Here is a 125,515-nt window from a genome sequence, read left to right on the forward strand (position 1 = left end):
TGGTGCCTAGGAAAAACCCAGGCCCTGTCTTCCTATATTACCTTCTTGTAGGACCGGTTCTAATTTTCCTTGTTCCTTTTTTCCTAATCCCTTCCCTTCCTCGTAGCCCATTCTCTTCATAATCTCGGCAGCTTGTCGAGAGTACTCATTGGTCAATGTCAGTCCTAGACCCTGTAAGACATCCCTCCCCCAAAGGTTAACAGGAAGAGGGAGGACATAAGGAATGAACCTTCCTGACTGGCTTTCTGGAGCATGCCAGATCAAGGAGCGTGAGCTGATAGTGGGGCTGCCCTCATACCCTAGTCCTTGTAAGGAATGGGATGATTGAGTGACAGGCCATGCCTTAGGCCACCAACTAGAGGAGATAATGCTCTTATCAGCCCCTGTATCTAGAATTCCCATAAAAGTTTTCCCTTCTATATTCAACTCTAAAGACAGTCTGGAATTAAGGTCCATCATTAAATAAGCAGAATCAGTCTCGGAAGAGGCAAACTTCTCGGTGCCTCTAGGGACCCCGGAAGAAGGAAAATGATCATGTAAGCTTGGAAGGATAATCAACTGAGCGATCCTGTCACCTGAGGAGATGGAAAAAATGCCTTGAGGGCAAGAGCAGAGAACTTGAAGTTCTCCCGTGTAATCTTGATCTATTATTCCAGGGTGAACAATAAGTCCCTTTAAGGTTAAGGAGGATCGACCCATAATAAGGCCGACACTTCCCACGGGTAGGGGGCCTTTGTAGTCAGTGGGGACAGGTTGCACACCCATCAGTGGCATTAATATGAATTGGGTGGTGGAACAGAGGTCCACTCCTGCTGAGCCTTTTGTAGCTCTGTGAACCGTGGTGTCCATCTGTTGTGAGCTGGAGTCCCATATGTTTTGGGGCCCTGAGACTTGGGGCCCAGATACCCGTTTTTGGAGTGTTTTCACCCACTTTTGCCTGGGGAGGCCCGGGCTGAATAAGCCTGCCTCTGATATCTTTAACTGAGCGACACTCACTAGCCTAATGATAGCCTTTCCCACACTTAGTACACAGTCCTGGTGCTCTCTTCTTTGTGAGGGCCTGACACTTCTTTTTCAGATGTCCTGGTTTGCCACAGTTATAGCAGACCCTGCTATCACCTGTACCTGAGCACTTTTGGCCCTGTAGGATAGCAGCCCCGAGGCCGGCATTAGTAAGCGGGCCTCCAAGTTCTCGGCAAACTCTCAGCCAGTCCTGTAATCCTTTGCTCTTCCTAGGTATAATAGCTGCTCTGCATTCCTGTGTGGCTTGCTCATGGACCAACTGTTCCACTAAAGGCATTGCCTGTTCAGGGTCTCCAAAGATCCTGCCTGCTGCCTCTGTCATCCTAGCCACGAAGTCTGAGAATGGCTCCTGGGGGCCTTGTATAATTCTTGTTAAGTGTTCCCCAGACTCTCCCTTCTTGGAAAGTGCCTTCTACGCCTTAACAGTGGCAGCAGAGATTTGAGCGTATGCTCCCCAGTTATAGTTTGTTTGATTATTGGCATACTGCCCTTGTCCTGTTAGCAGATCAAGTGTCCAATCTCTCTGATCGCCTTCAGCAATGGCATTGACTTTGGCCTGTGCCTGAGAGGCGTCATACCACAAGGCTTTCCATTCCATATATTGTCCCATATTAGGGAGCGCAGCCTTCACTGTTGTCTGCCAGTCTCCTGGAGTCATGGCCAGAGTGGCAAGCCTCTCGACTTGAGCAATAGTAAAATTGGCACTAACTCCATAGTTCCGTAACTATGCAAGTTACGACTCGGCAAGTTCCTTAATTTGAACATATTCTACTGGTGCGTGAACACAGCCTCCATCGGCGGCTTCAAACACCAGAAATGCCTGCTGTATCTTTTTCTGTTCCTCTTTAGTGAGGAAGGAATCTGAGTGAAATCTCTCCATATAAGATGGAGGGGTGCTGGGACTTATAGGCCGGGAAACCGCATGGTTTCCACCTCCCACTTCCTTCTGTTTACACAAGCTGTTAGCTCGTTGTTCATCTGGGTAGTATCCTTCTTCTTCATAGCGAGCTGCCTCATCTTCTAAATCCTCTTCCTCAGAGGAGCTAAGCTCGTCTGTCTCTGAGCTATCAAGCTCTGAAGACTTTAATTCCTTTACCGGATAAAGACTTCTCCTTTTCAAGACTTTTTTCTCCTTTCTCTGTTTCATCTCTCCTGGGGCGTTTTTTCCCCAATCTCTCGCCTCCACAGATCTGAAGTCTTTGGAAGGGACTGTCTGCTTATTTCTATCTTTTTTCCTTGAGCTCTTTAATTTTTTACCTCACTCTGTTTCTGACATGCCATCTTGTACCTCCCCTAGGACTCTCTGCCCTGCTATTACAGCTGGGCGGCTCCCATACGACCTCTGACGCTGTCTGGCAGTAGCCAAAAATTCAAAAACCAATAGAGAAAGCATGAAGGCTGCTAAAACGATAATAAAAACTTCTGCCACATCTAGCAGGGGAGTGAAGTGGAACAGATCAAGACTAAGCATGTCTCTCAGAGCCTACCTTTAAACACTACAGTTCTGGATTACTTCCGCGGATGGAAGACCCCCCTCTCGGCGCCTGGCGATGGCGTGGTATTTTTTCCCGGGTTCTCGGCACCACATGTCCCACGCGATCTCGCCAGCAAGAACACGCGGGGACACACGAATCCTTCTGTAGCCAAAATGTTTATTTTTTATTAAAAAGAGGGAAAGGGGCGCCGGCATGGTGCGGCTTATATACACCCTAGTGCGGCGCATCTACACCTGATTGGTTGTTTACCCATGATCTCATTAGGCATGCCCCGGAGTGGGCAAAGACCTGGCACGAAGGCACTCTTGCACATGCTCACACAGTTAACTTCCTGAAAGGAAGTTGGCTGGCGTGGCAGAGGCCAGCGCCATCTTGTAATGGCAAAGCTATTCCGGCCTTCCACGTGGGGCACAGTGGAAGCCAGCGCCATCTTGTGGTGGCGAATGTTATTGCGGCCCTCTACAAGTGTATAGTAGATTTATGCTTTAAATATGTAGTCCAGATTCAGTAATCAGTTTTGTCTTCCTATTTTAGGTAGGTCTAATTTAGTCTTGGACTAGAAAGGCTGTTTTTGATGTTTTAAGTCAAATAACAATTATACATAATAATGGGTTTCACTATGATGTTTTTGGGCATGTGTATAACAGTTTGATTGCACTCACTTTCCATTATACCCAGAAGTCCCTCCTAGTCTGAGCATCATATTCCTTATTAGTACTCCCCTTTAACAATTTGTCATGATGCAATTGATCTTTGTTTTTGTTTACAGAACCCAATGAGCTTAAACTAGAGTTGTTTACCACAGCGTGGCTGAGGGTTTTTTGGATTCTGTTGTTTTACAGGATCATAAAGCTTACCTATAACTACATTACTGGTGTATCTATAGGACCTCAGGGAACAGTTGGGTCCCATGAAACCCTCACCATCCTATGACAAGATGTTAGTGACCAGTCTTAAGCAGATCATGTATGTGTAATTGCTTCTGCAATGAATATAAGAGTAAAAGGACATGTCCTACTTGAAAATCAGTATTTTTGGTGGTTGCTTTCAGGGAAAGTTAACATAAATGTTTTATGGAAAATATATTTTGTGCCAACAATTAATTACATAAAATAAAAACAGTGATGGTAAAGACACATTTATTAAAAACCCAATATTTCAGTAAACTCCATTTTGGAGCTCAGAGTTTTATGCTGAGATATCCTCCAGTTAAACACCATTTGAAGAGGAAAATAAAAATAGAGAGGAAGAAAAGTAATTCAAAGCAAAATAGTAGTGAGTTCATTTTTTATCATTAAAATCATAGAAGTGATTAATGTCATTCCTTAACTAAATTAAAATGTGTAGAAGAAAAAACACAGCGATGCATCAAATTCCAATCAAAGTGTAGAAATGAACGAACACAAATTAAGTCACTCATTATTCATGTCAATGATTTGCCTTAGATAACTTGAAAATTATACATTGTAACTATGACTCTCTTAGCCCATGTGTTGTGTTTACAGTTAATTTAAATTTTCCCAACAGACAAACTCTTTTCTTTTTTTCTTTCTTTTTTTTTTTTTTTTTGGTTCTTTTTTTCGGAGCTGGGGACCAAACCCAGGGCCTTGCACTTCCTAGGCAAGCGCTCTACCACTGAGCTAAATCCCCAACCCCACAATCTCTTTTTCATACTGTCACTTATCTCTGTTCGCCTTCTATCTCCTTGTGTTTTTTTTTCAGCAGTTTAAGACATCTAGTGTGTACCTTGTATGTTTTTGAATATTTATATTTTACTCACTTTATCAACAGAGATTAAAGACTTAATCTAGTGGGTAATCCCATTATCTTTCCTGATAAAAGCAAGCATATCCTTGGTCAGTGACTGTGGAACCCAGGGAATTTATCAACAGTAAATTAAAAATCCAATTAATCTTTCGATGTCTTCCCAGTCATGTGGATCTTCAACTTATTCACTTGAATGCTTATATTTACCAGTGTTTTACCAGGAGATATTTTTAGAATTTAAAGAAAATTGATTCAGATAAAAACTTAAATGATTTAAATTGAGAAGTGTTTTCATGCAAATACTTTTGCAGGGAAAAGGTTTACTATGGAAAGAAATAGCAAGATGTTAGTCATTTTAATCAAACAGACTGGAACAAGTCTCGACTTGAAAGGCTTTCTTTAGAAATCTAAGGTGGAGGAAAATATACTTCAGAGTAAGTCTGAATGAAATGCTTTCAAGATTTATTTTTTGTTGTTGTTGCTATACAACTCTACAGTTAAATGCATGCTCATATGAATGTACCCACACCAGGAAATGTGAGTGTGAGAACAAGAATATGTGGACATATCTGGACAAGGATGTGACCTTATTGGTCAAAATCCTAGTGCTATTGTAAAGTTTAGCTAACTGGGATATCGGTAAAACAGTCACTACACCAACCAGAAGAGAGTGAGTTGTATTTAATATATGTCTTTGTTATTATTATGTTATTAGAATAATGAATGTCATAAGTTATTAATCCTTCAAGAAATTGAAATTAACCACAAGAGATCAAGCTGCTTTCTGACCATGGTGCTTTCTAGCACCATGTATAGAAGTGGGGATAGGAACATGGATTATAAATGACAGTCTTAGCTCTGACAGTTGAAAATGGGAAAAAAAAGACTGCCCTAGAAAAATTTTAAAGATTTTTATTATTATGTATGGATTGCAAACAATAATAGATTTTATCATCTTACATTTCATACATGCTAATAATTTGATCCCATGAATTCCCCTTCCTCTCCATTCTTCCTGTTACACTCTTTCTCTCTCTCTCCACCTTTCCTTTTATTCCGCCTCTACTTTTCTGTAATTTTCTGGGGGGGTTAATTATTTTAATTAGGGTTTCTCACAGGAACATGTGCAACTTACCTGTAGCAAACCACTGAGGAAAATCTCTCCCTCCTCTAGCCACTATAATTGCCTATAGACTACTCTCAGAGAGAGCCAGAAAACAGCATTATTATTTAAAAATCATCTGATCAGACATGGGTAAAATGATCATTTTGGGCAATCCACTACGGAGACTAAAAACATAGGAAGAAACTTCAACTTATGATATGTAATGGGCCAGAGCATACAATGGATGCTCTGTGGTTGCCAGTCCAGTAACTTCTGAGATGAGGACAAACTCTTTTGGTTATTCCATGGACAGAGAATGCTGACAACTAACCTACTGATGTTATTTTTTTTTACTTTTTTTTTTTATTAACTAGAGTATTTCTTATTTACATTTCGAGTGTTATTCCCTTTCCCGTTTTCCGGGCAAACATCCCCCTAATCCCTCCCCTTCCCCTTCTTTATGGGTGTTCCCCTCCCGATCCTCCCCCCATTGCCGCCCTCTCCCCAACAATCACGTTCACTGGGGGTTCAGTCTTAGCTGGACCAAGGGCTTCCCCTTCCACTGGTGATCTTACTAGAATATTCATTGCTACCTATGAGGTCAGAGTCCAGGGTCAGTCCATGTATAGTCTTTAGGTAGTGGCTTAGTCCCTGGAAGCTCTGGTTGCTTGGCATTGTTGTTCATAAGGGGTCTCGAGCTCCTTCAAGCTCTTCCAGTTCTATCTCTGATTCCTTCATCGGGGGTCCCTTTCTCAGTTCAGTGGTTTGCTGCTGGCATTCGCCTCTGTATTTGCTGTATTCTGGCTGTGTCTCTCAGGAGCGATCTACATCCGGCTCCTGTCGGCCTGCACTTCTTTGCTTCATCCATCTTGTCTAATTGGATGGCTGTTTATGTATGGGCCAATGTGTGGCAGGCTCTGAATGGGTGTTCCTTCTGTGTCTGTTTTAATCTTTGCCTCTCTATGCCCTGCCAAGGGTATTCTTGTTCCCCTTGTAAAGGAGTGAAGCATTCACATTTTGATCATCCGTCTTGAGTTTCATTTGTTCTAGGCATCTAGGTTAATTCAAGCATTTGGGCTAATAGCCACTTATCAATGAGTGCATACCATGTGTGTTTTTCTGTGATTGGGTTACCTCACTCAGGATGACATTTTCCAGTTCCAACCATTTGCCTACAAAATTCATAAAGTCGTTGTTTTTGAAAGCTGAGTAATATTCCATCGTGTAGATGTACCACATTTTCTGTATCCATTCCTCTGTTGAAGGGCATCTGGGTTCTTTCCAGCTTCTGGCTATTATAAATAAGGCTGCTATGAACATAGTGGAGCACATGTCTTTTTTTATATGTTGGGGCATCTTTGGGTATATGCCCAAGAGAGGTATAACTGGATCATCAGGCAGTTCAATGTCCAATTTTCTGAGGAACCTCCAGACTGATTTCCAGAATGGTTGTACCAGTCTGCAATCCCACCAACAATGGAGAAATGTTCCTCTTTCTCCACATCCTCGCCAGCATTTGCTGTCACCTGAGTTTTTGATCTTAGCCATTCTCACTGGTGTGAGGTGAAATCTCAGGGTTGTTTTGATTTGCATTTCCCTTATGACTAAAAATGTTGAACATTTCTTTAGGTGTTTCTCAGCCATTCGGAATTCCTCAGCTGTGAATTCTTTGTTTAGCTCTGAAGCCATTTTTTAATAGGGTTATTTGTCTCCCTGTGGTCTAACTTCTTGAGTTCTTTGTATATTTTGGATATAAGGCCTCTATCTGTTGTAGGATTGGTAAAGATCTTTTCCCAATCTGTTGGTTGCCGTTTTGTCCTAACCACAGTGTCCTTTGCCTTACAGAAGCTTTGCAGTTTTATGAGATCCCATTTGTCGATTCTTGATCTTAGAGCATAAGCCATTGGTGTTTTGTTCAGGAAATTTTTTCCAGTGCCCATGTGTTCCAGATGCTTCCCTAGTTTTTCTTCTATTAGTTTGAGTGTATCTGGTTTGATGTGGAGGTCCTTGATCCACTTGGACTTAAGCTTTGTACAGGGTGATAAGCATGGATCAATCTGCATTCTTCTACATGACTGACCTCCAGTTGAACCAGCACCATTTGCTGAAAATGCTATCTTTTTTCCATTGGATGGTTTTGGCTCCTTTGTCAAAAATCAAGTGACCATAGGTGTGTGGGTTCATTTCTGGGTCTTCAATTCTATTCCATTGGTCTATCTGTATGTCTCTGTACCAATACCATGCAGTTTTTATCACTATTCCTCTGTAATACTGCTTGAGTTCAGGGATAGTGATTCCCCCTGAAGTCCTTTTATTGTTGAGGATAGTTTTAGCTATCCTGGGTATTTTGTTATTCCAGATGAATTTGCAAATTGTTCTGTTTAACTCTTTGCAGAATTGGATTGGTATTTTGATGGGGATTGCATTGAATCTGTAGATCACTTTTGGTAGAATGGCCATTTTTACTATATTAATCCTGCCAATCCATGAGCATGGGAGATCTTTCCATCTTCTGAAGTCTTCTTCAATTTCTTTCTTCAGAGGCTTGAAGTTCTTTTTTTTTTTATTTTTTATTTTTTATTAACTTGAGTATTTCTTATATACATTTCGAGTGTTATTCCCTTTCCCGGTTTCCGGGCAAACATCCCCCTCCCCCCTCCCCTTCCTTATGGGTATTGCCCTCCCAACCCTCCCCCCATTGCCACCCTCCCCCCATAGACTAGTTCACTGGGGGTTCAGTCTTAGCAGGACCCAGGGCTTCCCCTTCCACTGGTGCTCTTACTAGGATATTCATTGCTACCTATGGGGTCAGAGTCCAGGGTCAGTCCATGTACAGTCTTTAGGTAGTGGCTTAGTCCCTGGAAGCTCTGGTTGCTTGGCATTGTTGTACTTTTGGGGTCTCGAGCCCCTTCAAGCTCTTCCAGTTCTTTCTCTGATTCCTTCAATAGGGGACCTATTCTCAGTTCAGTGGTTTGCTGCTGGCATTCGCCTCTATATTTGCTGTATTCTGGCTGTGTCTCTCAGGAGCGATCTACATCCGGCTCCTGTCGGTCTGCACTTCTTTGCTTCATCCATCTTGTCTAATTGGGTGGCTGTATATGTATGGGCCACATGTGGGGCAGGCTCTGAATGGGTGTTCCTTCAGTCTCTGTTTTAATCTTTGCCTCTCCCTTCCCTGCCAAGGGTATTCTTTTTCCTCATTTAAAGAAGGAGTGAAGCATTCACATTTTGATCATCCGTCTTGAGTTTCGTTTGTTCTAGGGATCTAGGGTAATTCAAGCATTTGGGCTAATAGCCACTTATCAATGAGTGCATACCATGTATGTCTTTCTGTGATTGGGTTAGCTCACTCAGGATGATATTTTCCAGTTCCAACCATTTGCCTACGAATTTCATAAACTCGTTGTTTTTGATAGCTGAGTAATATTCCATTGTGTAGATGTACCACATTTTCTGTATCCATTCCTCTGTTGAAGGGCATCTGGGTTCTTTCCATTTTCTGGCTATTATAAATAAGGCTGCGATGAACATAGTGGAGCACGTGTCTCTTTTATATGTTGAGGCATCTTTTGGGTATATGCCCAAGAGAGGTATAGCTGGATCCTCAGGCAGTTCAATGTCCAATTTTCTGAGGAACCTCCACACTGATTTCCAGAATGGTTTTACCAGTCTGCAATCCCACCAACAATGGAGGAGTGTTCCTCTTTCTCCACATCCTCGCCAGCATCTGCTGTCACCTGAGTTTTTGATCTTAGCCATTCTCACTGGTGTAAGGTGAAATCTCAGGGTTGTTTTGATTTGCATTTCCCTTATGACTAAAGATGTTGAACATTTCTTTAGGTGTTTCTCCGCCATTCGGCATTCCTCAGCTGTGAATTCTTTGTTTAGCTCTGAACCCCATTTTTTAATAGGGTTATTTGTTTCCCTGTGGTCTAACTTCTTGAGTTCTTTGTATATTTTGGAAATAAGGCCTCTATCTGTTGTAGGATTGGTAAAGATCTTTTCCCAATCTGTTGGTTGCCGTTTTGTCCTAACCACAGTGTCCTTTGCCTTACAGAAGCTTTGCAGTTTTATGAGATCCCATTTGTTGATTCTTGATCTTAGAGCATAAGCCATTGGTGTTTTGTTCAGGAAATTTTTTCCAGTGCCCATGTGTTCCAGATGCTTCCCTAGTTTTTCTTCTATTAGTTTGAGTGTGTCTGGTTTGATGTGGAGGTCCTTGATCCACTTGGACTTAAGCTTTGTACAGGGTGATAAGGATGGATCGATCTGCATTCTTCTACATGTTGCCCTCCAGTTGAACCAGCACCATTTGCTGAAAATGCTATCTTTTTTCCATTGGATGGTTTTGGCTCCTTTGTCAAAAATCAGGTGACCATAGGTGTGTGGGTTCATTTCTAGGTCTTCAATTCTATTCCATTGGTCTATCTGTCTGTCTCTGTACCAATACCATGCAGTTTTTATCACTATTGCTCTGTAATACTGCTTGAGTTCAGGGATAGTGATTCCCCCTGAAGTCCTTTTATTGTTGAGGATAGCTTTAGCTATCCTGGGTTTTTTGTTATTCCAGATGAATTTGCAAATTGTTCTGTCTAACTCTTTGAAGAATTGGATTGGTATTTTGATGGGGATTGCATTGAATCTGTAGATTGCTTTTGGTAAAATGGCCATTTTTACCATATTAATCCTGCCAATCCATGAGCATGGGAGATCTTTCCATCTTCTGAGGTCTTCTTCAATTTCTTTCCTCAGTGTCTTGAAGTTCTTATTGTACAGATCTTTTACTTGCTTGGTTAAAGTCACACCGAGGTACTTTATATTATTTGGGTCTATTATGAAGGGTGTCGTTTCCCTAATTTCTTTCTCGGCTTGTTTCTCCTTTGTGTAGAGGAAAGCTACTGATTTATTTGAGTTAATTTATACCCAGCCACTCTGCTGAAGTTGTTTATCAGCTTTAGTAGTTCTCTGGTGGAACTTTTGGGATCACTTAAATAAACTATCATATCATCTGCAAATAGTGATATTTTGACCTCTTCTTTTCCGATCTGTATCCCCTTGATCTCCTTTTGTTGTCTGATTGCTCTGGCTAGAACTTCAAGAACTATATTGAATAAGTAGGGAGAGAGTGGGCAGCCTTGTCTAGACCCTGATTTTAGTGGGATTGCTTCAAGTTTCTCTCCATTTAGTTTAATGTTAGCAACTGGTTTGCTGTATATGGCTTTTACTATGTTTAGTTATGGGCCTTGAATTCCTATTCTTTCCAGGACATTTATCATGAAGTGGTGTTAAATTTTGTTAAATGCTTTCTCAGCATCTAATGAAATGATCATGTGGTTTTGTTCTTTCACTTTGTTTATATAATGGATCACGTTGATGGTTTTCCGTATATTAAACCATCCCTGCATGCCTGGGATGAAGTCTATTTGATCATGGTGGATGACTGTTTTGATGTGCTCTTGGATTCGGTTTGCCAGAATTTTATTGAGCATTTTTGCGTCGATATTCATAAGGGAAATTGGTCTGAAGTTCTCTTTCTTTGTTGGGTCTTTGTGTGGTTTAGGTATAAGAGTAATTGTGGCTTCATAGAAGGAATTCGTTAGTGCTCGATCTGTTTCAATTTTGCGGAATAGCTTGGATAATATTGATATGAGGTCTTCTATGAAGGTCTGATAGAATTCTGCACTAAACCTGTCTGTACCTGGGCTCTTTTTGGTTGGGAGACCTTTAATGACTGCTTCTATTTCCTTAGGAGTTATGGGGTTTTTTAACTGGTTTATCTGTTCATGATTTAACTTAGGTATCTGGTATCTGTCTAGGAAATTGTCCATATCCTGCAGATTTTCAAGTTTTGTTGAATATAGGCTTTTATAGTAAGATCTGATGATTTTTTGAATTTCCTCTGAATCTGTAGTTATGTCTCCCTTTTCATTTCTGATTTTCTTAATTTGGACACACTCTCTGTGTCCTCTCGTTAATCTGGCTAAGGGTTTATCTATCTTGTTGATGTTCTCAAAGAACCAACTTTTGGTTCTGTTGATTCTTTCTATGGTCCTTTTTGTTTCTACTTGGTTGATTTCAGCTCTGAGTTTGATTATTTCCTGCCTTCTACTCCTCCTGGGTATATTTGCTTCTTTTTGTTCTAGAGCTTTTAGGTGTGCTGTCAAGCTGCTGATATATGCTCTTTCCTGTTTCTTTCTGCAGGCACTCAGAGCTATGAGTTTTCCTCTTAGCACAGCTTTCATTGTGTCCCATAAGTTTGGGTATGTTGTACCTTCATTTTCATTAAATTCTAAAAAGTTTTTAATTTCTTTCTTTATTTCTTCCTTGACCATGTTATCATTGAGTAGAGCATTGTTCAATTTCCACGTATATGTGGGCATTCTTCCCTTATTGTTATTGAAGTCCAGCTTTAGGCTGTGGTGGTCTAATAGCACACATGGGATTATTTCTATCTTCCTGTACCGTTTGAGGCCTGTTTTTTGACCAATTATATGGTCAATTTTGGAGAAAGTACCATGAGGAGCTGAGAAGAAGGTATATCCTTTTGCTTTAGGATAGAATGTTCTATAAATATTTCTTAAGTCCATTTGGCTCATGAATTCTCTTAGTCTGTCTACGTCTCTGTTTAATTTCTGTTTCCATGATCTGTCCATTGATGAGAGTGGGGTGTTGAAATCTCCTACTATTATTGTGTGAGGTGCAATGTGTGTTCTGAGCTTTGGTAAGGTTTCTTTTACGTATGTAGGTGCCCTTGTATTTGGGGCATAGATATTTAGGATTGAGAGTTCATCTCGGTGGATTTTTCCTTTGATGAATATGAAGTGTCCTTCCTTATCTTTTTTGATGACTTTTAGTTGAAAATTGATTTTGATATTAGAATGGCTACTCCAGCTTGCTTCTTCTGACCATTTGCTTGGAAAGTTGTTTTCCAGCCTTTCATCTGAGGTAGTGTCTGACTTTGTCTCTGAGGTGTGTTTCTTGTAGGCAGCAGAATGCAGGGTCCTCGTTGCGTATCCAGTTTGTTAATCTATGTCTTTTTATTGGGGAGTTGAGACCATTGATGTTTAGAGATATTAAGGAATAGTGATTATTGCTTCTTGTTATATTCATATTTGGATGTGAGATTATGTTTGTGTGCTTTTCTTCTCTTTGTTTTGTTGCCAAGACTATTAGTTTCTTTCTTCTTCTAGGGTATAGCTTGCCTCCTTATGTTGGGCTTTACCATTTATTATCCTTTGTGTGCTGGATTTGTAGAAAGATATTGTGTAAATTTGGTTTTGTCATGGAATATCTTGGTTTCTCCATCTGTTTTGCAGGATACAGTAACCTGGGCTGACATTTGTGTTCTCTTAGGGTCTGTAGCGTCTGTCCAGGATCTTCTGGCTTTCATAGTTTCTGGCGAAAAGTCTGGTGTGATTCTGATAGGTCTGCCTTTATATATTACTTGACCTTTTTCCCTTACTGCTTTTAATATTCTTTCTTTATTTTGTGCGTTTGGTGTTTTGACTATTATGTGATGGGAGGAGTTTCTTTTCTGGTCCAATCTATTTGGAGTTCTGTAGGCTTCTTGTATGCCTATGGGTATCTCTTTTTTTAGGTTAGGGAAGTTTTCTTCTATGATTTTGTTGAAGATATTTACTGGTCCTTTGAGCTGGGAGTCTTCACTCTCTTCTATACCTATTATCCTTAGGTTTGATCTTCTCATTGAGTCCTGGATTTCCTGTATGTTTTGGACCAGTAGCTTTTTCCGCTTTACATTATCTTTGACAGTTGAGTCAATGATTTCTATGGAATCTTCTGCTCCTGAGATTCTCTCTTCCATCTCTTGTATTCTGTTGGTGAAGCTCGTATCTACAGCTCCTTGTCTCTTCTTTTGGTTTTCTATATCCAGGGTTGTTTCCATGTGTTCTTTCTTGATTGCTTCTATTTCCATTTTTAATTCCTTCAACTGTTTGATTGTGTTTTCCTGGAATTCTTTCAGGGATTTTTGTGACTCCTCTCTATGGACTTCTACTTGTTTATTTATGTTTTCCTGGAATTCTTTTAGGGAGTTTTGCGATTCCTCTCTGTAGGCTTCTACTTGTTCTCTAAGGGAGTTCTTCACGTCTTTCTTGAAGTCCTCCAGCATCATGATCAAAAATGATTTTGAAACTAGATCTTGCTTTTCTGGTGTGTTTGTATATTCCGTGTTGCTTTTGGTGGGAGAATTGGGGTCTGATGATGCCATGTAGTCTTGGTTTCTGTTGCTTGGGTTCCTGCGCTTGCCTCTTGCCATCAGATTATCTCTAGTGTTACTTTGTTCTGCTATTTCTGACAGTGGCTAGACTGTCCTATAAGCCTGTGTTTCAGGAGTGCTGTAGACCTGTTTTCCTGTTTTCTTTCAGCCAGTTATGGGGGCAGAGTGTTCTGCTTTCGGGCGTGTAGTTTTTCCTATCTACAGGTCTTCAGCTGTTCCTGTGAGCCTGTGTCTTGAGTTCACCAGGCAGGTTGCTTGCAGCAGAAAAGTTGGTCTTACCTGTGGTCCCGAGGCTCCAGTTTGCTCATAGGGTGTTGCTTATGAGCTCTCCGTGGCCGCAGCAACCAGGAAGATCTGTGCTGCCCTTTCCAGGAGCTTCCGTGCACCAGGGTTCCAGATGGCGTTTGGTGCTTTCCTCTGGCGTCAGAGATGTGTGCAGAGTGCAGTCTCTTCTGTTTTCCCAGGTGTGTCTGCCTCTCTGAAGGTTTAGTTCTCCCTCCCACGGGATTTGGGTGCAGAGAACTGTTTATCTGGTCGGTCCCTTCAGGTTCCGGCAGTGTCTCAGACGCAGCGGACCTGTTGTTCCTGGGCCCTCCTCTATGGGAACCCAGAGGCCGTCTACAGTTTTCTCTTGGGCCAGGGATGTGGGCAGGGGTGGGCAGTGTTGGTGGTCTCTTCTGCTCTGCAGACTCAGGAGTGCCCACCTGTCCAGGTGGTGAGGGCTCTCTCCCAGGGCGTTTGGGAGCAGAGAGCTGTTGCGGGCAGGGATCTGTCGGTTTGGGACTCCCCTAGTGATGTTATTTTTAATCCATGCTTTGTTGTTGTTGTGGCGTCCTCCTCCTCCTCCTCCACCTCCTCCTCCTCCTCCTCCTCCTCCTCCTCCTCCTCTCTTCCTCCTCCTCCTCCTTCCTCCTCCTCCTCCTTCCTCCTCCTCCTCCTTCCTCCTCCTCCTCCTTCCTCCTCCTCCTCCTTCCTCCTCCTCCTCCTTCCTCCTCCTCCTCCCCCGGCCTCTGTCTCTGCCTCTCTGCCTCTGCCTGATTCTGATTCTGATTCTAATTCCGATTCCGATTCTTCCTCGTCCTCGTCCTCCTCGTCCTTGTCCTCCTCCTTCTCCTCCTCCTCCTCCTCCTCCTCCTCCTCCTCCTCCTCCTCTCGTTTGGATATTTCTGAGTTGTAAGACTGCAAAGAGGATGATTTAGTCATTAAACAATCTTATTCACTCATAAAGGGCGATGGAAGATATTCAGAACAAAAAGAGAAGAGTCTCATGAGCCTAGGCTTCTTCCATGGCAATCATTTTTCACATGCTGGCCATCTTATGTTTTTAATCAAGTTTCTCAATGGCATGAAAAATAAATTGGAAGGGTTGACCAATGGATCAGGAGGATTTGCCTGTTTCAGTTTCCTTAGTACAGGATTGTAAGAAGGTGATACAAGGTCAAACTTTTTGTAAATGTGGATTGTCAGGGTCATAGTCTCCTTATCATCCCAACTTTTATTCATAAAGGTACCAGTCAGGGGACTCTGGATTCACCATAAATATTGTTGGACCTTTCTTATATATTCATAATTAATCTGCAAAGAGAAGGTTTCAATAAAGTCATACATACAGATATTGAGATTAGAATGTGTAAGTGTTTGGGGGGAGCCACTGTTAAACCTAGAGAATTGTTAATTCTTGTACTGTATTCTCTATTGTGTACCATTATTGAGAGTTCCTGGCTACAGTCTGTCTTTCCTGCTCACCAGTAGTTTAGCTAAGGTCATAAAGGCAGAACACATCGATGTTTTTATAAACAAAGGCATGGGCTGGTTTGCTTTTCCTCTCTCTAATACATGCATAGAGGAAAGACCATGTCAAAACATGTGAAGAGGCTGCCGCTGCAGAGAGCCCGTGGACAGCACCCCACGAGGGAACTTGAGCCCCGGGACCACAGGTAAGACCAACTTTTCTGCTGCAAGAAAGCTGCCTGGTGAGCTTGGGACACAGGGAAGCAGAATTCCTCTAACACCGGGGATGTTCTGTGTTTACCGGAAGTCCCACACCCGCGGATCCCGGCCCGCAGCAGCTCTCTGCCCCCAGACCCTGTGAGAGAGAGACCCAACCGCCTGGTCAGGTGGGCACTCCTGAGGCTGCAGAGCGGAAGAGACCACCAACACTGCTCACCCCTGCCCACATCCCTGGCCCAAGAGGAAACTTTATAAGGCCTCTGGGCTCCCGTGGGGGAGGGCCCAGGAGCGGCAGGACCCCTGCCTGAGACACCACCAGAATCTGAAGGAAACAGACCTGATAAACAGTTCTCTGCACCCAAATCCCGTGGGAGGGAGAGCTGAACCTTCAGAGAGGCAGACAAGCCTGGGAAACCAGAAGAGACTGCTCTCTGCACACACATCTCGGACGCCAGAGGAAAAAGCCAAAGACCATCTGGAACCCTGGTGCACTGAAGCTCCCAGAAGGGGCGGCACAGGTCTTCCTGGTTGCTGCCGCTGCAGAGAGCCCGTGGGCAGCACCCCACGAGCGAACTTGAGCCCCGGGACCACAGGTAAGACCAACTTTTCTGCTGCGAGAAAGCTGCCTGGTGAACTCAAGACACAGGCCCAGAGGAAGAGCTGAAGACCTGTAGAGAGGAAAAACTACACGCCGGAAAGCAGAACACTCTGTCCCCATAACTGACTGAAAGAGAGGAAAACAGGTCTACAGCACTCCTGAAACACAGGCTTATAGGACAGTCTAGCCACTGTCAGAAATAGCAGAACAAAGTAACACTAGAGATAATCTGATGGCGAGAGGCAAGCGCAGGAACCCAAGCAACAGAAACCAAGACTACATGGCACCATCGGAGCCCAATTCTCCCATCAAAACAAACATGGAATATCCAAACACACCAGGAAAGCAAGATCTAGTTTCAAAATCATTTTTGATCATGATGCTGGAGGACTTCAAGAAAGACGTGAAGAACTCCCTTAGAGAACAAGTAGAAGCCTACAGAGAGGAATCGCAAAAATGCCTGAAAGAATTCCAGGAAAACATAAATGAACAAGTAGAAGCCCATAGAGAGGAGACACAAAAATCCCTGAAAGAATTCCAGGAAAACACAATCAAACAGTTGAAGGAATTAAAAATGGAAATAGAAGCAATCAAGAAAGAACACATGGAAACAACCCTGGATATAGAAAACCAAAAGAAGAGACAAGGAGCTGTAGATACAAGCTTCACCAACAGAATACAAGAGATGGAAGAGAGAATCTCAGGAGCAGAAGATTCCATAGAAATCATTGACTCAACTGTCAAAGATAATGTAAAGCGGAAAAAGCTACTGGTCCAAAACATACAGGAAATCCAGGACTCAATGAGAAGATCAAACCTAAGGATAATAGGTATAGAAGAGAGTGAAGACTCCCAGCTCAAAGGACCAGTAAATATCTTCAACAAAATCATAGAAGAAAACTTCCCTAACCTAAAAAAAGAGATACCCATAGGCATACAAGAAGCCTACAGAATTCCAAATAGACTGGACCAGAAAAGAAACACCTCCCGTCACATAATTGTCAAAACACCAAACGCACAAAATAAAGAAAGAATATTAAAAGCAGTAAGGGAAAAAGGTCAAGTAACATATAAAGGGAGACCTATAAGAATCACACCAGACTTCTCGCCAGAAACTATGAAGGCCAGAAGATCCTGGACTGATGTCATACAGACCCTAAGAGAACACAAATGCCAGCCCAGGTTACTGTATCCTGCAAAACTCTCAATTAACATAGATGGAGAAACCAAGATATTCCATGACAAAACCAAATTTACACAATATCTTTCTACAAATCCAGCACTACAAAGGATAATAAATGGTAAAGCCCAACATAAGGAGGCAAGCTATACCCTAGAAGAAGCAAGAAACTAATCGTCTTGGCAACAAAACAAAGAGAATGAAAGCACACAAACATAACCTCACATCCAAATATGAATATAACAGGAAGCAATAATCACTATTCCTTAATATCTCTCAATATCAATGGCCTCAATTCCCCAATAAAAAGACATAGATTAACAAACTGGATACGCAACGAGGACCCTGCATTCTGCTGCCTACAGGAAACACACCTCAGAGAAAAAGACAGACACTACCTCAGAGTGAAAGGCTGGAAAACGACTTTCCAAGCAAATGGCCAGAAGAAGCAAGCTGGAGTAGCCATTCTAATATCAAATAAAATCAATTTCCAACTAAAAGTCATCAAAAAAGATAAGGAAGGACACTTCATATTCATCAAAGGAAAAATCCACCAAGATGAACTCTCAATCCTAAATATCTATGCCCCAAATACAAGGGCACCTACATACGTAAAAGAAACCTTACTAAAGCTCAAAACACACATTGCACCTCACAAAATAATAGTGGGAGATTTCAACACCCCACTCTCATCGATGGACAGATCATGGAAACAGAAATTAAACAGTGATGTCGACAGACTAAGAGAAGTCATGAGCCAAAAGGACTTAACGGATATTTATAGAACATTCTATCCTAAAGCAAAAGGATATACCTTCTTCTCAGCTCCTCATGGCACTTTCTCCAAAATTGACCATATAATTGGTCAAAAACGGGCCTCAACAGGTACAGAAAGATAGAAATAATCCCATGTGTGCTATCGGACCACCAAGGCCTAAAACTGGTCTTCAATAACAATAAGGGAAGAATGCCCACATATACGTGGAAATTGAACAATGCTCTACTCAATGATAACCTAGTCAAGGAAGAAATAAAGAAAGAAATTAAAAACTTTTTAGAATTTAATGAAAATGAAGATACAACATACCCAAACTTATGAGACACAATGAAAGCTGTGCTAAGAGGAAAACTCATAGCGCTGAGTGCCTGCAGAAAGAAACAGGAAAGAGCATATGTCAGCAGCTTGACAGCACACCTAAAAGCTCTAGAACAAAAAGAAGCAAATACACCCAGGAGGAGTAGAAGGCAGGAAATAATCAAACTCAGAGCTGAAATCAACCAAGTAGAAACAAAAAGGACCATAGAAAGAATCAACAGAACCAAAAGTTGGTTCTTTGAGAAAATCAACAAGATAAATAAACCCTTAGCCAGACTAACGAGAGGACACAGAGAGTGCGTCCAAATTAACAAAATCAGAAATGAAAAGGGAGACATAACTACAGATTCAGAGGAAATTCAAAAAATCATCAGATCTTACTATAAAAACCTATATTCAACAAAACTTGAAAATCTTCAGGAAATGGACAATTTCCTAGACAGATACCAGGTATCGAAGTTAAATCAGGAACAGATAAACCAGTTAAACAACCCCATAACTCCTAAGGAAATAGAAGCAGTCATTAAAGGTCTCCCAACCAAAAAGAGCCCAGGTCCAGACGGGTTTAGTGCAGAATTTTATCAAACCTTCATAGAAGACCTCATACCAATATTATCCAAACTATTCCACAAAATTGAAACAGATGGAGCACTACCGAATTCCTTCTACGAAGCCACAATTACTCTTATATCTAAACCACACAAAGACACAACAAAGAAAGAGAACTTCAGACCAATTTCCCTTATGAATATCGACGCAAAAATACTCAATAAAATTCTGGCAAACCGAATTCAAGAGCACATCAAAACAATCATCCACCATGATCAAGTAGGCTTCATCTCAGGCATGCAGGGATGGTTTAATATACGGAAAACCATCAACGTGATCCATCATATAAACAAACTGAAAGAACAGAACCACATGATCATTTCATTAGATGCTGAGAAAGCATTTGACAAAATTCAACACCCCTTCATGATAAAAGTCCTGGAAAGAATAGGAATTCAAGGACCATACCTAAACATAGTAAAAGCCATATACAGCAAACCAGTTGCTAACATTAAACTAAATGGAGAGAAACTTGAAGCAATCCCACTAAAATCAGGGACTAGACAAGGCTGCCCACTCTCTCCCTACTTATTCAATATAGTTCTTGAAGTTCTAGCCAGAGCAATCAGACAACAAAAGGAGATCAAGGGGATACAGATCGGAAAAGAAGAAGTCAAAATATCACTATTTGCAGATGACATGATAGTATATTTAAGTGATCCCAAAAGTTCCACCAGAGAACTACTAAAGCTGATAAACAACTTCAGCAAAGTGGCTGGGTATAAAATTAACTCAAATAAATCAGTTGCCTTCCTCTATACAAAAGAGAAACAAGCAGAGAAAGAAATTAGGGAAATGACACCCTTCATAATAGACCCAAATAATATAAAGTACCTCGGTGTGACTTTAACCAAGCAAGTAAAAGATCTGTACAATAAGAACTTCAAGACACTGAGGAAAGAAATTGAAGAAGACCTCAGAAGATGGAAAGATCTCCCATGCTCATGGATTGGCAGGATTAATATAGTAAAAATGGCCATTTTACCAAAAGCAATCTACAGATTCAATGCAATCCCCATCAAAATACCAATCCAATTCTTCAAAGAGTTAGACAGAACAATTTGCAAATTCATCTGGTACAACAAAAAAACCAGGATAGCTAAAGCTATCCTCAACAATAAAAGGACTTCAGGGGGAATCACTATCCCTGAACTCAAGCAGTATTACAGAGCAATAGTGATAAAAACTGAATGGTATTGGTACAGAGACAGACAGATAGACCAATGGAATAGAATTGAAGACCCAGAAATGAACCCACACAGCTACGGTCACTTGATTTTTGACAAAGGAGCCAAAACCATCCAATGGAAAAAAGATAGCATTTTCAGCAAATGGTGCTGGTTCAACTGGAGGTCAACATGTAGAAGAATGCAGATTGATCCATCCTTATCACCCTGTACAAAGCTTAAGTCCAAGTGGATCAAGGACCTCCACATCAAACCAGACACACTCAAACTAATAGAAGAAAAACTAGGGAAGCATCTGGAACACATGGGCACTGGAAAAAATTTCCTGAAGAAAACACCAATGGCTTATGCTCTAAGATCAAGAATTGACAAATGGGATCTCATAAAACTGCAAAGCTTCTGTAAGGCAAAGGACACGGTGGTTAGGACAAAACGGCAACCAACAGATTGGGAAAAGATCTTTACCAATCCTACAACAGATAGAGGCCTTATATCCAAAATATACAAAGAACTCAAGAAGTGAGACCGCAGGGAAACAAATAACCCTATTAAAAAATGGGGTTCAGAGCTAAACAAAGAATTCACAGCTGAGGAATGCCGAATGGCTGAGAAACACCTAAAGAAATGTTCAACATCTTTAGTCATAAGGGAAATGCAAATCAAAACAACCCTGAGATTTCACCTCACACCAGTGAGAATGGCTAAGATCAAAGACTCAGGTGACAGCAGATGCTGGCGAGGATGTGGAGAAAGAGGAACACTCCTCCATTGTTGGTGGGATTGCAGACTGGTAAAACCATTCTGGAAATCAGTCTGGAGGTTCCTCAGAAAATTGGACATTGAACTGCCTGAGGATCCAGCTATACCTCTCTTGGGCATATACCCAAAGGATGCCTCAACATATAAAAGAGACACGTGCTCCACTATGTTCATCGCAGCCTTATTTATAATAGCCAGAAGCTGGAAAGAACCCAGATGCCCTTCAACAGAGGAATGGATACAGAAAATGTGGTACATCTACACAATGGAATATTACTCAGCTATCAAAAACAACGAGCTTATGAAATTCGTAGGCAAATGGTTGGAACTGGAAAATATCATCCTGAGTGAGCTAACCCAATCACAGAAAGACATACATGGTATGCACTCATTGATAAGTGGCTATTAGCCCAAATGCTTGAATTACCCTAGATCCCTAGAACAAACGAAACTCAAGAAGGATGATCAAAATGTGAATGCTTCACTCCTTCTTTAAATGAGGAAAAAGAATACCCTTGGCAGGGAAGGGAGAGGCAAAGATTAAAACAGAGACTGAAGGAACACCCATTCAGAGCCTGCCCCACATGTGGCCCATACATATATAGCCACCCAATTAGACAAGATGGATGAAGCAAAGAAGTGCAGACCGACAGGAGCCGGATGTAGATCGCTCCTGAGAGACACAGCCAGAATACAGCAAATACAGAGGCGAATGCCAGCAGCAAACCACTGAACTGAGAATAAGTCCCCCGTTGAAGGAATCAGAGAAAGAACTGGAAGAGCTTGAAGGGGCTCGAGACCCCAAAAGTACAACAATGTCAAGCAACCAGAGCTTCCAGGGACTAAGCCACTACCTAAACACTATACATGGACTGACCCTGGACTCTGATCCCATAGGTAGCAATGAATATCCTAGTAAGAGCACCAGTGGAAGGGGAAGCCCTGGGTCCTGCTAAGTCTGAACCCCCAGTGAACTAGACTATGGGGGGAGGGCGGCAATGGGGGGAGGGTTGGGAGGGGAACACCCATAAGGAAGGGGAGGGGGGAGGGGGATGTTTGCCCGGAAACCGGGAAAGGGAATAACTTGAAATGTATATAAGAAATACTCAAGTTAATAAAAAAAAAAAAGTAAAGAAAAAAAAAAAACATGTGAAGAAAGAGAGGAGAGAGTTCATTCTTCAATTACCTTGGTGATAGTTTTTCTAAGTGCCTGCTTTCTAATCTATGTAGTAGCAGTGTTTTGTAACATCACACTCTGAGTTCCAGCCTCTAAAAATTACAGGATAAATAGCACCCATCTGTGATAAACTATGCTAAAGTTCATGGTTTTTGGGCAGTTTGGAATTGGGCCAAGAGCAACTCATCATCTCCCTAAGTAGCTTAGAGCTAAAATGTAGGCTTTGAGTATGTTGGTGTCCATGTGCTGGGCAGAGAGAAGGCTAGACTTCTGAGTAAGTACAGAAAAATAGATGCATTTAAAAATGACAGCTAAGGGTCTATTATGACTCCTAGTCTATAAGAAATAATCTCTGTTGCCTGCAACCTTCCTGGGTATATTTTCCCATTACTCTTGAACTCTATAAATTAAAAAAACAAAACAAAACAAAACCAAAAAAACGTAGTTTTCATTGTAAAACTACATTTTCTTGTGCTCTAATAAGTGAGCCTAAGTTCATTTCTTGTGTTTGCAAATACACAAAAAGTTGCAAGTATGCCCTTTTGCTGTTATCAATTTTTAACTGTTGGTACTTCTTAGTCTTCTCTGAGATGGTCAGAGTCCCATGGGTGTCAAAATGACAATGAGTAGCTTACATATTTCAAATGCTTTCCTCAGAAGCTTGGTAGCTACTGCTGAGGTAGGTCATAAAGCTAGTTTGATACCACAGATAACATTACCATAGAGATGGAATGATTTCTCACCACAGAGACATGAGCGGTAGTTCTACAGTATTTTGAATTGCTTTTCCAGTTATAAAAGAATATTATGCTGTTCCAGACTTGCTTTTGTAGGATATTATTAACTTTTCCTTAATTTGTTGTTATTTCACATGGAGCTCTGTAGATTGGTGTGTTATTTAAACCTCCCCCTCAACCTACTAAGAACACACCATGAATAGTCTCAATTATTGTTCCCAATGATAGTGATTATTGTTATTGAGTACGTATAGATGTCCTTACATTTCTAATTATCTTTTTATTACTTTCTATTTCTATGAAAACATAGATAGCCTGCTCAAAATACACAGACAGCTCTTTGACAAAAACCTGAAGAGGAAAATCTGAATATAAAAAGAGAAATTAAGAGTATGGCTATTCAAATGGTTTTGTAGAGCATTCAGATAGCAGCTCTCCCTGGTGCCTTCAGTGTATTCCCTACTTTCTTTGCAGATCATCAACAATGGATTACATATAATATATTTTGGATGGAAATTCTGATGAATGATTTATGAGTCTCTTGGGAAAGACAATTGTAGAGCTAGGTTTATAGTTTGCTGTTGACAATTAGAGATAAATCATGCAGGATTTTGAGCAAATAGCCACAGTCAGTAGGGAAATAGGACTCAACTTGAAAAAAATATAATTCACACATATTTTAGGAAGCTGCTTGCTGTATAAACTAATCTATGAATTTTTCGTGTCAGTGTACCCAAATGCCCAAGAGAACTCTTCCTGAAACAAAACAGTAGACACCAAAAAGGAAGTATGCGCCTGTTCCACAATCATGCTGGATACCAGTACTTTGCAAAGGGGGATTGATTTTTTTTCTCTGTCTCTCTTTCTCTATCAATCTATGTAAATCTCTGTCTCTGTGCATTTGTCCATGTATATATGTATCTTTAAATATATTCATGCATAGGATAGAGGATAACATCAGCTGTAATTCCTCAGAGTCACTCAGAATATACATTTTTCTAAAAGACAAGATCTACCTGAAGACCTAGCTATACTACTCCTGGGCATATACTCAAAAGATGCTCCAACATATATCAAGCACACATGCTCTACTATGTTCATAGTAGCCTTATTTATAATAGCCAGAAGCTGGAAACAATCCAGTTGTCTGTCAACAAAGGAATGGATACAGAACATGTGGTACATTTACACTATGGAATACTATTCAGTTATTTTTTAAAAAAGACTTCATGAAATTCACAGGCAAATTGATGGAAGTTGATAATATCTTCCCGAGGGAGGGAACCTAGAACACACATGATATATAAAGGTAAATGAATAAAATAACCAATAAAAAATAAAAATAACAAACAAAAAACTACAACCAACCCACCAAACAAACAAACAAAAAAAGAAAACAAAAGACAAAGTCTTTGCCTAGACTTGGAGCTGATCAAGTAAACTATATTATCTGTTCACTGAACCCTGGGATACTCCTGTAGCCTCCACACCCAAGTGCTGACATTATATGTATGCATTCCATACCTAGCCAGTATAAGGAGGTTTAGAAGATGGAACTCAGGTTCTCATGTTTCCAAGACAAGCACTCTGACTGACTGAACACAGCCCACTATTTTTTTCATTTTCTGATTCTGTCTCTTTGGCTTCCTCCTCATTGTTTGCATTAGGACGGATTTCTGGTAGTAAAGAAGAGCTGTCCAAGGCATACGGATTGACAAGAAAGAAGTATTTATTATGAGGAAAGAAAGTTACTTCCAGGACTTTAAGTGTAGGAATGCTATTTACCTAAGCCGGTGTTGACCCAAAAGATGAGTGTCACAGGCAGGGCTCTTCACTACATACTTGTGTCTTTTTCTTCAGGTCTGGCTTTTACCAACCTCTGCATGCACATTATAGGCCATCATGAAGAAGACCACTGACAACCAAAGATACAGAACTTACAGAACTGTGTTTACTCCAATCATCATTAAACTCTGAGAGAATGTGCATCGTAACAAACAACAACATCTAAGAACTGCAGCTGACATGAATTTCCAGTTCACAAACTGGATTCAATGTGAATTCTTAAAGTACCCTTGTCTGTACCTTAGATAAAAAATCCGAGAAACTAAACTAAAATACAACTGTAGTTCACTGTTTATCACTTCTTCCATGAGTGTCTGTATGTTTGTGTGTGTGTGTGTTTGTGTGTGTTAATAAGAAAGATAGATATTGAAGTTTGTTATGATGGCAAAAGCCTGCAATCCACGCTAATTGGGAGGCAGAGGCTCATATATTCAAGGCTAGTCTAATATAGGCAGTCCCTGTATTGAAAAAAACAAAGGCTATGAGATAGAACTTCTGGGGTGAGTAAAATATTTACCCAATATGCACAGGTCTCTGTATGCTGTTAATACGCTGGGGAAAAAAATCACTGGAGGTCTTCATGCAGTAATTGACATGGGTACCTATGCTAACTAGGATGATGGCAACTGTGACTGGGAAAATAATAGGCACCAGTGTTCAGTAGTAAATTATAAAGTTTTAAGACTGTTAATGACAAATATACAGAAAACCTTCTGAGTGATAGAACTGGTAAGAGAAAAATGGGATGCTGTGATTAACAGCCATAGGTGACTTCTGTTTTTGATCAGAGATCCAGGAGACCATCTATAATGAGCCATGCCATTCTTTTTTTAACTGGATATTTTTAAATTACATTTTTAATGTTATCCCTTTTCATGGTTTCCCTTCTGGAAACCCACTATCCTATTCGCCCTACCTCAGGTACTATGAGGATATTCCCTCACCTAGGCACCCACTCCCTCCCACATCCCCACTCTGGCATTCCTCCACACTGGGGCATTTATCCTTGACAAGACCAAGGGCCTCTCCTCCTGTTTATGTCCAACAAGGCCATAGTCTGCTACATAAGAGTATGGAGCCATAGGTCCATCTCAGTGTACTCGAGGGATGGTATTTTAATCTCTGAGAGCTCTGGGAATCTGTTTGATTGATATCATTGTTCTTATGAGGTTGCAAACCCTGTAAGCTCCTTCAGTCCTTTCTCTAACTCCTCCATTGGGGACCCCGTTCTTAATTCAGTAATTGACTGTGAACATCTGCCCCTGCATTTCTCAGGCACTGGCAAAGACTCTCAGGAGACAGCTATATTAGGCCCCTGTCAGCGTGGACTTCTTGCCATCTGCAATAATTCTGGGATTGGTATCTATACATGGGATAGGTGGGCATAGGTGGGGCAGTCTCTGCATGTACTTTCCCTCAGATTCTGATCCACACTTTGTCTCCATATTTCTTCTTTTGAGTATTATTTTTTCCCTTCTAAGAAGGTCTGAAATATCCACCCTTTCGTCTTCCTATTTCTTAAGCTTAATGTGTTCTGTGAATTGTATCTTGGATATTCCATAGTGGAGCAGGTGTCCTTGATATATGCTATAGCATCTTCCAGGTATTTTCCCAGGAATGGTATAGCTGGGTCATAAGGCAGTAGTAATATGTCCAAAATTCTGAGCAACCAAAAGAATGATTGGCAGAGTAGTTGTACAAGTTTGCAATCCCACAAACAATGGAGGAGTGTTCCTCTTTCTCAACAATCTTGCCAACATCTGAGAGTTTGAACGTAGCCATTCTGCCAGAGTGATTTGGCATCTCAGAGTTGTTTTGATTTCTATTTCCCTAATAACTAAAGATGTTGAACATTTCTTTAGGTGTTTTTTGGCCATTTGATATTCCTCAATAAGGAATTCTTTGTTCACCTCTGTAGCACATTTATCAAAAAAGGTAAGGAAGGACACTTCAAATTCATCAAACGAAAAATCCCCCAAGATGAACTCTCAATCCTAAATATCTATGCTCCAAATACAAGGGCACCTATATACATAAAAGAAACCTTACCTCAAAGTACACATTGCACCTCACACTATAATAGTAGGGGATTTCAACACACCACTCTCATCAATTGACAGATCATGGAAACAGAAATTAAACAGAGACATAGACAGATTAAGAGAAGTCATGAACCAAGTGGACTTAATAGATATTTATAGAACATTCTATCCTAAAACAAAAGGATATACCTTTGTCTCACCACCTCATGGTACTTTCTCCAAAATTAACCATATACTCGGTCATAAAACAGGCCTCAACAGATACAGAAAAAAATTCCATATGTCCTCCCAGACACAGGCTAAAGTTGGTCTTCAATAATAATAAGGAAAGAATGCCCAGATATACATGGAAGTTGAACAATGCTCTACTCAATGATAACCTGGTAAAGGAAGAAATAAAGAAGGAATTAAAGGCTTCTTAGAATTTAATGAAAATGAAGGTACAAGATACCCAAATTTATGGGACACAAAGAAAGCTGTGCTAAGAGGAAAACTCATAGCTCTGAGTGCCTGTAGGAAGAAACAGGAGAGTGCATATATCAGCAGCTGGACAGCACACCTAAAAGCTCTAGAACAAAAAGAAGCAAATACACCCTGCAGGAGAAGAAGGCAGGAAATAATGAAACTTAGAGGCGAAATCAGCCAAGTAGAAACAAAAAGAATCATACAAAGAATCAACAGAACCAAAAGTTGGTTCTTTGAGAAAGTCAACAAGATAGATAAACTTAGCCAGACTAACAAGAGGACACAGAGAGTCTGTCCAAATTAAAATCAGAAATGAAAAGTGAGACACAACTACAGAATCAGAGGAAATTCAAAAAATCATCAGATCCTACTACAAAAGCCTATATTCAACAAAACTTGAAAATCTGGAGGAAATGCTACAATTTTCTAGACAGATACAAGGTACCAAAGTTAAATCAGGAACAGAGAACTACTAAACGTGATAAACACCTTCAGCAAAGTGGCTGTGTATAAAATTAAGTCAAACAAATCAGTAGCCTACTACACAAAAGAGAAACAAGCCGAGAAAGATATTAGGGAAATGACACCCTTCATAATAGTCCCAAATAATATAAAATACCTCGGTGTCACTTTAACTAAGCAAGTGAAAGATATGTATGATAAGAACTTCAACCCTCTGAAGAAAGAAATTGAAGAAGATCTCAGAAGATGGAAAGATCTCCCAAGCTCATGGATTGGCAGGATTAATATAGTAAAAATGGCCATTCTATCAAAAGCGATCTACAGATTCAATGCAATCCCCATCAAAATACCAATCCAATTCTTCAGAGGGCTAGACAGAACAATTTGCAAATTCATCTGGAATAACAAAAAACCCAGGATAGCTAAAACTATCCTCAACAATAAAAGGACTTCTGGGGGAATCACTATCCCTGAACTCAAGCAGTATTACAGAGCAATAGTGATAAACACTGCATGGTATTGGTACAGAGACAGACAGATAGACCAGTGGAATAGAATTGAACACCCAGAAATGAACCCACACACCTATGGTCACTTGATTTTTGACAAAGGAGCCAAAACCATCCAATGGAAAGAAGATAGCATTTTTAGCAAATGGTGCTGGTTCAATTGGAGGTCAGCATGTAGAAGAATGCAGATCGATCCATGCTTATCTCCCTGTACAAAGCTTAAGTCCAAGTGGATCATGGACCTCCACATCAAACCAGATACACTCAAACTAATAGAAGAAAAAGTGGGGAAGAATCTCGAACACATGGGCACTGGAGACCATTTCCTGAACAAAACACCAATGGCTTATGCTCTAAGATCAAGAATCGACAAATGTGATCTCATAAAACTGCAAAGCTTCTGTAAGGCAAAGGACACTGTTGTTAGGACAAAATGACAACCAACAGATTGGTAAAAGATCTTTACCAATCCTACTACTGATAGAGGGCTTATATCCAAAATATACAAAGAACTCAAGAAGTTAGACCGCAGGGAGACAAATAACCCTATTACAAAATTGGGTTCAGCGCAAAGTGGCCATGGTGAATCTATGCTCTGAGCTCTTCGTTCTGAGCATTTTATGACACTACTTTAGAGAACCCATCCACATGTTATGGTGGACAGATTCAGAGGGGCTTCTTTGTCACAGAACCCATGGGCACTATTGAGGGCTTGTGCCCTCAGAGCCTTTGTGCCAATCACCTGGACAATGCCTCCTAGACTTTTGGAAGCCACTTATATTACTATGTTGAACCCTACCTTTGAATACAAAGGTTTCAGGGTATTTCGGGATCCATTGTCCTCTAAAGGAGGGAGGGTTTGGGAGCTGAATCCCCGAGTTTAGCTATGAGCCTAGCACACACTATTAGTTTATGATAAGGTGGAGGCTGATGTCATGAGGTGACTGATAATGATGTGACCAGGGGTATCTGAGCCATCATTCTCTGTAGCATCACTAATGCAGCCTCTTAGCCCACAGACTCCTGGCTCAAATGTTAGTACGACACTACTAAGTAATAAATATGTACGTGTCTCAAAAAAAAATTGGGTTCAGAGCTAAAGAAAAAATTCACAGCTGAGGAAGGCCGAATGGCTGAGAAACACCTAAAGAAATGTTCAACATTTTTAGTCATAAGGGAAATGCAAATCAAAACAACCCTGAGATTCCACTTCACAGCAATCAGAAGAGCTAAGATCAAAACTCAGGTGATAGCAGATGCTGGCAAGGATGTGGAGAAAGAGAAACACTCCTCCATTGTTGGTGGGATTGCAGACTGGTACAACCATTCTGGAAATCAGTCTGGAGGTTCCTCAGAAAATTGGACATTGAACTACCTGAGGACCCAGCTATACCTCTCTTGGGCATATACCCAAAGATGCCCCCAACATATAACAAAGACACATGCTCTACTATGTTCATAGCAGCCTTACTTATAATAGCCAGAAGCTGGAAAGAACCTAGATGCCCTTCAACAGAGGAATGGATACAGAAAATGTGGTACATCTACACAATGGAATACTACTCAGCTATCAAAAACAATGACTTTATGAAATTCATAGGCAAATGGATCGAACTGGAAAATATCCTGTGTGAGGTAACCCAATCACAGAAAAACACACATGGTATGCACTCTTTGATAAGTGGATATTAGCCCAAATGCTCGAATTACAATAGATGCACAGAACACATGAAACTCAAGAAGGATGACCAAAATTAGATTTCTTCACTCCTTCTTTAAAAGGGGAACAAAAATACCATTGGGAGGGAATAGGGAGGCAAAGTTTAGAACAGAGGTAGAAGGAACATCCATTCAGAGCCTGCCACACATGTGGCCCATACAAATACAGCCACCAAACTAGATAAGATGGATAACGCAAAGAAGTGCAGGCTGACAGGAACCGCATGTAGATCTCTCCAGAGAGACAAAGCCAGAATACATAAGCGAATGCCAGCAGCAAACCACTGAACTGAGAACGGGACTCCCGTTGAAGGATTCAGAGAAAGGACTGAAAGACCTTGAAGAGGCTTGAGACCCCATATGAACAACAATGCCAACCAACCAGAGTTTCAGGGACTAAGCCACTACCCAAAGATTATACATGGACTGACCCTGGGCTCCAACCACATAGGTAGCAATGAATAGCCTAGTAAGATCACCAGTGGTAGGGGAAGCCTTTGGTCTTGCCAAGATTGAACCCTCAGTGAATGTAATTGTTGGGAGGAGGGCAGTAATGGGGGGAGGATGGGGAGGGGAACACTCGTATAGAAGGGGAGGGGGAGGGGTTAGGAGGATGTTGGCCCAGAACCAGGGAATGGGAATAACAATTGAAATGTAAATAAGAAATACCCAAGTTAATAAAGATGGAAAAAAAAGAGAGAGGCATGCATGTAAATTGTCTAGCACAGCAGGGAGCTGGTGGACAGTTATGCCCTGTCCTGGCCCCTCAGTGACTGAACTATGTGTTTACATAAAGAAAGAAGCCCTGCAAAAAGTGAAGGAGGTATAAATACCAAGTACCAAATCAGCAAAACTAAAGGAATTTTCCAAACAGTGAGCCAGCACACATCTACAGAGAGCCAAACAACAAGGTTAGGCTACAGAGATAAAGGAAATACAGTCTCAGTGGCAACTTCTTATTTCTCCTTTAAGTTCCCAGCAGCCATGTGGGACATTTTCACAAATATGTAAGAATATGTTCCAATAAAAATTTGTGGACAAAACTGGATGCAGAAATTTGCCTGGGACTGCTGTCTGCGAGGACCTAGTCTAGAGCCCTAAGTGCTGACAAGTAAAGGTACTCCTCTGGGCTGATGGGGACCCCACAGGAGGCCAGTCTGCCTGGAAGGACACAGATCATAGAGCTGAAATTTGATATGTACTGGAAGGAAGAGGGTGGTAAATAAGGGAAAAAGAGGGAGGAAGAAAGATAGACCAGCAGGAAGCAGCAGTTCATAGAATGTCCTTGAAACTAGCAGAGGTGGCAGAGGGCCTTGTGGGGACCATAGCAGAGATTCACAATCTAAAATAATGTGGACCCACAACCCCAGCCCCAGCCCTACCTCCTACCACCTACAGCACTGAAAACCATGGCCATAATCTACCAAGACTTTCCAATTTTCAAGAAAGCCTGGGCAGTTGGATTTCACCTGTGGGTTCTACTCACATTTTCTAAAATCACCATGCTAAGTAAAAGTTGCCAGCTGGCTTGTAAGGCACAGCCAGGGACACAGGGACACTGGTATATCCAAGCACAGGTTTCTACCTGACAAGTGAGAAGAATGATTTTGCTATGGGCTTCCACAAGAATGGAATGTGAGTCTGAATTGGTGAAGTGGGACTCAGAACAAGTACCTAGATGGTGTTGGGTTCAGATCCTGAGCCCAATAAGAGTTAGCCTATTTCTCTGCCACCTGGGCATACATGCCTGGTTCACACTTACTGGGTTGTGAACAATTTCAGAGAACGGGGTGAGCTGTCTGAGAAGCAGGACAGCATGAGCTGAATGAACATGAGGGTGAAGTACAGTTAGAAATTGGAATCTCGAAACATGTCGACTTGAGCATCCTTAGAGGGGAGAAGACAGGGACACAGATCAACATAATCTTCCCTGAAGGCAGGGTATAAATGATTCACCAAATCCTCAAGTCACAGGTATTGGTGTTCAGTGGTGAGGGCCCATGATGGTGGGAGATGGCCCATCATGCAGGAAATCTGCCAGCAAAGCCTTCTCCAGATGCTGCCCCAAAAGGGGCCCCACCTTCTCAGAGGAAAATGTAAGGGGATGAGGGGAGGGAGTCTATGAGTGAGGGACCAGGAGGGGGAGCAGCATTTGGGATGTAAATAAATAAATAAATTTTTAAATAGTATAAATACAGCCTTTGAAATAAATAAATTTATGCTCCAGACATACAGATATTTCCAAAGTGATGTCAGTTAGGTTAATACTGTCTTGTATTTAACTAAGTGGTAAAAAGCTGAACTGTTCTGAGCAGTTAGAGAGAAGTCTCTTGCACTTTGCATTCAGATCCTATAATAGGTTGAATGAAGCAATGAAGGACATGTCAATGCCTTATCTACTAGAACCTCTGAATTTTAATTTATTTTGGAAAATAAAGTCTGTTCAGAAATATTTCAGAATCTTGAAATAAGATCATCCTTGATTCTTGGGTGGGCTATAATTTTAGTCAGTGACAACAAAGCCCTTAAGAAACAAGAGAGAAAGACATTGTGAAGTCAGAAGTAGATGGAAATTTTATGACAAGCCAAAAAAATGTATAGAGCCTTCAAAAGCTGGAAAAAGATGAGGACAGTTTCTTCCTTGGGTATGTAGCTTTGCCAGCACCTTTGTTCCAGTAGCATCTAGAACAATAATACATTTCTACTGCAGTTTTGAGTCAACAAGTTTGTGGCAATTTTTTAATATTAACTGGGGAAATCAATAAGCCAATAGCATGAGAAGTTCTAAATTTTCTTCAACTCCTTGAGTCTCAACTTCAAAGTAATTTGTCAAAGAATCATTTCATAATGTCCCACTCTTACCTCAAAGTTAAATTTAGGTCTCCTTAAACTTATACAGCCAGTCACATTTCTTCCATATGTGCATAATAACACTTATTTAAGATAGGATAATTTATTATAATCTCCCATGTGCCAAAATATGGCTTTCTGTTGACTGCAACCATAAGAACTCTGAAGAAAGCGTCACAGTCAGCATCATAAATCATTTGTGCTTGTTTCAGACTTTCATGTAACTTCTGTCTTCATATCACATCACAAGTTGGCAGAAATTCTTCAAACATGACAAAACTTCTATGAGTCAAATAAAGAAATATGTCATCAAGTCATCTATGACAGATACATTGGAATGTTCATTGATAATCTCTAGAGTGGCATATGACTGGCTCCTTTAAAAGGAGAATTAAGGTAAAAATGTCAAATTAAATGCACTGTTGTTTGCTTTCCATACCAGCATGAATAGTTACACCACTTGGAACACAGATGTAGTCATACAATTTTAACTTTCAAATTATTTTTTCAAGCACCACCTAATTCTAGTATATCTTTTCTGAGACTTATCCTCCAATAACATGTGCTAGAATATAAAGATTCATACTGCTCAAAGTAAGGGTCACATTCTCTTCCACAGAAGATCAGAGAGGTAATTATAGATTTAGATCAGTTCACTTCAAACTGTTACTCCTTGCCAATATATTTTAGTGCAAAAGAACCTTAAGATAGACCTTTTCCTGCTCTTTCTTTCTTTTCTTTCTTTTTTTTTGGGGGGGGGTGGCTAACCACTCATATACAGGTGTTAGTATTTCCAAAGAGGAATATTAATGTTTGTAAAATTGTTAGAATGGCCTTTAAAATTGAAACCAGCAAATCCTACCAAACCTGAGCAGAAACTCTAAGACTTCTCTTAATATCTTTCCTTGTCAGAGAAAAGACCCCAGCTAAAACAGATTACTAGAGGAACAGTTTATTTCAACTCATGGTTCCAGGTTATAATTCATCATAGTAAAGGCATAACTACAGAAGTTTTAGAGAGCTACTCACACTAGCAGGCTAGATATAGGTTGCATGATCTCCTGTTCAAAAAAGAGTCTGACCCATGATTAATTAATATAAAAAACAATCAAGATAATCTCTGACAAATATAATTAGAGTCCCATCTACCAAGTGATTCTAGATTCTATCAAACTAACAACCATCACAAGACATCAGAAATTGTAAGAATTGTTTTTTGGTTTGTTTGTTTGTTTGTTTGTTTGTTTGTTTGAAATAAGAGAAGTTTTTTCTCAACTCCATAGCTGTAGTTAAATTTACCAATCTTGAAATTGCTAACGTTGTATTGTAGGACAGGCAACCACTGTTTGCAACACAAATTTGGAGGTATTGAATCTTGCCTAAGAGGACTGAAATGTCACAGCTGTCTTTGCCATTACTTCATTACCACTTACCAGCATTCATTAAGTAAAATTAGTTCTAAATAAACCTACATTAGGACAGCACTAATATTTGCATATCAGCTGCTAATGAGCACCTTTTAAAGATTGTTCTGTAGAACTAGAGTTTTAAAAAGGTTACTCATTGTCAGAGTCCGGATGTGCAGGGCCGGACGTGCCTGAGGGAGAGCCAGAGATAGGACTTGCCGGACCAGCTACCAGCCCCAAGGACATGGACCATCTGTAGCCACCCCCTCCCCTTCCTTCACTCCCCAGAAGTGAGTCATCCCCCTGAGTGAGATGAGCCACCCTACCCGCGCTGCTGAGCTGCTAGATAGCACGTACTCCTTGCTGATGTAATTTTGCGCCGAAAGTAACTGTGCACCATTTGAAATGACCAATCATGTGTAACCGTGAGAATGCCCCTAACCTCCCCTATATAAACCCCCAAGTTTGGAAGCTCGGGGTCGATTCCTCTGTCTCCTGTGTGAGATATGTATTGACCCGGGATCCCGCTAATAGGGATCTCGTTAATAAAAGCTACCTCTTGCTGTTACATCAAGACCGGCTACTCATGATTCCTGGGGGCACCCCACCCCGCGATTGGAGCGAGAGACTCGGCTCCCCGTTTAGGGGTATGCTCTTTCAGTTCCCTGACTTCAGAATTTACCACCTCTTAGCAATTGGTTTCAGAATTAATAAACAAAGAAATTGGTTTCTCTTCTCCCCAAGCCCCACAGTATCTTCTCATGGAAATGAACACTATGTAGTTTTTTAAATATCTCACCTATTGAGTCCTGCTTCCTTTTAAACTGTTTTACATGCAATACACAGCTCTTCCCTTTCCTTGTCCCTCCAACCCTGTTGCACACTCACCTTGTGGTTCTATCAGGCTGTGGTGCCTGATTCTCACTGTCTTTTACTCCCTCTCTCAAGTCAGAATATAAAGAAAGTGAAGGGAGGGAGGGAGAGAGACATCTCATACTGATGAACGTTTTATTTTCTCATCTTTCCAAGACATCTTTCCTGGGTTAAAGAGTTTCTCATTCTCAAATGTCCATTTAATGAGGCCCACTTCTCCCCAGTGCTATAATTTAGCAGCTGATTGCAAGATATGACATTTGGAGGCCCATAATCTCATATGGGGTTCTTCTTCCTCACCCCCATCTTACCTATGTGAATTCTCTAAAGATACACTTCTCTCTTTCTGCTCTTATTGGGGCAACAAAGCTGCATTTTAACAGGCATGGAATTAATCAACATTTGATATCATTCTTATACTTTTCCAATTTTTTCCTTTCACTGTTATAAACAGTTAATTTTGTTTCTTTCACATGAATGGAAGGAAACATTTCTATCAAATTTTACACAGGAAATCTTGAGGGTAAAAAAAGTGCAGTCCTGTCAAACACACTGCATTACACTTTCCAGCAGACCTACCTTTTCCTTCGCTTTCCCTTATATTAAGAAAAAAGAAGAAAGTAAGAAAAGGGGGGGGGGGGGTAGAGCAAAGGTATTAAAAATGAAAGGCAAGGGCTGAAGAGATGGCTCAGAGGTTAAGAGCACCCGACTGCTCTTCCAGAGGTCCTGAGTTCAAATCCCAGCAACCACATGGTGGCTCACAACCATCTGTAATGGGATCTGATGCCCTCTTCTGGTGTATCTGAAGACAGCTACAGTGTACTTATATTTAATAAATGAATAAATCTTTAAAAAAAATGAAAGGCAAAATTAGGTCACTTCTAGTAGTGAGATTTTTTAATTGCTATTTTTCTAGTAAAGCTTGTGGATATAGCTACTGTCAATTTTGACAATTTTCTGCATCTAGATTATTTTGCTGGACATTGAATTTTGTTCCTTATTTAGAAATCTGGAGATGTAATTGAAAGATCCCCAGAGCAGGGAGACCCTCACTCAAGTCTCGGGATGATGCGACACCCCCCACCCCCCGCAAGAACTCACACAAGACCATCCTTGCTGTAATCACATGAGGTTTATCGATAGGAACCAGTGCACTGGGGTCGAGACTCCCCCCCCCCCCAGAGGCTGGGAGAAAGAGTATTTAAAGGAGGAGGCTGTGAGCCCCAGGGGATGAGGGGATGTCAAAAGGTTTTATGGCCCCCTAGTTCCTGGAACAGAGCTACTAAAACAGGAGAAGGGTTGGGTCCTCAGGTCCTCATTATTTTTATCTCTTGTCCTGTCAGAGTAAAAGTTTCTCAGAGTTGATGAAGCATCTGCATTTGAAACACATCTGGTTAGGCTTAGGCTACCTGGTTTCCTGGAATGCACATGGTATGTACTCATTGATAAGTGGCTATTAGCCCAAATGCTTGAATTACCCTAGATGCATAGAACAAATGAAACTCAAGATGAATGATCAAAATGTGAATGCTTCACTCCTTCTTTAAAAGGGGAACAAGAATACCCTTGGCAGGGAATAGAAAGGCAAAGATTAAAACAGAGACAGAAGGAACACCCATTCAGAGCCTGCCCCACATGTGGCCCATACATATACAGCCACCCAATTAGACAAGATGGATGAAGCAAAGAAGTGCAGGCAGACAGGAGCCAGATGTAGATCTCTCCTGTGAGACACAGCCAGAATACAGCAAATACAGAGGCGAATGCCAGCAGCAAACCACTGAACTGAGAATAGGACCCTCGTTGAAGGAATCAGAGAAAAGACTGGAAGAGCTTGAAGGGGCTCGAGACACCATATGAACAATAATTCCAAGCAACCAGAGCTTCCAGGGACTAAGCCACTACCTAAAGACTATACATGGGACTGACCCTGGACTCTGACCTCATAGGTAGCAATGAATATCCTAGTAAGATCACCAGTGGAAGGGGAAGCCTTGGTCCTGCTAAGACTGAACCCCCAGTGAACGTGATTGTTGGGGGGAGGGCGGCAATGGGGGAAGGATGGGGAGGGGAACACCCATAAAGAAGGGGAGAGGGAGGGGTTAGGGGGATGTTGGCCCCGAAACCGGGAAAGGGAATAACACTCGAAATGTAAATAAGAAATACTTAAGTTAATTTAAAAAAAGTAATAAAAATAAAGTCCAATAGAATTCTGCACTTAACCCATCTGGTTCTTGGGTTTTTTTGTTTTTGCTTTTTGTTTTGTTTTTTTGTTGTTTTTGTTTTTGCTGTTTTTTGATTGGGAGACTTTAAGTGACTTCTCCTATTTCTTTAGGGGTTGTGGGACTTTTTAAATAGTTGGTCTGATCCTGATTTAATGTTAGTACATGGTATCTGTCTAGAACATTGTCCATTTCTTCCAGATTTTCCACCTTTGTTGAGTACAGGCTTGTGTAGTAGGATATGAAATTTTTTTGAATTTCTTCAATTTCTGCTGTTGTCTGCCTATTCATTTGTGATTTTGATAACTTAGATACTGTCTCTGTGCCCTCTGGTCAGGCTGGCTAAGGGCTTATCTATCTTGATGATAGCTCAAAGAGCCATCTCCTGGTTTTGTTGATTTCTTGTTTAGTTCTTTTTGTTTCTACTTGGTTGATTTTAGCTATGAGTTTTATTATTTCTTGCCTTCTACTGCTCTTGGGTGAATTTGCTTTTTGTTGTAGCTTTCAGAAGCACTGTCAAGCTGTTGATGTATGCCCTTTGCAATTTCTTTTTGAAGGCACTCAGAGATTTGTGAGAATTGTGTGTGGTGCAATGTATTCTTTGAGCTTTAGTGAAGTTTCTTTTATGAATGTGGGTGCTCTTGCATTTGGAGCATAGATATTCAGGATTGAGATTTCATGTTGGTAAAATTTTCCTTTGATGAGTACGAAGTGTTCTTCCTTATCTTTTTTGATAACTTTTGGTTGAAAGTCAATTTTATTCAATATTAGAATGGCTACTCCAGCTTATATTCTTGGGACCATTTGCTTGCTAAACTGTGTTCCAGCAGTTTACTCTTAGGTAGTATCTGTCTTTGTCACTGAGGTGTGTTCCCTGTATGTAGCAAAATTCTGGGTCTTGTTTCTGTATACAGTCAGTTAGTCATAGACTTTTTACTGAGGAATTGAGTCCACTGATATTAAGAGATATTAAGGAATAATGATTGTTTCCTGTCATTTTTGTTGTTAGAGGTGTAATTATGTTTGTGTGGCTATCTTCTTTTGGATTTGTGGCAAAAAGATTGCTTTCTTGTTTTATCTAGGGGATAGATCCCCTCCTTGTGATGGAGGTTTCCATCTATTATCCTTCGTAGGGCTTGTGCAAAGATATTGTGTAAATTTGGTTTTGTCATGGAATATCTTGGTTTCTCCATCTATGTTAACTGAGTTTTGCTGGGGTTGGCATTTGTCCTCTCTTAGGGTCTGTATGACATCTATCCAGGATCTTCTAGTGTTCATAGTCTCTGTTGAGAAGTCTTGTGTAATTCTAATAGGTCTGTCTTTATATGTTACTTGGCCTTTTTCCCTTTCTGCTTTTAATATTCTTTGTTTTGTGCGTTTGGTGTTGTGGCTACTATATGATAGGAAGAAGTTCTTTTCTGGTACAATCTATTTGGAGTTCTGTAGGCTTCTTGTTTGTTCACGGGCATCTCTTTCTTTAAATTATGGAAGTATTTTTTCTATGTTTACTGGCCCTTTAAGTTGGGAATCTTTGCTCTCTTCTATACCTATTCTTCTTAGGTTTGGTCTTCTCATTGTGTCCTGGATTACCTGGCTGTTTTGGGTTAGGAGTTTTTACTTTTTGTATTTTCTTTGATTATTGTGTTAATGTTTTCTATATTTTCCGCTCCTGAGATTCTCTCTTCTATCTCTTGTATTGTTGCCAATGCTTGTGTCTATGACTCCTGATCTCTTTCCTAGGTTTTCTATCTCCAGGGTTGTCCCCCTTTGTCTTTATTGTTTTCATTTTTAAATCCTAAATCGTTTTGTTCAATTCCTTCACCTGTTTGGTTGTGTTTTCCTGTAGTTCTTTAAGGAAATTTTTGTTTCCTCTTTAAGGGCTTCTACTTGTTTACCTGTGTTCTCCTGTATTTCTTTAAGGGAGTTATTTATGTCCTTCTCAACATCTTCTATCATCATCATGATGTATGATTTTAAATCCAAAATATTGCTTCTCAAGTGTGTGGGGATATCCAGTGTTTGCAGTGCTGGGAGAACTGGGTTCTGAGGAAGGCAAGTAATCTTGGTTTCTGTTGATTAGGTTCTTGTGCTTGCCTCTCAACATCTGGTTATCTCTGATGTTATTTGGTCTTGCTGTCTGACTGGTGTTTGTCCTTCCTGTGGACCTGTGAGCCTGTGATTTTACGAATGAGAGGACTCCTGGGAGACCAGCTCTCTCAGCGAAGGTTTTTTCACCAAGGACTGTGGAACAGCCTAAACTCTGGGCACAGATGGAGACTGGGAAGGTCCTGTCCTAAGCTGCCCTGGGTTCCCAAGCCCAGTGCATTCCTGGTGTGTCTCTCCTTGACCAGTCAATGGGAGAAAGTGGGGTCCCTCCTGTGGGCTTGAGGGAAAGAGTGCTCCTGCTAGACCAGCTCTCTGCATGCAAGTTTTGTGTCTGGGGACTGTGGGACAGCCCCAACTCTGGGCACACATGTAGACTGGAAGGGTCCTGTCCCAGGCTGCCCTGCGGCTCCTGAGCCCTGTGCACTCCTGGTAGGTCTCTCTTTGTACAGTCATTAGAAAGTGGGGTCCTATCTCTGGGCTGTGGGCTTAGGAAGGAGAGTGCTCCTGGCAGACCAGCTCTTTGCAGACTGGTTTTGTGTCTGAGGGCTTTGGAACAGCCCCAACTCTGGGCACAGGGGGAGATCAGAAGCTAGAGTGCCAATTCTCTCATTGACACTGCGTAAACCACACAGTGATACATAGGGTCTGACTACAGCTATATTCCCTATGCCTATCCTTTGAATAAATAGGTTTAGTTTTGCTGTTACCTAACCAGGTGTTATTTTTTGGGCAAAGGGAAAGTTACTTCTTAGATCTCATTTGTCTTCTATTAAAACCAAATATACAGCCTGCTAATCTTCACAATTACTTACACATTAGTCCTGTTTGTCTTTCTGTTTGTGCTCCTAAACTCACCTTCCCGGATACACCACCCATTCTAAGATCACTTCTGCCAAAGCAAATGAGTGTTCTTTTTACCTTTCACTTACTCTTAAAAAGTTTGAACACTATCATTCTAAAATGTTTACAACGGGGGTAGGACAAATGGCTTAGCAGATAGGAAAGCTTTCTGTTCTTGCAGAGGATCAGGATACAGTTCCCAGACACAAATTGGATGCCTCTCAACCCCCCTTTTCTAACTTCAGTCCAGATTATCTGATGCCCTCTTCTTGCCTTTGTACTTAACTTGCACTGAAATGTATGTAAAATAAGTCTTTAAAAACTAAAGTTTTATTTTAAAAAAAAGTAAGGGCTGGAGATATGACTCAGAGGGTAAGAGCACTAGCTGCTCTTCCAGAAGACCAGGGTTCAAGGCAAGTACCCACATCACAGCTCACAACTGTCTTGTTACACCTGTTACAGGAGATCAGAAACCTGAAACATTCAGGCAAAACACCAATGTACATAAAAATGAACACCAAAAAAAATAAATAAATAAAATGTTTACTGTGCTTCCCATAAATGCCATTCATGGCAATACTGTCTCTTCTCTCATAGCAATCTTCAAGGGAGCATGCTCAGTCTCCTGTTTCCTATACTAGCATTACCTCTTTGGTTGATCTCATGCAGGCTGTCAGTTCAACAAGTTTGTTCTCAAGGCCAGGTACTTCCTCTGATTTCCAAATAGCTATTGGAATTATCTGCCTCAATATTTTAGGGATCTCAAAATACAAAATACTTAAAACTATTTTTCCTCCTTATGTTCTTTCCATCCACCCAAAGTTATCATTAGTAATCATTTCATCGTTGTCGTCGTCGTCATCATCATCATCGTTATTATTATTGCCAGGTTTGTTTTATTGTAGGTCTTTGGGCCATCCAGTCTGTGGTTTTAGGTTCCTCCAGGCAGTAATGGCAGTAGGCTCCCTCACATGGCATGGATCTCAAGATGGACCAGTCATTGGTTGGCTACTCCCATAATTTCTGCGCAACTTTTACCTCAGCACATCATGCTGGCAGGACAAAATGTAGGTTGAAGGTTTTGCAGTTGAGTTATGCCATCTTCTTTATTGGCTTTTTCAACTATATTTTTCTCTCAATCTTAAGGTCTTCTCTACAAATTATATTTATGTATTTTAACTTACAAATGACTATATTTAAATTACTAACACTTCAAAGAATAGAACATCAATCTAACAGTTCACACTTCTATTCCTTTAAGTATCTTCACTACTATTTGTGATTTTACTTTCGGATACTACAAATTCCTCATTGTTTTGTAAACAGTATTGTACTTTTAAGAAAAAAAAACAAACAAACAAAATAGTTACCTGCCCAAGCAGTAGCCAGTTTGGTGCTCTGCATGGCTGTTTTTGATTGGACTTTAGAAATTTCAACATGTTCTAATGAAAATATTTTTTATTCTTAGATTTTTGAGCTTTGCTTTAGACTGCAGTTAAGTTCTTAGAAACAGTTTGATATCTTTGCCTATTTTGGATCTGTTTCTCAAAACTAGGTCACACTTGATCAAAACAAGATTACACCTGAAGGAATAAGCTACAGAGGCTATTCTACCCTATGCCCTGTCTCCCCATTCCCAGTCGATTATGAAATTTTACATTCTAACAAATAAAAAATGTTAACTCTCTGAATTAGGATAATCTTTAGCCAAAGAAAGTCTCCACTTACATATGCTAAAAGATGGCTCCCTGTAGATCTCTGTTCTTTCCTTTAGAAACTGCCTTGTGGTTTAGATCTTTCTATTCACAAAACTAGTTTTCTTCAAATAATGCAATAGGTTTTTCCTGTATTCCCCACCTGGGAATATTCAAAGTGGTAGGACAGGACTTAAGAGTCATCATCACACCTGTTTGCTGTTTTTTGGGTATCACTAAACTTTGTTTTATGATCTGACTCTCCTGAAAATCAAAAAATATGTCACCTGGTGGTGGTTTTGAGGCAAGAGCGCAATGTGGTCCCTCTATCTTGTCTGCAGGCATAATTCTTGTGCAAAAGGAAGCCTAAATTAAAAGTACCAAAAGGACAAGAAAGAGCTAGACTCTTCTCAAGAACAGACTGAGGCTCTACTACAGAAAACAGTAACATAGGACCAACTTAATTTTAGACTCACTAAACTGATACATTTCTCCTGACCATCTTCATTCCTCTTCAACGACTGTGCCTACTGAATTAAAATATGCTTCTCTCACTGCTGTAGGTTCAATGGTCTATCTACTGGGAAGAGAACAGATAATTTGTGTCTTAAGTATACAGGCCTTCAAATTGAACAAAAAAATACCTCAAAGACTCTTTACCTTCATTTTGCTTTAGAAGAGACCCTGACCTCTATATAAGCCTAAGCCTAAAGCCTCACTACAATGGGGCTTTCTTTGGAGAATTTCAATGTACTTTATATATATATAAGAGAAGTGTAAATGTGTAAGCAGAGAATAAACTGCAACAATTCAAAAATGACCACACATTTTTTCACATTTCTCCTATCGAAGGCAAGACTATGACTTTAGCTTTTGTTGTTGTTGTTTTGGGTTTTTGTTTTTGTTTTGTTTTGTTTTTTTAAGACTGGGTCTCTATGCAGTCCTGGCTATCCTGGAACTGACTATGTAGAGTAGACTGACCTTGAATTCAAGGAACATTGCCTTCTAATTGCTGGGATTAAAGGCTTCCACTACCATGTTTGGCCCTACAACTCTTCTTAAATTTAGGTAGGTTATAAGTCAAGTTTGACAAGCATAATATGGAAATGTCAAGTTGCATCACCATCTCAGTTCTGCTGGCTCAACCCACTTCTTAGAGCTTTGATTTGGGGAAGTTTTTTTTGCTCTGGGGAAGTTTTAAGGAAGAGAGGAAATCCAACTATTCTGAAGCTATCATATAAAGAGAAAATGATACCAGAAGATCCCCACCTGTTCCCCAGCCTAGACACTAGATATGTAAGTGACAAATCTACACAGAATATTCCAGAGTCAACATTTGCGGCATAAAGAACAGAAGTCCTCAACGAACAACTCCAATCATCTCTTGATATTTAAGCCACATTAGCCAAGGACCTAAATATCATAAAGTCAAATCAACAAAAGCCCCAGCCAATCCCTAAAGCTGGTCCCTGTATGTGGCATATACTTTTCTAGCTGGGCTGCTTTATCTGACCTCAGTGGGAAAAGAAGTACCTAGCCTCAAAGAGACTTGAAGTGTTGAGGTTTGGAGGGAGTATATCCAGGGGGAACATCATCTGCTCAGAGGAAAAAGGGACAGGAGGATAAGGGAAGGATTGTGGAAGGGAGCAGGATGTAAAGTGACTAAGTTAAAAAAAAATTAATTTAATTAAAAAAAAAGGCCCAGCCATAAAATACAAAATAATAGCTACTATTAAATATCACAGAGGTTTTGAGAAAATTGATTGCACATCAAGAAGTAACTGGAGCCAGGGCAAAAGCAGTTCAGGTAGGACACAAACGCTACAGATTCAGTAGACTCTGAGGCAGGAGTATTTATATTTTTTGAACTATCAACATAACATAGCACTCTATAATCAAATGTTTTAATTCGCTGATTATAAAAATGAATGTAAGACTTATGGCAAAGCCAATAGTTGAAAAGACTGTAATAGCCATCATATCTGCTTAATATATATACATCCACATTTAGATGTAATTTTTAAGTATTGAAGGTTAAAAAAAACTATTAAGCTTCAACACATTTGTGAAATTTGAAAAGAAAAAAAGTTGCCTTTTTTACATACAAATAATATATGTGGAAACAGTGACAACCTGACATTAAATATGTAATGAGTTACTCTGAAGCACACTTTACACTGATACACTGATTCTAGGCATTCAGAGTTTTAAAGGCATGCTAAAACGTACTTACTACAATTTATATTTTATAAATCCAAGGCTTTCTCAAGATCAAATGTTAAGAACAATAAAACTTAAGTACCTTTAATCAAATAGGAACAAGAGAGTGTTCCTTGGACACTTATGTTACTATTATTTAGCACCTGAGATAACATTACAACCCTAATACAGTGATTTGTCAACAGACTTTAGAGTTACATGAACTACAAAGAACTGAAAATTGTGTTATTTAGAAAATTACTTTTATGATTACCACAATTCAGACTATTTCAAGTCCAGAACAAATAAGCTTATATTTATGAATATTTTCACTATCATTTAATCCTTTAATCTTTTTCTTTAACTAAGACAATACACATAGTAATACTATATGCTACTAGAAAAAAAGAAACTCTTCCGTAAAACTAAGAAAAGAAATTTCAATTAGTACTGAATACATCCAGTCTTGTTTAAAAAGCATAGAAGAAGCTAGGTCAGAATCTACCTGGAAGCAGACAACTTTCCCCTGCAGCCTTAGTAGACCTCTGGAAACAAGTCCCTTTCTAGAGAAACTGAGTAATTTGAACGTGGAGAAGTAGACACAGAAAGAAATGTGAGCTGATAATCTTGATGCATTTCCTCTTACTCCACAGTCACCCAACCAAGTCTCCAGGAACCATGAGGAAGAAAACAACTTGATCTAACATGGATGTCAGTGACTAGAGTAGCCTCCTGCTACTGTTGCTGCTGCTGTTGCTGCTGCTGCTGCTGCTGCTGCTGCTGCTGCTGCTGCTTTCCCTAGAGCCCAAGGCACAGTTATTCATAGACATAAACTGAATGGGCTCAATATAGAAAAGGACACATAACGCCCACTTAAATGCTTTTACTTTTAGTGACATCATATGGTTTCCACCACTGAGCAAACTGCAACACTTTCTTCCTCTGGTCCTCAAAGCTTTCTCGGATCCCATTCCTCCACAGCCTGGGTTCTAGATCCAGCATACCACCAATGACTTCCTTTTAAAGAATAAGAAAGATATGAATACATACACATAAATAAACAATGCAATAAAAGTGGACATACTCATTTATCATGCTATTAAATATAATATTAAGTAGTTCTTTGTGACAATGTAAAAATATTTCATATTAGTTTCAACAAAATAAACCTTATTTCCAATCTTAGCTGCAAACTCTGTGAGTCTCCTGGGAAGCAATTTGTCAACTTGGCTGTTTACTACTATATCTATAAAATTAGTAGCAAAAGCAGGAGGAAAGTGAAATTTAATTTCTGTGATCATAAAGATAACTAATGTGTCAACAGCAAGCTCATAATAGAATGTAGTAAGAACCAGAGTAATTGTCATCTATACAGTGGGAAAAGGGAACTAACAAAGCAGTTTATTAAGGCATTTAAAACCAACCAACCACATGATAAACAATAAACTACTAGATAGATTTATCCCAAAAGATAAATCAGAAAAGGGTACCACCTACAACTAAGAATGTAGTAGGTGGACAAATGCAGATTTAGTGTAAGAGGTTCCTGGCATCAATCCATCTTCATGTAGTTCATGTGTTTATGTGAAAACATCTCTAAACCACTGCATGTGCAAGATGGGTTTTCACTGCTTATTTTGAAAGAGTCCATTTCTTAAATCTCCTCTTGTTGTCTAAGTCACTGACTGGGCAGCAGGTCAAAGAAAGATCCAAGTATTTCTTAAAAAGCATGCCCTGAGACACAGGGAAACCAATCATTCAATCTTAAAAATATATCATATAAACCACAATACATGAGTAATATTTGAAGAGGAGGCAATTCTCTCAATGAAAATTTAAAAACAAAACAATGGGCTAGTAATATCCTTTTCTCTGAAGCAGAAATTTAAAACTATAAATCCAAAGCTATAGAACAGTTAGAAATCTCTAGTTAGTAACAGGATTTGTTCCAGAAGTGAAAAAAAAAAGTTGCTTTTTGTTTTATTTTGTTTACCTCTGCAGAAAAAAAAAACAAAAACAAGAACAAAAAACATTCTATAAACCTCTTAAATGAAGGCTGGGGACACAACTTCATGGAGTGGTAGGGTGTGTGCCTGACGTGCATGAAGCTGTGGGTCTGACCTGCAAGGCTACATCAGAACAGGCCTGGTGGTGGACTCCTGAGACTCCGCACTCAGGATGTGGGAGCAGGTGATCCGGAGCTCAAAACATCCTCAGCTATGCAGTGAGTTCAAGAGAGACAAGGCTGAGCTATGTCATATAAGTAATAATACAAGGTAAGTCAAGACACCTATGACTTTGGAATCTGGCTACTCATTTAAGATGCACAGTTAAGTTCTGGATGGAAACCCTTGGAGTTGTGCTTCCTCTCATCACATTCTATTCATTGTAGAAGATGATTTCATGCAGATAACAGTAGGGTAGAGGGGAAAGCAGGATGGGGAGTTATGAACTCTCAGCAAAGTTTATCAAGGCTCCTCACTCTAGAGGCACAGGCAGAAAGAGGTAGTATGAGAGAAGGCCTGAACTAGGCCCAGATTCATTTTGCCAATTTCAAATGGTAAGTTAATTTCATTCTAGTATCTGACATGAATTTACAGATAGGTAGTCAGAAGTTCTCTAATTTAAGGAATATAGTCTTAGGAGGGCAACTTTTTTGTTTTTCCTCCTTGAAAAAAAATAATGGCAATCAAATGACTTGGACTTTCATATATATATCCGGGACCTGACTGTGTGAAATTAGTCATTTTTTGTAAGATTGTAGTTTAACTATAAACAAAGAGCTGAAACTATTTTCTGCACTAACCATAACTTGTGGTATCTGCTTCTCTCACTCAGCACATAACCCTAGGCAAGTTATACGACCTCTCTGTAGTTCAGATTTTTCCTGTATTTATGTGAAAACCTAGAAAATAGAGTTATTGTACTAGATGACTGCTTAGGACAGTAGACAGCCTTAATAATGTTAGCAATTGTCATTGTTTTTTCAGGAGAAAGGAAAATATTACAGTTACTGAGCATACTGCCAAAAATGTTTGGTTACACAAAGATGTCTCTGACTCTACCATAAATATTCTGTATCCTAGTATATTTTTATTGTTACTTCCTCATTCACCCCCCCTAACTTATATAGAGAAGAACTTATCAATTTCTTATATCAAACTTTTAATTTTCTTTGACTCCAACGTTAAACTCCAAGGTTTTATCAAATTTATGAGTATACCTTTCCAAAGTAATGAGGAAATTTGTACTGATCTTCAATGATGTGGGCAAATCCTCCCTGAAGTCCAAAGTCTACAGCAAAGTAAGGCAAGCCTCTGGGTACCTAAGTAAACAAACAGATCAGACCTGAAATGGGAGAGCTATGCTTAACTTCCAGCTCTGATTCTCTACCATGAAATAATCACCTGTCAGAATAACATACATGACAAAATTCCAATGACCTAACCTTCCAAGGAAAAGAATTCATTCTGATAGCCTTTCATCTAGCCAGACCTTCATCAAGTCAATTACTTCAAAATTAAAGCAAATACTTTCCTGTTCTTGGAGATAATAGGAAAAAGTATTCAAATATTTTATTCAGCTAAGGGATGATTTTTCTATGATTATAGAATAAATATTTTTTCCATATTTTACTTAGGAAGAGGATGCTTGATTATATATTTATGACTGTACTTACAAATACATAAAATCTTTATGATAGAACTTATCAAATACAAGTAAGTTTATCGAACTGGCAAAATAAATATAACAATATTTAGCTGTCTAAGCTAATTTTACAATCTAGTATCCTTGTCTCCTTCCCTTTACACACACACACACACACACACACACACACACACACACACACACACACACAAGTAAATACTCACATGCTCAGATATACCCATGCTCAGACATACAGAAACACAGGGAGTAGAGGAGAGTTTTAATCTCCATACTGATTGAAAAGAGTTATAAATTTCTACTTTATTATTAAATACACTTTATATCTTTATAAGTTTTTCTCCTAAGTTCTCAGTTTTATTATTAGAAATTATTCAGGTTGGTCAATATACACTTAGATTTTGCCTCTAACAACAACCACATGATCAGCACTGACTCATCTGGAAACTGAACCACATATTCCTGACTACACATACTTGATTTTGAGTACTTAGGAAGGCACAACTTTAGAGTGTGCAGTACTGTATGGGAAGAACAGAGAAGTCATCTTGAATTACTATAAATCTTATATAAAATTAGAGCCAATAAAAAGTAGGAGCTAAAAAAATCAGTCTAAAGATAGTATAAACATAAAAATGTTTCTTTATGCATTTATATTTACTATTTTAAAGAGAATAGTTATGCATGACCTTAACAATCAAGAAAAAAAAAGTAAAAACACAGAACAGACAGACAATGCTCTAAATTTCTAATTTTCATGAGTACAAAAAGACAGACAATTTCTAACACTTGCGTCTCAGGAGAAACACAAAGCATTCGGAGGTTTGCTAGAAACATCCAAGAGAATGATATATATGGAAGCCCCCAGCTCAAATTTTACCTTATAGGAGACTGTGCCTTTCACATATATCTTCTGTATAAAAATGCTCTGTGCAAAGTGGTACAATGACAAAAAGAAAGAAGGTTCCATTGGACGCCATACCAACAAATTTGGTAACAAGGCATGCCACATTAAATACTTTGAGAAAAAAACTTGAAGAAATGCATGGTTGCATGCAGCACTCGTTCTTTTTCTTTATATAGGCCCTGAATATGTCAAAGACCTGAATATGTTATCTTCTATGGCAAAAGGTGTGAACAAGAATACCCTTGGGAGGGAATAGGGAGGCAAAGTTTAGAACAGAGGCAGAAGGAACACTCATTCAAAGCCTGCCCCACATGTAGGCCATACATATACTGCCACCAAACTAGATAAGATGGATAAAGCAAAGAAGTGCAGGCCGACAGGAACTGGATGTGGATCTCTCCTGAGAGACACAGCTAGAATACGGCAAATACATAGGAGAATGCCAGCAGCAAACCACTGAACTGAGAACGGGAACCCCGTTGAAGGAATCAGAGAAAGGACTGAAAGAGCTTGAAGGGGCTTGAGACCCCATATGAGCAACAATGCCAAGCAACCAGAGCTTCCAGGGACTAAGCCACTACCCAAAGACTATACATGGACTGACCCTGGGCTCCAACTGCATAGGTAGCAATGAATAGCCTAGTAAGAGCACCAGTGGAAGGGGAAGCCCTTGGTCCTGCAAAGGCTGGACACCCAGTGAACATAATTGTTGGGGGTGGGTGGCAATGGGGGGGGAAGATGGGGATGGAAACACCCATAGAGAAGGGAAGGGGGAGGGGTTAGGGGGATGTTGGCCTGGGATCCGGGAAAGGGAACAACAATTGAAATGTGAATAAGAAATACCCAATTTAATAAAGATAGAGAAAAAAAAAAGAAAAAGGATGATCAATGAATTAATTCATGAATGTTGAATATGTTCTACCATGTGTTTGTTGTAGATGAGACCAGAATAAACAATGGGTGACCTCTGGTTCAAAAAAAAAAAAATCTAATAAAAAAAATTGAAAAGCAATCTATATGCCTATTATTTTCTATTCAATTTAAATTCTATTCCTACAAAAGAATAGTCACTGTAAGTATTTATTATATTGCATCAAAAGTAGAGCTGTAAGTCAAAACTATATATCCTCAGCAAATCTCCAAAGAAGTAGTAAATACATAATCTAATCCAACTATTATGTTCTAAGTATATAGTAGGGAACTTCTATGGAAAAAAACAAAAATGGAAATGGCTCCGTGGGTTCTTGCCACACAAGTGAAAAGAGCTGAGTTAGGATCCCCAGAACCCAGTTCAGCTTGATGTAACCTTAATCTCAGAATTCCTATTTCAAGATTGAATACAGAGACAAGAAAAAGAAATCCCTGGAGTCTTGTGTTAGCTTACAAGACACCCTGTCACAAACACAGTTGAAGGTAAGGACACGGACGGACGGACGGATGGACAGACAGACAGACAGACACACACACACTTTTCACTTTTCTTCTTAAATAGAGGGGGAAGAAAAAGAGGGGGGTAACAGAAAAATGAAGAGGTGTCCCACACTTGAGATAAATCCCACACAAAATTGTTTCATTATAATACCAATGACAAAAATGCCCTTCTCCTAAGATATTCTCCTGGCAGAAAAGAGGAGCCACCACATCTGATTTAGGGATTAAAAAGGAAAGGTCTGAGGACCAGAAGAAAGATTTATTAATACAAATAAACTGCCCCTACAAATAAATAAGCATTTTATAAGCCAGAGAGAATAAAAATACTTTCTTCTCAATGTGTACCTTAGTTGTTTTACCTTTACTTAGCCAAAAAGCCTAATTCTAAACCAAGAGATGGACGTTCTCAAAACTTTCCAAGACTACAGTAATTTCATATATTAATAAAACTTAATACTCACAGACTTTCTAATATCTTTTGAAGACAAATCAATCAACTTCTTATTCATAGACCATTCTTCATCAGATTCCATTATGGCTTTCTAAGAAACAACCATTTGAAAAATGAAAAAAAAAAAATCAATAGAGTAGCAAATACAAAGAAACTGGCTTTTGTTTTTGTTTCTTAGGTGAATGTTGGGTAGAGTGCATAGGATAGACTATTGTTATGAATGGGTAAAAGCCTTACTTAGAAGAGCTAATGCTAGAACTACTTAACTTTGAAAAGCATGACTTTTAGTCAGAGAAAACATTCTTTTACTCATTTTTAACTCTACAGCAACCACTTCCACTTCACTTAGAGAAGACTAAGCAACTTAAGATAGAGCATGCTCTATGAATACAACATTTCAATAATTTTGTGATGTCAGAAATTTACTCAAATAAATTCACTTAATTTTACTGTTATTCTTCTATACATCAAACGACTGTATATGATTTGTGGCTACCAAAAACTTCTTCAGAACCTTCAACAAGGAAGTAAACATGTAAAGAAAAATTACTCTTGAAACTAAAGACTACTCTTAAAGACAAAGATAAAAATACATAGAAATGGAACTTTAATATTTTCTAAGTTAACTAGATAGGTAGTAGTTATAAAATAATCTTATTTTCTTTTGGCTACCACTAATGAAACACATTTTATGGTGAAATTAACATTCAACTAAATCCAATTTAAATATATCATATAGGCTGTTATTCCCTATTTACAAATGCATGAGTTTACTTTTATATAGTGCTTATATAGTAAAACAATAATTTAATTAAAAATAATTAAAAAGAAACTATAAGTCACTATTTGATAGCTTATATATACTTCTAAGCAAACCCCCTTAAACAAATAGTTCAAAATTCCTCATACAGAAATGCACTTGAATTATTTTATGCCTTACCTCACTTTTTAATATAAAATTTGGTATTGATATATAAAAAATACATTACTACTAATATATTCCCCAAAAACAAATGTAGAAAAAAAATGAATGTATGGAAAAACTGCTTATAATTACCTTAAAATAGATGGGAGCCATATCACCCACTTCCTTTGGGAGAGGGATACACTCATAAACCATGTGATACTGTTTCTTCAATCCCATACTTGTCTCCAAAAAGATACATTTCAATTCTTTATCTTCAAACATTTTTACTAATGATTTCCGAAACATCTAGAGGAAGAGGGAAAGGACAACAGGCACATATTCAAGAACTTTACATTTGCAAATGTTTTTATCCTCAAAACTTCTGGAATAATTTGAAATGATCAACTCTAGTAAAGGCCAAGTTTTCTTCAAACAACATAAAAAAAGAATATTACATAATTTGGATCTTTCTCATTTGTAATTAGTTGTTGTTCAATTATATTTTGATCAAACTATCTGGACATTTTCTACCAAACTTATAAGATCCAAGGTTAAATCCAATGTTATTAGTAAGACTACATAGAAAGAAAATAACTGAAAAAGAGCTCCTGCATTTTCAAACAATATTTTGTGTGAAGTCAAATCAGTTTGAACCACTGAACTGAGAACAGGGTCCCCATTGGAAGAGTTAGAGAAAGGATTGAAGGAGCTGAAGGTGTTTGCAACCCCATAAGAACAACAGTACCAACCAACCAGAGCTCCCAGGGACTAAACCACTACCCAAAGAGTACACATGGACAGACCCATGGCTCCAGCAGAGGATGGTCCTGTTGGACACCAATGGGAGAAGTCTTTGGTTCTGCCAAGGCTGGAACCCCCAGTGTAAGGGAATGTCAGGGCAGGGAGGTGGGAAAGGGTGGGTAGATGGGTCGGGGAACACCCTCAGAGAAGAAGGGGGAGGAGGGATAGAATAGGGGGGATTACGGATGGGAAATCGGGAAAGGGGATAACATTTGAAATGTAAGTAAAGAAAATATCCAAAAAAAAAATATGAGTAAACCAATGTATAAACAGAGAAGTAGTCATCAGAGTATAATTAACTGGGAGTGTCACATACATTTGGAAGTAAAATCAGAACACTGCTTCTTTAACCCACTGTGTAGCTATCTCAGCACTCCACTCTTTAATCATGTGTAATATCTAGTGATCTTCCTTTCACAATAAGAACTTTAATGCCACTATTTGCATACAATAATTTGGTTTTTCCCCCCTCCCTCAGCTTTTCACAATATCTCTGGCTTCCTGAAGTCTGCAGACAACAAAGAAGTCTGTTATAGAAAATATTATATCTTTGGATACAATTAGTGATCTGCATTTCTCATCTTATCTGAAACGTCACATTCATGTGCTCACTATCTAATGGATTGTATAAATGTTTTATCCACCTTGAAGTAGTTCTCCATGTATCATAATTTCCCAGAGAAATATATAATATACAGATAAGATTCTTGAAATTAAATGCTTTTCACACTATATTTTATTCTGTCAAATCAGTTTTTCAAAAAAAAATTTAAGTGCATCTCAAAAAAGTCCTGCAATAATCCTAAAGATCAAATTTCCATCCTTTTTACTTTGTATCAAGAAACATTTTTTCATATCAAAAATAATTCGTCGGTTGTTAGAGTTGTGACTAATAAATGCTGGGAGTGAGAACTTTACAAAGCACTGAGATAGAATGCATTTTGTAAGATTCAGGCAAATATGTTCTCTAGACATCTTCATCTACATTCTGCAAAACTAGCATATACAGTCATCTCTTTTCAGGTCTTGAAATTCCACATTTTCTAACCTGGGTCCTCTATAACCTTTACTCAGTTCAGTTGAGAGCACTTAAGAAAATAAGAATGCGCTTTCCTTCTTAATCATTGTAAGGCCTTGAAATAATTCAATCTCTCAAAGAATCAGCCATCAAACTGTATAACTGACTCATATAAGAGAGTTCAAAGCCAGGACACACTTTGAAGGGAACAGAGAAGAAACAGAGCTGGAATAATAGCACAATCACAATAGCAGTGAGGGCCAAAGGGCAAACAGTAACTGCTGCCTGTAAAACTGACTTCAAAGCTTCTCATTCTCTGAAACTTTCTTCTTGGCTACAATTTAGTAAGGATGATTATCTCAAGTTGCAAAGCATCAATTAGAAACCCAATTGACTTTTTAAAATAATTACTTTGTCAGTTCAGTTGTCAAAAAAAGATCTCAAAATAAGAAGTATGTGAGAAAAATAAAAGCAATTAGAGATGGAAACATGACAATGTATAGACACCTACAAATTGTCAAAAAAAAAAAAGATATCAAATCTGTCTGAATTTATCATAATAATTTGCAAATCCTTCTCAGGAGCCTTAAAATGAGCCCTGCAGTACTGACCTGAATCTCCTCCCAGATATCTTCATCTAATACAGTGGCTGCTTGATGATGTTGTAGAGGGACTATCAGGCAGTGTCCTTCAGTAAGAGACCGGGAATTGGGTAAACATAAATAAACCTAGGAGCAAATTCCAATGGTAATGTTTTATTTGGTTACTTGTAACAGATGAGAATACAGTAGTGAGATCATAGGACTTACCAGGGTAGTCTGGTTTGTAAGACTTATTTTATTTTTATCCTAATACTCTTAAAGATACTTTTTTATATTTAAAACATCATGGAAATGGCTTCTAAAAAACTAGAAATTCAGAATACAAATCTCAGTTTTCACTGAAAGACATCACAGACTAAGATTTCACAAATAAAAATAAGAACAAATGTCATTTGATCTTTTATCTGAGGGAACTATATATATATACAAACACTAAAAACAATATAGGTCCAGATTCGTGTTACCCTGAGGTAATCTTTAATCTCCTTAACAGCCAAGTATTGCCCTCCTCTGTGTGCAACACCCCTGTGACCAGTAGATAAATCTTTCAGGATATACAACAGAACACTAACTTCTACCAACCAAAATCTATGAATCCTCAGAATGATGAAGTTTCCTAGCTGTTCTATAACTTGCCTGCCTTTTTACTAATATATATATAGGGTCTTGATGTGATTTTTTTTCCTTTTTCCTTATTCTGTTACAATAAAAATATTAGAAAATTGTTGTTGTAAAATATAAAAATAAAGAAGTAAGTTGTATTTTACCTCGCTAGGTCTGGCACCTCAGTGCCCCAAGGTATCTGCTAGATATCTTGGCGGAAACACAACCCAGCCGCACACTTTCCTACACTCAAACACTCACATAAAAGAACACACAACACAATAATCTTAGATCCAACTGATAAGATATAATTGCCCACTTAAACATACAAAGCCCGGTACCATCCATCCCTTGAGAACATTAATAACAACCTGTAAATACACAGAGCAGAATCTTAACATCACCTGCCATGGCTTCTCACCCTCTCCTCCTCCTGTCTCTTCCTTTCTGGTCTAGTCTCCTCCTCTTCCTTCAAACTTCTCTCCCGCCCATCCTTCCTTCTCTCCAATAACTGGCCTCCTTCTATCCTGTATCTGCCCCTGACCTGTACTTTACAAATTCAGTTGGGGAGGTGTTTCTGGTGAAGTACCTGATTCCTGAGTACGTGACTAGGCAGCTGTCCTTGGGGCAGTGGAACTAGCATCAAAATACAGTAACTTCAAGGCAAACCACACAGAAAATTGTTACCACATTGGAAAATGGAACTTGGATGAGTTAAATTGGTGTTCCTGGGCTGTGTTCATTCACAGTGGGATCTAGAATAAAGCATCTGTTATTCCTTTGTAAGGATAGCTATTTTCTTTTATTGACAATATAAATTATGTGTTATCAACCAGGCAATTTCTCTTATTATGGGACAAAAGTGAGTTAACCTAACTAAGGGAAAGGAAACAAGTCCAAGATATCTTTACCAATCTGGCTAAAAAGTTTATTTATATATTTGATCACTTATAACCTGAAGCTATTTTTCTATTATACACAAGAAGGCATTTATAAGTATATGAATGGGGGGTTGGGGATTTAGTTCAGTGGTAGAGCGCTTGCCTAGCAAGCGCAAGGCCCTGGGTTCGGTCCCCAGCTCTGAAAAAAAAAATAAAGAAAAATAAAAAGAAAAAAAAGTAAGTATATGAATGTTGAGAAATATAAATGCTGGCATTCCTTCTAGGCTCTGCCCCACAGTTACCTAGCAACAGCAAGGTATGCTAGGCTCACTCTAAAAGGGGCTGTTTTCCCCTCCTCAATCTCTTATCCTCTTACTCTCTGAACCTTCTTTCCCTGACACCTTTCTCCCTCTCTCTCCTTCCTGCCCATATCTTTATGTGTCCCTGGCCGGCCTCTTCGCTTTCTCTTCCCAATTCCCCTTCCCACATCCTAAATAAACTCTATTTCATATCACATCAGTCATATGGCTGGAACCCCACGGGGAAGGGATGCCACTCTAGCTTTCTTCTTTTTCTTCCATGCCAAGTCTTCTTATTCACTGGTACCTCATAGAAGACTTCTAGAAAACCTTTTTAAAACATGACCCCTCCATCATTTTATCCCTCATTTTATGACAATATGCTTCTAAATTGGAATGATGATTATCTGCTTAGTATATTTCGATAGAAGACAAATTTCAGAAGTATAACTGCCTACAGCACTTGACTAGGTAGATGCCAAAATTCAAATTTCAGTAGTGCCCTCTAAAAAAACCTTTAAATGAATTTTAAAATCGTCCTGATTCTTTACTTTTCCACGACATTGAGAATTTGGCACCTACCCCATCTACAAACTAGTTTACACAATGTGAGAAATAGTCACCAACACATATTTATTAAAATAAATGACTGATATTCTATGAAGATAAGATCCTTAGAATATCATGGTTAGCAAAGGTTATCTCTGCATTCATGAAGCTGAAAGTCTTGGGGAATGACCCAACTAACTAACAAGTCAAAGGAACTTCCAAAAGTGTTCAAACTGTGCCACAGTCTATGAGAAATCAAATGCATGTTATGAAGAATTAAGTAAAGAAATGGAAGCTGGTTTGTATTAAGGTTCTAAGGGGAGATTTTAGTGCTGAAATCAATTCTATCATTAGGTCATAAAGTCTGACAACAGCAGAGCCAGAATTTGAGTCTTAACATAACAATATCACACACAACGTGGGCTGAAACATTGAAACACTGATACTTGGTATACTAAAATCCCTAAGAACCACGGTCACTTAGAGAAAAAAATATTTGAAAATTAGAATAAGTAAAAATCTTTAAAATTTGTTTAAAAATCAGAAGAAAGAATATATCTTGCTTGTACTAACTGACATTTACCTTGTCTGCATTTTATTTCTTACCTTCACACCGATTGCAACAATAAGATGCTTGGGGAACTGAGAGCTGTCAAGACAGTACAGACACTTTGCCATTTGTGCAGCAAGCACCTGGTGCTCAGCAATTGCTCTTCTCCTCTGGCTCTCTTCTTTCTTACCAGGATGTTCTTTCTCAGCTGCTTTAGAGACAAACATGTCATCCAGAGTACAATAGTCTCCATGTGATTTTCCCATAAACTGAAAAATCAAAATAATAATAGTAGGAGATAAAAGGTGATAGTTAATACTTTATAGAATAATGATATCCTAGAGTCTATCTATAAGTACTATGATACAACCTACAATTTTTAAATGGTTAAAATTAATCTTGAGCTAAAAAAAAAAAAAAATCAATCCATCTATCATTACTGAGGCCACCCTCAACTTCATCAACAGCAAAAGTCCCTGAATCTTTAATAAGCATAAATTTGTGACATTTAATTATTTTTCTAGTACTATAATATGGAAATTATTATGTTCGTTTAAGCTGAAAGGAAACCAAAATGCAGAGGTTAAGCTATTTGAAAACACAGCACATACAATATATTAAAAAAAGTAAATACTGTTCCATTTGATCTCTACAACTCTGACACTTTCCAACTTATGGATAAATACAAATTTTATGACCCTGATAAAAATCTGTCTCTCTATATTGTGTCCAAGGCCAAATACAAACTCTGCTATACCCTAGAAAGAAAATGATAGAAGCAAATAGTTGGTATACAGGAAAGACTCATAATCAAAAGTGGCCACTCTCTTAATCTAGCATCAATGACTTGAGCATGTCTGGCCACACCTATACATTCTCTATGTTCTACAAAGCAAGTGCTAACGTTCTCAGGCACTCGCCTACCAGTACCCACACAATCTCTGACCCATTCTTTACATGCTGCTATTCTTATCATTCTTCGGCAGCAGCTTTAGTTGTCACTCTCAGGGAGAAATTTCCTCAATTACGCATGCCCCTCCAGAGTATTACCATCAGAAATGAAGACTACATTATGTTCAGTGTTCATGAGCTTGTTTCTCCTTTTTTACTACATTGTCTTCTCTTCAATCTTCTACCCTCAGATACTTAAAAAAATCATCAAACACAAAGCAAATATAAGATACTTGTATCTTAGCAGACTTTTAAAACAATTTAAAGACAGAGTAGCTCTACTTAAATAAACAGATATTTCTTCCTTTTTTGTTTCTTTTTTTTAAAGATCCATAGATGGTAGTTTATTTACAATCTATTTTTCCACAGTTTTCTTTTTCACAGTGTGATATTTTTCATCCGACTTTTTCTCTTTTGCTTGCCATAGTTTGTTAGATACTGTTTCTTGTGGTTCTATGGTTTTACTTCTGTATTCTATTGATTTCTCTTTCATTATTATTTTTTATTAGATACATTTTTTTTACTTACATTTCAAATGTTATTCCCTTTCCGGGTTTCCTGTCCATAAGCCCCTCCTCCGTCCCCTCCCCCATACAGGTATTCCCCCATCCATCCCCCTTGCCGCCCCCCCATATTCTCCTGCAGTCGGGGTCCAACTTGGCAGGACCAAGGGCTTCCCCTTCCACTGGTGCCCCCAACAAGGCTATTCCCTGCTACATATGCAGCTGGAGCCCTGGGTCAGTCCATGTAAAGTCTTTGAGTAGTGGTTTAGTCCCTGGAAGCTCTGGTTGGTTGGCATTGTTGTTCTTATGGGGTTGCAAGCTCCATCAGCTCTTTCAATCCTTCCTCTAATTCCCCCAAGGGGGTCCTGTTCTCAGTTCAGTGGTTTGCTGCTAGCACTGACCTCTGTGTTAGACATGCTCTGGATGTGTCTCCTCAGGAGAAATCTATATCAGGTCCCTTTCAGCATGTGTTTTTTAGCTTCATCCATCTTATTTAGTTTTGGTGGAGATATATATACACACACACACACATACACACACACACACATACACACATCTGCATCACATGTGGGGCAGGCTCTGAATGGCCATTCCTTCAGTCGCTGCTCTAAACTTTGCTTCCATATTCCCTCCTATGGATATTTTCCCCCCTTTAGAAGGAGTGGGAGCATCTGCATTTTGTTCATCTAAAAGGATATTTCTAATCAAAGATTATGAAAGATAAAGAATGGTCATGATTTAATTCTGGCACACTGAAGGCAGAAACTAGTGGATCTATTTGAATTCAAGGTCATCATGGTCAAAATAGTGCGTTTCAAACCAGCAAGGGCTACATTTTGAGGCCTTGTCTCTAAAAGAACTCTTTTTCAGGAAACTTAGTAAAAAAGCCCATAATTTAAATAGCTAGTATCCATATGGGGTAATAAACTATGGCTCACATGCCACATAGGCCCAGCCATGTCTTCTCTACCACCCCTTCTCCCAAATTACTGAAATTTAGCCACACATTTATTCATATGCAGCATATGGTTGCCTCTGTGGCATAACAAAAAGTTGAATATAAAACAGAAAGTCAAAAGATGTTTTCCATCTGGTCCTTTATAGAAAAGTTTGGTAAATCCTGTCCTTTGCAGTCTCTTCATGAAAATACATAGCACCACCAGTAGTAGTAGTACAATAATAATATTAGGATAACAATATTTTAAAGAATATAGTAATTTAGCTATTTAGTTCACAAAATTTGAATAGTATAAGATTATGAGTAATGTTTATAGAAATGGTTATAATATATCCCAACATTTTTTACTTTTATATACATTTATTATTATATCAAATTTTTACCGGATCTAATTTTAATTGTTAAAAGTACAAAACAAGTTATCAGTATGCTGAAGCTACTTATTAAGCAGAATGTACTGAAAGCCACCATGTCAAATCACCCATTTCATAGCAACCTGTCTCTATTAGTTCTTGTGCAACTGGAGCCATTGCTTTGCCTACTTAAGGAACACCTTTGTCTTTTTATGAGAAGTTGCCTACTTTTAATGTTCATCCAAATACACCTGTAAGTAAAAACTGATTACAAGAAAAAGGGTTGGCAGTGTTTCCATCTTTATTAGCAAGTCCAACAAAAAGTAATTATCTCCATCAAGGGACAAGAATCAAGAAACACTTAAGCCAAAATGATAACAGAACACTACTACAGATTCAAGTATATAACATAAATCGACCAATATGTGAAGAAAAAGTCCAGGTTGAATGTTTTATTTAGTTGCACAAAAAATTGCCTGGTGTGTAGTTTTAATAAATCCTATCAGAACTGGCTCGTTTCTGCTTAAAATTATTAGGAAATGCACAAATCACATTAAGAAAAAGCTCAAAAAACTCGGGGGAGGAGACAAATAGAAACACTGTATATTCTAGGGAGCTTTCTCATAAATAAATATAATAACAATAACTGGTTAGGCTGACAACTTAACAACTAATACATTTCCAATCATTAAATTCTGGCACCAAGGCAAGTATGATGTGCACACCCACATTCTCAGCCATTTGGGATACTACAGGAAGAAAGATCAGTGTCTTCCCAGCCATCATCAAAGATGGGAACGAACAGAGGAACCCACAAATGGACAGTACAAGAGACCTTAGATCATTCAGTCCTAAATGGGTGTCTTCACCAAATTCCTGTCCTCAACACTCCAGAAGCTATGAAGAAGACAGTGTGAGAAGAGACAGTAAGAACCAGTGGGGACAGAAGACACCTAGTATCTTACAAACACAACAGGCTTGACAAACATACAAATTCACACTCAGCCAGTTTTAACATGTCTAACAGATCCAAAGCATGTGGGATTCCAGCATGGATAAGTGAAGTGGTCATAAATCCCCAACCTTAATCCAGAAGCTATCTTCAAGTGTTAACTGCTACCTCCGAAAAGTTAGTTTTCCCCAATAGAGTCTCAATGAGTATACAAATCACACTTAAAGGAGGCTCCATGGAGATGGCCACGATAAAAAAACCTCAATGGTATTTTTGGAGACTTTTTTAAAAAAATCTCAATATTTTACTTAGGCACAATTTGTTTAGATTGCTCATGAATGCATTATTTCGCATTACTGGCCATTTGCTTGTATATTGTGGATTCTAATTTAGTACTTTTATGTGTGTTTCTTTTACTTCTTTTCTGTTGTTTTTTTTTTTTTTTTTTGTAAACCTGTTTGTTTTTTAATTTGTATGTTTTCTAGAGAGAAAGAAAGAAACATGGAATTGGATGGATGGCTAGGTGGGGAAATTTTGGGAGAAAATGAGGGAGAAGAATAACTATTATCAGAATATACTGTATGAAAGAATTGTTTTCACTTAAAATACTGAAAAAAAACCACACAATATTTGTTCTAATATTTTTCATGTAATAATTTACCATGTAAAAAAAGTTCAGAGTCACGGGTGAGCCAAGGACGAAGCCCAAGCAACCCTAGCAAAGGTTGTGGTAGATTCGGACGCAGGAGGACCTGGGCAAGCACAGGCTGCTGGGGAGGCGGCCATAAGCTGCGTCATTCTGCTGAGTGGTCCAAGATGAAAAGTCACAAACCAAGTACTAACAAAGATGATTTAACATTTAACATCGTATCCAGAAAAATTAAAGAACTTCCAAAACCAGACAGGAATCTGCTTGAATATGGATCAGCATATACTAGACCTAATGCTGCTTTTGGGGGCCTAATAGCAAACAGTCTATTTCGGCAAATTTTGAACGTGACACAAGCTTGAGTAGCTTCTAGCTTGCCAATGGCTGTGATCCCATTTTTGACAGCAAACCTGTGCTACCATAGTTTTGTAATTTGAACTGTGAAACCTGGACAACAACATGGGGTGCACTAGTTGGTTTTGTGTAGGTAGTCTGTACCCCATTCTTTTGGCTATACCCGTGAATGGGGGACTTGATGCCAGGTATGATTCAAGTCCTCTACCACAGAGGGTAAACACCTTCAATTACTGGATTACTATTTCTAAGCTTGTCTTTAGAAAAATGTTATTTCCTACTTTACTTCAGACTGCTTTTGCTGCATATCTTGGGTCTAGACAATATAAACTCCTCATAAAGGCCCTTCAGTTACCTGAACCTGACTTAGAAATTCATTGATTTGAAGAAAATATGTACAACAAAAATAAAATGTTGAAAATAAAAAAAAGTTCAATTTAAGGAAATAAACTAATCAAACTCAGAGCTGAAATCAACCAAGTAGAAACAAAAAGGACCATAGAAAGAATCAACAGGACCAAAAGTTGGTTCTTTGAGAAAATCAACAAGATAGATAAACCCTTAGCCAGACTAACGAGAGGACACAGAGAGTGCGTCCAAATTAACAAAATCAGAAATGAAAAGGGAGACATAACTACAGATTCAGAGGAAATTCAAAAAATCATCAGATCTTACTATAAAAACCTATATTCAACAAAATTTGAAAATCTTCAGGAAATGGACAATTTCCTAGACAGATACCAGGTATCAAAGTTAAATCAGGAACAGATAAACCAGTTAAACAACCCCATAACTCCTAAGGAAATAGAAGCAGTCATTAAAGGTCTCCCAACCAAAAAGAGCCCAGGTCCAGATGGGTTTAGTGCAGAATTCTATCAAACCTTCATAGAAGACCTCATACCAATATTATCCAAACTATTCCACAAAATTGAAACAGATGGAGCCCTACCGAATTCCTTCTACGAAGCTACAATTACTCTTATACCTAAACCACACAAAGACACAACAAAGAAAGAGAACTTCAGACCAATTTCCCTTATGAATATCGACGCAAAAATACTCAATAAAATTCTGGCAAACCGAATTCAAGAGCACATCAAAACAATCATCCACCATGATCAAGTAGGCTTCATCCCAGGCATGCAGGGATGGTTTAATATACGGAAAACCATCAACGTGATCCATTATATAAACAAACTGAAAGAACAGAACCACATGATCATTTCATTAGATGCTGAGAAAGCATTTGACAAAATTCAGCACCCCTTCATGATAAAAGTCCTGGAAAGAATAGGAATTCAAGGCCCATACCTAAACATAGTAAAAGCCATATACAGCAAACCAGTTGCTAACATTAAACTAAATGGAGAGAAACTTGAAGCAATCCCACTAAAATCAGGGACTAGACAAGGCTGCCCACTCTCTCCCTACTTATTCAATATAGTTCTTGAAGTTCTAGCCAGAGCAATCAGACAACAAAAGGAGATCAAAGGGATACAGATCGGAAAAGAAGAGGTCAAAATATCACTATTTGCAGATGATATGATAGTATATTTAAGTGATCCCAAAAGTTCCACCAGAGAACTACTAAAGCTGATAAACAACTTCAGCAAAGTGGCTGGGTATAAAATTAACTCAAATAAATCAGTTGCCTTCCTCTATACAAAAGAGAAACAAGCCGAGAAAGAAATTAGGGAAACGACACCCTTCATAATAGACCCAAATAATATAAAGTACCTCGGTGTGACTTTAACCAAGCAAGTAAAAGATCTGTACAATAAGAACTTCAAGACACTGAGGAAAGAAATTGAAGAAGACCTCAGAAGATGGAAAGATCTCCCATGCTCATGGATTGGCAGGATTAATATAGTAAAAATGGCCATTTTACCAAAAGCAATCTACAGATTCAATGCAATCCCCATCAAAATACCAATCCAATTCTTCAAAGAGTTAGACAGAACAATTTGCAAATTCATCTGGAATAACAAAAAACCCAGGATAGCTAAAGCTATCCTCAACAATAAAAGGACTTCAGGGGGAATCACTATCCCTGAACTCAAGCAGTATTACAGAGCAATAGTGATAAAAACTGCATGGTATTGGTACAGAGACAGACAGATAGACCAATGGAATAGAATTGAAGACCCAGAAATGAACCCACACACCTATGGTCACCTGATTTTTGACAAAGGAGCCAAAACCATCCAATGGAAAAAAGATAGCATTTTCAGCAAATGGTGCTGGTTCAACTGGAGGGCAACATGTAGAAGAATGCAGATCGATCCATGCTTATCACCCTGTACAAAGCTTAAGTCGAAGTGCATCAAGGACCTCCACATCAAACCAGACACACTCAAACTAATAGAAGAAAAACTAGGGAAGCATCTGGAACACATGGGCACTGGAAAAAATTTCCTGAACAAAACACCAATGGCTTATGCTCTAAGATCAAGAATTGACAAATGGGATCTCATAAAACTGCAAAGCTTCTGTAAGGCAAAGGACACTGTGGTTAGGACAAAACGGCAACCAACAGATTGGGAAAAGATCTTTACCAACCCTACAACAGATAGAGGCCTTATATCCAAAATATACAAAGAACTCAAGAAGTTAGACCGCAGGGAAACAAATAACCCTATTAAAAAATGGGGTTCAGAGCTAAACAAAGAATTCACAGCTGAGGAATGCCGAATGGCTGAGAAACACCTAAAGAAATGTTCAACATCTTTAGTCATAAGGGAAATGCAAATCAAAACAACCCTGAGATTTCACCTCACACCAGTGCGATTGGCTAAGATCAAAAACTCAGGTGACAGCAGATGCTGGCGAGGATGTGGAGAAAGAGGAACACTCCTCCATTGTTGGTGGGATTGCAGACTGGTAAAACCATTCTGGAAATCAGTCTGGAGGTTCCTCAGAAAATTGGACATTGAACTGCCTGAGGATCCAGCTATACCTCTCTTGGGCATATACCCAAAAGATGCCTCAACATATAAAAGAGACACGTGCTCCACTATGTTCATCGCAGCCTTATTTATAATAGCCAGAAAATGGAAAGAACCCAGATGCCCTTCAACAGAGGAATGGATACAGAAAATGTGGTACATCTACACAATGGAATACTACTCAGCTATCAAAAACAACGAGTTTATGAAATTCGTAGGCAAATGGTTGGAACTGGAAAATATCATCCTGAGTGAACTAACCCAATCACAGAAAGACATACATGGTATGCACTCATTGATAAGTGGCTATTAGCCCAAATGCTTGAATTACCCTAGATCCCTAGAACAAACGAAACTCAAGACGGATGATCAAAATGTGAATGCTTCACTCCTTCTTTAAATGAGGAAAAAGAATACCCTTGGCAGGGAAGGGAGAGGCAAAGATTAAAACAGAGACTGAAGGAACACCCATTCAGAGCCTGCCCCACATGTGGCCCATACATATACAGCCACCCAATTAGACAAGATGGATGAAGCAAAGAAGTGCAGACCGACAGGAGCCGGATGTAGATCGCTCCTGAGAGACACAGCCAGAATACAGCAAATACAGAGGCGAATGCCAGCAGCAAACCACTGAACTGAGAATAGGTCCCCCGTTGAAGGAATCAGAGAAAGAACTGGAAGAGCTTGAAGGGGCTCGAGACCCCAAAAGTACAACAATGCCAAGCAACCAGAGCTTCCAGGGACTAAGCCACTACCTAAAGACTATACATGGACTGACCCTGGACTCTGACCCCATAGGTAGCAATCCATATCCTAGTAAGAGCACCAGTGGAAGGGGAAGCCCTGGGTCCTGCTAAGACTGAACCCCCAGTGAACTAGTCTATGGGGGGAGGGCGGCAATGGGGGGAGGGTTGGGAGGGGAACACCCATAAGGAAGGGGAGGGGGGAGGGGGATGTTTGCCCGGAAACCGGGAAAGGGAATAACACTCGAAATGTATATAAGAAATACTCAAGTTAAAAAAAAAAAAAAAAAGGAAATAAACTAAGATTAGAGACTATCAGATCTCTTCAACATCTACATCACTGTCAAGACAGATGACAGTTTCTCAAAATGCAAAGGTTCGTTGGGACTCTCTTACCTTAGATGCCATTTTCATGAAAAGTCTGTTTTGATCAATATCTGTTCCCATTTTCTCATTCCTGACTAAATCATTGAGACTCAAATGATCATCATCAGGAAAGTATCGGATCCTTTCTTTATCCTCATGGGTTGAAGCCTAGCAAAGTGAACATAATGAGGTTTCTCTAGATGCTTTGAATAGATTATTCATAAATCTGATAATAAAAATACAAAATTAATGTGAAAGAAGGTTCCTTTAAGTATAAAGAAGTACACTTAGTACTTCTTGTCCTTTCCTGTCTTCCTTCCCAGAAGTATCACATTAGGTGACTGCTGAGTTTCATGAAAGATTATAACTGTCCTTTCCCTTCTCTCTTCTGCTTTTCTTAATAGTTAAAACTCCTTCCCACTGTGGAAGGAAGACTGCCAGTATTCAAGCAGGAGATAAGCATAAAAAAAAAAAAAAAAAAGAGGTGAAGGTTTGCATCCCTCCCTCATGGGACAGGAGTCGACTTTGGAGAGGTAATCAAGTCATAAGGTGGAAGCACCAAGAATAAGATTAGTATCCTATTAAGACATGGCAGCCCCGGTTCTGTCTCTGCTCTTTATTGTATGGAAATAAAATGAGAAAGCATCACTGTAAAGCAAGATGTTGACCCTACCAGTTCCTTCATTTAGACTTTTCAGTCTCCAATAAGAATATTAGCCAGGGGGCTGGAGAGATGGCTCAGCGGTTAAGAACACTGACTGCTCTTCCTAGAGGTCCTGAGTTCAATTCCCAGCAACCACATGGTGGCTCACAACCATCTGTAATGGGATCTGGTGCCTCTTCTGGTGTGTCTGAGGACAGCAACAGTGTGCTCACATACATTAAATAAATAAATCTTTAAAAAAAAAAAAAGAATATTAGCCAGGCCATCAATCTGACTTGTCCTTCTGATAGCCAGACTGATAAAAATATTTACTCCTAACAACAAATCTGTTATCATTGTCTACTCTAACACTGCTCTTATTTCTTCACTAACCTGAATGTCATTTGCTATGATTTCCCTGGCTCAACATAGTGAACATCTGGTCTACGCTAAAATGTAAATTCTATCCCTGACTGTGTCTCTAGCTTTAGTCACTTATTTAGATTGCTCAATAGTATGCAACTCAAAATGGCATCTGACTGTTTATGGATTTCTAGTCAGATCTGTTGTTTTATATATTCAATCTTTAATTTTACTTGACATCTCTCCAGTTTCCCCAGTCCCCTCATTACATCAGCAGTATTGACCTGATTTTATTTATTGATTGAATTAATTACTGTCTATATAGCAGGATAGGCACTCAACAATTAATATTTGACATAAAATTCCCAACAGGTAATCATTTCTGTATTCAGTTGTCATCTACACGACCTTCATATGAAAACAAAAACCTAACTTAAGGGAAATGAATTAAATGTATTGTTTTCGCCACCTTTCCAAATGTTCTGGGTAGTGCTAAAAACTAATTGCCAGAGCTGAAAGACAGAAAAGAAAATGAGGTGCTTAAAAGTTCAAGGCATCTACATAATTAAGACATTACTGTATATGAAATGCCTATTTTCAAGCCTCGAATCCTAAAAGGATAAGATCTAAGAGGTCACGATTTTATATGTACAATATGGTAAACATAAACTGAATACAAAATCACAGAAATGTACATCAAAATTAAAATTGTGATGAGCCTTCTGTGTGCAATCACTGGGACACAGTTGAATTGTTTGGCATTTTGTAAAAGGTAAAAAGATACAACTAAGAATAAAAATCATTATTTCTTATTTTCTAATGCTTTCATTTCAAAAATGTCTAATCTATTACAATAGCAAAGAGAAGAAAATGTGAATCAGTAAATAAAAGCGTATGCTAGACATACTCTCTGTCTCTTCCTTCTTTCTTCTTTCATATCCAGGGTTTCTCTAGGGCTGCTCACAGGCCACACTCTTCCAGACTCATCTGTTCGAGTAAGGATTACTTCTTGTTCATCTTCATGCTATGGAAAGGTTTAATTAATATTTGAAAAACACAAACAATGGTAAAATTCTACACTTAACAACAAAGTACAAAAGATTCTCGTTTTCATACAGAACTAATGAGTCATTTTGAGTCTGTAGGATTTAAGACCTTTAAGTCTACTGGATTTTAATCACCCACTCTAAACTAACCATAACAAAAGACAAGAAGGAAAGAGACAAAAAGTTTACTTTAGTATTTTAATGATTTAACTATGGAAACAACCTTGAAATACTTCTGCTACTTTATTTTATTGAGCATACTGGGTGTTGAACCTAAGGCCTCACATATAATAAATCCTAAGCAAATTATAGCCAACCCTCATATTTACATTTAATATAAGATTCTGAGATACAGTCTTACTAAATTGTCCATAGTGGACTTGAATTCACTGGTAGAAATGGGGAAAGAGACTCAATTTTCTTTAACAAACTTTTCACTCACTAGTCACTGAGATTTTGACCATGCTTAAATTGAGTATATGGACAACATTAATTAGAACTGGTGTACTTTTTTTCATTTTCTTTTTTCTTTTCTATTTTCCAGAGAGGGCACAAGGGGGTAACAGAGTGGACCTTAAAGGACTGGAAAGTGTGATCAGAAAGCATTATGTGAGATTCCCAAATAATCAATAAAAACATTAATCTGGGGGAAAAAAGGATGACAAACTACTAATAGTGTATTAGACTTATGTGAGAATACCAATCTCTGATATAGTGGATAGCACATGTAATAGGTATTTTATAAACGTACAACTTTTAACAAGACAACCAACTGTCAAAGCAGTTTTTTTTTTCAAAGTAGGTATTACAATCATATTAATATTTCCTGGCCTTAACACTTTTCAAGTTATCTTTCATGTGTCTGGCTCATAATAAGCTATCATATTTCACATATTTTAAAGACATTATCTTGACAGTGTCCTTTGCATTACAGATGCTTTACAACTTTATGAGGTCCCATTTATCGATTCTTGATCTTGGAGCATAAGCCATTGGTGTTTTGTTCAGGAAATTTTCCCCCCTTCCTTTTTGTTCGAGGCACTTCCTCACTTTCTCTTCTTTTAATTTCAGTGTTTCAAGTTTTAGATAGAGGTCTCTGATTCACTTGGACTTCAGCTTTGTACAAGAGGTAAAAAAAGGTCAGTATCCATTCTTCTACATACTGAAATCCAGTTGAAGCAGCACTATTTGCTGAAAATGCTGCCTTATCTTCTTTGTCAAAAGATCAAGTGACTATAGGTTCATTTCTGGGTCTTCAATTCTATTCCATTGATCTACCTGCCTGTCTCTGTACCAATACCTTGCGGTTTTTATCATGATTGCTCTGTGATATAACTTGAAATCAGGAATGGTGATTCTCCCAAAAGTTCTTTTATTGTTGAGAATAGTTTTCATTATAATGGGTGTTTTGATTTTTCCAAATATATTTGCAAATTGCTCTTTCTAATTCTATGAAGAATTGAGTCGGAATTTTGGTGGGGATTTCATTCAATCTGAGGATTACTTTCAGCAAGATGGCCATTTTTACATATTAATCCTGTCAATCCGTGAACATGGGAGATCATTATGTCTTCTGAGACCTTCTTCAATTTCTTTGTTCAGAGACTTGTTAGTCACACCAAGGTATTGTATATGATTTGTGAATATAGTAAATACTGTCATTTCCCTAATTTCTTCCTCAGCCTGTTCATCCTTTGAGTAGAGGAAGGGTACTGATTTGTTTGAGTTAATTTTATATCCGGTCACTTTGCTGAAGTTGTTTAAAATGCTTAGTGGTTCTCTGGTGAACTATTGGGGTCACTTAAGTATACTATCATATCATCTGCAAATAGTGATATTTTGACTTCTTCCTTTCCAATTTGTATCCCTTTGGCCTTTTTTTGTTGTTTAATTGCTCTGACTAGGACTTCAAGTACTATACCGAATAGGGACACAGTGATGTTAGAAGGATTGCTTCAAGTTTCTCTCCATTTAGTTTGATGTTAAGCTGCTGGTTTGCTATATATTGTTTTTACTGTTTACGTATGGGCCTTGAATTCCTGATCTTTCCAAGACTTTTATCATGAAGGGGTGTTGATTTTGTCAAATGCTTTCTCAGCATCTAATGAGATAATCTGTGGTTTTTTACTTTGAATTCATTTACAGAGTAGATTACATTGATACATTTACATATATTGAACCATCTAAGCATTTCTGGGTTGAAGCCTACTTGATCATGATGGATGATCATTTTGATGTGTTCTTGGATTCTGTTTCTGAGAACTTATATTGAGTACTTCTGCATCGATATTTATAAGGGAAATTGGGTCTGAGGTTCTCTTTCTTTGTAGGGTCTTTGTGTGGTATAAGCGTAATTGTGGCTTCATAGCAGGAATTTGGTAGTGCTCTGTCTGTTTCTATTTTATGGAGTAGTTTGGAAAGTATTGGTATGAAGTCTTCTATGAAGGTCTGATAGAATTCTGCACTAAACCCATCTGGTCATGGGCTTCTTTTTGGTTGGAAGAATTTTAATAACTGCTTCTATTTCTTAATGAGTTACTGGACTGTTTAAATGGTTTAGCTGATCCTGATTTAACTTTGGTACCTGATATCTGTCTAGAAAATTGTCCATTTCATTCAGATTTTCCAGTTTTGTTGAATATAGGCTTTTGTAGTAGGATCTGATGATTTTTTTAATTTCCTAAGATTTTGTTGTTGTGTCTCCCTTTTCATTTCTGATTTTGTTAATTTGGGTATACACTCTCTGCCCTCTAAGGTTTATCAAAGAACCAGCTCTTGGTTTTGGTGATTCTATGTATAGTTCTTTTTGTTTCTACTCGGTTGATTTCAGCCCAAAGTTTATTTCCTGCTGTCTACTCCTCATGGGTATATTTGCTTCTGCTTCTGCTTCTGCTTCTGCTTCTGCCTTCTGCCCGCTTCTGCCCGCTTCTGCCCGCTTCTGCCCGCTTCTGCCCGCTTCTGCCCGCTTCTGCCCGCTTCTGCCCGCTTCTGCCCGCTTCTGCCCGCTTCTGGCTTCTGCTTCTGCTTCTGCTTCTGCTTCTGCTTCTGCTTCTGCTTCTGCTTCTGCTTCTGCTTCTGCTTCTGCTTCTGCTTCTGCTTCTGCTTCTGCTTCTGCTGCTGCTGCTGCTGCTGCTGCTGCTGCTGCTTCTGCTGCTTCTGCTTCTGCTTCTGCTTCTGCTTCTGCTTCTGCTTCTGCTTCTGCTTCTTCTTCTTCTTCTTCTTCTTCTTCTTCTTCTTCTTCTCCTCCTCCTCCTCCTCCTCCTCCTCCTCCTACTCCTCCTCTTCCTCCTCCTCTTCCTCTTCCTCTCCTTCTCCTTCTCCTTCTTCTTCTTCCTTCTGCTTCCTTCTTCTTCCTTCTCCTCCTCCTCTTCTTCTTCTCCCTTTTCCTTCTTCTTTCTGCTGCTGCTATTGGAGCTTTTATGTGTGCTGTCAAGCTGCTAATGTATCCTCTCCTCTGTTTCTTTTTGGAGGTACTCAGAGCTATGAGTTTTCCTCTTTGCACTGCTTTCATTGTGTCCCATAAGTTTGGGTATATTTGCCTTCATTGTCATTAAATTCTAAAGTCTTTGCTTTCTTTCTTTATTTCTTCCTTGTCCAAGTTATCACTGAGTAGAGCATTGTTGGTATGTTTGGGCTATCTGTTGTTTTTGATATTATTGAAGACCAGCCTTCATACATAGTGATCTGATAGGATGCATGAGATTATTTCAATCTTGTTGTATCTACTGAGGCCTGTTTTGTGACCAGTGATATGGTACCAAGAGGTGCTGAGAAGAAGGTACATTCTTTTGTTTTAGGATGAAATGTTCTATAGAAGTCTGTTAAATCCATTTGGTTCATAACTTCTGTTAGTTTCACTGTGTCTCTGTTTAGTTTGTTTCCTTGATATGTTCATTGATAAGAGTGGTGTGTTGAATTCGATGTAATGTATGCTTTGAGCTTTAGTAACGATTCTTTTATGAATGTGGGTGCCCTTGCATTTTGAGCATAGATGTACAGAATTGAGAGTTCCTCTTGGTAGATTTTTCCTTTGATGAATATAAAGTATCCTTCCTTGTCTTTTTAAATAACTTTTAATTGAAAGTCAATTTTATTTGATGTCTGAATTGCTACTACAGCTTGTTTCTTGGAAAAAATTTTCCACAGACTATTACTCTTAGGTAGCATCTGACTGTCACTGAGGGGCATTTCCTATATGCAGCAAAATGCTGGGTCCTATTTATGTATGTAGTCTGTTAGTCTATGTCTTTTTATTGGGGAATTGATCCCACTGATGTTAAAGAGATATTAAGGAATAGTGATTGTTTCCTGTTATTTTTGTTAGAGGGGGAATTGTGTTTGTGTGCCTTTCTTCTTTTGGGTTTGTTGCAAGAAGTTTACTTTCTTGCTTTTTCTAGGGTTCAGTTTCACTCCTTGTGATGGGAGTTTCCCATTCATTATCTTTTATATGGCTGGATTTGTGGAAAGATATTGTGTAAATTTGTTTTTGTCATGGAATTTCTTGGTTTCTCCATCAATGGTAACAGAGAGTTTAGCTGCATATACTACCCTGGGCTGGCATTTGTAATCTCTTAGGATCTGTATTGCATCTGCCCAGGATCTTCTAGCTTTTATAGTCTCTGTTGGGAAGTCTGGTATAATTCTGATAGGTCTGACTTTATATAGTGACTTTTCTATCTTACTACTTTCAATTTGGTGATATAGTCAGGGTTGAACATTGTCTACTGGTATGTAAAATAGCTGTAGGAAAGCAAAAACTACTCTCCCATAAATATATTATCAACATTATGGTAAGAAATATCAGTATTTGCCAGAAAAAAAAAATGCACCTCCAAATCTAGTAGTTTGTTACCAGTCAACTAACAGATGACTTAAAACTCTCTCACTCTTTCTGGACTAGGATATATAACCTTCTGATATACATCATCATTTAGATTTTTATTGTCCTTTCATCCCTACTCAAATTAAAGTTCTAAGCATGTAACTGTTTTTGTTTGTTTCATGCAATACTAAGTAAATGAACAAACCATAGATTAAAATAATTTGCCTTGTATAAAATTAAAATCTAATTCAAGTTTCTTCATTTTCTATACAAAAGAATTTAAAGACACTGACAGAATCTAGAATAAAAGTAGATTTCATGGGCCCTAGGATGTGGCTTGCATGCTCATGAAAGTTACACAAAGACATCCAGTGTTACAATAACAATGATATTAAACTAAGTTATAATACATAATAACATAAACTTTTATTACTTACCTCTACCCCTGATCTTTTTGCTGGTATCTGTCTAATGGTTTCTTTAAATTTATTTGCCTCTTTAAGTTGGGCTTTAAGTTGTTCAGCTAATTCCTTTAAAAGAAAAAATAAGCTGTGGTTTTAAATTTTTAATTACAGAATATTTCAAAGATATGAAACAGAAAACAGCTTAGCAAAAAGCCCTGCAGTCAACAGCTAACATCAACCATCAATTCACACTAAATTTTAATGAACCTCAGATACGAATTGCTAGATGAGAGAGCATTTGTTTATGGTTTTGAGGTGAATAGTTTTAAGAAATGTACTTTGAGAGAACCACAAAAATGGAAGAAATGCACTAAAAATATATTAAGAATCACACTTTTGTAAGTTCTTAGGTATTACAAATTTCTATTACAGAAAACTTCAGTTATTTGTCATAGGAAGAAACCACAAGAAGAAAATTGTATTTTCATCATTTCTGATAAGAAATTTACATAAAAACTTTGAATGTATTTCACTATTCTAAGAACTTTGTACATTTATGTAAAACACCCAAGAAATGATAAATAGATTTATGTGACAAAAAAAGAGCATGGTAATCTGCCATGCTTCCATGAAAACTGAAACACTGTTTTTTTTTTTAAATGTAAGTTAACCTATTATGTGACCACTTCACTATTTTCATTGATTCTTCTGTGCTTTCAAATATTAAACTTCAGGTTTTCCTGCTATAATTATTTGATAGTTAACTCATCTCTGTTAATAATTTTTAGGCTGAGCTGAATTTCACTGATTTGCAAAACTATGTTACAAACTATGTATAGAATACACAGTCTATAACAAAATAAGAAAAAGTAGATTTACTACACAGGAACATAGAAAGATTCTAGCTTTGCTACTCTCACTTATCGAAGTTAACATAAATTAGTATAATGGGCATATCATCATGAATATATGGGTGAGTGAGTACTTCCTACCAAATTACTCCTGCTTCTCTTTAATTTTAGACAAACAGGTCTTCTACTCAAAAATATAATTTAGGTTCTTTTAAAAACATTTTTAATTTATTGATGTGATGCATCAGAGCATGTTTGTAGAGAGGACAACTTGCAGTATTAAGTTCTCTTCCTTCCAGTATGTGGGTTACATAAACCTTAGGTCGTCAGCCTTGGTGCTAAATTCTTTAACCTACTTGAGTGGTCCCACTGGCCCCAAGATTATAGGTTAAGTTCATTTTAAGAAAGTGATAAAAGCACTGTTGGGCTGGACAAAGCTCAGTGGTTAGGAGCATTTGCTGTTCTTACAGAGGACAAGAGTTCAATTCCCAGCAGATACGTCAGGTGGTTCACAACTTATACCTCCCCATATCTTGGGGATCCAATACATTTTTCTGGCCTCCATGGGCATCCCAATGAACATACACAGACATTAATAAAAATTCTTAAAGAATATTACATTTTTGCAAAAATAAAATGAGCATTCCTAATAAATTAAAATGGAAATAAAAAAGATACCTTTAACTCCTACAACTATGTCCAAATATAGAAAAGTGCTTAAAAATAACAATTTTTTCATAAATTTCAGAAATCTAATAAAAAGGAAATAATCCATATATATTGCTTTAGTAGAGGAACTGCAAGAGTAGCAGAAATTAAGAAATAGAAATTATTTTCAAAGCATGCTACAGCCAAATGACTGATGCGTCTAAACAAACTGTGAAAGCGGGACATTTCACTCTTCTCCAAGTGAAAGCACACAGAGTTCTTACCATATTCCCCATCATTTCTGCCTTGATAATCTTGGCCCCCAGCTTGTTCTTTTCATCAGCATTCAAGGGATAGATGGGCTCTGTCTTTGGACTATAGATGAAACAGAAGAGAGAACATATGTCATAAAGCAACCTCATGCCTTAGCTTAACTCACTTCAACAAAACATATAGCACTAATACTAGGTCACAGTTCTAACACATAAAAATTAAGGTCAGCATTTTAGTATGAACTACACTTCAAGATTCTGTTCAGAAGTCAAAATGATCAATATAATATAGTTACAATAATAACTGAAAAGAGTCCAATAACTGTAAAATATACAAATTGTCATATTAATATAGTTATCATATGTAAATGTTTGATTTATATTACTAATATTATATACTAGTATTTAAAAATGGTATTTTTAAATATTCAGCTGGTGTACTTGTGCACACCTGTAATCTTAACACTCAGGAGACCAAATTTGGAAGCTGTCATGAGATGGAGGCCAGCTTGAGCTACATGGTGAACTTGAGGCCCATCTGGGCTGTATCGAAAAACTCTGTTCAGAAATAAGTAACAAAATCTATACTCACTCTAAGAAATAAAGCAAAAACACTAATTTCAGACTACGATTTTCTATATCTTGAGAAATTCTGTATTCCATATAACAAATTATTGATCATCTTAGAACTATAATCTTGAGTATATTTAGTTGCATTCAATAAATAAAAGCAACAATTGTGTGCTCTTTTGTAAAACTGGCCCATGATTAGAGAGAAAATTAATTTAAAATTGAGATCCTGTGCCAATCTCAGAAAAGCCTCATGTAAGAGAAAATTTCAGCCAACATCAGATAATCCAGCTTAACTACCTTAAGAGTTACGGCTACAAAACACAGGAAGGATAACCTTGTAAGAGTCTACAGGAGTCCAAAGCAAAGGGCAGTAACAGTCCTACAAGTTCAAAGTTCCTGATATACAATGCCAAAGAAAAGAAAGCTATATGATGAGAAAGTCACTCAGGGTTGTCCTGCAATAGTCACCAAGGCAATACTTATAGTCAGAGAAATAACTTTACCAGGTGGTTAAAGAAACGTTCTGAACAATTCTGGTAATATTGTCTGGTCCCACTAGTCACAAAACATAACTGTATATGTAAGAAAATATTGGGTAAAATGCTTAGGAAATAATACGCCATACAGTAAAATGCTGCTCAGAACCCAAATCAAAAATGTTAAAAATTAAGCAAAATGGTTTCCCATTTACATCTCAAAAAAGCAAAAATAAATACATGACACATGTGAATGAAAATGTTCTTATGAAATTGATCAATTCATACAATGATGCATGTCAATAAACAATAGGGGAATATGCAGCATTCATCAAGGAAATACCATATTATTTAGCCCCCATATATCAGATATACAAGTAAAAAATTAAGAAAACTCATAATTAAGACAAAACTCTTATCAAAATCAAAAGCCATCAGAACTGCAAGTTATAAAAAAAGTCATATTCAGTTATTACTATTAATCTATCCCATTTATTCATAAAGAAACAATGAAGATATTAAAAAGCCATTTTAGCCAGGCTTAGTGGTTCACATCAGTACACAGGATAGGAGAATAGAGCATTCGAAGCCAGTGTGTCTTCTGTCAATACAAAACCTTGTCTCAAAAGTACAAAAAGACATAGATTAACAAACTGGATACGCAACGAGGACCCTGCATTCTGCTGCCTACAGGAAACACACCTCAGAGACAAAGACAGACACTACCTCAGAGTGAAAGGCTGGAAAACAACTTTCCAAGCAAATGGTCAGAAAAAGCAAGCTGGAGTAGCCATTCTAATATCAAATAAAATCAATTTTCAACTAAAAGTCATCAAAAAAGATAAGGAAGGACACTTCATATTCATCAAAGGAAAAATCCACCAAGATGAACTCTCAATCCTAAATATCTATGCCCCAAATACAAGGGCACCTACATACGTAAAAGAAACCTTACTAAAGCTCAAAACACACATTGCACCTCACACAATAATAGTAGGAGATTTCAACACCCCACTCTCATCAATGAACAGATCATGGAAACAGAAATTAAACAGAGACGTAGACAGACTAAGAGAAGTCATGAGCCAACTGGACTTAACAGATATTTATAGAACATTCTATCCTAAAGCAAAAGGATATACCTTCTTCTCAGCTCCTCATGGTACTTTCTCCAAAATTGACCATATAATTGGTCAAAAAACGGGCCTCAACAGGTACAGAAAGATAGAAATAATCCCATGCGTGCTATCAGACCACCACGGTCTAAAACTGGTCTTCAATAACAATAAGGGAAGAATGCCCACATGTACGTGGAAATTGAACAATGCTCTACTCAATGATAACCTGGTCAAGGAAGAAATAAAGAAAGAAATTAAAAACCTTTTAGAATTTAATAAAAATGAAGGTACAACATACCCAAACTTATGGGACACAATGAAAGCTGTGCTAAAAGGAAAACTCATAGCTCTGAGTGCCTGCAGAAAGAAACAGAAAAGAGCATATGTCAGCAGCTTGACAGCACACCTAAAAGCTCTAGAGCAAAAAGAAGCAAATACACCAAGGAGGAGTAGAAGGCAGGAAATAATCAAACTCAGAGCTGAAATCAACCAAGTAGAAACAAAAAGGACCATAGAAAGAATCAACAGAACCAAAAGTTGGTTCTTTGAGAAAATCAACAAGATAGATAAACCCTTAGCCAGACTAACGAGAGGACACAGAGAGTGCGTCCAAATTAACAAAATCAGAAATGAAAAGGGAGACATAACAACAGATTCAGAGGAAATTCAAAAAATCATCAGATCTTACTATAAAAGCCTATATTCAACAAAACTTGAAAATCTGCAGGAAATGGACAATTTCCTAGACAGATACCAGGTACCGAAGTTAAATCAGGAACAGATAAACCAGTTAAACAACCCCATAACTCCTAAGGAAATAGAAGCAGTCATTAAAGGTCTCCCAACCAAAAAGAGCCCAGGTCCAGACGGGTTTAGTGCAGAATTCTATCAAACCTTCATAGAAGACCTCATACCAATATTATCCAAACTATTCCACAAAATTGAAACAGATGGAGCACTAATGAATTCCTTCTATGAAGCCACAATTACTCTTATACCTAAACCACACAAAGATCCAACAAAGAAAGAGAACTTCAGACCAATTTCCCTTATGAATATCGACGCAAAAATACTGAATAAAATTCTGGCAAACCGAATCCAAGAGCACATCAAAACAATCATCCACCATGATCAATTAGGCTTCATCCCAGGCATGCAGGGATGGTTTAATATACGGAAAACCATCAACGTGATCCATTATATAAACAAAGTGAAAGAACAAAACCACATGATCATTTCATTAGATGCTGAGAAAGTATTTGACAAAATTCAACACCCCTTCATGATAAAAGGTCTGGAAAGAATAGAAATTCAAGGCCCATACCTAAACATAGTAAAAGCCATATACAGCAAACCAGTTGCTAACATTAAAATAAATGGAGAGAAACTTGAAGCAATCCCACTAAAATCAGGGACAAGACAAGGCTGCCCACTCTCTCCCTACTTATTCAATATAGTTCTTGAAGTTCTAGCCAGAGCAATCAGACAACAAAAGGAGGTCAAGGGGATACAGATCGGAAAAGAAGAAGTCAAAATATCACTATTTGCAGATGATATGATAGTATATTTAAGTGATCCCAAAAGTTCCACCAGAGAACTACTAAAGCTGATAAACAACTTCAGCAAAGTGGCTGGGTATAAAATTAACTCAAATAAATCAGTAGCCTTCCTCTACACAAAAGAGAAACAAGCCGAGAAAGAAATTAGGGAAACGACACCCTTCATAATAGACCCAAATAATATAAAGTACCTCGGTGTGACTTTAACCAAGCAAGTAAAAGATTTGTACAATAAGAACTTCAAGCCTCTGAAGAAAGAAATTGAAGAAGACCTCAGAAGATGGAAAGATCTCCCATGCTCATGGATTGGCAGGATTAATATAGTAAAAATGGACATTCTACCAAAAGCGATCTACAGACTCAATGCAATCCCCATCAAAATACCAATCCAATTCTTCAAAGAGTTAGACAGAACAATTTGCAAATTCATCTGGAATAACAAAAAACCCAGGATAGCTAAAACTATCCTCAACAATAAAAGGACTTCAGGGGGAATCACTATCCCTGAACTCAAGCAGTATTACAGAGCAATAGTGATAAACACTGCATGGTATTGGTACAGAGACAGACAGATAGACCAATGGAATAGAATTGAAGACCCAGAAATGAACCCACACACCTATGGTCACTTGATTTTTGACAAAGGAGCCAAAACCATCAAATGGAAAAAAGATAGCATTTTCAGCAAATGGTGCTGGTTCAACTGGAGGTCAACATGTAGAAGAATGCAGATCGATCCATGCTTATCACCCTGTACAAAGCTTAAGTCCAAGTGGATCAAAGACCTCCACATCAAACCAGATACACTCAAACTAATAGAAGAAAAACTAGGGAAGCATCTGGAACACATGGGCAATGGAAAAAATTTCCTGAACAAAACACCAATGGCTTATGCTCTAAGATCAAGAATCGACAAATGGGATCTCATAAAACTGCAAAGCTTCTATAAGGCAAAGGACACTGTGGTTAGGACAAAATGGCATCCAACAGATTGGGAAAAGATCTTTACCAATCCTACAACAGACAGAGGCCTTATATCCAAAATATACAAAGAACTCAAGAAGTTAGAGGGAGGGAGACAAATAACCCTATTAAAAAATGGGGTTCAGAGCTAAACAAAGAATTCACAGCTGAGGAATGCCGAATGGCTGAGAAACACCTAAAGAAATGTTCAACATCTTTAGTCATAAGGGAAATGCAAATCAAAACAACCCTGAGATTTCACCTCACACCAGTGAGAATGGCTAAGATCAAAAACTCAGGTGACAGCAAATGCTGGCGAGGACACTCTTCCATTGTTGGTGGGTTTGCAGACTGGTACAACCATTCTGGAAATCAGTCTGGAGGTTCCTCAGAAAATTGGACATTGAACTGCCTGAGGATCCAGCTATACCTCTCTTGGGCATATACCCAAAAGATGCCCCAACATATAAAAAAGACACGTGCTCCACTATGTTCATAGCAGCCCTATTTATAATAGCCAGAAGCTGGAAAGAACCCAGATGCCCTTCAACAGAGGAATGGATACAGAAAATGTGGTACATCTACACAATGGAATATTACTCAGCTATCAAAAACAATGACTTTATGAAATTCGTAGGCAAATGGTTGGAACTGGAAAATATCATTCTGAGTGAGCTAACCCAATCACAGAAAGACATACATGGTATGCACTCATTGATAAGTGGCTATTAGCCCAAATGCTTGAATTACCCTAGATGCTTAGAACAAATGAAACTCAAGACGGATGATCAAAATGTGAATGCTTCACTCCTTCTTTAAAAGGGGAACAAGAATACCCTTGGCAGGGAAGAGAGAGGCAAAGATTAAAACAGAGACTGAAGGAACACCCATTCAGAGCCTGCCCCACATGTGGCCCATACATATACAGCCACCCAATTAGACAAGATGGATGAAGCAAAGAAGTGCAGACCGACAGGAGCCGGATGTAGATCGTTCCTGAGAGACACAGCCAGAATACAGCAAATACAGAGGTGAATGCCAGCAGCAAACCACTGAACTGAGAATAGGACCCCCGTTGAAGGAATCAGAGAAAGAACTGGAAGAGCTTGAAGGGGCTCGAGACCCCATATGTACAACAATACCAAGCAACCAGAGCTTCCAGGGACTAAGTCACTACCTAAAGACTATACATGGCCTGACCCTGGACTCTGACCTCATAGGTAGCAATGAATATCCTAGTAAGAGCACTAGTGGAAGGGGAAGCCCTGGGTCCTGCTAAGACTGAACCCCCAGTGAACTAGACTGTTGGGGGGAGGGCGGCAATGGGGGGAGGGTGGGGAGGGAACACCCATAAGGAAGGGGAGTGGGGAGGGGGATGTTTGCCCAGAAACCGGGAAAGGGAATAACACTGAAAATGTATATAAGAAATACTCAAGTTAATAATAAATAAATAAATAAATAAATAAATAAATAAATAAATAAATTAATTAATGAAAGAAACTATCATAGAAATAAAACAACTTTTTTTTAATGAAGATAGCATGTATTGATATTAACAACTTTTACAAAAAGGAGGCTACTTGGTCATTATTAAATTTATTTGATATATCAAAAAAAAAAAGTACAATGAAGATGTAAATTGAACTCCTACTTAAGAAAACTGCAATCCAGAGATTAAAAAATCCACAGAGTAATACTTTTAAATTATCATATTACTGTATTAGAATTACTGTATTAGAAGAAAACTGTATTAAAGGTAAGGTATTATTTATAGACATTATTAATTAACAAAGGAGTTCTATAAATGTAAATACATAAATGTGATACATGTAAAGGAATGAAAGATACACTGTCTCAATATTCATCAAATGAAAGTTCATATATCTATGTTAATATGAGACAAATTACTGTATAACACAAAGATGTTGTACCCTGGACAAAGAGGGTTGGTTAATTTGTAAGAAAAAAGGACTGAACTATCAAAATATACAGGAATCCCTACATCCATGTATCTAGCAAGGAAGCTTCAAAAAGCAAACTGATAGTATTTCGACAGACTACACCACAATGAAACCACGCATTTCAGTATTTCTAAACACTATAGAAAGTAAACAGAAAATTAGCAAGAATATGGAAGATGAATAACAACTAAGTGAGCTGATGATGATTTACAGAATGCACCACTCAATATCCATGAGACACACATTAGTTCAAGGAGAATAAAACTGTTCACCAAAATAGACCATACTCTGAGCCATAAAACTGCTTTTCATAGGAAGTCAAAGAAACCAGGTTGTCCAAAAAATATTTTCTGATCAATGAAATTAGAGATCAATAACAAGCACTACTGTACAGGTTTCAACTACCCAGACCCTCACCAACCAGCACCAAGAAAAGAGAGAAGGGAAACTGGAAGGCATTCTGAACTGAATAAAAATGTAAATGTAACATATCTCAATTTGTAAGGATCTTCTAGAGTTTGAACTTAGAGAAAGCAGAGCGTTCGTTACATATTTGGAAACAGCAGATATCTACTTTTAGCAGCAGAAAAAAAAAAACAACTCAAAAGTAATCAGAATATAGGAAATAATTAAAAAGCAGAAATAAAAATCAAATCAAAGCAAACTTCAATAAAACCAAAGTTGCTTTTTTAATGCAATGAATAAAGCAGGTGAAGAAAGCAAATACATGGACTATCAACAAGAAAATAAGAATGAAATCATTCCTAGATTTTCTAAGCACTAACCAAAAAGACACACAGAATGCAAACAAGCAACTTGAGATTCTCGCATGTGAGCTGTAGTTATTAAGAGATATAGTGAGGCTGTGGGCTAAAGCTACTCACCAAGATAAAAAGCCTGCCCACTGCCAAGTGTCTCAACATAAATAGGGAAATGATGGTTCCATATTCTATTGGTAGCAACATAAAATGGCATGCCAGTTTTAGGAAACAGTCTCACATTTACTTAATATTTAGAGTGGAAGAACTGTATGATCCAGTAATTCGTCTCTTAGGAATTATGTAATAGAAAAGAAAGCAAATGTACATGAGTATATATTAAAGTTTTGTTGGTAATGGTCATGAGCAGGAAGCAATCTAAATGTCCACCTACGTGGAATGAAGAAGCAGACTGTGGTTTACAATCCAATTATATCTTAACTATCAATCAAAAGGAATGAACAATTAATATGCATAACAACCTGAATGAAGCTAAAAATAATTATGCTCAGTGAAAGAAGTCAGCCTCCCAGCAAAAGTACACAATGAATTTCTCACTTACATAAAATGTATGTGGTGAAAGAAAGCAGAAGGGTCTGGAAATGGATATGGAGTTAGGGATATGGAGGGTGGGAGCAGGAGGGGAACATTATAAACTTGCAGAGATTGTGTTTCACAAGATACACATAAGCATATTCCAAAATTTAAAAGTTGTATACAACCGTTTATCATGACAATTTCATAAGGCTTTTAAAATTTCAAAATAAAAGGAGCAATAAAAAAAAGGTAAGGCAAAATATATCTTCTCTCAAAAAACAGAAACACAAAAACAAAACAAAACAAAAACAAAAAATCCTAAATTCATACATTAACACAAACTTCCTCTATTCTCTCTCCTCCCTCGCCCAATCTCTAGTCAGTCCCTTTTTTCCCCACTTTAAGATAGGGTTTCTCTCTGTAGCCCTGTCTGTCCAGGAACTCACTCTGCAGATAAGACTGGCCTTGAACTCACAGAGATCTGCCTGTCTCTGATTCCTGAGTGCTGGGATTAAAGGCATGAGCCACTACTGCTAGTTCATGTCCTCATTTTTTAAATGGTGCATCAGGAAGTCTTGAAGCCATGGCCACTCACACGTTCCATTGCCAGGTAACTCAACAAAGTGTGAGTTTGGTGCTTAGCTCACCTTAGAATGGAAGGCAGAAAAATGGCCGACTCCTCTAAGGCTGGCCATTGGCACCCATGATAGACCCAAGACAAAAGGAAGGGATGTGCAAGTAGCAAGAGTGGTTAAGTTCTGATACCTGCAATATAAGAAGAAAACTAAGGTTTCTGTATCATCCAAAGGAGGCAAGTCACTTAAGGGAAGGACAGCACACTGCAAAGGAGCAAAGAAGGAACCAAATGATAGGGACAAGAGACCTGCAGACCACCATGCTAGAAGTGTATGGCATGGCTCCACTCAACTTAGACATGTCTGCCATCAACAACAAAAGCATGTTCAGTACGGCTCCCCTCTTGGGGGACAGAGAACATGACCATAGGGTCACAGATTCTGAGGCTGACTGCTGTCTGTGAAGATGGAAAACAACCTGGCTCTGCTAGAGAAGGCTGATGACGACTTGGGGCCACACGCCATGAAAACACGAAGGCTACAGAGGCAAGGGCTGAGACCTGTGATGACAGCTGCTGCTCTGGCAGAAACATCAGTGGGGGCCATCATCCTCAATGCCCAAATGGAGGTAGTGGGCCCTTTTCAGGCCATGGCAGAGAGCTTCGAGGTGCAACACGAGACAGGGCCACAGCCTTGGACACTATTTGACATGAGCTGCTTGTTCAGGTCATCCACATTAGCAAAAATAGGAAGGAACTCCTAGATGATCTGCAGCAAGCCTTGAGGACTGACTACCCCACAGCTCTTAGGTGAGCTGGGCATCTGCCCTCCTGGATGCCAGTGCACAGATGCCTTTCCTGCTGGAAGAGCTCAGGGACTTAATCACCAAGCAGGATAGAGTTTCACAGAATGGTCATCCAGGAGCTAGAACTTTCCTCCCAGGATAAATCAGGAAGTCATGGAAGTCCAGGGCATTCTACCTGCACCCAGTGATACTTCAGTCAAGACACCCTTATGAACCACAATCACCCCCTAGAATGTAATGAATGACAGCACAGGCCTGGTCCTTGAGCACCTTGCTTTAGGTAGCCTTGTCATTTTGTGTGCCATTTCTGTCCATTTACATACCCTCATGCCTTGTTCACAGGGACTGAAGGAAGTTCAGGTGATGCAATGTTCTGAAACTTTTGTGTTGCAGGAAAACTAAAAAAGAGGGGCACCATGCCACACTACGCTGGGCACCTGTCGGCACATAGAGCAGACTCTCTGGCCCAGAGATCCCGAAAACTTTCCACCCAATTTGCTAAGTTTCCATGGTGGATTGCTACCATGCCAGCCCCACGCATCCAAATTCCACAGCTGGCTGGGGTGCCCTGTACCTTGCTCTGGAACTCAGTTCAGTCACAGAATGAAGAAAACACCATACAAACTTAGTTTAGAATCAACAGGTAACTCAATCGTTGGTACAACTACTAACATCCTAATTAGTAAGCCATACTAAATTAAATCCTCCTGTGGTGGATCTGCCATCTAACCAAGGGCCACTAATTCCTTATACCTTGTACCCCAAAATCTGCCCCCCAAAATCCACAAGTCCCTTTTCTCCTACTCTCTTCCCCCTTTTGACCTGGAAGTACCGCCTATTCCTCGCCCAGTAACTGGTCCCTTTCAATCTTGCCACACTTTTGTGCATTCTTTTTCTACACTTCCCACTTGGGACATCCTCAGCATTTCTGGTTTGTGATTTTGGTTTTGGGGACAGGGTCTTTTGGCAGAGTCCTAGTGTCATGGAACTGCCCTTGCTGCTTTAAAGCAGCCTTAATAAATTCTGATTGATGTCTGTTTAAAAAAACAAAACTCAAAATTTCAGTTAATAAAAGTGGACTTTTCAGTAACTTTAGTTTGTGGATAATTATTAACTAACTGGTCAGTTCTAGGGATCCCCTATGCCCATTTTCCGAGATCTGGGGTTGCACACATACATAAAACTGCTGGGTACTAAGTCAAGTTCTGGTCCTCATGCTTTCTCAGCAAGCAGACCAAACATATAGCCCTCTTCTTACGGTGGTATTTCTGTTTTTATCTCCTGCATATCTCTTCTGTCTCTGACACTGTATATGGAACCATATTTTAGACTACATACGGTAGCACACAGCTACTCTCTGTTACAACAAAAATATCCTGAATAAAGCTGCAGAAGGCCCTGCTAATGCTCATCTGGGATGTCTTAGTTCTTTACTTCCCCACACCACTATATCGAGAAACGTCCCTCTTGCCTCATGTCTCAGACCTAAGATGAAAAATTCATTCAAGAGAAGGTACAAAGGAAACACTAAAGGTAACCTGAAGCCTAGAGTTTCCAACATAATTGTAAAACACTCTCTTTCTGCAGCTTCTCTAATCATCTATAACAGTGAGCAGACATTTTGAGAGAAACACATATCTCCTACTGTCCTATAATAGAAGAAAGTATAATCATGTTTGATTTTCCTATATTACAGGCATATTTCTGCAGTCTCCATTATAGTTTCTAAAAAGAAAACCCACAATTTCCCATCAAAATCTGTTCTACATACACACACACACACACGCACTTAACTTCTCAGAAGGAAATAATTAGAGTCCTGTCCATTAACATTGTAGTATTCAATTTTTCTTTTACTATGGGCAGTGTTCACTGATCTCTGTAATTATTCTTTGCTTACCACATACTCTCCCATTTTCACTTGTGCCTAAGGATCTTACTCATACAGTTAAGACCTGGCATCTTCTCCATGCCTTTCTGAGCTCAAAATAGCAAGATGACACTCAGAGGTTATTAACAGTATATTACCTTAGTCTTTTATTAAATTCATAAACTCTAAGGACACAATATGTAGAGGAATTTTAATCCAGCAACATGGTTACTCTGGCTGGAATACAGTCATGCCTTTAGTATGTATCTTTACATACAGGTAAATGCGGGCAAGGTTAGTTTACAGGAGGAAGCACCCATGTTTGAAAGTGATATCTAACTGAGGGGCAGACAAAGTAACAAATCAGAGAAAGGTTTGACAGAATGAGTCAGAGATAGGATGTGTGCCACTCGCAGGAGAACAGCATAGAGGGAAAAAGCTATATAAGAGTAGTGTAGAGGGAAAGAGTCAGTGAGTTCTGTTGAGTCAGTTGAGTCCAATGCAGTAAAGCTGCGTTTGTTCATGAGTTCATGGAGTTCAGTGCACATCAGCAGAGGCAGTTGAAGCTAGAGAATAAGAAGGAGCCAGAAGATTAGAACAAATTGCCAGAGTTATTTTGAGGCCAAGCAGAGCAACTCGGTGAGAAGCTGAGACAAACCAGATTGAATCAGTAGCTTGGAGAGGAGGTTAAGCCAGAACAGCTAAGTTGAACCAGCCAGAATTCAGAAAGAATTAGAAAGGGTGAGCTTATTCAGCAGTAAGCCTTCGAGATGAAAATTAAATCAGGTGAATAAAAGATACTTTTACAATAATATTCTGTACTCATTTTAAATACAGCTCTAGCTTTCAAGGTCCTAAAAGTTCTTAGCTAATATATTTTTTCTAACAAAAGAAAACTATACATATATAAACTTTATCTCTCAAAATAATAAGCTTAAAGCTCTAACTCATATGAATCACTATTAGATGATGTTTTCCTGTAAGATAATCACAGGCCAAATAAGAATGAAGTAGAAATGATGCAAATGATCAGATGAAAGTGAAACAATGGATAGAAAAGGAAAGCCTACCAATGATGCAAGTAAAGAGAAAGAAAAAGCAATTACACAAAAGTACTATTGACTAGACTTACCTCAAAGAAACAAATTCCATGGAAAAGTTGCTTTTTAAAAATGCATGTATCTGGTAAAGATTCAACAGGCTACAGACTTGCCAGGTAAAATGCTTATTAGATCTAGTTAAATTTCCTGTTACCAACAGGGTTTTTGGTAAATTTGTTTGTTTAAATCACAAATATGTCCAATTGCTTCAAAGAAATTACAGTATTTTAATTTACTAAATCAAACAACCCTAGTGATACAATGAGAATTACAACCTCAATTCCCTCCGTTTTCATACTGATCTCTTGTAGTTCTAAAATCAGATTGATAACTTTTTATAGTTCTAAAGTCCATTGATTTTCAAATTTCCAAGAATCCTGGCATTTAACAATCCAACATATCTTACAAACAATAATGTTCACACAAATGTAAAGCACTCCTTGACTTACTCTTTGCTCTCTTACCACTACTTGATTACTCAGAAATATTTTTCTTCCAAATATATGGAGATAATTCCTAAATTTTTCTTTGTCCTTTCAGACAGTCAGGGAATTCATAAAAAGCTTCATACTTCTAACATTTTATGTAATCTGGAGAAAAAATAATCGCAGGGTCTCCAGTATTCCTGTACCAAAATATAACTACCCAAACCCTACAATTTCAGAAGCATTAACAGAAATGAAACAATTCAACAGCCAGACAGCATACTAACAATGTAGGGAAGGCATTGCATACAAGGTGCATGTACATTCACAGAAAACAGCATCAGCGCATTGTGCTGAAATGCTAAGGCAATATTAATGAAATCAGTAATTAATGATATCTTTCCATTGGCAACTGGGGACTAGAAATGATCTACCACCTAAGGCACACAAAATAAAGCCCAGGTAGTTTTACTTCTAATTCCTATCATGGTTTTTCAATCAATTATTAACAGAATTTCTCCTTCAATTTTTTATGACAAGAGGTCAGAGGACAACCTTCAGTGGTCTGCCTTTTAGGTTGTTTTAAACAGGATCTCTCATTTTTGCTACTATATACAATGACATTTTCTAATCCCTGCCATGGTTATTCAGTCACCATAACAAAATTTGCACTTAAGTTTCTGGAGTCTACCTGGCCAATGAGTTTCTGAGGGAATTTTCCTTTTTCTATCTTCCATCTTTCTACTGGAGCACTGGGGTTACAAATGCACACTATCCAAGCTGTCTCTCCAGATCTTTAACCTATTTTAATGATCATTTCAGTAGATGTTTGTCCTTACTTTTTAGTCACACTTTTTCTACCTCCAACATGGCCACCCCAATGACAAAAATCAAGGTTTGATCCCCCACTCAAGAATGTATGTGAGGGTTGGGGATTTAGCTCAGTGGTAGAGCACTTGCCTAGCAAGCACAAGGCCTTGGGTTCGGTCCCCAGCTCCGGAAAAAAAAAAAAAAAGGAATGTATGTGAAAACACACACACACACACACACACACACACACACACACACACACACACACACATTACCCAGCAACTGTCAACATTATGTCCTGCAGCTGTCCTCTTGCTGGTGGATCATGCCTCTCTCTCTCAGACTGTAACTGTTCTCTTCTATCTCTTATAGAGTCCTCATTGGTACTGCAGCTCCAGGTTTCCAATGACTTTTGATCTGAAGGTTTCCTGTCTTCTCGCCCATCAGATCGACTCCAGGATGTTGAACTTTCTTCACTGTAGTCTGTGGGTTTTCGAAAATCACAATGCAAAGAAGCCTGAGCCACTAATGAAGAATGTGAAGTAGATGACTGAAAATTTCTTCTCTTGTGAAATGACAGTTCATCTTCATCAGAGGGTCTTAAGAATTTAGATCTCAAATTTTCAGAAGATTCTTGGCTTTTTCTTATTGCAGATTCTCTTCTACAGGTTCCTAAAGTCCCAGGTCCCTTCCCTGAGTCAGGACCACTAAACTTACAGTTGCTGCTGCTTGTAGGCTCCATTTCCATGTGTCTGTCCTCAGAGATATTTTTACATTTCACTAAATCTGAAGTGCCACTTGCTTGACTACGCTGTGCTTTTTCTGAATACGCAGACTTCCTCCACCGTTCCTGTCCATAGTCTTCTCTTTTGTAAGTAATTTTTTCAACTTCTTTTAATTTTGACTGAAATATTTCCATTGACTATAAGGGAGAATAATAATATATCTACGATTAAGGAAAATTCAATGTCTTGTCTTCCACATGCCACAGTGTCATGATACACTGTTAAATGGTACAATAAAAATCCCATACCAAAATACAGAACCATGAAAATCACAATACATTACGTTCCAACACAAAACTTTAAAAAGTATAAGTAGATAAAGAAAAATAATTAAGTCAAGTAAACAGATTTCAAAAAGGGAGGGACTAAGAACAAATGCCCTGTATAAAAGTGTCACAGAGATACAATAAATACAACCTTTAAAAGTCATAATTAATTCAAGAGGATATACTACGCTGCTACGAGTAGAGCTACTTGTCAATAGAAAAAAAACTATTTAAAACTAAGAAAAACTGATAGAGGTGGGGGGAGTTCAGGTATACTGAATGAAATAAATTATTAAAAATCAAATTGACCAAGAAATTATCTACAGTTTAGTAAATAGATACATGTGTTTTACTTTAAAAAAAAGATACATGGCATTTGATTCTAGAAAACCTCATAACTATGTGTTAGTGCTTCTAGATGTAAAGATGGGAGAAAAATATGAAAAGAAAAAAAGGATTCCACCCAACTGATCTTCTTGAACAGAAAGGTTCACTTAATACCCTTTAAGGTAGGGACAGAAAAAGACTTGCAGATTAAAATAGCTAATTAGACTCAAAATAAAAACCTTAGCAAAATCTGGACAGGGAAAGAAGTGTATTTATAGATAGGATATGCAAATATAACATTACGTGAAATGAAAGAACATTAAAATGGCTTAAAAATATATACCGAAGCACAGTCACACTGCCAAAATGCTACAATATATGAAACTCTCCAGAATACCATGATATGAACAATACTTAGCCCTAAATGCATACTACAGAAACTCCTCTGTATTATTTAAATTTTGTTCCAATGAGAAAAATGCTACTTTTACACTAAACATATGCATATTTTACATTTTACACACTTGGGTTTTACATTCATTATGTTAATCTTATGATACTATAGCCAAGATAGGCAAGATAGCTAATTGGCTAACCACACTTGCCACCAAGCCTGATGACTTGAGTTTAATTCCTGGGATGCACATGTATTCTAATACAACATGAGGGAAGGACAAAACTGACTCCCATGAATTCCATATAGGCCCTTTTGCATGTGAACATTCCTCCATACACACACACAAAATAAATAAATAAATAAATAAATAAATAAATAAATAAATAAATAAATAAATAAATAAATGTAAAAACATTTCTAAGCAATATCCTTACATAATCACAAGAGGAAGTTATTTAAAAGAATATCAGTTCAAAATGTTTCATGAATCCAAACAAAGACAGTTTTTCAAGTAACTATGAAAGCAATATATATCTTCTTAAAACACAAATACCTACCCCATATTTTTCAGCTACAATATCTTCAAAATTTCTGTTTTCTTTTTGAGCTTGTTCCTTCATTCTTTGACAAGACTTTCTTAGCCAGCTTAATCCACCATCCTCTACTCCTCCAGCTAAATTCCAATATAAGCATTAGTTATATTTATTAGGTGGTTATTGTACAATTAATATTTACTGTTTTTAATCATTTTTAAAGTATAAAGTTACTTTCCTTGAATATTTGAAAGTTATAACCACAATCAAATTTCACCATATATTTACATACCTACTCTTGCAAGCTACAAAGGCTTGTCATGATGAAAAGAGAAACAAAATTATAAGTAAACACCATTTAAAAGAACAAAAATAAATTTACACAATATAAGAAAGCTATGGAGAAATCAAAGAAGTAGAAGATTATTTATTTATTTATTTATTTATTTATTTATTTATTGAGATAGGATCTTACTATGCAACTTCACACTTCGTTATTTATTATATGTACCAGGCTGGCCTTGAACTCAAGAGGTATACCTGCCTCTGCCTCCTAAACGCTAGGATTAAATGGATATGCCACCTCGTTCAGCTTAAGTATTATTTTTAACTGGAAGGTCATGGAAAATTCCATAAAATGAGCTCAAGGCAATGAGTCAGATTTATTTTAAAATATATAGTGGGATTGGCACTCCCAGAAACATGGAATAAATGTGCAGAGAGGACAAAGATAACTGAGAAGCAACACAAAGTATAAACAAGGAAGTTTTAGAAGGTAATGTCATTAAGATAAACCTTAGCTGTGATTAGCAACTATGAACATTTGAATGTCTTTAATAAACACACACTCTCTCACGTGTGTGCCTCATATTTTTAATCTATACAAAGAAATTTAATTGATTATTTAATTAATATGTCGTTCCTGGTTCTCTTGCACCAATGAAAACTGCTTTCAGATCCCTCCAGCTCTAAAGCCAAGAAACACATAAAGTTCCCAATGGCATGCATAAAAATCTTCATAACATAACAGCCTATATAATACGTCAAACATGGAAATGGCCATGACCAGAGAGGGATCATGATCTGTTCTTAAATGGAATAATTTACAGTAAAGAGAATAAGCTTCAGCTTTTCACAACACTATGGAGGAATTTGAAATGCAGACAAAAGAAATAAAGAGGCAAAGAGTACCACTTTGGTAATGAAAACTAGGACTCATTACCCTATAGTGATATAGTTACTAGAGGGGACAAGAACATTTCCAGGGTGTTGAAACTGTTGCTTCTTCAAGATGTGCCGATTTCTAATGACACTCTATGACAATCTTCACTGTGCTCTTACTTTTCAGTGCATGTCAGACTTTAATTAGGGGCTGAAGAAGGGCTGGAGATATGGCTCAGGGTCAAGAGCTTGTGCTCCTCTAACAGATGAACCAAGAGTTCAGTTCCCACACCCACATCATTTGGCTCATTAATGTCTATAACACTAGCTCCAGATCTGATAGATCTGGCTCGCATAGGCACCTGAAAGTCACATTTCCATACATCCCAACTCCACATATTCACGTAAATAAAAATAATTTTTAAAAACTTTTTTAAAGTTTAAACACAACACTAATAGCAAAACAGACTTTAAACTGCCACTAAGGTATTAGCAGTCCCAAAAGAAATAGGGGAGAACAAAAGTAATCTGTTTGCCCTATAGTGTGTGTGTGTGTGTGTGTATGTGTGTGTGTGTGTGTGTGTGTGTGTGTGTGTATGAAGGAAATAAACAGGAATAAAATCCAACCAATTCAATATCAAATTAAATTCTAACTTTAGAAATCAAATTTAATATTATAAAGCAAACAGAATAATTTGCAGCAGCATCCTCAGATTCAATTAACATGTTTTAATGAATATTTACTACTTATAAAAATTGTTAAACACAGCATGATCAAAAATCATGAACATGGCTCTAGCCCTTCGTGCTGAAAAAAGTTATCATTTTTACAATGAAGTCAGTGGTATAACACACTTAATATATAACTAAGTATAATATATAATGTATCCCAAACCTATTTTTTAAATAAGTCTAAAATTGTGTTTTAATTTCATGGTTCTAAGAAGTTACATTGTAATAAACAAAACACAACCAAAGGAACCCCAGAAATTTCTACTATTTCTTTCAGAAGACAAATTAGTACAGAAATACTAAAGAGAGGTGGGGAATGAGCATCAGAAATCCTAGACTGAAGTCTCCTGCTACAACTAAATAGTTTTAACATCAAAAAGCAGGTCATTCATTTCTTTGAACTTTGATGTCTTAGTGTTAAATAAAGCAGCTAATTAATTAATTTAAAGGTTCTTTAAATTCAAAGACTTTAACAAAAAAATCCAAGAAAGAGAGGAGGAAGAAGAATCAACAAGTGTTCACTGAAAAAGCCCCATAAACCAGTGTCAACTAAGAACATTAAAAAAAAAAAAAAAAGAAAAGAAAAGAAAGAAAGAAAGAAAAGAGAAGAAAAAAACAATGAAGCAGGCCTGCAATCATGAACACTTCCCTGGTAAGACCAGGTTTCAAATAAAATCTAAAATAACTTTGTATAGCCTACAAAACAGCTCTATTGCTTCTGCTCTCAGTATTCTGAGAAGAAAGCTAAGATTAATAAAGAATTACTAAAGATATGGTATACTAATTGTTAAAAAAAAACTGTCAATATAACCTTTTCAATATATTTCACCACAGAGTAAGTACTGGACATTATCAATATGGAGGGATTGCTAGATACCAGACACAGTCCTGGAAGCTTTCTTCAATTTTCACAATAACTTGTAAAATAGACACTGTCAGTAGTCCCTATCACATCTCAATGGATTGGTCTCTGAAAGGTTAAAACACTTTCACCATGTCATAAAACAAATAAATGGAAATGCCAAAATTCAAATTCCAAGAAGTCTTTACTCCAAAATCTAAGTCTTTCACACCATTGTACTCTCGCTGGTACTTAATGCTAACATGCCCTTAAAACACTCAAGTCCCTAATAGTTCTATCCATAACATGTTCTAACCAAAGTAATGTACAGTAGATTTTATAAACTTCATGTTAACTCTGGAATCTGAGCCTCTAACATACAGGTTTTTGTCATTTTCTTTCTAATTAAATGCATGGGAAATGTAGGGAATGCATGAAATGGAAAAGTGTTCCCTCCTAGATGCTTCAATTTATTCTACTCCTGCTAATACAGTAGTTAAGGCAGAACTCCATGCCTTTTATACTCAGTGTCCTTCAAAACCTGCTGAATACCAAATCCACAGATTAAGTGTCAACTCTAGGTTCTCCTGAAACATGACCTCACTTGACTATCTGACACTGGAGTGACACTTAGGGGTATCAGACTCATAAGGTCAGGCTGTGTTAACTCATTGTTCCCTACTTGTTAACTTTCTAGAAAACTGTATTTCAAAGAGAGCTGTATATGACTAACATTATTGGTATTGACTTAATCCAGTAAAGACATTTTTGCCCATACTACAAGCAAAATTGGAACCTGCAGTTTCTAATAACTTCGAAAAATTACTAAGAATCCTAAAGATGTCTATCAGGTGGAGTCATCTCATAGGTGAATTTGATTCTCCGATACAATAAAGAATCTTAAGAAGCAGTCAAATAGAAATGAATTATAAGTAAAAATCAAGAAAAGATCTTACTGATAAAAAATCATGACAGAAAGATAGCATCATTATTTATATTTTATTCTGGTTCAACTGTATTTAAACTTATTACTAAATTGGCAATACAACATGCTGAGCACTATGTACATTTTTTAATTGTAAAGCACACCTATTTTGTCTTCGTCTACTGGAAAACAACAGCACTCTCCAGAGAGCAAGACAAATTTAATGAATGCTGACAAATGATGAATTTCTAAAGGCAGTAAAATTGTATCATTAATGTTTATACATTATTTTCATAAATTTTAAACTAAATATATTTTTATATTTTTACTATAGAATTCATCAAATCAAATGCAAAAGTTTCACATAATTATGTCTGTCTTAGCCTGTTTAAAATAGAAATTTGCAAATGATGGCAATATGTACTCAATCATCTTGTTCCCAAATCCATAAACTGTCCAAACACTAAGAATTCAAAAGACTGGGGGCTGGAGAGATGGCTCAGAGGTTACGAGCACTGACTGCTCTTCCAAAGGTCCTGAGTTCAACTCCCAGCAACCACATGATGACGCACAACCATCTATGTGAGCCTCAAGACAGCGACAGTGTAATCATAAACATAAAATAGATAAATCTTAAAAAAAAATACAAAATACCGCATGTTTTATAAATATCATGTTAAATATAAATCCAAGTCATCCTACTAGAAACTCTGAAATACAATAATTTGTATGGATTTTATTAGTGCATATTAACTGTACAAATTAATGGGTTTTATTATGGCATTTTCAGATGTTTTATTATGACATTTTCAGACATGTATATAACATATTTTAATCTTTTTATTCCTCTCATTACTGGAAACTCAGAAATGCCTACGCGTCTACAAAAAATATAGAGATACCTTTAGTAACTGGCAGTATACAGTTTTCCGGTGGGAGACCTGTACCCCCGTCCTTCCAGTATGGATTCAATTCTCTTTCTAGCAGTTTGGACTATAACAAAATATTTTAAAAGGTTAGAGTGTAAAAGTCAACCCAGCATAAAAATGATTAGTAAATCTGAAGTGGCTAATTCTCAGATATACAAGCCTTGACAAACCATTTACAATTCTTAAGACATGTTATGTAACTTGCAGGCAACAATGTCTAACTCATGCCCATGTGTTTTTATTGAACGCCTCCCATGTCTCATGACCTCCAAGTCTCACTCAGGAGATGGTTTTATAAAAGTCAGACAAGATATTCTAAAACCCATGTCCTCTGATATTCATATGACCAAGATAATTACCATGGTTACATTTAATTCGAACTCCTATGGAGTTCTATGTGTCTTGAAAGCATTCTTATGATAACTAATTTATAAACATACAGAAGGTTCAGTTGATTGTTTAACTGTAGTTCATAACAGCCATATAACACACAATTGCTCAACTACATTCGCCTAAATTTACACATCTAGCATTATGTCTTATGAGAAGTATTTTATGTGTCTGTGTCCAGGTGGGAACATGTGAATATGTGTGTAGGTGCCTGCCCAGGCCAGAAGTATTGGCTCTCCTAAAGTTGGGTTACAGGTAGCCATAAACCACACCCACTGTGGGTTCTGAATTGAATCTGGGTCTTCTGAAAGAGCAGTGATGCTAACCACTGAGTCATCTCTACAGCCAGAATATAGTATATACTTTTATACAAATTACATAGTTATTTTTGTTTTATGAAATATTTTATATGTATGATCTGCCTGCATGCATGTCTGAGAGGCACATGTGTGTAGTTCCGACAGAGGCCAAAGTAAGACATTGAAACCCTTGGAAGTAGAGTCACATATGGCTGCCAGTTGCCATGTGCTGAAAGCCCAATTTGGGTTGTCTGGGATGAGCAGCCAGTATTCTTGACTGCTGAACCATCTCTTAACACCTAGTATACTATTAAACGGTTTCCTATAAGAAATTTACTTTAAAAAATTTGTTTCACAGTTCTTAGTTCTGATTGTTGTTAAACACCACTAAAAAACTATTTTTACAAATAAATTGGCAATTTACATAAATTGGCATTTATATAAATAAAATACATGAAACAATAAAATAAAATACATAAAACAACATATTAGTTTATTTAAGGTCAATTGAAAAATTGAAACATTGAACCCGTTTTCTCACCTGCTCTAACGCTTGAGTTTTCTCCTGCTCTATTTGTCTTAGAGTTTCCTTTTCAGCTTTGAGTGATGATGAAGACACAGTTTTAATGGACATAAAATCAACAGTCATCCACTCATCGTGCTGTTTAAAAGAAAGAAGCCATTTCAATCATCACTTAAGAGCTTCATAAGATTACAGACTGCAGGTACCAGCCTGGAGCAAACACAGCATGGCTAGCCACTCACAGGTTTCTCATTTTTGCTGCACCTTAGTCTCTCCCTTATAAAAGTGTGAAAACGTACTCACCTTTCAAGTGTGTTTTAAGGAGTAAACAAAATAACAAGTATAAAAACAGCCAACATAGATTCTAGTGTACACAATCAAACATTCACCTTTCTTCCTTCATCTGTGGCTAAGTGGGTAAATTACATTCTTTCTTAAGTATTTGAACCAGAACTCAAAATGTATTTACTACTCAATTACAAGCACTGATAAGCAAATTATGACATAAGGGGAAGAGAAAGAAAAGACCTGACGAGACACACACACAGGAGGTTCAGACAGGAGAACAGTGTTGGGTAAATCCCTCAAAAGAGGAAAATGCTAACAACCATAGCTGGGAACCTCTGAATGGCTGTAGCACAGATGAGATTCATCTTCTGTAGCAGAAGGCCAGTCTGAACATCAGCAATTAGCATTTCTGTAGAAAGGGTTCAAAAACTACTGCTAAAGTCTAACTCCATTTGTCTCTGAAATCATGTGGGTGCTCACCTGAATAGATTGGCTGTCACATTCTTTTTCTGTCTTTTTGTCTTTCACCTTCCAGGTCTTTTCTTTGCCAGGTATCTGGGAGGGAGCAGCCTCAACCCACTCGTCTTCAGAGCTCTAAGAACATTTAGCATATAGGTGACATTCACAAATCTGCATACTTATATAAAAAAAGACCTACAAAATATCTTCTAGTGAACAGTTGGGAAACTCGGATGCTAATGGGATCATATGAGCAAACACCAAAGCAAACCCAGTGAGAAAAGAAAATCGCATGTGTATGTGCATGTTATGTGTGTGGCACTTGTGAATGGTCAATGTGTATGTGTGTGAGAATGCACATGCCCATAAACATGTATTTAGAGGCCAGAAGAGGACATTAGGTCACCCTCCTCTACTATTCCTCACTTTATTCCCTTGTAAGAGTCTCTAATTGAACTTGGGCTTAGCAGCCAGCAAGCTCCAGAAAGTCTCTGCTTTTACACAGTTCTTGAGTTATAGGTTTATGCAGCCATACACAGCTTTTTACGTGGATGCAAGTGGCTGAGACTCAGGCTCTCGTGCTTGCTGTATGGCACTCTTACCAACCGAGGCAAGTACCTGTAATGAAACTTGGTGTTCTACTATTCAGTGAATTTCCTCAATTTTTTCTAAAATTTTTTAAGATGTGTGTGTGTGTGTGTGTGTGTGTGTGTGTGTGTGTGTGTGTGTGTGTTTGTATGGAACACAGTGTTTAGATGTCCTGGAGCTGAAGATATAGCTGGCTGCTGTAAGCAATCCAATTTGGAAGCGAAGAACAACTGGGCCTCCATCTTCTGAAAGACCAGCAAATTCTCCTAACTACTGAGCTCTTTCTTTAGCCCTTTAAGATATAAGTATGAATAAAAAAATATACAAGGATGTGTGTCAAGTAATACAATCAACATGTAAAACATATTTATGCTCTGCCACAACAACTGCCAACTGTTTCCCGAGGCAAAGTAGGTTATACTGTTTCATTCATACATGCCTTAATTTGGATTTAAATGCCAGAACTTATTTATATTCATATACACTTTTTTTTTACAAATAATCATTATAAACATATTTCTAGCTTAACTCAAGTTTATACTGTCAAAGCAATTTAGTGTTTCCATCAAAATTCTTGAAGCCATGCATTAAAATGGGAATTTATAGTCCCATTTTAAAATGGGACAGTCTATTAGTACTTTCTTCAGAGGACTACCAATTTGCTAAAATAAAGTAAAATAATAAAGAAGTTTGAATTCTAGGGAGTCTTGTCACAGGAGTTCTACAGGGTGAGGGTTTTTTTCTGTCTTACCATATGCTGACCAACCGCTCAGTACCTCATCACCAACATTCCAAATCAGACAAAAGCAATAACCACCTGAAACTTCATGACACTAATGAAACCAGAATTCACCTTCTGATCCTTAGTTGGTTTAGGTAGTAAGTTCTATTACCACAGAAGCCACAATCCCTTTTGTCTACTTTGTACCTGTCTTAGTTAGGGTTTACTGTAGTGAACAGACATCATGACCAAGGCAACTGTTATAAGGACTACATTTATTTGGGGCTAGCTTACAGCTTCAGAGGTTCAGTCCAGAATCATCAAGGCGTGAACATGGCAACATCAGGCAAGCATAATACAGGAGGAGCTGAGAGTTCTACATCTTTATCTGAAGGCTACTAGCAGAATACTCACTTCTAGGCAGCTTAGGATAAGGGTCTTAAAACCCACACCTACTGTGACACACTTACTCTAACAGGGGCACACCTTCTAATAGCACCGCTCCCTGGGCTGAGCATATACAAACTATAACGGTACTTCTGTTATCTCTCTTTGCACCCTCCTGGAGTTTTCTACCAATTAACATTTCCCATACTTTAAACAAGTTCTCTGTTAGCAAAAATAAACCACTTTGGCTTCCTACCTATTCCCCTCAACTTCCTGGTAAATTTACTTACAGTTGTGCTTGGTCTAACCTATCAACTCCTCCTGCTGTAAGCATCTGGCCTCACTCCTGTCACCTCACTCTCCTTCTGATTTACTTCAATGGGCCCTGGAGGCCTAGAGATTCGTATGCTGAAGCATTTCATACCCAAACCTTTTTATTTATTTATTTATTTTTGAGGGGGGGAAGGATTTCCTGGCCTACGTATCCCTGTAGCAGCAATTCATCTTCCTACTCCTTTTTCTAAGACAATATTACTAAAAATGTAAGTGCCAAAACATTTCTCTAAACTCTTAATTATCATACACACTAATCTAGAAACAACTCTTCAAAATTCGTCAAGCTCAGCAAAGTATTCCAATTTTTATCTCTAGAACCTCACTTCTGTTGATGACCCATGTTCAAGATTTTCAAAATACTCTCCAGTCTAATCCTCAATCTTTATTCTGCATTTCCTTTGTGTACTCTCCCCTCTTTGCTCCATTTTAAAACACTCATGCTGGTTTCCTCTTGTCATTATTGCATGTTTTATTCTCTACACACTCCTTTGGGACCATTATAATATTTACCTTTATGGTTTTGAGTACCTTTTTTTCCCTGGTCCAACTAAAGCGTCAGTGACTTAATCACCACCATGAATATTCTACTAAATTCAAGAACACATAATCCCATCATCTTCCACAAAACCTGTTTCTTCTGCTGGATTTCTAAACTGAGTTACCTGGCATCATGAAATCAAAAATTGGAGGATCATCTTACCCAGTCAGACAAGCTGATATTTAATTCCCAAACACTAGTCAAATATGCCATGTAGCAAGCACCACATCAATGCCCTGGGAGCCCACCTGAATCCCAACTCCCCAGCTCCAATCCAATCTCCTCCTCCTCTTCCTCTTCTTCCTCCTCTTCCCCCTCTTCTTCTTCCTCTTCCTCCTTCTCTTCCTCCTCCTCCTCTTCCAAAAGTCTTAAAACAGATCTCATTGTCACCTTCACAAATCAATAGTCAAATAAATAAAGTTCAAGGAGCTCCATCTTTCCTGCTCTTCTGCCTTTCCCAATCTCTATCCACCACTCATTTGGAGTACTACAGGGAAACCTGACAACAGTACCTATCTTGCTTGGCTTCCTATTATTAAGATTTCAGAATCTCACTTCCTTCCTGCTGTCAGAACCCAGTTTTGTTTGGGGAAGTAATCAACCCTAAACATTTCTAGGCCATCACTGTCTACACATAACCCCTTTCTTCTTGAAAATAGTATAAAAGAGATGGCCTGCTTTCATTTACTCTGAGTCCCCAGAGATTAGAACTGGTACCCAACACTCTTTTCTCTTTTGACCCAAAAGATAAACAAATTCTACTTTGAAGACTTAATTTCTATGATGGAAACAGAAGTACAAAAGAAAAAGACCCCAGTATTTTAAAACTCTTTTCCCTTATTTTTATAATACAATTTCTTGCTGCTTTGCCTTATAATTTTTCAGACACTCAATTAAAATGATTTCCTCTCCTTCTCATGGAGCTCTTTAATGCGGGCATTCACCTTTCTATTTCCCTGAGCATTTTATAATCATCACATCTCCACCAACAATGATGACTAAATGATATCCCATCTTCTGGAACCACTATCTACATAGCCAGGGGAATTCTTAAGTGTGTATCTTGTAGACAAGACATCTTTCTATAAGTAGTAATACTTTAAGGTCTCTTGCACCATCAATTCCTACACACTTGTCACTGAAGTCATACTCCCCCAGCCTCAGATCCTAGTCCTGGTGTGTACTTACTGAAGAGTTGTCAGTTGACTCACTCTGTATCTGACATTTCTGTTTCTTCCTCTTCTTTTTCTTCTCTTTCTTCACTTTTTTTGAATGCTTGTTTTTTTTCTTCTTTTTCTTCTCAGAATGTTCCTAATAATTTGAACAAGTATAAAAGGAATTTAATCTTACCTAATTTTAAGAGAAAGACACTTTGAATAGAAAGAAAAATCCATGTTCCAAGAGACTTTACATCTTTCATGAGAAGAAATGAAAATTATGACTCCATACATACTTAGAGAAATATAAAATTCTCCAAGAAATCTAAATGTACTTTCTATAAGATAAGCACGACTAGTCAATGAACTAGCTCAGATTTTTTACAAGAAAAATATATGAACAAAGTTTTGGTTACATATTTGTATGTGACCCATATTATCAAATAAATACAGATATATACTGAGATGGTTTACATATGCTTGGCCCAGGGAGGGGCACTATTAAAAGATGTGGCCTTGTTGGAGGAAGTGTGTCACTGTGGGGGTAGCTTGGAGACTCTCCTCCTAGCTGCCTGAGGGATGCTTAGTCTGTTCCTGACATCCTTTGGATGAAGATGTAGAACTCTCAGCTCCTCCTGTACCATGCCTGTCTGGATGCTGCCATGCTCCCGCCTTTGTGATAATGGACTGAACCTCTGAACCTGTAAGCCAGTCCCAATTAAATGTCCTTTATAAAACTTGCATTGATCATGGTATCTGGTCACAGCAATAAAACCCTAACTAAGACATATACATACAACCAGTCATTAATACATATTAAGCCTTTATAAATTCCCAAGAAACAGATATTTTAATATTTTCAATTTAATATCCACAAAAATTATGAGTGAATGATGGGCACATAACCTCAACTAACTCTTCCTATAAAGTGTACACAGATCAAATTATCAGTGTACTCTATAAATATAAATTAACATTTGTTAATTAAAAAAAAAAAACAAACCTTGTACCAGTGTGGGGCACGTGTCAGGAGGAAAGCTGCAGAAAATTTGTAAAAATAGAAAAGAAGGCTTGATGGGGAAAAAACCCATAAACTGTAAAACACTGTCTTTTCAAATCTAGAAGCTTCCTAAAAATAGACCACAGATTTATAACTAAATCTACCAGCCAACACAAATAACAAAAGCTTTTCATATCATGGTGAATCTCTCTCATCAAGACAGACATTTTGTTGACAGAAGAAATAAACTTCAATAATACCAACTATTCAATAATACCAACCATAGTAAAGATGTTACTGACAACTTGAGTTCAATCCCTAGAATGCACAAGGTAGGAGAGAACTCAGGTAAGTTGTCCTCTGACCTTAACATATATACCACCACACATACAGACACATAGACAAACAGACACACAGAAGAAATGTAAAGAAAAAATTGTTTCTAATATTAACTTGAATAGTATTTTATTTTTTGTTTTTAAGACATAAGCCATGCCTTTAATCCCAGCACTTGGAAGATAGACTTCTTTGTGTTTGCAGCCTGCCTCACCTACATAACAAGTTCCAGACCAGCCAGGGCTACATAGCTTCCTTAAAGTACCAAAAATAACAAAATAAATCATAGCATTACATTCAGGTACATCTGTTAATATTCACCTGTGCGAACTGTTCAATTCGCTCATTCACATCAGGTAGCATCCATGTGTCCTCACCTCGAAGTTGCTTAAGTTCTTTATCCCTTTGTTCTTTTTCAAAATTATGTTTGGCCTACAACAAAAGAATACAAAAGGCAAACTGACAATTGATATTACTGCTTTTCAAGTACAAAAACAAAAACTGGTAGCACTTTCATATAAAGATTCCTAAGTTAGTGAAAGGTCTATTGTAACCAAAAAAGTTGCTTCTATACTGTAGGAACAATTTGAAAAAAATAAAATAATACAAGGACAGAGAGTCAGTGTTGAAATTAACAAAATCAGAAATGAAGAGAGATACAAAACAAAACAAAACAAAGAAATTTTAAAAAATCATCCTATATGCAACAAAACTGGAAAATCTAAATGAAATGGATGATTTTCTAGACAGATACCACATACCAAAGTTAAATTAGGATCAGATAAACTATCTAAACAGTCCCAAAAGTCCTAAGGAAATGGAAGCAGTCACTGTCTCCCAACCATAAAAGGCCCAGGGCCAGATAGTTTTCAGACAGAATTCTATCAGACCTGCAAGAAGACCTAATACCAATACTTCTCAAACTCTTCCACAAAACAGAATCAGACTACTACCTAGTTCACTATATGAAGCCACAATTACTCTGATACCTAAGCCACACAAAGACCCAACAAAGAAAGAGAAATTCAGACCAATTTCCCTTATGAATATCAATGCAAAAATACTCAATTAAATTCTTGCAAACAAAATCCAAGAACATATCAAAATGATCATACACCACAATCAAGTAGACTTCCTCCCAGGGATGAAGGGATGATTCAATATAAGTCTATCAACATCATCCACAATACAAGCAAATTCAAAGGAAAAAAAAAAACCACATGCTTTCTTATTCGATGCTTAAAAAGCATTTGACAAATTACAACACTCTTTCATATAAAGTCATTGAACAAACAGGAATTTAAGAAGCATACCTAAGCATAATAAAAGCAATATACAACAAACCAACAGTGAACATCAAATTAAATGGACAGAAACTTGAAGCAATCCCACTAAAATCAGGGACAAGACAAAGATGCCCATTCTTTCCCTATTTATTCAATATAGTACTTGAAGTTCTAGCTAGAGCAATTAGACAACAAAAGGAGATGGAAGGGATACAAACTGGAAAGAAAGAAATCAAACTTTCACTATTTGCAGATAATATGATAATATACATAAGCAACCCCAAAAATTCTGCCAGAGAACTTCTATACCTGATTAACAACTTCAGGAACGTTGCTGGATATAAAATTAACTCAAACAAATCAGTAGCCTTTCTGTACAAAAGACTAAATGGGCTGAGAAAGAAATTAAGGAAACAACACCCTTCGCAATATTCACAAATAATATAAGGTATCTTTGAGTAATCAACCAAGTGATCTGTATGACAAGAACTTCAAATGTCTGAAAAAAGAAACCAAAGATCTCAGAAGATGGAAAGATAGAGCATGCCCATGGATCGATAGGATTAACTTAGTAAAAATGGCCATCTCACTGAAAGCAATCTACAGATTCAATGCATTCCCTATCAACATTCCAACACAATTCTTCAAAGGCATGGAAAGAGCAATTCTCAATTTCATATAGGAAAATAAAAAACCCAGGATAGCAAAAACCATTCTCAACAATAAAAGAACTTCAAAGGCAATCACCAGCCCTGAACTCAAACTGCACTACAGAGCAATAGTGATAAAAACTGCATAGTATTGGTACAGGGACAGGCAGGTAGGTCAATGGAATAGAATTGAAGACCCAGAAATAAACCCATACACTAAGGTCACTTCACCTTTGACAAAGGAGCTAAAAGCATACAGTGGAAAAAAGATAGCATTTTCAACAAATGGTGCTGGTTCAATTGGAGGCCACCATGTAGAAGAATGCAAACTGATGCATTCTTACCAACCTGTACAAAGCTCAAGTAGATCAAGGGCCACCACATAAAATCTGATATGCTGAATCTAATTGAAGAGAACATGAGAAAGAGCCTTGAACACATCAGCACACGGGAAATTTTCCTAAACAAAATACCAATGGCACAGGCTCTAAGATCAACAATTGACAAATGGAACCTCATGAAACTGAAGAGCTTCAGCATATCTACAGATTGGGAAAAGATCTGTAGCAATCCTATATCTGGTAAGGGGCTTATAACCAAAATATACAAAGAACTCAAGAAGTTAGACCTCAGAAAACCAGATAACTCAATTAAAAAATGGGGTAAAAAGCTAAACAAAGAATTTTCAACTGAGGAATCTCCAATGATGAGAAGCCCTTAAAAGAATGTTCAACTTCCTTAGTCATCAGGGAAATGCACATCAAAATGACCCTGATATTCCACCTCACACCAATCAGCATGGCTAAGATCAAAAACATAGGTGACAGCAGATGCTTGTGAGGATATGAAAAAAGAGGGACACTCCTCCATTGCTGGTGGGATTGCAAGCTGGTACAACCACTTTGGAAATTAATCTGGTTGTTCCTCAGAAAATTGGAAATAGCTCTACCTAAAGACCCAGCTATACCACTCCTGGGAATATATCCAAAAGATGCTCCAACATGGACACATGTTCTACTATGTTCATAGCAGCCATATTTATAATAGCTAGAAACTGAAAACAACCAAGATGTCCCTCAACAGAGGATGGATACAGAAAATTGGGTACCTTACACAATGGAATACTCAGCAATTAAATACAATGACTTCATGAAATTCTTAAGTAAAATGATGGAACTAGAAAATATCATCCCGCGTGAAGAACACAGAACCAAAAGGACATACATGGTATGTACCCACTGATAAGTGGATACTACCCCAAAAACTCAGAATACCCACGATACAACTCACAGATCATAAGCAGCTTAACAAGAAGGAAGGCCATAGTGTGGACGTGTCAAACTCACTTAGAAAGGGGAACAAACTATAGGAAGCAGAGGGAAGGAGGGTCCTGGGTGGGAAAGGGAGGGGGAGGAAAGAAGGAAGGGACAGAGGCAGGATCAGGTATGGGAAGAGACAGGAGAGAAGTCCACAGGTCTAGGAGAAGAAATAGAAAGAAGCAGCAGTGGAGGTGCTTGGAGAACCCCTGGAAAGTCCCTGACACCAGGAATTCGGGAGGTTCCCAGCACCCAATGGGGATGACATTAGCCAAAATACCCAACAGCAGGGAGATAGAACTTGAAGAGACCACCTTCAGTAGATAAACATGGCCCCCATTGGAGGGATGGTGCCACCACCCCCACCCCCAATCTAACAATTTTTAACCCAGAATTGTCCCTATCTGAAGAAAATGAAGGGACAAAAAAAGAGGCTAAAGGAAAGGTCATCCAGAGATCTCCCCATCGCAGACATCAAACCCTATGACACTATTGCTGATGTGATGCCAAAGATGTCTTGAAGACAGGAACCTGGTATGGCTCTCCTCTGAAAGGCTCTGCCAGCACCTGACTACGACAGATGCAGATACTCACAGCTAACCACTGGAGTGAGCCCTGGGGTCCCAGTGGAAGAGTTAGGGGTTAAGGAGCTGAAAGGAATTACAGGAAGTACAACAGTATCAATTAACCAGACCCCTCAGAGCTCCCATGGATTAAACCACCAACTAAAGAGTATACATTGGCCAGTCCACGGCTCCCACTACATATGTAGCAGAGGACTGCCTGATATAGCATCAGTGGGAGGGGAGTCGCTTGGTCCTGTAAAGGTCTGATGCCCCAAAGAAGGGGGATGCTAGAGGGGTGAGGCAGGGGTGAATGGGTGGGAAAAACTCTTAGAGGCAAATAGGAGGGGAAGGGGTGGAAGGGTTCATGGAAGGGAGACTGAGAAGGGAGATAACATTTGAAGTGTAAACAAAATGTTTTTTAAAAAGCTATCAATAGCTTTTCTTTGAGACTATCAATCTTCAGTAAATTCGGGTACAAATCACATACATTATCCAGTCTAAGACTAGCCTATGTCCTTTCTCCCTGCCTCAAATACAACTTGGAGTCACTTTAACCTTCATAGTCCCTGAGGCTAGTTCTTCAGACTTTCGCAAAAGTTCTAAAGCTGACTTTTTTCCATGCCTTCAAAATAGACGATATGTGTACCCCAATACAACTAAGAAAAACATTATCCTCTTAAAAAGAAAAAAATATATAGCTAAATTCTAGTCAGCAGTCAGCAACAGTAATACAGTGCAAGAAGTTTCTTTTGCTTTCTCATCCATCTCTCAAATTCCAAAGCTGACTTTGGCCTTTATCAAACTACATGTAGATTTGTATAAAATTCTTCTCAGCTTACAAAGAGTTTCCTCCAAAAACTGCTTGAAGTATCAGTCATGATGAGCATTCATTATAACTATTTTGAAATCAGCCAATAATCACTATGTTTGATCTGACCAAGACTAACTGCTCACCTATACCCTTAAAATGTGATTGAAGCCATTACTCATTCTTCCTATTTTCTACTCTTTATATGCATTTAAACGTATTTAAAATTCTTTTATCATAAAAAAAAAACATAGTCAAGGAACATTCTGCTGTTCAACTACAAATTCTTTTTCATTGTAACAATCAGGTCAGATAATTCAATAATTTGCTTCTTCCGTTTTTATAAATTCCATACATTTCAATGTTAATGAGAATTGTTCCCAAACTTGGGGGGGGGGCACATATTCAGTCTCTTATGCTAAACAGCGTTTCAATCAGTAAAAGCTGGCCTAAGCCTAAGAGTTGAAAGGAAATGTTTTGGGGAATCACCAATGTATTCAAATATTTCCTACTTCCAATAAGCCGGAGCAATGACTCACACTTCGACTTAATTGGTAAGAGTCCTCAGATGTGACATCGGACACAGAAACTGAGCAATCCAGACGGCAGAAATGTCAAGAATAAGTGGCTTAACAGCTAAGGGAACTAATATCAATCTCTCTGCAGAGAGAAACAATAAATGTAGGCGGTTAGAGCATTTAGGAGACAACTGCATTGGGAAAGAGAGACCAAAATCAGACCAGGTGAAATATCGAAGTGACGAGAGGAGTGGGGAAATAACTTCCAGGATTCTCAAGTACTACAACTTTAAATAACATTCCAAGACCCTAAGATTTAAAAAACGAAAGCATTTCAAGAACTAATATATTCTGGGAAAGCGCCTACCTAGCATTCAGATGCCCTCCTTACAACCCCCAGTTTCAAAAAGAAAGAGAAAATTCTCCAAAGCAGGGGTACCTGGCGTAACACCTCGGCCCTGGCAATACGGGTCTGTTCTTTTCTTTCTTCAATACTGCTAGCACTTTCAAATCTTAAACCGAACGCCGCCATAGTTATTGCTGATGTAAAGCAAGGAAGCTGTCAGGAAAACTGGGTTTACGACTGTCGTATTTAGGAGAAAAAAAAAAAAAACCGGATTTTACGACTGTCGTAATTTAGAAACCGTTTACGACTGTCGTAATTTGGAAAACAAACACGGATTTCAAAATAGTAGTGAAAGGTGCGCTACTATGCCAACAGAGCAGGCGCAGATCTGAATGTTTCTCCTGTAGCTGAAACTTGATAGCCAGTTGGAGAGTTGACCTTTCAGATGTACTGGATTCGCTAAGCCCTGAATTAATATCAACATGCATTATTATGCACCCTGCGCTATACTAACTCATTTCTCACTAGGACTCTTAAAAACACCCCAGTAAACTAGAAGTTATACCTAAACCTCCCCATTCTTGTCTGACTTTACTGTTTTGGAGAGCCAGGCTGAAGTGAGCCTGATCAGAAAGTTAGAACACGGGGAAAAGAAAAAAAAAAAATTGCCCTTAAGATTCAGTAGTTTTCATTGATGGGTGACTTGAGAGATTATTCAGTGACTTAGGGTGCTAACTGTCCTTCCAAAGGACCTAAGGCCGGAACTCACTGGGATCATCAAAAGCATCTCTAGCTCCATTTCCAGGAAATCCATCTCTCTCTTCTGGCCTTCACGGGCACTGCAACTACATGATGCATTTATGTACAGGGAGAAATTATATATATATATATATATATATATATATATAATATTATATGTATAATATTATATAATATTATATTATAATATATATGCTCCATCAGTGTAAATATAACATATATTATATAATTTGTCTGTGTGTGTGTGTGTGTGTGTGTGTGTGTGTATGTGTGTGTGTGTGTTACACATATATTATTTGGAGGTTGAGACTTGGTGTAGCACAAGCCTGGTGAAGGAAGAGTCCTCATCACTCAAAGGAAAGATGCCTTGGTTGTGAGAATATCTGTTGTGAGAATGACCTCTGTTGTATTAATTGAATCTTACATAATTAAGTCTCTATATCAAAATATTAGTCCTAATCTGTGCTTCATTTGTTTGATCCACTAGGATAGTAACAGAAAAAAATTAAATAAGCCATTTCTCTCTTCTTTTGCCCTTGCCAACTCAGCAGAATTAAAAATGACAAACTTCAGTGGTTACAGACCCTTTCCGTCCCCCCAAAAAGTGCTACTCCTTTATTTGATTCATTATGTTTGGGAGGCAGCACTCCAATTTGTGCATCTGAAGCAAGAGTAACAAGCCAATTCAGAGTTGATAGGAAGGGCTGCTGTACCTGCCCACTCAATAACCAAAGGCACTCAAAAGGGCTTGCCATGAAATATTGTTAGCCATTCTGCTAGTTTTCAAAAACCTTGCTTCTCAATAGGAAGAGCTTTGAAAATTCATTTTATTGTTGAGAAGCAATACTCATGAGCCCTTGCAACTCTTGAAAAGAATCACAGTAAATGAAAGTGCCAAGAAACTAAAAACCAGATTGTGATACTTTCTTATCTTCTTATCCCAAGATACAATGGTGATGAGGGGCCAGGCTGATATTGCTAGAGCTAAATTAGACTGGATAGTCACACACTGGATAATAGTGAGGAGCTGCCTCTATCCCCAATCATCTAACAGGCTCTGCCCTGCTCCATCAGTGTACAGAAAAACACAGATAAAGCCTAAGCCCTGCTAAACATTGAAATGTCCTCTATGAGGACAATCTAGGCTCAGACATGCTGAAATCTGGACTTCTATTGAGTCTAGAGATGTGTCATGCATATAAGTCCCCTTTCACTGTGCTTTCACTGCCTCTTCTGCCTGATATCTCCTACCTTCATTCTCTCTTTCATTCTACTATGATTTTTCCCTCCGGCTCCCTTCCTTTCATTACTGGGCTTCAGTAATAATATCCTCCTTCCAGCTTTCATTCCCATCTAAGGTCTTTGTTATTCAGATCCTAGGTCAAACAAACATCCCTTTCCTTAAAATCTAATGTATCCATCTTCCCACTACTCTCCAGATAATGTCACGCCACGATTTAATGCTAGCATAGCTCTACATTTCTAGCTGAAGTTTTCTTGACTGCCCATTTGCTTGCTTGTTTTCTGGATAATTTCCTGGATACCTAACATATGTGGGTTCAAGAACGTGGGTGAATCATTGAATATATAGGAAAAATAAATTAATGTGTTTATATTTTTAAAACAGTCCTTTTCATATTTATAGTCATTCTCAGAAGAACTAAAAAAATTTCATATAGAATCTATATTTTGAAAATTTGTCTGGAAATGAAGAGATGGCTCACTAAAAGTAATGCTCATGTGGCGGTCCCAGTTTGAGTTTCTGGCACCTACATGACATACTACAGTCATAGGGAATTCCTGTTCCAGTGGATCAGATGCGCTCTTCTGGTCTCTGTGGGTACTGTTTGCATATGGTGTACTTACATAGAGTTAAAACATTCATACACATGAATGAAAAATCAGTTAATCAAAAAGTTTTTTAATAGATTCATAATCCTTACCAAATTAGAAACCTCTTTGAAAGTATTATTCATATGAAATGACATTGTAAAGAAGTTAGGTTAAATTTTATCATCATGTATAAGGAAACTGTTGAGATCATTCAAGATTACCCACAAAACTGCCCATAAAATAAAGGTATTTGGGTGAGTGAAAACAATCATACATGTTAACACACATAAATTAACATGTAATGTATACAGGACATGTAATTTCACCAGAGAGACAGACAGACAGACACAGACACATAGACACACAGTGTCTTTCTTTGAGGCTGAACCATACCCTATGAGAATGACCTATGTCATCCTATGTGTACTAGGACACATCTAATTTATATGAAAACTTTTTAGTTCTTACAAAAATGACTATGAATATAAAAAGACAATCTAATTTATATCATTTTCCCTGGTGATTATCAACAGTCCCTTATTTAGATTTTGAAAGGGTCACAGTTTAGATCATTATAATCATATAACCACTCTAATATTAATCTTATTTCAAATCCTCTGCAATATATAGTTGGCTGCCTTTAAGTGTAGGACAAGAGTCAAGAAAGACTGAGAGTCTTTTCTGACAATATGCTGTAGCCAGTAACAGAGATTTGAAAATCTGTTCCCAACAACTGAGTCTGTGATAATTTCAGAAATATTAGTGAGGCATTAATTGCACAGGTTCAAAAGCAAGATTTGCCAGACTAAATAACTTTGCCATTTACTTATTCATGCCACTTTAAATTATCTGTTTCATTTGGATTCCTACCTGCAATGTGGTTAATAACACTGTATGTTTCAAATTCTGTGAGAATAGAATAAGCCAAAGCATGTGGGGCTTCCAAACTATATGCTAAGTGTAAATCAAGGGCAACAATTACCAGACATTACCCCCAAGTCAATGACCCGATTGTATGTCCTAGTCACCTTTGTCAAATCGACGTGTCCTAGAATCATCTTTGGGGAAAGCCTTGATTGATAGATTGTCTCAATCAGTTTGACCTGTGGGCATAGGTTGGGAAAAGCTACATTGGCTGTTATTTGATTTAGGAAAGACCAGTTCATTTTTGGTATCACAATTCTTTGTCCAGCTAGTCTCTAACTATATAAGTATAGCAAGTGAGCTGTGAAGCAAACAAACAACATTCCTCCATGTTTTCTGCTTTAAGTTCCTGCCCTAACTTTCTTCAATGATGGACTATAACCTGGAAGTATAAAGCAGATGAATCCTTTCCTCCTCTTAGCTGCATTTGTCATGGTCTTTGTCACAGCACTAGAAAGAAACTAGAACACCATGCTCCAGTCTTTATGGCATAAGAGCCTTCTATCATCTTTGCGTTTTTGTTAAAAATCATGTAGGAAACAAGGAAAATATTTATCAGTGGGTTCTTCAACATTGGAAATGGATTCTCTCTGGTGGAGCACCAAAGTATTTTGTATTCAGGTGCTATCTTCTCTACAAATCACCACCACTATTTGTGGTCCCCGTCCGATAAGTAAAGTGTACAAATGAATTTTAAATGTAAATGTATAAATGTAGAGATGTCACTATGGTAAACATTTTCATTTTACCATTTATGAATAAAATCATGGGAAATATTCTCTTCCCTTCTGACTCCTGTAAACACTGACCATCACTGAGTTCAAATTCATCCAATATGTAATCCAAAGTCTATAAATCCTATACCACTTTGTTTCACATACATAACTTCTAATCATCACAATTCTCATGTATTTACTTGTCTTTGAAGTTATATATTCTATAAATCTCATCTCTTACCTTTTTTATCCACTGTACAATAAAGACTTTGTCATTCCCAAGTTGAAAAATATGGCTCAGACAATGTATGACACATTAACATCACACTGTTAGTAACTTTTTGTTGTTGTTTTTTGTTTGTTTCTTTGTTTCCTAAGCCTGGACTTCCTGACTACTCCTATAATGGTGCTTGGTGTGGACTTTAAAAGAGAACAGAATCAAACTGCTACACCATTAAAGGATATACAAACCACCTCAGATGCCTGTGAAATGCAAACACCAGCATTACCGCAAGAAAGGGTGGAGCTCCTATACCTGGACAGACCTAAAAATTGGTCTTCAACTGGAAAGTGACAGGTAACAGATACTGAGCAGCCACATTGTGAGACACATCATTCTAGGTGATGATACAGTATATGAAGATTGTTGGAAAAACTTCCAAGAGCCATTTTATTCAAATAAAATGATAGTTTAAACATCATTAATAATTAAAAATAAATAGAGAGGAACATTTTTTTGGCCAGCAGAGATCATAGCTCTTGTTGACAAGAGCATTTTCTGTCTAATGGTGACAGTTAATTCTTCAAAATTAAATCTGTTTTTTCTTTTAAACAGCAATTGGTTGACCAGATGTCTGCTGGGTCAATTCAAAGCTCTGCCTTCTCAGATGAAACTAGTGTACTATCTTTATATTTCTCATGCAGTGAGCACCAGCATCACTTGAACCATTTCTCACTTCAGATGGGCTTTAAGGAACGCATTTGAGATATCTCACTCTTTTTCCTGAGGCTAGACTGACATTGTGTTTACAAGTGCAATATTCTAAGACTACCTGAAAGACAGAATTCTACATTAGAAAAAAGAATCGCTTGCTTCCACATGGAAAATCTTAGGTTCTAAGGAGAAGATTCAATTTTACAATTTGGAAGGACAAAGATCTGAAGACTTTTGTGTCCCTATAGTAGATTCTGCCAATTGGCATGCATTTTAGTCCATAGACAAAGTAGGTGAACCAGTCTTGACTTTGATGTCTGAACTTTATGTAGTCAAGAAACTATATCAATCTATTTCTTAATTCCCTTAAAATATTTTTCTGGGTTCAAATTAGAAAAACCTTACAGATTGACACATTAGTTCAGGAGCTAAAACATTTTTTTCCACAAAATACTTTAAATTTTGTAGACCAAGTTGTCTTAATGGCAGATGCTCACCCTTGCTGGTTCATGCCAGCTCCTGAATGGTGCTGAGTGGAGGAATGTAAGGGGAGGTGCTCATTCTATGGTCTTATATGCTAATTGGTTCTTCATTTGTCAATAAAGAAGTCGAGAAACAATTGCTGGGCTTTGAGGTCCCAAGAGGAAAACAACACAGGGGAAGAGAGAAGAGCCTTTTTGGCCATACCTTAGAACTAGAAGAAAGCACAATTGACTTAAGGTTTTGGGGCAGCTAGGGTCTGCAGCCTCCACTACAGGCAAGGGCCAAGGAGGTTAGTGGGGACTAATTAAAACACCCATTAAGTTTAGAGCAGGTGGAGAAACGGAGATAATAATTGACGAGGGCATGCCTTTCCAGGCAGGAGATTCTGCACCCAGCAATTGTGCCTAGCCAGAAAGTACTAAAATAATACAGCTGTCTGTATGTCTTATATCCACACATTCTAGGGTCTCAAGAATGAGCTGGTAACACAACCCCTCCTGGAGCAAAGGTAAGGAGAGAAAGAGGCAGGGTTGGGGCTGGCAGCAGCTGATCCCAGAGCCAAGCTGAAGCAAAGGCAATTAGAAAACTATTCTCAACAATAAAAGAACTTCTGGGGGAATCACCATCCCTAACCTCCAGCTGTATTACAGAGCAATAATGATAAAAACTGCTATAGTATTGGTACAAAGACTAGCAGGTAAATCAATGGAATAGAATTGAAGACACAGAAATGAACCCACACATCTATTGTCACTTGATCTTTGACAACAGAGCTAAAACCATCCAGTGTTAAAAAAAAAAGGCAGCATTTTCAACAAATGGTGCTGGATCATTTGGTGGTCAGTAGAAGAATTCGCATTCATGCAGAAGAATGAAAATTGATTCTTATCGCCCTGTACAAAGCTCAAATCAAACTCAATCAAGGAACTCCACATAAAACCAGATACACTGAAACTAATGGAAGTAGGAAAGAGCCTCAAAGACACAGGCAAGATGCTCTCAAGGATGTAGAGAAAAGAGAAACACTCCTCCATTAATGGTGGGATTGCAAGCTGGTACAAGCCACTCTGGAAATCAGTCTGGCAGTTCCTCAGAAAATTGGACAGAGTCCTACCTGAGGACCCAGCTGTACCACTCCTGAGAATATACCCAAAAGATGCTCCAACATATAACAAAGACACATGCTTCACTATGTTCATAGCAGCCTTAATAGTCAGAAGCTGGAAAGAACCCAGATGTCCTTCAACAGAGAAATGGATTCAGAAAATGTGGTACACTTACACAATGCAGTACTACTCAGCTGTTAAGAACAATGATTACCTGAAATTCTTTTTTTTTTCTTTTTTTTTTATTTTTTTTATTAACTTGAGTATTTCTTATATACATTTCGAGTGTTATTCCCTTTCCCGGTTTCCAGGCAAACATCCCCCTCCCCCCTCCCCTTCCTTATGGGTGTTCCCCTCCCAACCCTCCCCCCATTGCCGCCCTCCCCCCATAGACTAGTTCACTGGGGGTTCAGTCTTAGCAGGACCCAGGGCTTCCCCTTCCACTGGTGCTCTTACTAGGATATTCATTGCTACCTATGGGGTCAGAGTCCAGGGTCAGTCCATGTATAGTCTTTAGGTAGTGGCTTAGTCCCTGGAAGCTCTGGTTGCTTGGCATTGTTGTACTTTTGGGGTCTCGAGCCCCTTCAAGCTCTTCCAGTTCTTTCTCTGATTCCTTCAATAGGGGACCTATTCTCAGTTCAGTGGTTTGCTGCTGGCATTCGCCTCTATATTTGCTGTATTCTGGCTGTGTCTCTCAGGAGCGATCTACATCCGGCTCCTGCGGGTCTGCACTTCTTTGCTTCATCCATCTTGTCTAATCGGGTGGCTGTATATGTATGGGCCACATGTGGGGCAGGCTCTGAATGGGTGTTCCTTCAGTCTCTGTTTTAATCTTTGCCTCTCCCTTCCCTGCCAAGGGTATTCTTTTTCCTCATTTAAAGAAGGAGTGAAGCATTCACATTTTGATCATCCGTCTTGAGTTTCATTTGTTCTAGGGATCTAGGGTAATTCAAGCATTTGGGCTAATAGCCACTTATCAATGAGTGCATACCATGTATGTCTTTCTGTGATTGGGTTAGCTCACTCAGGATGATATTTTCCAGTTCCAACCATTTGCCTACGAATTTCATAAACTCGTTGTTTTTGATAGCTGAGTAATATTCCATTGTGTAGATGTACCACATTTTCTGTATCCATTCCTCTGTTGAAGGGCATCTGGGTTCTTTCCATTTTCTGGCTATTATAAATAAGGCTGCGATGAACATAGTGGAGCACGTGTCTCTTTTATATGTTGAGGCATCTTTTGGGTATATGCCCAAGAGAGGTATAGCTGGATCCTCAGGCAGTTCAATGTCCAATTTTCTGAGGAACCTCCAGACTGATTTCCAGAATGGTTTTACCAGTCTGCAATCCCACCAACAATGGAGGAGTGTTCCTCTTTCTCCACATCCTCGCCAGCATCTGCTGTCACCTGAGTTTTTGATCTTAGCCAATCGCACTGGTGTGAGGTGAAATCTCAGGGTTGTTTTGATTTGCATTTCCCTTATGACTAAAGATGTTGAACATTTCTTTAGGTGTTTCTCAGCCATTCGGCATTCCTCAGCTGTGAATTCTTTGTTTAGCTCTGAACCCCATTTTTTAATAGGGTTATTTGTTTCCCTGCGGTCTAACTTCTTGAGTTCTTTGTATATTTTGGAAATAAGGCCTCTATCTGTTGTAGGATTGGTAAAGATCTTTTCCCAATCTGTTGGTTGCCGTTTTGTCCTAACCACAGTGTCCTTTGCCTTACAGAAGCTTTGCAGTTTTATGAGATCCCATTTGTCGATTCTTGATCTTAGAGCATAAGCCATTGGTGTTTTGTTCAGGAAATTTTTTCCAGTGCCCATGTGTTCCAGATGCTTCCCCAATTTTTCTTCTATTAGTTTGAGTGTGTCTGGTTTGATGTGGAGGTCCTTGATCCACTTGGACTTAAGCTTTGTACAGGGTGATAAGGATGGATCGATCTGCATTCTTCTACATGTTGCCCTCCAGTTGAACCAGCACCATTTGCTGAAAATGCTATCTTTTTTCCATTGGATGGTTTTGGCTCCTTTGTCAAAAATCAAGTGACCATAGGTGTGTGGGTTCATTTCTGGGTCTTCAATTCTATTCCATTGGTCTATCTGTCTGTCTCTGTACCAATACCATGCAGTTTTTATCACTATTGCTCTGTAATACTGCTTGAGTTCAGGGATAGTGATTCCCCCTGAAGTCCTTTTATTGTTGAGGATAGCTTTAGCTATCCTGGGTTTTTTGTTATTCCAGATGAATTTGCAAATTGTTCTGTCTAACTCTTTGAAGAATTGGATTGGTATTTTGATGGGGATTGCATTGAATCTGTAGATTGCTTTTGGTAAAATGGCCATTTTTACCATATTAATCCTGCCAATCCATGAGCATGGGAGATCTTTCCATCTTCTGAGGTCTTCTTCAATTTCTTTCCTCAGTGTCTTGAAGTTCTTATTGTACAGATCTTTTACTTGCTTGGTTAAAGTCACACCGAGGTACTTTATATTATTTGGGTCTATTATGAAGGGTGTCGTTTCCCTAATTTCTTTCTCGGCTTGTTTCTCTTTTGTATAGAGGAAGGCAACTGATTTATTTGAGTTAATTTTATACCCAGCCACTTTGCTGAAGTTGTTTATCAGCTTTAGTAGTTCTCTGGTGGAACTTTTGGGATCACTTAAATATACTATCATGTCATCTGCAAATAGTGATATTTTGACCTCTTCTTTTCCGATCTGTATCCCTTTGATCTCCTTTTGTTGTCTGATTGCTCTGGCTAGAACTTCAAGAACTATATTGAATAAGTAGGGAGAGAGTGGGCAGCCTTGTCTAGTCCCTGATTTTAGTGGGATTGCTTCAAGTTTCTCTCCATTTAGTTTAATGTTAGCAACTGGTTTGCTGTATATGGCTTTTACTATGTTTAGGTATGGGCCTTGAATTCCTATTCTTTCCAGGACTTTTATCATGAAGGGGTGTTGAATTTTGTCAAATGCTTTCTCAGCATCTAATGAATTGATCATGTGGTTCTGTTCTTTCAGTTTGTTTATATAATGGATCACGTTGATGGTTTTCCGTATATTAAACCATCCCTGCATGCCTGAGATGAAGCCTACTTGATCATGGTGGATGATTGTTTTGATGTGCTCTTGAATTCGGTTTGCCAGAATTTTATTGAGTATTTTTGCGTCGATATTCATAAGGGAAATTGGTCTGAAGTTCTCTTTCTTTGTTGTGTCTTTGTGTGGTTTAGGTATAAGAGTAATTGTGGCTTCATAGAAGGAATTCATTAGTGCTCCATCTGTTTCAATTTTGTGGAATAGTTTGGATAATATTGGTATGAGGTCTTCTACGAAGGTTTGATAGAATTCTGCACTAAACCCGTCTGGACCTGGGCTCTTTTTGGTTGGGAGACCTTTAATGACTGCTTCTATTTCCTTAGGAGTTATGGGGTTGTTTAACTGGTTTATCTGTTCCTGATTTAACTTCGATACCTGGTATCTGTCTAGGAAATTGTCCATTTCCTGAAGATTTTCAAATTTTGTTGAATATAGGTTTTTATAGTAAGATCTGATGATTTTTTGAATTTCCTCCGAATCTGTAGTTATGTCTCCCTTTTCATTTCTGATTTTGTTAATTTGGACACACTCTCTGTGTCCTCTCGTTAGTCTGGCTAAGGGTTTATCTATCTTGTTGATTTTCTCAAAGAACCAACTTTTGGTTCTGTTGATTCTTTCTATGGTCCTTTTTGTTTCTACTTGGTTGATTTCAGCTCTGAGTTTGATTATTTCCTGCCTTCTACTCCTCCTGGGTGTATTTGCTTCTTTTTGTTCTAGAGCTTTTAGGTGTGCTGTCAAGCTGCTGACATATGCTCTTTCCTGTTTCTTTCTGCAGGCACTCGGCGCTATGAGTTTTCCTCTTAGCACAGCTTTCATTGTGTCCCATAAGTTTGAGTATGTTGTATCTTCATTTTCATTAAATTCTAAAAAGTTTTTAATTTCTTTCTTTATTTCTTCCTTGACCAGGTTATCATTGAGTAGAGCATTGTTCAATTTCCACGTATATGTGGGCATTCTTCCCTTATTGTTATTGAAGACCAGTTTTAGGCCGTGGTGGTCCGATAGCACGCATGGGATTATTTCTATCTTTCTGTACCTGTTGAGGCCCGTTTTTTGACCAATTATATGGTCAATTTTGGAGAAAGTACCATGAGGAGCTGAGAAGAAGGTATATCCTTTTGCTTTAGGATAGAATGTTCTATAAATATCCGTTAAGTCCATTTGGCTCATGACTTCTCTTAGTCTGTCTACATCACTGTTTAATTTCTGTTTCCATGATCTGTCCATTGATGAGAGTGGGGTGTTGAAATCTCCCACTATTATTGTGTGAGGTGCAATGTGTGTTTTGAGCTTTAGTAAGGTTTCTTTTACATATGTAGGTGCCCTTGTATTTGGGGCATAGATATTTAGGATTGAGAATTCATCTTGGTTGATTTTTCCTTTGATGAATATGAAGTGTCCTTCCTTATCTTTTTTGATGACTTTTAGTTGGAAATTGATTTTATTTGATATTAGAATGGCTACTCCAGCTTGCTTCTTCTGACCATTTGCTTGGAAAGTTGTTTTCCAGCCTTTCACTCTGAGGTAGTGTCTGTCTTTGTCTCTGAGGTGTGTTTCCTGTAGGCAGCAGAATGCAGGGTCCTCGTTGCGTATCCAGTTTGTTAATCTATGTCTTTTTATTGGGGAGTTGAGCCCATTGATATTGAGAGATATTAAGGAATAGTGATTATTGCTTCCCGTTATATTCATATTTGATGTGAGGTTATGTTTGTGTGCTTTCATTCTCTTTGTTTTGTTGCCAAGACAATTAGTTTCTTGCTTCTTCTAGGGTATAGCTTGCCTCCTTATGTTGGGCTTTACCATTTATTATCCTTTGTAGTGCTGGATTTGTAGAAAGATATTGTGTAAATTTGGTTTTGTCATGGAATATCTTGGTTTCTCCATCAATGTTAATTGAGAGTTTTGCTGGATACAGTAATCTGGGCTGGCATTTGTGTTCTCTTAGGGTCTGTATAACATCAGTCCAGGATCTTCTGGCCTTCATAGTTTCTGGCGAGAAGTCTGGTGTGATTCTGATAGGTCTCCCTTTATATGTTACTTGACCTTTTTCCCTTGCTGCTTTTAATATTCTTTCTTTATTTTGTGCGTTTGGTGTTTTGACAATTATGTGATGGGAGGTGTTTCTTTTCTGGTCCAATCTATTTGGAGTTCTGTAGGCTTCCTGTATGTCTATGGGTATCTCTTTTTTTAGGTTAGGGAAGTTTTCTTCTATGATTTTGTTGAAGATATTTACTGGTCCTTTGAGCTGGGAGTCTTCACTCTCTTCTATACCTATTATCCTTAGGTTTGATCTTCTCATTGAGTCCTGGATTTCCTGTATGTTTTGGACCAGTAGCTTTTTCCGCTTTACATTATCTTTGACAGTTGAGTCAATGATTTCTATGGAATCTTCTGCTCCTGAGATTCTCTCTTCCATCTCTTGTATTCTGTTGGTGAAGCTTGTATCTACAGCTCCTTGTCTCTTCTTTTGGTTTTCTATATCCAGGGTTGTTTCCATGTGTTCTTTCTTGATTGCTTCTATTTCCATTTTTAATTCCTTCAACTGTTTGATTGTGTTTTCCTGGAATTCTTTCAGGGATTTTTGCGATTCCTCTCTGTAGGCTTTTACTTGTTTATTAATGTTTTCCTGTGCTTCCCTAAGTGTGTTCAGGTCTTTCCTGAAGTCCTCCAGCATCATGATCAAATATGATTTTGAAACTAGATCTTGCTTTTCTGGTGTGTTTGGATATTCCATGTTTGTTTTGGTGGGAGAATTGGGCTCCGATGATGGCATGTAGTCTTGGTTTCTGTTGCTTGGGTTCCTGCGCTTGCCTCTCGCCATCAGATTATCTCTAGTGTTACTTTGTTCTGCTATTTCTGACAGTGGCTAGACTGTCCTATAAGCCTGTGTGTCAGGAGTGCTGTAGACCTGTTTTCCTCTCTTTCAGTCAGTTATGGGGACAGAGTGTTCTGCTTTCGGGCGTGTAGTTTTTCCTCTCTACAGGTCTTCAGCTGTTCCTGTGGGCCTGTGTCTTGAGTTCACCAGGCAGCTTTCTTGCAGCAGAAAATTTGGTCTTACCTGTGGTCCCGAGGCTCAGGTTTGCTCGTGGGGTGCTGTCCAGGGGCTCTCTGCAGCAGCAGCAACCAGGAAGACCTGTGCCGCCCCTTCCGGGAGCTTCAGTGCACCAGGGTTCCAGATGGTCTTTGGCCTTTTCCTCTGGCGTCCGAGATGTGTGTGCAGGGAGCAGTCTCTTCTGGTTTCCCAGGCCTGTCTGCCTCTTTGAAGGTTTAGCTCTCCCTCCCACGGGATTTGGGTGCAGAGAACTGTTTATCAGGTCTGTTTCCTTCAGGGTCCGGCAGTGTCTCTGGCAGGGGTCCTGCCGCTCCTGGGCCCTCCCCCACGGGAGCCCAGAGGCCTTATACAGTTTCCTCTTGGGCCAGGGATGTGGGCAGGGGTGAGCAGTGTTGGTGGTCTCTTCCGCTCTGCAGCCTCAGGAGTGCCCACCTGACCAGGCGGTTGGGTCTCTCTCTCACCGGGTCTGGGAGCAGAGAGCTGCTGCGGGCCGGGATCCGCGGGTGTGGGACTTCCGGTAAACACAGAACGTGCCCGGTTCTAGAGAAATTCTGCTTCCGTGTGTCCCAAGCTCACCAGGCAGCTTTCTTGCAGCAGAAAATTTGGTCTTACCTGTGGTCCCGAGGCTCAAGTTCGCTCGTGGGGTGCTGCCCAGGGGCTCTCTGCAGCGGCAGCAACCAGGAAGACCTGTGCCGCCCCTTCCGGGAGCTTCAGTGCACCAGGGTTCCAGATGGTCTTTGGCTTTTTCCTCTGGCGTCCGAGATGTGTGTGCAGGGAGCTGTCTCTTCTGGTTTCCCAGGCCTGTCTGCCTCTCTGAAGGTTTAGCTCTCCCTCCCACGGGATTTGGGTGCAGAGAACTGTTTATCCGGTCTGTTTCCTTCAGGGTCCGGCGGTGTCTGTTGATTACCTGAAATTCTTGGGCAACTGGATGGAACTAGAAAATACCATCCCGAGTGAGGAAATCCAGTCACAAAAGAACACACATGGTATGCACTCACTGATATGGACACTAGCCAGACCATATGAAGAAAGATCAAAATGTAAATGGTCCATTCCTTCTTAGAATAGAGAACAAAATACTCACAGAAGGAAATACAGTGACAAAGAATGGAGAAGAGATGGAAGGAAAGGTCATCCAGAGACTGCCCCACCTGGGGATCCAACCCAAATGCAGCCACCAAACCCAGTCACTAATGTTCTGTAAAGTCTTTGTTCTTAGTGTTACTTTGGTTATTGTTGTGATTAAACTATTACTTATCTCCAAGTAATAATACTTATTTTATAACTGCTGCCTATTGTCTGCAATAAATCAATTTTATAAAAGATGTAATTTATTGCCTGAAGAATACAAGAACATTCTATAGGAAATCAAGTCAGTCAATAAACTGTCCTATTGTTATAGTCTCAAAACAAATATGGGGGTGGGCATAATCAGTGTACCTAGTTTATTAAGAAGATCTATGATGATGTAAGAATGTTGCAAAAATTTGTTTTATAAATTTTCAAGAAGATGCAATTATAAGTCTTCCCTTTTTCTTATTTTTCTCCTGATAACTTATATCCTAGCAGGTAACCAATTATGGTTTAAAAGTATAATTGTTGATAAATAATAAGTGTTAGCCTTACTACTTCCATTAGTGGCTTCCAGATGTCCTTACTTAAATAGTAACCCTGGACACCCCATAGAGTCTGTGCCAGCTGCTGAATATTTCCATTCCAGTTAATGAATGTACTACAATATGGATTGAGGAATTCACTCCACCTACTGTGAGCTGAACCTGAGCTAAATTCCATTGATGATCTACCCTTTTCAAGCTCCTAATTACAGATAGTGGCATTTTGAGTTTCTTAGAATGACTCACAGTTAAGAGTCAGTGTCTAGTTATGCCCAAATGTCTGATTACGTCTCTTTCTCTAATCCAGTTACCCTGCTTGAAAGTCATAGTCTTTTTCCAGAATTATGAGACGAAGATTAAGAGGTTAGGTTTTAGGCCATGCATTCAGTCTTGGGTCTGGTTCAACTTTAGGAGCTATGTCATCTGTTTTGGTGATTGTCTTGATTAGAATCCTGCTTCATAGAAATCAAGTATAAATTTAGCATATTCTCATCTAATTATATTCTAGGGGCACCATCATCTAGAAAATATAAACTAGTATCCAAGGATACTGGTGCTTCTTTTGCCAACTGTTGCTACATGTAATCTTGTGAACAGAAGCATAGGAAGGTCACATCTGTTAACTTGGTGGGAGCTGATACATGGTCATTTCACACATGAGCCTGCATCAAAAGTATTACATGTGCACAAGCCCTCTATGACTTATTTATGGACTGCAGGTGAAGAGGACTTTCCTGCTCAAACACAATTCTCTCCCTTCCCATTTTCATTTTAGAGTGTTTTAGGTGCTTTCTTTTGTTTTATGGAATGCTTCATAAGTTTGAGCATCATCCTTGCACAGGGGCTATACTAGTCTTCACTGGATTGTTTAGTATGTGTGCTGTAGAGTCCAGTTTCATTTGCTAAAAGGCTCAAATTTCCTCTCTGGAGACTGAAAGCAAGAATAAACACTCATTTTTTCCTTGGTTCCTTTTTTAACCAATTATTTTTATTTATTTACATCCCAAATGTTGCCCTCCTCTCCTGGTTCTCCCTCTCAAGAATTCTTTGCTTCATTCCCCCTCTCCTTTACCTCTGAGAGTGTACCCATCCTGGATGGATATTCCCCTTCTGTGAGGCAAGTCTGTACAGGGTTAGGCACATCCTCTCCCACTGGGGCCAGACAAGGCTGTCAGTCCTCTGCTACCTATGTGTTGGAGGCCACGGAATTGCCCATGTATGCTCTTTGGTTGGTGGCTTAATCTCCAGGAGCTTTCAGGAGTTCACATTGGTTGACACTATAGGTCTTCCTACAGAGCTGTCACCCCTTCAGTTACTTCAATCCTTCTCCTAATTCTGCCATAGGGGTCCCTGGCCTCAGTCCAATTGTTGGCTCTAAGTATTTCCATATGTCTCAGTCAGCTGCTGGTATAGCCTCTCAGAAGACAGCCATGATAGTCTCCTGCAAGCACAACATAGCATCAGTAACAGTGTCAGGGTTTGTTGCCTGTCTATGGGATAGATCCCAAGCTGGGCTGGTCAGCCATTCCTTCCGTCTCCGCTCCATGTTTGTCCCTGTATTTCTTTTAGACAGGAACCATCTGGGTTAAAAATTTTGAGGGTAGGTTGGTGACCCCTTCTGCCCACTGGGGAGCCTGTCTAAATACTGCAGGTGTACTGTTCAGGTTCCATCTCCCCATTATTGGGCATTTTGGCTAAGGTCACCCACATTGCGTACTGGAAGTCTCTCACATCGCAGGACTCTGGGACTTGCTAGAGATTCTTCACCACCACTCACCACCAGCTGCTGCATATTTTCATTCATTCTCCTGGGTTTCTCTTCTGTCTATCCCCGATACATGATCCTGTCCCCTCTCCCCTCTCTGACCCAGGTCCCTCTCTCTTTCCCTTGGCCTCCCATCATTATTTTGATTCCTCTTCTAAAGGAGATTCAAACATCCTCACTTTGCCCTTCCCCCTTGTTTAACTTCTTTGGCCTGTGGGGTGGATCGAAGGTTTTCTCTACTGTTTGGCTAATATCCACTTGTCAGTGAGTACATACCATGCATGTCCTTTTGGGTCATAATCAATAAAATCTTCACTTGCTTTTATGCAAAATGAAGATGAGATTTGTGGTCTAAAATAATTTGTTTTTCCTTTTTTTCCTCCACATTTTTTTCCCTTTTCTTGTAAAGGTTTCTGAAACCAATAAATAGAGCTGCATCAGGTGAGGTGGCATCAGGTGAGAGGGGATTTGAATGTCACGCTCAGCATGTCAGGCTCTTCTTAGGTAAGCAAGTTCTTTTTGTTGTGTACTGAAAATAAAGCAGCACCAGTTGCTTGTTATCCTGTTGCCTACAGTATTTAGAATCTCTGAATGTGTGTGTCTGTCTCAGTGTAATGGTTGCTAAATGAATTTGTGATCACAATTGTTGCACTGTGTTCTGTTTACTTCCACTTTCACATACTGACTGCTCAGCAATGAGTAGAACTTCTGAGCTCACAGCAATTGCTGTGGTGGTCTGCAGATGCATTACCTGCAAGATTTGCTTGGGGCAGTACAACTAGAGACCTATGCCTGTATCACAGAGGAAAACAATGGATAAATCAAAATTGCATTTGGACCGAAGAATGACAGCCCTAGGAAAATAGACTGCAAAAAGCACAGAGACATTGTGGGACCCTTATGTTCGGTCACACCACCCCAATTTCTCCTGAAGCATACTATTCCTCTATGACCAATGCCAACATATTCACTAACACAAACCAATACTCACTTCTCATTTGGATTATATTAAACACTTCCTGACTGATTCCTTTAATCTGTTTACTGTCTAATCTTCACACAGAAGCCAGATGTTTTCCTCAAAGTGGAAATAAGATGTTACTTGTTCCGAAGAGCTTGCAATCTCAAAATGATAACCAACAAAATTTTGGCATATCTTATATTGTCTCTGACCTTGTCTCCAACTCGAATCATTTTTCAGTATCTGGGGTGCAGGTGGGGATGATGAAAGTGGTTCAAGAACCTCTAGAAGAGGTTAAATCTAAAGATACTCAAGTTTTTTATATATAAAATAAAATTTTAATAAAACTGTCACACATACTCCTGTATATTTTAATGAACTTTAGCTACTTATAAACACAATATAAATATGCTAGTTATGTAGTAGTTACACCGTTGCATTCATGTAGTAGATGGGTTTTCTAGAGTAACATAACAAACAGAATATATTTATTATAAAATGGTATTTGTGAGATTGGTATACATGACAGAGGCTTTGTAGTTTAACAATGGTCATCTGCCTATTGGAAAGGGAGAGAATCCATCAGTTGCTCAGTCCCTCAAGCTGATACAGCAGCCCCTGAAAATGACAAATTCAGATCACATTGTAAAGCAAAAGAAGCTGTCAGAAGAGAATGGTAACAGC

The 125,515-nt window shown here is 38.5% G+C and overlaps 1 protein-coding gene and 1 pseudogene across 3 annotated transcripts; one reads left to right on the plus strand and one right to left on the minus strand.

The window, feature by feature from the left end:
• Window positions 1–41,346: 41,346 nt before the first annotated feature.
• Cwf19l2 (CWF19 like cell cycle control factor 2) lies at window positions 41,347–107,875 on the minus strand. 3 transcript variants are annotated; one of them, NM_001135003.1, is made up of 18 exons: window positions 107,675–107,767; window positions 102,413–102,523; window positions 100,787–100,909; window positions 97,050–97,163; window positions 96,300–96,419; window positions 95,043–95,133; window positions 90,506–90,621; window positions 88,449–89,095; window positions 74,656–74,746; window positions 72,906–72,998; window positions 67,508–67,624; window positions 65,625–65,762; window positions 56,874–57,086; window positions 53,945–54,061; window positions 51,665–51,820; window positions 50,618–50,698; window positions 47,376–47,477; window positions 41,347–45,169 (listed from the first exon to the last, which is right to left on the minus strand). In NM_001135003.1, the coding sequence occupies exons 1-18, from the start codon at window positions 107,765–107,767 to the stop codon at window positions 45,026–45,028; spliced, it is 2,667 nt and encodes an 888-aa protein (NP_001128475.1). In that variant the 3' UTR covers window positions 41,347–45,025. The 3 variants fall into 3 exon arrangements, 2 of the variants coding, with proteins under 2 accessions (NP_001128475.1, XP_063118246.1); XM_063262176.1 differs by lacking the exons at window positions 41,347–45,169; window positions 47,376–47,477; window positions 50,618–50,698; window positions 51,665–51,820; window positions 53,945–54,061 and adding an exon at window positions 54,099–55,293 and having other exon boundaries at window positions 107,675–107,875; XR_005505551.2 differs by lacking the exons at window positions 41,347–45,169; window positions 47,376–47,477; window positions 50,618–50,698; window positions 51,665–51,820; window positions 53,945–54,061 and adding an exon at window positions 57,868–57,962 and having other exon boundaries at window positions 57,000–57,086; window positions 107,675–107,875.
• Window positions 61,333–62,659, plus strand: Tmem126a-ps4 (transmembrane protein 126A, pseudogene 4; annotated as a pseudogene).
• Window positions 107,876–125,515: the final 17,640 nt, after the last annotated feature.

This window comes from Rattus norvegicus, chromosome 6 (genome assembly GCF_036323735.1).
Source record: "Rattus norvegicus strain BN/NHsdMcwi chromosome 6, GRCr8, whole genome shotgun sequence".
NCBI lineage: Eukaryota > Metazoa > Chordata > Mammalia > Rodentia > Muridae > Rattus > Rattus norvegicus.

Coding starts and splice junctions, on each gene's coding strand:
- Cwf19l2 (NM_001135003.1), bottom strand. CDS start 107,767: ATGGCGGCGTTCGGTTTAAGATTTGAAAGTGCTAGCAGTATTGAAGAA. Junction 96,420..97,049: donor GTGACAGCCAATCTATTCAG/GTGAGCACCCAC, acceptor TCTTTTAAACAG/CACGATGAGTGGATGACTGT. Junction 54,062..56,873: donor TTGTTGCAATCGGTGTGAAG/GTAAGAAATAAA, acceptor ATTTGCTCCTAG/GTTTATTTATGTTTACCCAA.